We start from the raw sequence: 132,344 nt of genomic DNA, 5'->3' as shown, positions 1-132,344 counted from the left end.
TCTGCGTATCAGGTGGATTGTGCGTGCAGCACTCTCCTATGACCCCTTCACCCGTGAAGCCGCAGATCCTGACGAGGCAACGTCGAGGCCAAGCACCCATAGACTTAAAACTTTTTGTAGTGGTTTCTGATCAATAAACAACCTGACAGGCCGGTTCCCAAGTCGGCGGCGCCCGTTGTTATTAGCCACTGACATATATGCCGTTTTTTCTTTTGAAAGTTCAAGCCCTACCTTGGCGCACCAGGAGTTGGTTGTGTTTAACGCCGTTTGTAGTGCTCTTTCTTGTACATCGATGTCAGGGTGCACAGACCATACGGTAATGCCATCGGCGTACATTCTGTACTTTGCGTCCGGAATTTCCGCCAACTACCAGGCTAAGGGAAGCAAGGCGATATTAAATAATATTTGCGCCAGCACTGAGCCCTGTGGAACCCCCCGATACGAGGTGTAATGGCCTGTAGCTTTTCCGGCCAAGCGAACAGAGAAGGTGCGGTTCCGAAAAAAGGCGTTCACAAATGTGCATACACGACTTGGACGTTTGAGCCACTCAAGGATCGCAACAATAGCTTCGCGGCTGACGTTGTCGTATGCTTTCTTGATATCCATCGCCAGGACCGTTCGAATCCAACGAGAGCGACCTCCTATAAGGACCATACAGGAGAAATGCTCGAGTCCATCTTCAACACCCAATTGTGGCCTGAATCCAATTTTACCAGGGTGGTACCACGAATATCGCTCCAGCCACCACGAAAGGCGTGTCGCTAGCATGCAGCCATCCGGACTACAGCCATCCGGACTACAGCCATCTGGAATGATGGCTGTAGTCCAAGCTGTGTTTATAGCCTCAAGTAATACATCGAGGGTGGTACCTTCAGTGTTCTTGAAGAGCTCGTAAGGAACGCCATCCGGTCCCGGTGCTGTTCTGGGCTTGGCATGGTCGATGGCGGCCAAGAGTTCCGCCATTGTGAAAGGAGCTTCAATCCCTGCTATGTCTTCACTTGTAGGCAACGAACCGGCTCCATTCGGCAAGCAGTTTTGCACAGTAAAGGGAGCTGACGGGGCGTAAAAAGCGGGAAAAAAGCTACTTGCGGCTGTATAGGCGAAAGTGGATGGGTCTTGCCCAGATGCTAGTAGTGCATTAGCCGCTGGATCTGGAGGGCGTTGACCACGTTCCATTGCTCGAAATGTTCGCCAGACTGAAGAATTCTACGGCGAAGGGCCAAGCGAAGCGCACCAGCCTAGCCAGCGGCCGCGCGTCAGTCGTCGTTCATGTCGACGTGCTGCTGCTGTGAGGCATTGAAGCTTCAGCCGAGCGTTGATTGACGTTGGGTTCCTCACTGAAGCAAGTTCAGCTTGGCGGCGGGCGGCCCACAGACGGCAGAGTTGCAGGTCTGGAGCCGGCCGGGATTCCTCCACCCAGGTAGTGCGGGTTGCTGCATCCAAAGCCGCACGGAGCCTGGGACACGGGTCAGGTAAAGGGCTGGAGACCATCGTAGCTGACGCCGATCGATAGACGTCCCAGTCCACCACCCGACACAGTCTTCGAAGACGATCCCTACGACCGGGAGAAAGGTCGAGATGAATAGGATGGTGATCGCTGCCCCAGCAGTCTGGTTCACACATCCAGGTCACTGCGCCAATTCCTAACCACCAAGCAAAGTCAGGCGAGCGAGGAGTATCGCGTGGACGTTCACACCGACGTCTGGGCACTGAAACGTCATTTAGTAGCACAAACTGAGCGTCCACAAAAGTGTCATACACACATTTACCACGCGCACTGGAGGTGACATAGCCCCATGTAGTGTGGGGCGCGTTGAAATTCCCCGCGACCAAGATTGGGCAGCCGCGATGCCGTTGACGTCGATGTGATACCCAGCCAAAGCTCAGTCTGGCTGCACGGCCACTGTAGGGGCGAGCATAGTACGACACTATGATTACGTCCGTGTGAGGGAAGCGAACGAGTACAGCGACGACCTTTTGCCATAGTGCTGCACCATCGCGTCAGGTCGATGCGGGTCTGAGGATAGCTGGAGCGGGCGTAGACGGCTACCTTTCCTGGGGGAACATTATATAGGCCTAAGACTCCGGCGGTCCAAGATGGATGGAGACGAATACGCCACAAATCCAGAAAGGGAAGGGAGACCATTACTTTCCTGGAGTAGTAGCGCCCATGCCCGTAGCTTACCGCACAGAAGGCGTTGGCGAAGTTCTCCGACCTTTTCAGTTATGGCCTTGCAGTTCCGCCGCAGTATATTCTCAGATGAGCCCGAATTCACAGGTACCATCATTGGCGGAGGTTAGCCATTAAAACCGAGGTGAGAGTCTGGAGTTGTTGCACGACAAAACACAACAATTCACGTGGAGACATGGTGTTCAATGTACACCCTTGATTACCTGGAGGAACAAAGACGTTCGTGGTTTGGGTGTCCGTACGGCGGGTGCTCGCACGCCGGCGCTGAAGTGTTGCACGACGTTCTTTGAGCCGCTGAATTTCTTTTTCCAGTGTATCCAGCCTGCTTTCAATTTCGGAGTCTTCATTTAATCAGGAACTGGTAGCTGCTTTTGCACAGGTGGCGAACGTCGACGTCTGGCACGTGACATCTTGACTGCCGAACTGTACGTCATCATTGTTGACGGTTCAGGTTCTGCTGCGGGGAAGTCCTCCTCTAGAGGTGTCAAAGCAGCGTATCGGTTGATCGGTTGTAAATCGGCACCTTTTCGAGCACTGGAGCTTCGGCATGCCTTTCACTTCCTTTCAAGCGGCGCTCGCGGTCTTTCTTGTTGGATTCCAGCTTAGTAGGGCACTTCCGGGAAGTGATTTCGTGGTCGTTCGATTTGCAGAGGCCGCATCGAAAAGTCGGCGACGTTGTGGCCTCCTCAGGGTTGTCTTTTGGTGGATAAGGGCTGGAAGATTTCATGTGCCCCTGCCTGTAGCACGAGTAGCAGTATACAACAGATGGCTTGAATGGCCGAGGGCGCAATATGCATCCATAGTACACTATACGGTCTGGAGGAGAAGGCGGACCTCGCAGGGTGGCGAGGCAGGTGCGACTTGTGCCCATATACCGGACGGCAACAGCTTCGTGAGTGGAGCAGGAGAGCTCCTGACGAAGCTGTTCAGGTGTCTCACCATAGTCTACGCCTGATATCACGTAGTGCTTCAAGTCAGTTCCAGCGGCCAAGTATGCCTGGACCTGTACACTGTCTGTCTGCGAGACCTGTATGTTGTTCAAGGTCTGGAGTTTGAAGGCCAAATCCAAGGAGGGAACCCACACTGAAATCGTATTAGTGGGCTTGTGCACGGCAAACCCACGGAAGCATGGGACGTTCAGGCATGTTCAGGCCACTGCAGCTTGAATAAACCGACTGGGCATTGTAGACATGTCGAAGTAAGCGCGGGACTTGATGACCACCTTATACGATGATGCCTCAGGTGGCATTGCAGCTCTTGTTGATAAAGGCGACGGGCGGGATCGTTTTGTCTGGTCCTGCTTTGCATTTTCCGCTGTGCTTGTAGACCCGGGCGGCCTTTTAACAGTGTCGGATGGCGGGACCAGACCTGAACTTACTTGCGGTTCTGGTGTGTCCATTTTCACATCGTTGCCAAGGCAGGGCTGGCTACGCGGCGGCAGAGGGGCGCTCGACGCTACGGTGGAGCTGCCTTGACTGCTCCGCTGGGTCCACGTGCGGGGCAGCAGCGCAGCGGCAGCGCGCTGCCGCCGCCGTTCTTGGCGGCGTGCTAGGCCTACTTGCTGGACCGAAGAAGGCGAGCGGCCGTGAGAAGCGGCAGAAAGATGCAGGGGACGACGAACCTTATGAGTCGGCACCAGGGGTGGTTGGTCACCGATTACAACAGTTCATAACAGGCAGGGTGCCTGCGGTAAACACGCAGGGCGAGAAAGACAGAGCGGTGCAAAACGTGTCCGATCTCAGCGAACGCCCCTAGTAGCTTTCACTGATCTGAGTTATGGGTCGCTCCATTTTCCCTGATGGAAGCAGAAAAAAGCTCATTCTGAACCCGCTATCAGTTTGAGCTTCTGGGGAAGCAACCCCCCCCCCCCTCCAGGCACGGAGGTGCTGACGACGCCCCCGCTCTTTGGTGCGGGTGGGGGTACGCTACATATTGGCTGTGAGATGTTTGAGTGGCGCCCTCTGGCTCTGACGTCGGCTTAAGGACTCGTGCCGCTGTCGTCGGCTACACTCCGCTTGTGAGGGGCAGAAGTGCCTGTGCTAGAAATCGCCCACTTTGATGCTCTAGTGCATTAACAAGCGCATTTTTAGTAATTCAGTTATTTGTGCCAGCTTCTGACAGATCTGAATAATTTCAAGCTGCCTCCCCCACAAATTTGTAACACAAGAGGAGAGAGTGGACAACTTTCTTCAGAGCATCGGTCAGAAGATCGTGTGTTACTTGTCCTGTCTAGCTTATTCACGCGTTGAGCCCTCAGAGATCCTCGATAAGTATTCAAAATACGCAGGCTTCCTTCAGTATTTTTGAGATGCTGTTATGAAGACTCAATGTCTATTGCTACGTACCAAGCAGCGGGCCCCTACATGCGCATCGTACAGCAGGAAATAAAGCGGCTGTCTTCTATTTTTTTTTCGTTGTTGTTAACTGGTATCAGAATAATGTTTTTTTTTTCTGTGCCCAACGCATTAATTTTACTGCCCCGTCAAAAAGGTCTTATTAGTAGGTTTCGGGGTGTTTGGCAGGCTCACAAAGATAGTGTGGATATTTCGTTTAGGCTGTATGGCCTACATTCCCTTCCTCACAAATTGGCTTTCGTTATGGCTGCGTGCAAGAAGACTCATATCCGCAAGGTACGTTGCTTATTCACATGCAAATACAATGAGAAGGTTTGTGCTACGCCACCGCGATCGCGCCCAGACAACGTTAACGTTGTCCAGAGTACTAGAAGTAGGCTTTTCTGCTCCGAATTTTTATTGTAACCATCGTTATCATAACGAACTGACTCTCAACCAGAACAATTATAACATGATTACGGTGTTGGAGGCTTAATACACTCGCTAACGAACGCAACAATAGTATACGTGCATATATTACAAGAATAGAAACCGATGAATATTTACAAGCAGTTCTATTGTTTTCCAACGCTTCCAGGGGTAAAGAACGAATCCTGGCCTGTCCTGGTCTGATTGGGATGGCGTTCTATGAATTGAAGAAAATTACTCTTACTCTCTTCCCCTGGAGTGAGGACCCGGCCACTAATCAGCTCAACTTTACTGTTAAATAAAGTTTTCTCCTCCTCTTCTTCTTGAGTACAGTTTTCCTATAACACATATCTGAATATTTGGGTGAGATAGCTGTGAGAAATGAAACTGAAATATCACCCCAGGTCTGATCAAACATATATGTTGTGTTACTGTATCTTTACCGTAGACGTGACTCGTTTTGCTAAATAAACTTCCATACTGGTTAGAAGCCTGGTATAAAACGAGCACACGCCTATATACACAGTAGGTTATTTGGAACTCAACCTACATTTTTTTGCGCGCCATAGTGCATGTCGGCATACTTTTATGCCATGACAAGTTGGCAACGTAAAGTGATGTGATACAATACTTTCGAGTGTTCGGCAAGGTTGCAAAAACTGTTTTACCTTACAAATGATTACCGATAATCGTAACGCCTTCTGCCAAAACCGACAACCCCGAAGGCCTGGAATTTGTTTTGGTCTTGCGTTTTCGTTGTCGGTTACTAGAAGCTGGCTGTTACCTTTGTTCGAAAGATTGTTTAATACAGAAGCTGACGCCTGGCTCCGACGCTTCGCGCTCCGCACAGGATCGGCTTCGCAAGGTATGGGGCGACGCCGGCAATGTTTCTTCCGTAGCGGTATCCAAAACTATAATCCAACTCACGCCTTAAGCTGGTGTATCCGATTTTAAGTATGTTATTATGATAAAAAAATTCGCACACGCAGGATGTGGTGCGGGAAAGCATCAGACGTCAACCGAGCGCAAAGAAGCAGCAAGGAGAGCGAGCCCGAGTAAGGTGGCTCCTTAGCCCGAGTAAGCTACCTTAGCCCGAGTAAGGTAGACGACAAAAGAAGAATCCCTAAGCCGACGCCACGGAGACGCAGACGCGCTTCGCAGCGCCGCCCTGGTCGCGCTCACTGCCGATTGCTCGCGCTCCTCATCAGAGGCGCGCGAGCGATGTGCTGGGAAACGACCGTCGGCTGGCGCACCATTCGGTACGGCCTTTGCCCCATTGGGGATTTGATTTATCCATCAGAAAAGCGGCCGCCGCGGCCGGGAATCGAACCCGCGACCTCGTGCTCAGCAGCGCAACGCCTTAGCCACCGCGGCGGGTTGCCCCATTGGCGCTGTTCCTTACATGCGTGGGGTCACGGCACCCGCCATGTTGATTTGCGGAAGCCTTGTTCGTTGGCTGAATATCCGGTGAGTCTACGGGCTTCTTACCTTTTGTCGGGTTGATCCGCGGCCGCGCTGGGCCGGTTTGCGCCGTTAAGGTCCGCGGACGAGTGCCAATGCCTCCTGTTCGAGCTTGCAATTCATTGCGGCCGACGTGAACCCCTTTATGTTATCTCAGCGAGCGTCGCGTCGGCATACGGACGGGAACGCTAATGCCGGGCTGGGTAGACGCTGACGGATGATTGCCGCGGGGCTATGTGCACAGTGCAGCGTTGTTTTAGGGCGCAGCCCTTGGGCGGCTGTCTCTGGGCTGAGCTGCGTCGCCGTCGTAACCGAGTAAACGACGGCAAGATCGAGGAGTGAAAGAAAACGTGAACGGTGAAAGAAATCAAAGGAGGAGAGTGTCGCGAAATTGGGAGGGGAGGGCGGTTCGCCGTGGCGGCGCCAGCCTGCGCTCTCCGAAAGTGCACGGTGGAGGAGGGGAGGGGGCAGTATGCTGTGCCCGCACGAAGCGCTCGACGGCGCGACGCGTGGCGAAAACGTGAGGGGGGCGTGCGCGTGACTATGATGTGCGTTCGTTTGAGGCGCAGTTCGCGGTCCCTTCCTGAGACGCACTTCGCGCCGCCGACGCAGAGGCTCATCATCTCTGCCGTCGAGAAAACCCACGAGTAAGTGCTGCCTCAATGCACTTCTGCTGCGTCCAAATATCGCATTAGGGAGTATCGTAATCACCAGCCAATTTTTTTGGTATTGTGGTTGTCCACGTTATAAACCCCTGTACTATGAAAGTTATCGCTTCCCTTTGGAATGCCTGGCGTACGCGCGGCGCGAGCCGTCCTTGCCTTACGGCTTGGCTCGTTCGATCCCTCGGTGGGCAATCTCATCACAGTCGTTGCTGTGCGATAATAATGAGAGTACCAACGGCGTGTTATACTATTCGTAGGCCGCCACCCTAAGTGCAGTTTAGCGGATAGGAAAGCCGACAAGCTGCATTCAGGAAAATATAACAAGGAATGAGAAAATATATTTTTTTACGCGACGTTTGCCATAAACCGTGTCGCAGTAGAGGCAACACGTGCAAATTTATTACTGCCATAAATCCTTAAACTATATTTGTGAACAATTTCATTGGTCACGGCAACGAACGCAAGAAGGACGTAAACATTCCTCGGGGTACTTAAGTACATGCCTACCTTACTGCTACATCGTATTTTAAAGCGTAGCTTTTTACCTCTACCCCCCCAAGGGTTCTGTCGCGACCGTTGGTGTCAACAGAAAACTCCCGCGAACAAATAAAAGAAGCTGCTGGCGCCGCAAGGAATCGAGCCTGGAACGAATAGAGAAACGGAGCGAGAGCCTGTTGTCTTACCGATTTAGCTAAGAGCGCACGCGTAATCGGGGGAGATAGACGCTGCACTCACCGAGCACATCGGCTGGTTCACCCCTGCGTTCTCGCATAATGTCATGTGGTAGCGTCACGCGACCTCTCGTGCCACTGTGCGTGTAGCGGCCGCGCACATGCGCGCTCCTTCCGCATGCGCTAGGAGTTAGTTAAAATTAAAGAGTGCTCACACGAACGCATGGTATCTCACTTCTACGTCTCTTCCGCCGACCTCGTCGCCTCCGTCGGCGGCGGCAGAGACGGAGAAGTGAGATCGTCTAACACCGGGGTTGGGCTTTTTTTGGGAGGGGGGGGTTGGAAAACATTTATTGCGCATAAATGTGGGTGGCTTTCGTAGTCCATATAGCCGCGAGCTAGCGCAGCAGCTTGGGCCGAGCGGTGAGGCGTTCTTGGTCCTCGAACCGTGAGCTGCCCAGCGCGCGCTCCCACTGCTCAGTGGATGGGGAAGGGAGGGGATTTGGCGCGTAGGGGCATTCCCATACCAGGATTGAGCTTCGTTTAATTTCATAAAGAGTTTCCACTCATGTTCTTCACCAATGCAACTCAACCAACCATCATCCATGGATCATGCATTGATTTTACCTTAGCTAAGCATATTTCTTTGAAGTAATAAAGGGTGTGGTTAAGTGCATTTCACCTGTCTCTGGTTTCACTCTTTGTAGAGGCACGTGTGCGAATTAAAGTGACGTAGCATGCGTAATCGTTGTTTGTGTCGTTTACAGCTTCGCTTTCCAACGACCTTCACAGAATGGATTGGCGCGCATTCTTTTGTCAGTCTTCCATTTCGTTCCGTTGCGTTTTGACGCAAATTTCTTCGACCGGCTTTTCTGCTACACCTTCTTTGTGTCTGTTTATTCGCTTTTATTTCTTCATCTTACGGCGCGAATTACGTCAGCAAGCGAACTGGCGTGCGCCACAGCTTTCACAGGATCAGCGTTCTGAGCGGTTCGTGTGGACTGTTCATTGTTCTACTCACGTGCCTTCACGTTCAGGTGTCACGCGGCACGCACTATTTTTAGGTTTTCAATTCATAGTTTTGGGAATTTTTTGTAGCAGGCACATTAGCCCCTCAATGCTCCCTATTTCTGGCCACCCATTGGGCATGTGCCACAAAGAAAGGAACAACCACCACTGTTCTATCAGTGACAACATGAGCATATAGCTTAGGCACGTATGGTTGGCGCAATTTTTCCGTGCTCACGTTTGCAACGCTTTTCTTCCACTGGGCTAGGAATAAAGTGCAAGCCCTGCATAGAGTACTCGTTGCCTTTGTGTGGCGTTCACGCTTTGAACCCACGCGCAAAGAGAATCTCTCCCTTCCCTTATGAGGAATTCACTTGTCCACATTTTTGTACACCAATTTGGTTCTCGTTTTTTTAGAAAAAACCCCGTTCATATGCAGGTAGTTCTGCAATGTCATGTGTCCACATTTGTTATATTTATGTATGTATGTATGTATGTATGTATGTATGTATGTATGTATGTATGTATGTATGTATGTATGTATGTATGTATGTATGCAGGCATGCATGCTTTGCTTTATTTTATAACGAGTACGTCAGTTCGTGGCAAAAAAGATGCCGTAATAAAAAAAAAAATCATGTAGATATCGCGCCGTGGGTGAACCGGTGTTTCAGCGAGGCTGCTATCTGTGTTTGCGCTGATTATTGCTGCATTTGACTCTGTGTATTGACGTCGTTCATGTGCAACGCAACACTAGTGATGTTTCGGTGCAGTCCAGCACCGCGATTGTTCACCACCACATTGTTTAGACATTTTTTTCACTTCGGTATTACGACCCAGTACGCACTCGCCTTCAAAGCTATCCTTTGCAACGCATCGAATCTGTTCCTCTTTATGTTAACGAGTGGAATTGATGATGGTATTGGCTATGTGTTTCATCAACTAAAGATTGGCTGTCATCCACCTTCCGTCAGAAGCAATGCGTTATGGCTACGCTACTTCGAAGTTACTTCCATCACGGTACGGCAATTTCAAAGCCACTGCCTATAAACATAAAGATAAAAAGAACAACTGGAGGGTTATGTAGAGGGTGGCTACTATGCCCTGAGATGTGTATCTTAATCGCGACATATTTTTGAAATTTCAGGTTTCCAAATTTTTGTTTGCTCTTTTTTTAATTTTTTTTGTAAGCGCCCCCCCCCCCCCTCCCTCCCCCTTTCGAACCAAAATCCTGTGTACGCGAATGCTCTTTAGTATGCAGCTGCCGCTACCGTCATTTATGCGATGTGGATAGCATGTTTCTTGTTCGTTTTATTTGTTCTCTACCTTCGAAACAGGCCTTGTCGCGAGTTCCAAAGATGCAAGAACCTGCATCAGTAGCCGAGGTTTCCTGGGTCATTGGGATTATTATTGCGCGTTGCTGAGCAAGTAATTTCCCTAGAGGACACCCGCACACAACACTCCACATCATCCAGCAGCAGCCCCCGAAGAGGCTAATCGAGATTGTATGGGCTTCGGCACATCACGGCATCCCAAGAAACGAGACGGCTGGCGCCATCGCTCGAGAATTGACCCACCGAGCGGGCGCCGAGAGCCGAACCCGAGCGCATGAATGATGAATCCCTTCACCTCTTCCCCAGACATCACACGAACAGCACTACAGACTGTCGCGTCAGACACCTGCTCTCCCCACACAAATCTCTTCCAAGAAAGCCCGAACGCCACTTACGCGCGCTCTTCCCACAGATACGTTCCCCCATCCTATCCGGCTCCACCCCATTTTAACCGCCAGAACTCCCCGCTTTGCGAATTTGGCGGCGAACCAGAAAGTTGCGCCACATGGCTGGCGGGTGTGATCAATCACCACTGCATCCCGACAAGCTGCAACCTTGGACTGCCGAGCTTCGGCAGAGCGCCTTTGCGAGCACCGGCCTGGATGACCAGCTTCGGCTGGCGGGCCGAAGCTGCAAAACATCTTGGACTAAGTACGCCTCCTTAAAGCTTCGATACAAGCCCACCTCTTGACTTCAATAAACATTTATTCTCGCTTTCAGGCATCAAGCGCAATCTAATTTCAAAATACGCGCGTGTGGTTACGTCCCGCTTCGAGCAGATGAGATATGGTGGCTAGAGGGGTGGCTAGCCACCATACTGCAGATAAGCCAAGATAGTTTGGCCAATCGTAGCCAATCACGTGACATCGGGTGAGTAGGCATTTTGTTTTTCGATGCCATTTAAAATAAATGTTAAGTGGTGGCGTGTTGCCGGCGAAGTACCGTTTCAGAGTTGATTTTTCCGTTTACTCGTCGTTGGAAAGGCACCGAGGTCTTGTAAATGTGTCCTGTCAGGTAAGTAGAGCGCTGATAAGCACAGGAAGCGTCCAAAAATGCTCCTGTCTCGCGTTGTTCGTGGGCATGATCGTGGCTTGATTGTTGAGGGGGGCCATTGTTTGACCTGAACGTCGAACTGCGTCTCGCGTTCTTCGCGCGCATGACCGTGGCTTAATTGTTGAGGGGGGCCATTGTGTGATTTATCAGACATGTACTTGGTCGGTCATGGTGGAGTAACATTGTCCACCTCGTTACCGCGCGCGGTATCACTGCACGTGCACCGAAAGCAAAAGCTATCTTTGGCCGCGCTCACGTTCACGAGCCGCAAGGTGTCCCGGAAAATGGCCGCAGCTCGAGCTTTCTAGTGCGAATTTCCTAAAATGGCTTCGCTGCGAGGATAACACTATACTTTTTTGAGTTTAGCATCCGGTTTTGACCACGATAACGGAGTTCCTCTCCTGTGTATCGTTCTATCGCCCCGAGCGTGCGCTATCAGCGTGCAAGATGGGAGATTACAACTGTACGTGTGTGGAGCTGTCAAGCGAATGGCGCGATAGCAAGGCTTGTGGCTGCCAGATAGCAAGGCTTGTGGCTGCCAGATAGGTGGTGCGTGAGAGCGCTCAAACTTTACACAAACGTCGCATTTTGTGGTCTGTTTCTTCTGTAGCCAAAAACACATGCAAAGTTGTGTCCTAGGTTTTTTTATTTGTAAAAAAAAAAACCTGTTCATTTGTAGGTGCAGAATAAGTTTTTGTGTTTTACGTGCATGTGCACAGGGGAAATATCTATCCCGCCATCTTTTCCCCCCTGGGCGAGAACTGGGTTTTAATCATTAAAAAAAAAAAAGCAAAACAAGAAACAGTACGCGTGCTACCGTTGTTCTTGAATGCAATAGATTGTAAATTAAAACGTGTGCAAAATGTCAGAGTGTCAGAGAGATTTTTCAGTCTAGAAATAAAAAATGTTCATAAAGGGGCTCACCGATTGTTGCAGCATGCTGTATTTACAATCTAAGAAGTTTTGAGCACTACGCATGCTTGTGTAATTGTTGCAGGTTTTTCCCACCCCCGTGAAGTTTCGCGTGGGAGTCTACAGTGCAGGGATTACACAAGAATCTTGTATTGTTGGGGAGTGTTTCCTGCAACGAGGAATATGCGCCATCTGGCTCAAATTGGCGCCATTTTGAGGTTCTGGGGCCTGTTCTGGAGCAATTTTTCGTGCTTTGCCATTGTGTTTGACGTCTGCAATCAGTATTGTGTGCAAATGTAAATTTGTAACTAAGTGCTGTCTAATTCTCGCCCTTGGCTAACAAAAATTACAAAGCAGCTTTCTATTGTTGTAAGTCAACGGTATGAAAACAGCAGTTACCTTTGTGAAAATGACATAAAATGTAGGGCTGAAAAAAAAATTACGCCCACCTCCCCTCACGGGAACCCTGGTGTGATGCAACGCATCTTGGGGGGTTCCATTGGCGTTTCCGTCGTGTTGATTACGCTTATACCGTCGCATCAAGCAATCGTCGAGTACTGCGAGAGAGTGCAAGCGTAGCATGGACGACCGTCGACTGAGACCGCCGGAGCGCGGCATGCCGCTTTACATTCACAGCGCTCGAAGGAGAGGAGAGCGCGGAGAGAGAGAGTACTGCACATGCGCAGCGCCGCCCACCGGCGCCTAGCAATGGAGTGAGAGCGCGCTGCGCCAACCCGCAGCTGTTTGGGAGAGAGTGTTCGCTATAGGAGAGGAGGAGAGGCGCAGCTGTGCGGACGCCGCCGCACAGACGCAGGAAGGACAGAGGGGCGAGCATGACATGCATTGCATCTAAAAATCTACAAGGACATCTAAGCACTAGTCTTTGATGTAGTGAATGCCAAAGCATGCTTATTGTTAAAAGGATGTGCCGAACTTGAGGCACGTTTGTGGTTCCTTCCTAATGTGGCTACAAGTACGGATTCCTGGGTGAGTAGGTGTTGCAATGCAGAACAATTCATAGCGTATGCGGACGAGGACAAGGAAGGAGAACTGACACCAAGGAGCGCTACTTTCAACTGGTTTTTATTGGAAAGACACATCCACACTTTTTGCCCTCTTACCGCCATTGCCCACGTGTTGCAGCCATGCGAAGAAAAGCCTACTCCTTATCTGTGAAAGTCGCCAACGGCACGCTTACACACGTCGACCCTGCTCTCACAATCATTTCTGCCTCCATAATCTCTCCTACCGACTGCTCTCTCTGTTTAGCTTGCACCACGCATGAATCAAACAGTGGCACGCAGCCACAGTTGTGGCAGTGGACAGACAATGGCCATCCTGGTGGTTGCTAACGTTTTGTCCGTGCCCTCTCAAGCGGTCATTGACACATCGGCCGGTCTGCCTGATATATTGCTTTCCGCATGACAGCGGAACTTCATATACCACTCCTACCGCACATTCTGCAAAGGGCGTCTGATGATGTTTTCACACACTACAGGCTTTTTGCGGTAGGGATTAGTCATTTTGATGGGCTGGTTCATTTTGTTAGGGGCAGACAGGACTACTTGACATTTATTCGAATGGCAATCTTTTTTAGACGGCAGAATGTATTTTGCAAATATGGAATCACTGCTACTTCCTTGTTATCAGCTTTCTCTGACTGCCACGTTTCAGCCTTAATGTTCTTGAGTGTGCCCTCGGCTACAGAAACAAGGACACCCGCGGGGTACCCAGCTGTATGGAGGCGTTCTGATTGCCTGCTAAAGCTAGATTGCATAGCATGTAGGCACAATTTTTGAAGGGCATTTCTAAAACACGTACTAGCGATCTTGGTTAGTTCAGAGTGAGCCGAATGGTAGGGTAACAAAGGCTTGTTCGCCCGCGGGTGGTACACCCAATACACATGGTGCTCCGAAAGGGTCAGTTAGAGGTCAAGGAATTGCAGCACATTGCTCTCCAGAACTTCATGTGTTAATTCCAGCCGTTTAAAGCAGTTTCGAAACAGGGCTAAAAGCTTATCGACAGCCACGATTAACTTCACCATAATCTGCTTGGTCAAACAGTCCATTCAGAAACAGTGGAATTTCGGCGCAAGGCAATGTCAGGCATATGATGTGGCTCATTAGTTTGGTCTGTGCTGTGCCGTAGCGCTATGCAAACCTGAAATTTGGCATTGCGCGAGGCCATGGTGCGGACCCCATTTTTAGTAAGTCGAAAAGTGTGCCCGTTGCTGCTGTGAGCTGCGTTCGTTTTGTTGGCAGCGTGGATTAGTCATGCGAGGGAATTCCGGTGAAGGAGCATAATGATTGCCTTGCATAGAGTGCTTGATCACGGCACTCGCGCACCACAACACGTGATGACACTCCCTCGGCTTTCTGATATTCCAGAAAAGAAAAGAAAAAAAAAACATGGGTGCCCAGCAGAGGCAAGCAACAGATCACTGTGTGACAAGGCAACGTTGCTGTTACAGGCGCAGAGAGAAAGGGCCTAAAGTAAGCACAGAACAGCCTCCATTTGTACGGCGTGCATGTTTGTTTAGTTGCTGGAACAAAGTGTCCTGGTGGGCTCTGTAAAAGTGTGTCATTGCCCCCCTTCTGAGAAGCCCAATCTTCGCCGTCCCCAGGTTCTGCAGCCTGTTGTCGGGAGAGCCAAGACGTATGGGCCCCAACCAGGTGCCCAGAGACATTGCATTGCCAGTGCCTGCACCTGGGGCCCATGGTTCAGTCTGGGGCCCATGGTTCAGTCTTCGGGCTTCGCCTGTCCCGTGACTGAGGTGCACGCCTGATGAGTGCCCCCCATGCTGGTCATCGCTACCAACCACGCTTCAAGTAGGCGGATTTTCCATTCAGACACCCTCTTCTATCCCTGTTCCCTTCAGGCTGCCTTTAGGAGGAGGAAAGACAAAATGCAAGTTTGGCTCATTCAGAAGTCTGCTGTACGCGTTAATAGTCATGCCAGTGTAAAGAGCCAATCTTGATAAGAAGGGAAACAGATGAGGTCGTAGCAGTTCACCAGTGGCTTATTTTGCTTTGCCCATAAAATGGTGGCCACTGAAAAAAGCTGCCGTTAAGAAACATGCCTAGTGTTGGTCGCAGAGATGGTTTTGGCCAGAGTGAATTTCAGAGCCAAAGAAACGGAACTACCCACCATGTGGCTGGTAGTGCCATGTCCAAATTTTTGTTCTTTAATTTTTTTGTAAGTACCACTCTCCCCCTGAACTGAAATCCAACACACACACACACATGCACGCGCGCACATGCACACACGTGTACGCACACATATTCGTTGCTGCGACAACGCGGTTGCTAGCGCACCGCATCGATTCCCACGTCGATTGGCGAATGTTTTTCGAGACTTTGGTTTTTATTTATCCCTGAATCACAAAAAATCACAATTGCCTTATTTGGCGCTACTAAGCACCTTCAAGTAGGCGAATTGCACTGGCAATGAGGACTGCATCTTTGAAGCGTGTCTGCATATCATATACAGGGTGTCCCACCTATCATGCACCAAGATTTAAAAAAAGAGCAATGGCTTTACGCGAACAAAACCTAGTGCATAATGTTTGCGGTACTGTGGAGAAGCGGATAGTAATTTTTTTGTTAATGATGCTTAACTAATTAATTGTAATTAATTATCTAACTCGAGAAGTACTGTTCTAATCACTGAAGTGTCAATGAGGCGCTTGTAGGTACCCACAAGGGGCATCTAACTGCGGTATTTTCAACGACGAACTAATTGCGTACTCATTTATTCTGACTGATAAAGGAAACCCGCGAAATATGAAAAATACCACGTGACGACGCTTACGCGCGCATTGTAAAGCAGCGTCCCCAAACAAAGCTGATTGAAAGCAACTGCTTCGCGTGTTACCCGCCCGAAGAGACAGCGCATCACCTTGATAATAGCATGCATGGAAGGAGCAGCAGCAGCAAGGTTCGCGGGGTGCGTGTGCAGATAAGGCACAAACTCGGTCGCGATTTATTCTTTCTTTCTTTTGTTTATTTCATTCTGGCTAACTCAGAGGCAGCCTGTTTGAGGGCATTGCTTTACGGTGCGCGCTAATGCGCGCGGAGGCGCCGTCACGTGGTATTTTTCATATTTCGCGGGTTTTCTTTATCAGTCAGAATAAATGAGTACGCAATTAGTTCGTCGCTGAAAATACTGCAGTTAGATGCCCCTCGTGGGTACCTACAAGTGCCTCATTGACACTTTACTGATTAGGACAGTACTTCTAGAGTTAGATAATTAATTACAATTAATTAGTTAAGTCTCATTAACGAAAAAAATGCTGCCCGCTTCTCCACAGTACTGCAAACATTATGCATTAGGTTTTCTTCGAGTTACACCATTACTCTTTTTTTAAACATTGGTGCATGATAGCTGGGACACCCTGTATGTATATATATATATATATATATATATATATATATATATATACAGTCGACTCTCGTTACAACGGACCTCGATAATCCGGCGAAATCGCTTTATCCGATGTCCGTAATATCCAAACTTCGCCGCGGGGGGGGGGGGGGGGGGGGGGGGTAGGCGCCGTCGCCGTATAACGTTTTTTCGGCTCACTAATGGTAGTTCTGCAAGTATTTGCCGATTATAAATTGCGCAGTATTGTTAAGAACGACGTAAATCACTAACAGGGGTACTTTAGAAAGTTGCTGTGCATGTTCTACTTCAATGAGCGAGGGCCATTAGTGGGTGCAGGAAGGCGGCGGTGACCGCTGAAATATCGGCGGCATGAGCGATTCTTATCCCGATAATTGCATAAATGCTACAGCAATTTGCTGTAATGTTGCTCTAAAAAAGCGTTCTTGGCACACGTTTGGTTCACCTAGTTCTGCTGATGAGAAATTCATTAGGTGAGCGGGCGGGAACACATTTTACCTCACTAAAGCAAGACTACTGCTAACTGAATTAAAACATTTAAAACATTCATACTAACGCACCTTTCACAATTATAAATTCGTCAAAAACTCACCCGAATGTGGGCTAGGAACAAACACCGGAATGTCTCACTTCTGACCGTTTGGTCACGACGCCTTTATTGTACTTTATTCCAAAAAGTGCGCGACGAACATCCGAAGTAGGAAACGAAGAAACACAAGCTTTTATTTACGTTTGGCTAGAAAAGAACTTGGTAATCAAAGACTGGCGGCCCCCGTTAAGGGTGGAAGAGGTGACTTTGCGCCGCATTTCAATCAGCTGCATCACCTGAACAGAGCAGTCGTCTTGCTGCTGCTGAAAGTAGTCTTTGACCTCCTCGATGCGGTCAATCACTTGCTGCGAAGTGAGCTTCACTTTCGGTGGCTCACCCTCCTGCTCACTGTCATCATCTGATGACAGCTCTGCACGGCCTTCAATAGTGGCCCTTAACTCTTCATCCGTCAGCTCCTCGTTATCGACAACACCGTCGTCGCAGCTCACGAAATCGGAGAAGCTCTCTGCTCCGAATGCCTCCCTGATGCGAGGCCACACTGATGGCTCATCATCGAGGCCAGACAGTTCATCTACGCTAGATGACTCCTCGGAGGCGGTGCCACTGTTCCTCAGGAAACCAGCCTTCCTGAAGCAGTTCTTGATCACATCTGCTTTCAGTTGTTGCCAGATGCTGGCCAACACTTCGACCGGGAATCTCACGTCTATTTTCGATTCCCGGCTGCTGTTCATGTCGAAGAGCAGGCGCTCGACAAGGCGTGTGCGGTAGGCAGCCTTCACCGAATGCACGACGCCTTGATCGATCGGCTGAAGCACCGATGTGGCATTCGGGGGAAAGTACGCCAGCTCAACTGCTTCGAGCTGGGGTGGCTTCATGTGGCTCGAGCAGTTGTCCAAAAAAAGGAGCACTTTCCTTTTCTGCTTCGACATTTGCTGGTCGAACTGCAGCAGCCAGGCGTTGAATAAGTCCTTCGTCATCCAGGCCTTCGTGTTGGCAGTCCAGTCCACTGGCAAATTCTTTACGTGCCGCAAAGCACGGGGCTGTTTAGACTTTCCAATTAACAACAGCTTTACTTTTTCTGTACCACTCATGTTGCAGCAAAACAACACGGTCAAACGTTCTTTGGAGCGCTTACCACCGTGGCAGCGGCTGCCAGAAACCGTGTATGTTCTGCTGGGCTTCGCCTTGTAAAAGAGGCCACTTTCGTCCGCGTTGAATATGTCCTTGTCGTCGTACCGGGCAAGAAACGTTGGCAGCTCGTTTTCCTTCCATTCGGTGACGGCGTCAACGCTTACGCTGTTGCGTTCACCGCAGACTTGCATGTATGTTACGCCGTGCCTCGCCTTGAAGCGGTCCAACCATCCGTCGCTGAAAGTGACATCGTTATGCCCGAGGATCACGGCTAATTGCTCTGCCCGCTTCCGCAACATTAGACCATTCACTGGAATGTCGCGCGCTCGGGCATCGCGCAGCCACATCAAAAGCGCGGACTCCACTTCTGGGTGTGTGGCTTCGCGGAGCCTGAACCGCTTAGGGTTAATTTCCCCCGACACTTGCTTGCTGGCGATTCCTTTGTTGTTTACAATCGAACTCACAGTCTGCTTGGAAAGTCCCATCGTTTTAGCTATATCCGCCTGTTTTTCACCACGCGCCACCGCGTTCACAATTTTCATTTTGTCGCTCAGGGAAATCTTCTTCCTTTTCTTGGAGTCCATTTTCGCTCACCTGTGACCTGCCAAGCTCACGAACACAACAAGAATCACAAAATGGCGTTGGGATGCTTGGCTTGGCTTGATCGCAGGCTTGATCAGACGCACCCAGACTGGCTTGGCTAGTGGCTGGGCTTGGCCGGAGGCTACCAATTTCGGCGTGTGGTCAAGTCGGTTGTCAGTCCGTGTTGACGCTGCAAAAGTCCGTTCTATACGAACAATTTTGCCGAAAATTGACGCTAAATTCGTCCACTGTAGCCGATAGTCTGTTGTAGCGCGGTCCGTTACAAACGAACTTTGTTGCATTGATAAAATAGGCGGACCAAACTTCAGTTTGAATATGGTCCATTATATCCGAAAGTCTGTTGTACGCGGGTCCGTTGTAACGAGCGCCGACTGTAATACATGTACACACGCGCACACACACACACACACACACACACACACTGGTAGCACAAAATGTTGCCGGAACATTTTTGAAACGTTTCCCCTTAACGTTGCCAAAACACATGGCTATTGCCAGCTTTTTTTAATGTTAGTGCGATGTTTCCCAGGAACATTGCATCAACATGATATTAGCATTGCTTCTACATGGGGGCAACATTTGAAGGGTGTTGTTCTAATGTTCAGATAACGTTGTTTCGGACATTCGCCAACGTTGTTCCACTCTTGGAGCAACCTTTGTGCCACATGTGGGACACATTTGAACATTGTTAGTGCGGTAAGTTCTTGTGATTAGAACCTTGTGCAGGTAAGCAACTGCCATTTTCCTTTTTGAACATCTACACATGGTGAGTTAGCCGAGCCGTGGCGTGAAGTTTTAAAACATTACTCAAAACTCATTTGACAGTCGCACCGTCGTAATGTCTATGTATTAGTAGTGTAACTAGTTGCTTTTTTTACATTTTTATGCCACTTTTAATTATGCTATTAGTTATATAACGAGTGCCCTGTAATTCCAATTTTTGAATTGTGTCCTATCCTACTTTAGGTTTTTGTTTTGCAATTTCTTTTGTGTATGCTTGTTCGACCCCCCTCCCCCCTTGCGTAATACCCTGTCAGGGGCTCTTAAAGGGACGCGGGTCTTGGAATCCCGAAATTTGGCCAAGAAATCGATTTTTCAAAATCACCATTTTCGGAAAGTAGAGCTATTTTTCTTGCGGTCAGCCAAATACCTAGGCCCAGGAGTACGTATTTGAGCCATGATATCAATTTATAGCACCAACGACCGCTAAAATTGACCAAGATTTGACGCGACAATAGCGTTTTTTCAACGACTCGCCACTCGGGTTCTACGTGCGCTAAAGCGTCCATCTGGTGTCATTTGAAAGTGCGTCTTTTCATTTTCAATTCCCCGCCAGAACTGCTTCGTTTCGTTCATTGGTTGCGAGTAAAACTGGGGTACAAAAGAGACAGAATGTGCCGCCCAATCGGCTACTGACTGCACATGACTGCAGGGTGCATTCTCATTGACTGGGTGCCGTGGGTCGTCTGCTCGGCACTCTCACCACAGTGCAACGGCTCATGTATTCGGCCATGCAAGGACCGGCGAAAGCACCGAATGGCGTGAAAACAAGAGTAAATATGTCTATCGATAACTGCAAGGAAGAACGAGCAGTATTAAAAGTGCCTGGAATACGCTTTTCTGCGTGTTTGTGATGGCTTATCGCGAGCACGGTGCCGACACGGAGGTAGGCTTAGCGCCCCTGCGGGTGCACTAAGGTGCGTCTATCTTTAGATCAGCAGCACATAGAAAGGAATGGAATGATAAAGTGGAGGATGCGGCATGTCGACGGCGCAAGGGAAGTGTGTTTATTCTGTTGTCAACGATGCCTTGCCGGGTCGGCCTGCATTCCGGCATGGGCTTCCTCGTCGGTGGGTTAGTGTACCCTAGCAAAAATTACCAAACGACAAAACCAATAGCCTATTGGGTTATTGACACCAATAGCTATTGGTGTATCAGTCTATAGGTGTATTGGTCTAGTCCTATAGGTGTATTGGTACTTACTGGTGTATTGGTCTAGTCCTACAGGTGTATTGGTACCTAAGGGGGTCTTGGTACGTTAGCCTTGGCCTATGAGTGTATTGGTATCATGGGCCCACTGGAGCACTAATTGCATGTGGCCATGTTACACTTGCTTCAGGAAGTTTCCAAACACAATGTGGTCCCATTATCCTTCAAATACCTCAAAGCCGTAAGTGCTAGTTGACTGCAGCTTTATTGCCCAACTATGTCCCACAGGCTGTCGAATTTCTGGTGCATATATTCCTCGAGTCAGAGCTGCAAGACCTGCAAAAACAGTATGGCAATAATAAGAAACTTGCGCAATTGTACATTTTTATAAGTGTGTCTAGCGTTTCGTCCAGGCGAAACAAACCACTCTTCGGCAGCATGCCGCTTCACCCCAACGAACTACGTGAGTACGCTGATGTGGACAGAACGCTCGGAGAGCTCGACATTCCGTTTCGATTCCACCTGGGTGAAACATTATCCGCGGCACTTCATTTCATCTGTACAAAACGCCATATGCACAGTCGTTAATCGGAACACAAGTCCTACATGCATTTGTACTCTGTTCTCACGTGGTTGCATTGATAGTGGCTTTTCCAGAAATGAAAGTGCTGCTTGTTGACCTGCTCTGCTATTTTTAATAAAAAAATTTTATCAGGGAAGAGAAAGCTTCTACAGCTTCACGGTGAAAAGAAATATATACCGTACTTACTCGATTCTAACGCGCACTTTTTTTCCGGAAAAATAGGTCGAAAAATCGCATGCGCGTTAGAATCGGATACAAAACCGAAACTGCCAAAACAGCGGAAATTTAGTACCACCCATCGCCATCTCAAGATGGCGCCAAAGCTTTTAGCAACGATTTTTCGGACGCAGAAAGCATAGGCGCCTAGGCTTTTCTACCGGCGTTCGCACAAATCGTCAAATCGTTCCACTTGCGCGCTTGATAACAGCAATGGCAGCAGCGGCTCTCACACGTTTAAAACGAGCGGTCGGCTGAAGCGTGCGCCTCTGGAGAAGCCCGCGGGATGGGCGTGCAAGGCGTGGGCCACGATCCCATCAACCATGGTTGAACGTTCGTTCAGAAGTGTGGCATCGCGAACGCGCTTGACGGCACCAAGGACGAGATGTGGTCAGCGGAGAGTGACAAGAAGTGAGAGGAGTGAGATTACTTCGAGAAATAAATCGCCGGTTTCTCTCGCATTCGTTTTTCTTGCTCACAAAGTTCCATGCTCTTTACAATCGGAGGTGCAAGTTTTTTTGTTTTTTTTTGCCAGGAAAATTGGGTGCGCGTTAGAATCGGGTAATTACAGTACATACCTTCAAATGCAAAAATCCGAGCTGCGTAATGCGTGCACGTTAGTCGCCTCGCTGTGTGTGAAGACAAGAATTCTTGAATACGAGCGACATTGAAGGTGTGTTTACGTTCTAGTGCTTTACTGATGATGTCCTCGTAACTTTAAAAATAACAAATACATTGTGTGGCACTAAAATTCACAAACGCGGTGGCTGGCTGCTGAGATGAACGCTCGTGCCAGGGATCGTGCCGAAGCGCCGGAACTTGGAAGAAGCCATTTTGCTTTAAAGCAAAATGGCTTCTTCCAATTGTCTTGCATACGAAACTTCCGCCAGGTTTGTATTGTCAGAGAAGCATTTTTGAGCAGTTTTAAGTAATGTATTTCCCATTAAAATTATGATGCAATTTTATAATGTGGGCTCAATTATTTTGGTGTTAATTTTGATTTTGTAGGCTTTACTTTCTGCAGACATATGAAGTACGACACCTATCCTAACAATCGGCTGTTGAATCGGCACCCAAACCAAGTATGGCCGCTCCACGGCACAGCGAGATAAAAAAAAAATAGAGGCGATCGTTATGAAGGCGAGAGCTGAGGCTCGCGGAAAAATGTATAACTACGGTAGGCACAGAATCATACGCGTGGCGTTTTTGTTGTCGCAGGCATTGCGGGCATCCACCATGCGTTGGCGGCTGGAACTCGTTGCTACAAGCTAGGAAATTTTTTAGTGCTAAGGGACATTATTTGTTAGGCGTGCTAAATGCAAAATGCTTGCAGGTAACGTGAATTGCATATCTTCGGGCAGAAACATTGCTTGCAGGGCTGCAGATTAATTTTGACCACCGGTAGTGTGCACCGTGCGCCGCAGCACGAGATCGACACCTTTCGCCTCGATCTGGAAAGCAACCGCTGCGGCCGGGATCGCACTCCCGTCCTTGGGCTTAGCAGCACACTGCCTAAAAAAAGCTAGCAGATCTACTTTTTATTAGTGCCTGTACAACAATAGTACCGGGCCATGTATTTGACCAATTAGATATGCCATATTGGTCTATTAGGCTGATACAACCAATAGCTATTGGTCCCACTATCCCAATAGCTCTTGGTCCCACTATTGGTCCCATTGGAACTAATAGAACCAATACCAATTGGTCTATTTGACCATTACATGTCACTTTATCGGACCAATAGATTTTGTATTGGTCCTATAGATACTCAAATAGAACCAATAGCCTGACCTATAGGACCAATACATTATTTCTATTGGACCAATACAAATGTCTATTGGAATTTTTTCTAGGGAGATGAGTGATTTGAGAATGATAAATGTTTGCACTGTGCACAACGTGCGATGGTGACGTGACATACAAGGTGATTAAATCAAACACGGTTATCCCACCTAGCCAAGCGCATGCACGTCACAGAACACTGTGGTGCATCCTAGTGACCAGCCCCATTGTAGGAACTTGTTCCACGCGACGCGAATTTCCCTGGAGCCGGTTTGATTGCAACGAATGAAGCAGTAACATAGCAAAATAAACGTTAGTAACTGTGGTGCACGATCGGCACCTCAGCCTTGGTTGCCAAAGAGTGACGGCACTCTGCCAACAGCGTAAAAGTTGAAGCAACATTCTGGCTTTGCTTTTGTTCAGTTTTTCTGCGAAGTGCCATCTGTATACAGAGGATTTCCTATTTTCCCCATCAATTGATTTAAGCAAACTTAGTATGCTCGCGTTGAGCGAAAAGCGAGCTACATTCTAAAGGGTTTCTTTTTTTCACACATCAGTAAATAAAACCGTTGCTTCTAGTAAATCTTCAACTGCGATTTTCTCAGCTTCACTTTTTTTGTATATGTGCGTAGCCTTCAGACATTCAGGTAGTTTTTTTTTTCTAAGGATTTCTGCAAGTTCTATTCCGTTGAATTCAGGATAAATGAACTGCCTGCTGATACTATTTTAATTGGCTCAGTGTGCCTTAAATAACTGTTATGGGCAATAATATGAGCTCATTAAGTTTGTGGAAACTGTGCTTGGCATAATTAGACTAATTTTATCCAATCAGCTATCTTTAGAGGAATCTAAATAGCATCAGCACGCATGGCAGGTCTTAAACTACAAACCCACACCAGTTATTTTTTAAAAATTGAACAAAAAGCCCCTAACAGCATATAAGCAATTACTTAATGAGGCTCCAGTATTTTCTTTATAATTCAAAGAATAATTAGGCCACTTGAAAACTAATTACAATTTTGAAATGAGGAAGACACAACACATATGCATATTCATTCACAGACAAATTTTAAGACCACCGTTTCCCCTTAAGAACATGGCAGTCAGAAAACGTGGCTTAAAAGAGAGGAGAGGAAAACCGAGCATAGATCACTGCAATTTGCGGAAGTTCCCTGTGACGACGAACAAAGTAGCCATAGTAAAGAAATCAGTCTCCGGTAGTGGCAGCACGTAGTGGAGCACTGTAAGTGTACCGGGTCAGGTGGATGGTCCATGGCGACTATAATTCATCGGTTTTCGGGATCGGTGTGTGTGTGTGGGGGGGGGGGGGGCTTTCCTTATCTTGAATACAGAGCGCCGTAGATGTCCTTCCTCCCTGCTTGATGTGTTTGTCGAAATTTGCTTCTTTTGAAATTGTGTAGTGCAACTTAAATATTCAACCTTGAAAAGCTTCATTCCAGAGCCTGCCTAAGCCGTTTGTTAAAATCATGGCAATGCGAGCGGCAACCTTACGTTCATTGTTCTCTTTTCTATTGATCCGTCAGTGCGCCTGTACATTTTTACACCGTCTGCTTATCCATGTGCAGGGGGAGGGCACTACAGCTGAGCCACGGTGATGGATGCACCGCCTCCTGTTCAGCAGAACCCGTGGCCGCGAGCCCCTTTTTCATGCTGAGGGCCTCTCTGCCTTCGCACGAAGCAGAGGTAAGGCACCACTGCCGCCGTTCACATTGCCAGTGCTCCTCCCATTTTGTGTCCGGCAATATATCTAAAGCATTGGGCCAAACGTGTCTGCGGAGAGCCCAAGATCTTTTGGAATGGAACCCACTGCACAGTGAGCCAATATTAGAAGGAATCCACCGGCCCTTGCACTCCTCAGCCAACACTTTTTTCTGCAAATGAATACGAAATAGGCATGAAAAAGCCCCAGCTGAGAAACTAAAGACAAAGTCGGCATTATTCTTAGTGACAGTTCACATATTGTGGAGGATTTTGGGTTGCTTTGCAGGAACAAAATTACGCCCATCTTCCCGCGAGGGAACCCTGATGTGATGCGACGCAGCAGGGGGGAGCGTTTGGACTGACGCTGGTATTGGATTGCGTCAGTCCACTTGCTGAAGGGACTGTCGCTTCCATCACGTCTTCATCAGAAGATCTTGCACGGAGGTATCGTCAAGCAAAGTCAAGTCAAGCGCGAGAGCGAGCGCCGGACTGATCCGGCGCCGTGCGCTCCCCTGCTTATATTCCCGCTTTTGAAAGGAGAGGAGCCGGGGGGGGGGGGAGAGTCGCGCTGAGAAACTAAAGACAAAGTCGGCATTATTCTTAGTGACAGTTCATATATTGTGGAGGATTTTGGGTTGCTTTGCAGGAACAAAATTACGCCCATCTTCCCGCGAGGGGACCCTGATGTGATGCGACGCAGCAGGGGGGAGCGTTTGGATTGACGCTGGTATTGGATTGCGTCAGTCCACTCGCTGAAGGGACTGTCGCTTCCATCCCGTCTTCATCAGAAGATCTTGCATGGAGGTATCGTCAAGCAAAGTCAAGTCAAGCGCGAGAGCGAGCGCCGGACTGATCTGGCGCCGTGCGCTCCCCTGCTTATATTCCCGCTTTTGAAAGGAGAGGAGCCAGGGGGGAGAGTCGCGCGCATGCGCACACATGCGCGCACCGAAAGCAGCGAAGCGCACATGCGCAGCTGTTGTTATGATAATGAGACGGAGTGAGAGTGCGCACACATGCGCGCACCCAGAGCAGCGAAGCGCACACGCGCAACTGTTGTTATGATAATGAGACGGAGTGAGAGTGTTGCGCACAGCTGTCGGAGAGAAGAACGGAGGAGAGTTGCGCATGTGCAGTGAGTGTGCGGACAACGCCGCGACGCCGGAGGGACATACCCGAGAGCAAGAGATGCGTCGCATCTAAAAAGAGTGACTACAGGATGGTGAGGAGCAGAATCAATCTGGGTCTATGAGGGGAAGGATAAAACTCGCTGAGAGAAGGAAGCGGAAGATGTAGCCGTGGAGGAAAGAAAAGCTTCCTTTCCTCCTTGGGCATAGCGAAATTGTATAGAATAAAGCTGAGAAGAAAAAATTGTGCTCCTAATTGATGGCAATGGCAGTAGTGCATACGTACCCAATGCAAGCCAACAATGGTAATGATAGTCAGCAGAATGTGTAGGGCGCAAGCCCATGCAAGTTCTAATCCTTTCGCATTCCTCTTTCGTGAAGTTCTAGAGCACCTCTGTACAGCGGCGTTGCTGGGTAAACAGCACCCGGGGCCCAGAAAATTTGTCACCCCCTCACATATGCAAAACATATAATAATAAAACTAGTGTTATTGTTATTATTAATAATATTAATGTCTTTCATTGTTACCATATTAAGGCTGGTTCACACTTGCGACTGAAGCTACCAAAAGGGATTTCTGTCGCTCTTGGCACTCAACATCACTCTCGTCGTGCGACAAGAGCGATTGGTCCCAACATGTTTTCTATCTTTCATTTAGATACCAATGTAAAAAAAAAAACTTTTCACAGATACTGAATGCGCGGGCTTTGAAATGTCAATGCAAGCATGCATAATGTGCAACATGCGATGCGAAATGAAGCCACAGGATAATTGATGTGTAGTTATTTATAAATAACTGTCAATATATCAGAAAAGTAAGCAGCAGGGTAAGAAGCCGTGTGTTATTTAGGCAAACTAAACCATAATAGCTACATGAGCTTGGTTTAGAGAACCCCAGGCGCTGACTCGGGTGCAGATCTCGAATACACAACACCGACCTTTTCAGTGAATTTGGCATCGATAAAAATCCTATCAGTAAGGAGCATCGTGGTGTGCCGCTCGTGAGCACGAAAACACCGTTAGCAGCTGATAAAGAAGTGGCAAAGAGCTACTTGCGGCAGCACAGGGTGTAATGCGCCAAACCAAAGTGGGGTATAGGGTAAAAGTGAAGGCTGATACGCGGCAGCATCAAAGTACCATATCTTACACTCGATACCAAGCGAATGGATGCTTGCAAGAGCATTGGAGGTGTGAGTCTCAGGCCTCGTCAGAAAATGACACTAAGGTGGTCGCGATTTTTTTTAAAACAGGTGATGCTTGTAACCTGTCCAACTACCGCCCGATGTCTTTGCTTTGTGGCTTTTCGAAGGTTTTTGAAGGAATTGTGTGCAGGCGCTTCTCTGATAGCACGGCTTTGTGAGAGGGCGATCTGTTGAAACTAACCTCTGTTCCTTCCTGACCCACGTGTCCCCTGTGGTCTCAAACAGAGGTCAGGTGGACTGCATTTACTTTGATCTATCAAAGGCATTCGACAGAGTCCATCATGAATTGCTCATACGAAAGCTAAAAGGCTATGGCTTCTGTCCCGCGCTCTGTAAATGGATGCTCAGTTATTTATCAAGGCGCTAAAATTATGGCCGTGTTCATGATATTTTGTCCATTCCCTTTGTTCCGACCTCCGGGGTGCCACAAGGGTCGGTATTGGGCCCACTGTTGTTTCTTGTTTTTATAAATGATGTCAATTGTGTAAATTTTGGAAAAGTACTTATGTTCGCGGATACGAAGCTGTTTTCAAAAATTCAGTCAACAGAGGACTGTGTAAACCTGCAGAAGGATATTTGTGCCATTTCGCAGTGGTGTATGAAAAATTTTTTATCTCTAAACACGTCTAAAACCAAAATCATTACTCTATCGAGGCAGAAGGCGCAAGTGTTGTTTTCTTACAAGGTGGGCAATGAAGCTATTTTTCGTGTAAACGTTATCAAAGATTTAGGAGTACTTATTGATAGTCATATTAATTTCAAACCGCATGTTGCGTCCCTTCGTAACACCGGTTTTAAACTACTGGGTGTAATTTCGCGCCTCACACGCAATTTCAAATGCCCAGATACCATCATCCACTTGTTTTGTTCTTTGGTGAGATCGCGTTTGGAATTTGGTTCTGTTGTTTGGAACCAGCTCCCAAAAACGTATTCCCGCCTAATAGAATCAATCAGTTCAGAAGCGCCTGGTTAGAGTTATGTATGACAGATATTTCGAACGTAAGGTTTATTATGAATACCATTCTCTTTAATAGGCATCACCGACCTAGAAAGTCGCTGATGTTATTGTGACGCCATATTTTTCTATAAGATACTAAATGGTCATTTTGACGCTCCTGATTTACTGCACAGCATCAATTTACATGTCCCTCAGCAATTCACATGCAATTGTACATTATTTGCTCCCAGTAATGCCACATAGCAAATCACCTGCTGAACGCCTGCAAATTCTGTGCAATCGTATGTCAACAGATATTGATTTCTTCATGCCTCAAAGTGTTTTTACTCATACCTTAACAAATCTGTTTCTAATGCCATGACTTGCGGTTCTGCCTTCCATGCACGGTTATTTCACTGATAAATCTGTGCTCGCGATATCGGCATTTGCTTGTAGCTGTATTAAATTGGTGATGTTTTTAATTTTCACTTTATCACATTTTACTATCTGACTTGTGTACCAATGTAAGAGCCTCTATGGTGTATTGGACACGCAATAAAACATGGATGAATGAATGAATGAAAAGAGGCGTTCGGAAAGCTTTGCAGCCCGCTGTGCCAACTAAATCATGCAGACGTCACGCGGGCCTGGAGGACGGTGGCCAGCAACGATAGGGCTGTTTAAAGGCAACACAGGCAATACAAATGGTCACTTCATTCAGATCAATTTTTGTGTGTCTAGAAATGAAGCTTGAAGGACCACAGGCGGAGCCTGGTGAAAGAAGTTTGAGTGAGAAATAGAAGTTGTCCCAGCAAATAAACAAAAGTAGGACAGGCTTTAAAAAAAGCTACTTCCAAATATTGTGCACGAAAAGTGGTATAAAAATGTGAAAGAAAATGACCACCTCAGAATTTTGGAAAAACCGCCTGCGCTTACTGGTTTGTCACTGAAAGCAGCCTTTGTGGCAGCAACTGCATGCTGGAAATTTCTCTAGGTGAGCATTTCATACGTTTGAAATAGGTGCATTGTCGGATCTTTTTATTTCGAAGGCTATCTGGTTACTGAGAATGGAAGCAGATAGACGGGACATTAAGGGGGTACACGGGTCTTTGGGATGAAAAAATCGCGAAAAAGTCGATTTTTTGAAAATAAGATTTTCGAATTCCACAACTATTATTCTCTCTATGTGCGAAGTTTTGTGTCTCGTGAACGAGTATTTAAAACGTTATATTGATTTATAACGCGCATGGGAGCTGAATTTTTGCTGAAGCCGGTGCAAAAACGGCCCTACTTTCGCGTTGCGCGGCGGTCGTACTGCATGCCTGATCGCGGCAACCTCGGTATTGTTTGAAAGAGCGGATTTTCTTCTTTTTTTTCGCGCCACAGCTGCCCCCGTGCAGACATTGGCCGAATAGCAAAACGGCGCCAAAAACCCCCGCAACTAGCGATCCCATTCGCCGAGAGAAGGCACGTGACCAAATCTCGTCTCCTGATTGGCAGAGCCTGGTTTGCATCGTCTGCTCTGGTAGTGCGAGCGCATCCGAGGCAGCTCCATCTTGCTTATCGTGTTCGCACGACAACCAAAGAGCCATGCCGAAGGCCCAGCTAAAGTTTGCTACGAGGCACAAGTTTGGGAAAAAAGCGAAGCGGTTGTTGCACAACTTCCACAAGAGTCCTGCAGTTGCGGAGGAAAGCGCTGGGCCTGACGCGCTACCTGCGCTGAGCTGCACGGAAGCCACCGCCGACGACGTAGGCCTAACGGTCCCACCAGTCAGCGGAAATGCGTCGGAAAGCGGCCGTATGAGATGCGACACAGTGATGCTGCAACCTGAAGATTTGCTGCAGAGAGAGGTGGTTGCACGAGAACAGTTGAAAGCGCTTTCTTCAACTCCTGCAACTGAGCGGAAATCCAACTTGTTCACGAGCGCTGACGACACTCCTCCCGGCCCACCTGACGAGAGCAGCTTCGTTTGGACTGCGTCAACGTGTTGCTGTCGGCTGTAAAGTGCAGCGCTTGCGGTGACAGCGTCCCATTTAGAACCGGCGAGCGGGCGTACGGCCTTTCCGTAAAGATGGTTATCGCGTGTGCGACCTGCGGTGATGTTGCCTCGGAGTGGAGCTCTCCCCGCGTGAACAGCAATAACAAAGTTAATCCGTTTATCGTGAACGTTCTCGCTGCGCGAGCGATGCAGGCTACGGGAATTCGCCAAACCGCGCTGAACGATGTGTTTGCTACAATGAACATTTCTCACCGCGGGCTGCATACCAAAACGTGGCAAGGCTACGTGAAGGAGAAGCTTGCGCCCGCTGCGACTCGCACTGCCAACAACGTGATGGCCGAAAGTGCGCATTCAGTGAGAAAGCTCTACGACGATCTGCAACTGGACAACCCCGGTAACATTTGTGTTACGTACGACGGGTCGTGGATGACGCGAGGTCACTCGTCTCACATCGGCGTCGGCGGGGTTATCGAACTCTTTACGGGATTAGTTTTAGACTTCGTCGTGCTGAGCAACTTTTGTGCTGGGTGCGAGCGCGGGCCAAAGGTAGGCGACCCAGCTTACCAAGCTTGGAAGAACAATCACGTCTGTCAAAAAAAACACTGAAAAGAAGGCTGGTGAGATGGAGGTGGAGGCCGGTCTCATCCTCTTTGAGAGGTCACTGCAGCGGCACAAACTGAGGTACACCACAATTCTGTCAGACGGCGACAGCCGCACCTACTTGGCGTTGGTGGGTGCCAAGGTGTGCGGTTATATTCCAATCAAGAAGGAAGACTGTGTCAATCATGTGAAGAAGAGGATGGGCACCACTCTGCGTAACCTGCTTGCAAAAGGTACGGGCTCGGCATCTGAGAGGCTCGGTGGCAAGGGTCGGCTAACTGGCGACCTTGTCACTAAGCTCAGTTCTTATTATGGCTGGGCATGGAAATCGCACAGTGGTGACGTCAGGGCCATGCACAAAGCGGTGATGGCCACCTACCACCACATCACTTCAAACGACACCGTGTCCAACCACAGCCTCTGCCCACCAGGCCCGGACTCGTGGTGCCGGCAGAATGCTGCCAAGGCGAAGGGGTAGCCCACACCAAAACACAGATACAACCTGCTACCTCACGTGTGCGAGGCTCTTCTACCTGTGTACGAGCGTCTTTCGGACGACAAGCTCCTGCAGCGCTGCCTGCAAGGCAAAACGCAGAACTCCAATGAGTCCCTCCACTCCATGATATGGGCCCTGGCACCCAAGGAGAAGCACGCGTCGCTGTTCACTGTGCAAGCTGCTGTGGCTGAGGCGGTGCTGAAGTTTAACGCAGGCAACGAAAGAGCCTCGGCTTCCATTCTAAAGCAACTTGACCTGAACCCTGGGCTTGCCAGCACGAAGCGTATGGCAAAAAAAGACCGCTGTCGAGGATCCGCCTCTGCACGCAAGCACAAGTCAGCTGACGGCATGCAGCGAGCTTTCAAGAAGCGCCACTCCGGTGCCTCCAGTCGAACAGATTATGTGCCTGGTGGCTACTGACTCCATACCAGTGTAAATACACTGCAATTTTGTTGTTGTTCTCACTGAAAACGAGTCTGCTGTTTCTTTCTTCATTTTCTCAAAACACTAATTTTGGCCTGTTTGCAAACTTGCGGAAGAGCTATCTCAGCTCTCAGGGCACACAAAACTATAATTTTTGTTGTGCCATGGAGCAGAATGTGCAAAGCACACAATGGTAGGAACAGAATTTTTATATGCGTCGAAAAATTTTTATTTCGCTTTGAACCAGACCTCATGGTGCCAAGTTTTGAACAACAAACTTTAAACTGCCATAAAATCACTACTTGTGGCCTTATCAAAAAAGTACTCCTAACATTGTGTTCCTTGTGCTTTCTAGTACATTTTGGTGTGAAGAAAACAACTTTCAGTTAGCTAGGCTTTTTTCTACTAATTACGCAAGAAATCACTAATTAATGTTAATTATACTAAAAACTCATTGGCACAGAAACAAAATAAGTGCAGATTTGAGATCACCACAGCAAACTACACCAGGGAGTCAAGTTTCATTGCAGTTGGTTAAAAAACAATGAAGATAGGTTTAAGACCAGTGTCCCCCCTTAAGGGGGGAAAGAGCGACTGGCTGTACACAAAACACAAATCGTCTACGCGGCTATTGCACAGCTGGTCGTGTGGATGTTTGTTGGCGACAATGTCATCGTTTTCTTTCGTAAGTTGTAAAAAATATTCCACCACACATTTGCGTCTTAGGGAAATGAATACAGAATAAAATGTGAGGTTCGGGCTTACCAGTGAAGCAGCCACCATCCATTGGAGAAAATCCGAATCGAAGGAGGTTACGAAGCGATAAAGAAGGAACTCTTGAGTAAAATAGCAGATTCGTTTGGGCCTGAGTGTATCGGCGCCACACGCTGGCTCAAAACCGTTCAGTTGCGTCCATTTCGATATGTTGGTGACAATGATTTCATTCACGTCGTTGTGGAGTCAACTAGCTCAAGATGACTCCTAGATGAATCAACCTTTCCCCAGTAGCTGAAGAAATAATATCGCCCTCTCCACCAAAAGTATTAACCAAGAACAAGACGTTTGAGAACCAGCTCGATTCCTTCTTCAGGGGTGACTGGGGTCACGTTTAGCGCCGGTCACTCATAAAGCACCTCGCTGGGGAGCGCAGTGCCTGCGTGTACGCAAGTGGGAGGGTTGGGAGGGAAGGATTTCTATCTAGGCTTAGCATATTTTTCTCCAGTTGGTCATGCTTCCGGAACATTTCACCGAAGTCTCTTTTGCGGTCTGATGTTTTGCAGTACTGGAAGACTGTTTTGCAGCCGGACGTCGTCGTTGCACTGCCTGACTCGTTCCAGTAGATTTTTCCTCTTCCTGATCCATCGGGAGGGGAACTCAGCTCAAAAATCTTGTATACGTCACCAGGCGTCCTGCCCATTGTCGCAGTCTTTGACATTTTTTTTCTACTAATGTTCACAAAGCCCGCAGCAGAACACTTTCACTAGCACAGAAACTGCCCCTCTCGCCCACTTCAATCATCGTGTGGTCCCCCAACCATCTTCCTGGATGGGAGAAGAAGAAGAAACACATTTATTTGGGAGCAGAGTTAGTTGACGATGGTGGCCCCCGTTTTGGCGATGACCCCAGCCGCCCGGGCGACCAGTGAAGCTTACTCAGTGGATCGAATGGCTTGAAGTGGGTGACGTACCAGGTGTTTATCTTTTCGTTATTCCTCCACCTTGAAAGATGAACCTATCAAAGCAAAATATTTAAGTCGTCAGCTTCAAGTGTTTCTTTACTTAGAACTCCAAGGGACGCCCACACGAAAATCATGACGCCCAGAATCAATGGCAGCATTCAGTAAACAGACCCACTGAAGGAGCTTTGATGATTATGCCCAAGTCAGGGGTGTTTCTTCTGCCGAAATATTCGATTTCAGTTTCCAAATATGCCAACAAAAAGAGGATGCGCCTGGGGAGAATCTAACTGTTGTCCTCCACAACGTGAAGCCAGATTCTACCTATTGTTCATCCCAACAGATGGCGCCTTCATGCAAAATAGACTAGTGAATTAAAAAACCACATAAAGTAATAAGAAAGCCTGCGATTCACACTTTTTTAGCTCGGGACGAATTTTTAAATATCGCTTTTCATCTCGTATACAGACAAAAGTATGTTGCCGTGCTACTGTATGTCATGGTTGCCAGCACCATTTTTGGGACTACACATAAGGCTCATAGATATAAAAAATTCGATTTAAAAAGTTCGAGGGTGTTATCAGCAAAACCATTTATTGTTAAAGTTCTTTAAGCCCTTTCATTTGGGATAGAGAATACATATTCGACAAAAATCGGTTGTCTGTCCCTTAAAGGCCGTACTCACGTTTTTGTGGGACTGTTCCGATTGTTTGACTGGTTAAATCAGCGCGCTAGGTGCATTTTTGGTAAAGTTGGAGCCGAAATACCAAATGTAAACAAAACTGCCACTGTAGCTCTATTCCGTGAAGCAGCCTGTGGAAATCGCCTAATAAGCAAGTACTTAGCCTGGCCTTGCCTTTGAATAGTTGAAATGTGTTAAAAAAACCCTTCCGCTGCATCCGACAGACTTTTAAAAACTACGAAAGGCCAAAATACTAACAGCGCTCGTCGATACCTTAGCAGCCGCAAGCTTTAGCGGTTCAGCCGCAGGATTAAATTTGGAAAAAAGGACAATATTCAATAGGTAGGATCAAAAGATTGTTTTAAAAGCTAAAGAAGACCTTTCGCAACACCGGACATAGAGCTACGAAGAAAAAAAAAACTCCAGATGAGTGCAGCGCTTTGTCGCAAATGCTGTAACCATTTGCCCTTTTCTAGCGAACTTATTCGCTCGGGTGACACTGAGCGGGAGGTGGTGATTGGCGGACTGGCTGCCCCAGTGGAGGTGGCTGACGGCATTTGTGTGGCCTCGCAGAAGCGATAGGAAAGTAGTGATCACAAGTGTATGGTAATCGACAAAGCCATACAAAAGATTGGAAGATATGGTCTAAACAAGTGTTCATATTCTTTCAATTTTCTTGAAGCTGTAGAAGCCGCAGGTAAGTGAAAATAGTTGTGAATTTCATCGGTGTCTGCTGCAGAAAAAGAAAAAAAAAACAGTTTTTTGGACCCAGCCAGGCCTGCATGGGGCTTATTCTTTGCTGAATTACGGCTGCCACAAATAATGGTGCTTTGCTGTGAGGGTACCCCTTTTGTCGGCTTTTTGCAAAGCCTTGTGTTCGTATTTCTCGGATACTATTTACGTTCTGCCGCATGGTGTGTCAACCGATCTTGGCTTATATTTTGTTAAATTGGCTCAATTCCATTGCTTTCAAACACATGAGCAGCAGGGTTTGCTAACTTCTAACATGGCAGGAACAGCGGTAAGATAGAATCCCTCAATTAATATTTCAAGACGACAGCTTACAGTGTTTGGTACTTCAGCTCTTATTAGTTATTTAACATTACAGTTGAACCCCTTTATAAGAGACACGTACCGGGGAGCAGTTTCTGTCTCTTATACGAGATGTCTCTTATAAGCAGGGTACCATGTTTTCACTTACTAATCAGATCCTAGTTCAATGTGGGCACCGTATGACTAAAATAAGCTCAAAAGAACGCTACAGCATGTTTCAAAAGATTCATTCTAATTATTGTTTGGTCCCAGAATTTATGAAACTTTGTTTGCTTCATGACCGTATTTACACTGTTGTTTACAACCTATTCTACAAGCTTTTTTTCCTTTCCTTGTTTGTGGAAGATGAATCGTAGATGTTGACTTCACAAGCCTGATGAATAGCCAGAGCGCAGAGCTTCTTCCGCTGTGTGCTCAGGCCGCATGTGCGATCGCACTCCATCCAATGGATGGCATTAAGCTTCAACCACTTCGGTAAGTTGCATTTCCATTGGCAGGGCTTCTTCATTGTCATTTCATAGCTGACTGAACCACTTTGTGTTTGCTGAAGTTATAGTAAATAGCGACTGCAGGTGTCTGTCATCCACCTGTGTTTCCACAATGGAAGCAACTGCAATTAGTGACTGGTGGCACTGCATCTGAAGTAAAAATGTCTGTTACAAGCGAGATTATCGATTAAACTTCAAGGATGACTTGTCCCTTATAACCAATCTTCTACATCCAATGTCTGTTATAAAACAGGTCAATTCCATGGGAAAGATAGGGCAGCCAACCATGTGGGTGAATAGTGTCTCTTATACCCATTTGTCTCTTACATCAGTGTCTCTTATAACGAGGTTCAACTGTATTTTTGATTCATGGGCATGCACACCTCAAACAGTCCAGATGAGAGGCCATTAACACTGGTGGAGGGGTCTTGCGTAATGACGAGAGGATGAAGCAGGGGCGGTATTCCCGTGTTTTGTCCCTTTTGTGTCCCTTTCAAAGTGTCCCTTTTGAGCGAGCCCTGATTGGCTAAAAGCGAACACCCGGATGTGACGCCATGCAAGCACGGCGGAGCTATGAGCCGTGGCTACTCGGAGCAGACGATTTGGAGCAGACGATTTTTCGTCGCAGTTCGCTCGCGGAACAATAAACACGTAAAAGATACTCTGATACGGTTTCACTTCTTTAAAATGCGTTTGCAAGAACAGTTACGCTATTTGAATTGAAGGCCCACTGCTTAACCGGAAGTACGCCACGATGAAAGGGACGTTTTCGAAAGGGACAGTTACGAGAATACCGCCCCAGGAGTCACTGAAGGGTCGTTTGCCCCGCGTACTTCCAGTAGAATGGAAATGATAATAATGATGATGGTGATGAGGATGCTGTCAAGGTTTTTGTGGCATTTACCCATAAGGGTAATTGGCCAGTGCTAGTCTTGACTGTGCTGCGGTCGGAGTATGGGTTTAATTTATCTCCAAGAGAAGAGACTAGTGTGGTGAAATAAAATGAAGTGTACCTCTTAGCGCATTCCTAAGCATCATCATTTCGGAGGTTGCCACCGCGAAGTGGCAGCTCGAACATTGACGTTGCATGGGCTGGGCGGAACGTTCAAGGTACCACGCTGGCAACACGCTGGTTCACCGCGGCTGCCACCTCAGAGACAATTCGACCATTGAACCGTGGAAAGCTGGCAAAGGGACTGAGTGCGGTTTCTGCTGCGCGGTTTTAAAACCGTGAAGTGGGTGCCACTGAGTGTAATCCGTCGTGCCCCAGGTGGAGCGGAGGCCCCCGATCAGCACAGGAGCGGACCGTGGCCGGGGGTGGATCCATTCGTCCGGGGCGAGGCCACGTGTATCTGCGCCACCTGTGGACTGCCATGGCCTCTTGACGCGCCAACCGCTCCAGCCACTCTTCACAGGGTGCCGCGAGGAGGTGAGTCTTTGCTACGGTTTTTTTTAGAAGGGACAGAGAGCACAATGTTGCGGGGTATCGTGGGGTTCTTCGGAGCGACCTAGCCAGTACTCCGGCGGAGGCCACCATGCTAGCTCCCGGTGTGTCAACCACACGGGCTCCCTAGCCTACGGCAGCCCAGCAAGGTTCGCCGATACGAGAACACAGTAGACAGTAGTGCCGAAGCACAGCTGTTTATTTGGGAACTCCCAAAGCATGCGAGCACAAGGCTCGACGGTGTTCACGAATCATGCCGTCCGTGTCGTGATTGCGAACGGGAGGCAGGCACTCATGGCGCGCGACAAACAACAGTTGCCACCTGAGATACAAGGTATCCGCCACCGCCGCGCTGTTCCGCCGATGCTGCCCCGACCAAACCTCCGGCGAGACTCTCCCTTCCGCAGTGCGCGCCGGCTCGGGATCGCGGGCTGCGGTTCTCCACGATCCCAACAACGTTAATGACATTACCATCGACAGACCCTCAAAGTCTCTTCATTGCCGCAGTAGTCCCGTATTCTGGTACCCACGAGGGTGCTAACACGTCCGTGTGCTTAAAATTTAAGGTCAAGGTGGAAGGCAATTGCCACTGTGGGAGGGGACTAAGGCCGCGGCTAGTGAATTGACGACAGATGGAGTCGTTGGCCCCAATTCTTCCTAGACTCATTAAAGGGGCTATAAAGGAAAAACGCAAGTTTGGTTCATTTGAAAGATCGCCTCGTTATGATCATATGGTGGGCACGGCGAAGCTTTCCCGATGAAGACAACTGAACCTGTTATTCTGTTATTCCAGGCTTTGCTGTGCATTGTTCCAACGGCAGTGCAAGCTTCAAGCACAGGCCTTGTTATCGGATGCTACCCTGATGCCACTCTCATCGAATCTACAAAGAACATCGCCCCTACGAAGGACTGGCGCATGCGCACGGGACGTTGACCACATCGACAACCCGCTTCACGGACTACATAAGGCCAGTGATCGGCGAGCCATCCTGTGGGCACGGCGAAGCTTTCCCGATGAAGACAACTGAACCTGTTATTCTGTTATTCCAGGTCAGTAAATTTGTGAAATGTTACAGAAGCGACAACAGATTTATTGTTGTGCTGTGCCCCAAAGTGCTTGCTGCAAATGCTATGCAGTGTCTTTCAAAGTTGTTACTATTAGCTGGTGATGTAGAGCTCAATCCTGGGCCTGATACTGTGCATGAGATGCTTGAAGAACACTTGAAAGGACAGAAAACCATAGCTGGAGACATACAAGTAATTAAAACAACGCAAACGGCATTCTCAGCTCAACTCGATGCCATGAACCGCAAAATTTCGGAGATTGAAATTGCACTCAAAAGAGTCGAGATAAATGAGGCGAAAATTGCACAGCTGAAAGACGACATAGACAACATGCGAACTGTTATCGAGTGTCAGCCGGACAAGCTAGTCGACTTTGAAGACCGGAGTCGTCGAAACAATCTTTTAGTTTTTGGAATTCCGGAGAGCGCGGACGAAGTTGACGACGAGCTAAGAGAAAAAGTCCTGACCGGTGTATTCGAAAAGCGCCTTGGTGTCTCAGTTTCAACAATTGAAAGAATACACAGGCTGGGGAAAAAACGTAATGGTAAGACGCGACCAATAATTATGAGATTCTTTGACTACAATGAAAAGGCTGTGATTTTTAAGAACTGTGCTAAACTAAAGGGCAGCGATATTTCCATCGCAAACGATCTGTCGCAGACCACGCTGCAAAAACAACGCAAATTGTGGGAAAGTGCTAAACAGGAAAGGGCAAGGGGCCTGAAAGTAAAGCTAGTGCGAGACAAAATTACGATTAAAAAAGAAACATTCGTGTGGGATGACGCAAAGGACGCAAAGGATTGTAGGGTAAAATTAGACAAGAAAAATTTGCAAAAAGATGATTCAGATTGACGTTGTAACAACGTAGCAGGGCACCTGGTATTAGTCAACATCAATGCGCGCAGCCTAGCAAACAAAACAGGACCTCGAGCGCCTTCTTTTTGAATACAACCCTGATATAGTCATCGTAACGGAAACCTGGTTGCGACCAGAAGTTAAAGACTGCGAAATCATTCCCCCAGCATATAACATGATACGTAAAGACCGCGATACACAGGGCGGTGGCGTTGCAATCATTTTTAAAGAAAAACTAAGGCTTGTGCCAATGCCTAATAGTCCTGATTGTGAAAGTGTCTGGTGTAAAACAGAACTGAGCGGCATGCCTTGTGTTATCAGGGCAGTCTACCGCCCACCGAACGCTCCTCTTTCCTTTTTAAAATCGATCCAAGATTTTTTGTACGCAAATACCTCTGATAAAACTCGGTTAATCATCGCAGGTGATTTCAACTTTCCCGGGATACGATGGGATAACCTTGAAATAAACTCGGCAGACTTCAAACACTGCGAAATTTTGTTTGACATAGCATTTACTTCAGAATCCACCCTGGATCTTGTATTTTTAGTTAGCCGGCTGTCCGAATACGATGTCGCAATTAAAGAAGGTATTTCCGATCATAAGCTGGTTTTGGTTGCTATAAAAAAATTGTTGTCAACCAAACATGGTAAGAGACCAACTGTAACTTGCAAAAATTTTTCCAGTGCTGACGATGTTAGTATTCTTGATTATTTAGAATTGTCACTGTACTCCTTCCAAGAGGCGTCTGATGTTAATGTGTTATGGAACCAATTCAAAGATATTATAAACCATTGCTTGCATCACTTTGTTCCTGAACGAGTAAAACCGATTAGGAAATACAATCCCTGGATTAATACAATCCCACCTGTTATTAATTTAAAATGTAAAATAAAACGCATGAGGAAAAACAAGGCGAGCAATAGGTCTTATCTTAGGGACCTTTCACGTACCCTTAAGCATAAATTGTCAGCCGCTAAGGAAAAATATTACTCAGAAACTCTGACCCAGTTTATGATTAACTGCCCACAACGATTTTGGCGTCACCTTTCCCCGTCGCAAAGAACGGTCCAATATATTTCAGTCGATGGACATATTACAACTGACGAATCGGAAATAACTCGAAGATTTAACAAATACTTCCACTCTGTGTTTACTCGTTCCGAAAAATCCTCCGTACACGCTTCTCCCACACCCAGCTCTTACGAACCGCCTGACATGCCGGACATTGTCTTATCAGAACAAGGAATATTTTCGCTGTTATTGGACCCCGATGTAAAGAACCCTGGTAGCACAGAATGTTGCCCGAACATTTCCACACTGTTTCCCCTTAACGTTGCCAGAACGTGGCTAATGTCCGCTTTTTTTAACGTTAGTGCAATGTTTCCCAGAAACATTGCGTCAACATGATATTAGCATTGCTCCAACATGGGGGCAACGTTTTAAGGGTGTTGTTTTAATGTTTGGATAACGTTGTTTCTGACGTTCGCCAACGTTGCTACACTCTTGGAGCAACCTTTCAGCCACGTGCGGGACACATTTGAACAACGTTATGAGACGTTTTCTGATGACATTGCAGCAACTTTTCAGCTACATTTTCGCAACCTGCAAACCACATTTAAGCATATCCCTGTACCATTCGGACATTGTGATAACATTGCTACAATCTTGCAGCAACTTTAGATCCACACTTTTAACATGAAGTTACCATACAAAGAACGTTGCTGCAACGTTCAAGCAATGTTTTTATGAAGTTGCAATAACATTCCTACAATTTTGCGGTAACTTTCCAGCTATATTTTTCCAACGTGCGGGTAACATTTAGAAAACGTCGCTATCATGTTCAAGCGATGCTTCCTACAACGTTACTGCGACTTTACAGATACGTTTTTTCCCCACGAGGGCCGCATCCGCGCACTGTTGATATGACGTTCAAGCAATGTTTCTCTTACGAAGCGATAATATTGCAGCAATGTACAGGTAACTTACAGTTACATGTATCTAATATACATGCAACAATAACTAGATGAAAATATTATAAGTTACCTTTTTCCTAGATAAACGATTGTTGGTCCGGTGTCCTCAGTGGTAGAGTGGATCGGGTTGGCGTGTTACACAAACGGAGAGTACGTTTGTCCGCTGGGATAAGACTCGGGTATTTCCAAATTTCATTCAGGTAATTGGATAGGAAGTATGCTCAGTCGTAAATTACCAACAAATGTCTTTTGTATCGAGCACTCATTGGAGGTCGTGCAGCCTCGCAGGTCATTCGTTTTCACACAGTGGAACGGCACTTATTTTTTCAATTGTGGAGCACTGTAGGCGCCTTGCTTATCGTCGCACATAGAGATAATATACTGACTCTGGAGGGAAAGCGCGCCGCTGAGCCAATGCATTGGAACCGTACGACGCACAGTGGCAGACATGATACAACAATTTGAAGGTTGCCAGCTGAGCTTTTGCTTACTAAAAGCGGCGAAAGCGATGAGCTGTAATCTGGCAACGTGCTACTGTGGCGTTTCCGCGTCCGGCTAGCGAATTAATTGTAATATGGCGGCCCGCTGGCCAGGCGGATTTTGTGTAGGCGGCGTCGATAGCATTGCGTTGTTTATCTCCTGTGGGTAGGAAACCAACGTGTTTTCGGTTTAGCGTGTGACTTATGCAGGGGTGAGACAGCTGCGCATATTGCGCAGATTTGATACAAATGTGTTTTCCTGCGCCAGGCTGCTCCAAAAGCTTGAAAATTGCAAAAATTGCGCCAAACTGCTCCAAAACAGTCTGAGAGCCAAGGATTTTAATGCTCCCGTCAGTTTCAGTGGGGAAAAATGCTTACTGACGGCATAACTTTCCAACACCGCCAAGGTGATGCTGTTTGTAAAGGTTTAATTGATTGATCATTCCATGAAAAACCCGCATAAAATTGTCCCCGAGATAGTTTTTTCGAAAGTCACAATGTCGTGTTCCACATGTTATATTCCGTGCGTTTCTAAAATTTTCCCATCGAAAGCCACTGCAAGGTCCCGTAGAAAAAATACTTTTGTGTACTGAGGCGTCAAACCGCTTGTGCAAGTTGATGAAAAAAAAACGGATATTTTTGGAGCGCCGTATCTCCGGAACGACATTACTGGGCGCCGCCGTCTTGTTGTGAAGATGTGAAAACATGGCCGCCGGGCGAAGCAGTTCCTTGTGGTTCAGGCAGAGCGCTCTTCGTTGATTTCTACGTCGGTTTTAGTTATGGGGGCGGCTGGGTTCACATTTAGTCGTTTGATCTGTTGCGCGAAGTTGCGCGGCTCAAAAATCGAAAACAACATGGCGCCCGTGAATTCGCCGTGTTTCGGCCTTGAGTGTGAGGCCAGTGCGCGCTTGAAGGGAAGTTTCGGACTCATTGTGGTGTTAGTAAACACTGAGTTATTGCTGCCTTTCACAGCGAATTTGCCAGCAGCAGGAATGGGACGATCGACGCTGCAGAAGGGGCGGCCCGATAGCGGGACGGGCTATTATAGCACGCTAGTAATAATGGTTCATCTATCTGAAGTGAAATTTGATGCCAAAAGGGAGGTGGCTAACATAGCAACGTTACTCAGATTATGATGTAGTGAACGTGCACCTTGGGGATTGAAATGCGAGGGCTGGTGGGGTGCGATGACTGTTACCTCGCTTTGCGCAACTTTTGCCGTGGCTCTACAGTTGTGCGTAAAGACGAGTCTGGGATTACAAAAATAACAATTTCGGCATTCACATGGTAATAAAAATGCCTTACGATTGCTTAGTTTGTCAATTCGATATTTTCAACGGCATTCCACGCTATCTATGCATAAAGCCTAAGAATTTTAAAAAATGGATATAATAGTATAGTAAAAAGGTGCAGTTCGCACCTTGTGATACTCTGGTAGAGAAAAAAACTTTAATGAAAGGCTGTTTCAGTGTTATGTAAATTCAAAACCGACTAAAAAGTGCACTTTTCGCCCGTGAGTTGACAAAAATATTAGGCTTCTAAGGGGACATAATAAATGTCGTTTTTCTGCTCCAAATCAAGGTTCTTCTGCTCCAAAATCGAGATTTCGCTGCTCCAAAAACTGCTCCCAAATCAGATTCAGCTGTCTCACCCTTGCTTATGTGTACTGCGACTATTTGAGCAAGATGTGGCAACGCTCACTCAACACTTGCGCCCAAGCTCGAATGCGACTGATCGCACGCGCGAGGACGCCAACTACTCAGCTGATCCGTACTGGGGCGCACAGAAAAATGAATCTCCGTCATGATCTCTGTGCATTTTTGCGCTGTGACCCTTTATTTCACATTCTCTGACATTTTGCGAGTCGCTCAATGCTTTTCAAATGAAGTGAAGGGAACTGTGGCTTTAGCTGAATGTGAAACCTTTTTGACACACACACACACACACACACAAAACGTTATCGCCTGGGCCAACGCTGATATTGCCGGGGAGTTGCGGCCCTTTGAAGCACAGGAACGAAAGAGCACGGTCGATCGCAGACCAACGCAGTGGAAGAATGCATGCCGAGGGTGTATGCGAAATACAGTCAGCGGCGTGTCCCATTTTCCTTTGTCTGTATTCAAGTTCTAGCTGCTTTCCACCACTTCAAAGGGAAAGCTTGCGGGTCTGAATGTGCCGCATTGAATGGGCAGTAATTTGCCGCGCAGAGCGTGCGCGAGGAGAGAACATTGTCTTATTGTGACTGATTAAAAAAGAAACCGCATTTCGTTACCTATTTTTTCGTTCTACCTTTTTTGAATGTTAGCGCGAAAGTTCGAAGCACAGAGAGCTGTATGAAATTCTATGAATAAAACAGCTGAAACGGAACGATTATAAAAGCTCCTTTTATTTCTCTTCCAACGGAAACGATCGCTGGCTGCCACTCCATAGCCTGTAGTGAACTTGCGGTAGTCAAGTTCAGATCGGAATCGCTGTTCCGGCGTCAGCTCAGGGGCAATAGATAAGGTGCTTAACGTGAAGAAATGAATGACAGCCTCGCAAGCACCCGGGGAGGCACTTGCTCGGCGCGTGCATCCGAGTTGTACACGTTTTGCACTCAGGCAGATCTGAGCTGGAGACTGCACACACACACTGCGCAAGTCAGGCGCAAGGACCTCGAAAACTTCCTAGCACACTTCAAAAAAATCGAAACCAAAACTTAAGGGGGGACGCGGCTTTCAACTTCGGAAAAATGACCAAAACATTGTTTTTTTGAAACCCACATATTCGGCTTCCATGTTTCCTATTCTGTGCGTCTGCAAAGTTTTTACGCTGAAAAGCGTCGCAAAGTGGCATAAAAAAATACTTTTGTCAGGCGCGGTGACAAACTATCAGCGCAAAAGGGCGAAAAAACGGCAGTTTTCGGAGCGCTCTATCTCCGCAACGGTGCCACCGGGCGCGGCCATTTTGATATGGTTAGATCGGCCGAGCGATCGTCTTTCCGGTTCCGCTCGTCTCTTGTATCTTCGTTCATTCACAAACGCACAAACGGCAGAAAAGAAAAGACGCACAAACGAAGGTAGAAATAGATGCTGAAGCGCTATTGGTCCTCCGGTCGGGGCGCAGAACGACCCTTCCTGATTGGATGTCGCGGGCGCAACGCAAGATGGCGGCCGCCTGAGCTGCGTAGCGAGCGGATTGAGTTCATTTTCGCCGCTTCGCTCGGCCGAGTTTCTGTTCAATCTGTGGTATTCAACACGCACGTTATCGCGATGGGAATGCCAGAGATAACGAGCCAGATTACGGGAAGTTGTGTGGCTCGAAAGGCGGAGGTCATCGAATGCTTCATGGTGCGCGTGATTCTACCGTCGCCAGACCTTGGAGGGTGACGCGGTGTGCGCGCTTGCGATAGCGGTTCGTGAAGTGAACTTTTAGTCGGATTTACGATGTTTACACGCTTAGTTATTGCTGTGTTTTGACTGTGGGCTCGCTAGCCTTGAGAAAGAAACGGTCGACGCGTCAAACGCTGCGGCGCGCACGGCATAGCCGACGCGCATTGGAGCATCACATGACTGGGCAACCGGTTACGATTGAACGTCAGTAGTTGTAATTAATGCCTGCAACGTTAGATTTAATCTTAAAAGCGACCTGACCAGCCATATCAGGTATAATCAAAGTTCGATATGTCGCGGTAAGCGTGCGCTGCGATGCGCGCGAGCCATATCGCCTTTCTTGCGCTGCGTTTCCCGTGCACTTGTAATTTTCATGCAAACAGGTTTGAGTTAGTAATATAGGAATAAAAATATGCTCTCTGCGTTAAAAATGTACGTTACTGTGGCAGCATTTAACAGTAATTTTTTTAGGGAAATTATTGATACCATTGCTTAGGGCATACTGGCTGTGCTGCGAGAAATATTGGATGCCTTGAATGTCAAAAGTAGTAAAAAAATATGCTCTTGCATTCAAGTTGGGAGTTGTGCAGAATACTCTACCAAGCTTCAAAGTAGCTCATTTTCATCCTTGTGGTATGCAAACTTTTGGCAATGAACACCTGCACGTATGAGTACTAAGTTGCTGTGCCAGGCAAGATAAAACATAAAAAAAGCCAAAAATGTTCAAGTTTAAGTAAAAAAAAATGCTAAACTTGGTGCCATGGTGACAACACTGCAAAAGGAGGTTGTCCAGTGCGATACAGCCAACCAGCTAACCTACTTTGCATTGAAAGCCCATTGAAACCCATCTTCCCCTCCATTTTGTTTGTAAAGGGGGTATGTACTCTTCACGGAGGAGCTGAAAATGATGTTTTCTGGAAAGAGAAAGGCTGTAAAAGGCACTCCAATTTCAAGGCAAGGCCTTCCAGAAGCCCCATGTTCAAAAGGACATGAAAGGCTGCAACCGTGGCGACTTTTGATAAGTGAAACCTATGTTGCAACTTCGGAAGCTGTTTTCTCACAACAGTTTTTTTTGCCACCTATGTCGCTTGTACCAGGGATTTCTTCGTGACCACTGGGTCTATTTTGATTCCGTTTCTTGCATTACATTCCTTGATGAACAGTTCAGGTCGTGACACTTCTGGTTTTCCAGATTTGTTTTTTGTGACTTTTTTATTCAAATAGTCGTTCACAGTCGACATGCCTGTTGCACATTAACCTCTAAAAAAATGAAAACTAAAAAACATTGCTTTGTAAAAAAAAATTCTAAAACTGTCACGACCTCGCCCATTCATTTGGGAATGCAACGCACTTCGAACAAGTTTTCTATCGTGTTTTATAAGTCGCTCAAGCTTGGTACAAGCGGAACAGAAAGAAAATTTAATAAATAAAACAGTTATCAAAATATTCTCTTGAAATTTTTATAGTGTTATCACAGAAGCATTTCCAGTTGCTGTGCCAATTTTTATCAAAATCCACTCAGAAATAAAAAAGTTGATTTTGAAAGCCACGTCCCCCCTTAACTACATGCTTACTCTTTGTTCGCTAATTAGAGCTTAATTACACTAAAAGTTTTTTATAGAGGTACTTTTAATTACTGATGCAATTATTTGTAACTATTTTACTTCAGCTCTTTGTTGTGGGATACGTGAGGGGTTCCTCGGGGCGACTTAGCCAGTCCTGGCGTAAGCCACCACGCTAGCTTCCGGCGTGTCAACCACGCGGGCTCCCATGGCTACGGCAGCCCAGCGAGGTTCGCCGATACGAGAACACAGTAGACAGTAGTGCCGAAGCACAGCCGTTTATTTGGGGAATCCCAAAGCTTGCGAGCACAAGGCTCGACGGCGTTCACGAATCACGCCGTCCGGGTCGTGACCGCGAACGGGAGGCAGGCACTCACGGCGCGCGACAAACAAAGCTCCCACCTGAGATGCATGTATCCACCACCGCCGCGTTCCGCCGATCTCGCCCCCACCGGGTCTCCGACGAGACTCTCACGACTCCCCTGCGCGCACGTTCGCGCCGCCCGCACCCGCGCGCCTATCCCCGCACACATAGGTGGTGCCATCTGTCGGGGGACGCCGACGAACCAGCAAAGCGCCGGACCGGCTTCAGCGCACAAGCGTCTCTCCCGAAGCGCGCGCTGGCTCGGGATCGCAGGTCGCGGTTCTCCACGATTCCCACATTGTTTTAGTTAAATAATTACAGAACAACTTTTTAGAGGGCTGAATACAATTGCTCTGGCAATCATGGGAATTGTATCATGTCAGCGCCCACGATTCGTATGGTCGCAGAGCTCGCTTTACCCCCCTGTCGTCGTAGCTCATCCGCGGTCGCGCTATCCAGCCGTCGCAGTCACACGGTGTCACGCACCCTAGCAGAGGTTTTGAAAAGATACCCGCTTGAAAGGATAAATTTATTATGAAACAATCCTGGTATCAACGATACAACGTAGCAACCAGAAACCATTAAACAAGTACAGTCGGTAAATTGCTTGTCTATAACGCTCGAGCGGCGTGCTCCGCACTGCGCGGGAGACATCTAGTGATAACGCCTGGTTTGAGACCGGTAGAAAGTGAGCATGCGCGGCCCATATCAGCGCGATGGCCGTATCCCCTCTCGTTGTGCCCGTCGCCGTGGCTTCCGTACCTTCTTTCGCCAGAAGATGCGCTGCCTGCGGAGCCGGGCCATGAAACAAAAGCGGAGATAACCCGCTTTATCGTTCTACCATTGCTTCATACGCCCTCAGAACTCCTGCCTCTTCGCAACTGTGACAGCACGAGTTTTATTTCTTTTATCGCCGCTCCTAATTGCGCGGAACAACAGTGCTTCAACCCGTTTTTTTTTTTTAGCCATATTATAACTCTCAGCAACGGAAATGGGAATGCAGTCTGCCGTCTTTTGAGGAACAGGTTTGTAGAACACGAACAGTTCATTTGTATATTTTTATTGCAGTTTCTCAGCGAGTTTCAAAACGCGATTTCGACAGGAGAATTTTTTTCTGTATGCGAAAAAGAACAAACACCGCCGAAAACACATATGTAATGATGTTTCTGAGTGATGAGATATCGGTCGATGTCCGCGTGAACAGAGCATTGGGTCTTGTGGCATTGGCCCATCGGCAGTGACGGGCAAACCTGAGCGCAGAAACCGTATAATAGTGAGCGATATAATCATGCAGCGTATTGCGAACGATGAAGAAATGAACAGCGCTGCGCCAAAGCTAGTGCGGCCGGGAAATTCGAGCAGCGCGCGCTAAAGCGGGTTATCTCCGCTTTTGTTTCCCGGCCTGGCTTAGGGAGCCTAAATAAGACGGCGGCATGTAGGCTCCCTAGCCCGACTCCGCAGGCAGCGCATCTTCTGGCGAAAGAAGGTACGGAAGCCACGGCGACGGGCACAGCGAGAGGGGATACGGCCATCGCGCTGATATGGGCCGCGCATGCTCACTTTCTACCGGTCTCAAACCAGGCGTTATCACTAGATGTCTCCCGCGCAGTGCGGAGCACGCCGCTCGAGCGTTATAGACAAGCAATTTACCGACTGTACATCGCCTGCTGCTACAAAACTAACGTAGCCCTAAGGCTGGCAGTTGCAGACACAGAAACACACCAACAGTTTCAAGTTGATTGCAGACAAAATATTAACATACAAACAATTCAGAGTTGCTTACAATCAAAAGATTGACATCCGAGGGAAACAAGGGTACAACATTCGCATCAAGAATGCAGCAATTTACGTTACAAGGGTGGTGTTAATGTCACAACAAGTACTGTGGCCCAGTAACAACCAATTCTAACAAGAAACTAATCAATTGTAACAACGCAAATCCCTAAGGACACAGGTCTGGAAAACTGGCATGAATAATAACCCTTTTGTTCGACAAGTATATAAACCGGGCAGGCTAGTGTCGCAGAAACTCTTCCTCTTCCAACAGGGCCTACTCGCCTCCGAGAAAGGTGACGACGTGTTGCCTTAAAAACGAAAGCAAGGGTCACTGCATACGTAGCCTGCGATTCTCTGCAACAGCCCTATACAGCGATTACGCCACAGTACATAATCGTCAATTACTGCGAATAGCTTGCCTAGGGGAGAGCCAGGGCACTCTTCTCTCAGTTGATGCCGTGCAAGCCCCAAACTTGGAGCACGGTGTATGATGCGCAAAAAGCAACCACGCGCTACAGTGCAGCTTGAGAAAGTATGTGCTGTTTTTCCCTCGATTCAGCCTCCCAGCCAAAAGTGAAGGGGATACTTGAACAAGTGGTTTTTTTTAGGCAGAACCATACGATACGCATGGAACAGCTGGCAGTTGTCCTACATGTCGCCACTATTTAGCGCAAAGAAAACTGCAGATGCATTTGAGGCAAAATATATGTGAATAGCCGGCAGTAGCGTTCATTTAGTGCAGAATGCTCACTGGGTTGGATTTTGCGACATCAACTTCTTATGACCGGCTGTCGTGATTTCGCATCCCACCAAATGTAATCCGCGCAACGAGAATAAAGAATCTGTAGCTGCAACGCCCGCGCTCAGGCGGAATCTACACATTGATGGCGACATATGGAACAAGTGGCATCATATATCTCACTTTCAGGAAAGTGCTGACTGTTCCCATTCCTCTGGTTTATGCCAACGATCCCCGTTCCTCTCTGGCCATTCATTTATAGCCTTATTTACCAAAGGAATGTGAGTATTTTGATTGCAATAAAAATGTCATACCATTAGGTACTTTGTTGAAAAACACACGGAGTTGCACGAAAATGATTAGTTTCCGAACAAATATACCAAGTGCTTGTATTTTATGACCTATTGTTTTGTTTTTGTGCCATAGCCGTAACATTGTTCCGAAAACCCTGGCATGTGTAAAAGTTCTTTTGCGGCTTCCTCATAAGCAGACTAGCAGAGGCGATAGCAAAAATATTTTTTTCCTGCCTTACGGTAAATTCAGGGTAGAAGAGGTTAAGGGCAAAAAAGTGGCCGACAAAGAAAAAAATGATTCTAATCCACGCTGTGAAGGTGATTGGAAAGCAAAGCTTTAAACGACATCCACAACAATTGCCCCTGCGACGTCACTTAAATTCACACACGTGGCTCTACAAAGAGTGAAACCAGAGATTCTGCCAGCCGTCACCTGGAATTCGCAGGGGCGGTATCTTGAACACAGCAGCGTCGGGCACAGCCCGGTTAGAGCGGCGGACGCCGCCGCTGTAACCTGGCCGTGAACCTAAAGAAAGAAAACGGAGAGGAGCGTCTGTCGAAAGGTGAGACAGCGGAACCTAGCCATCCTGATGTGCTATAGCTCGGGGCTACACCACCGCGCGACACAAACAGGGACACCGAAACAATTCGGCATGTGAGCTTAGGGATACCCATTTATTCGGATTAAATCTAGTTAGTTAAGTTTTAGAATTGCGAGAAAGCTGAGGGAACTTTTCACAACCAGTGCTCCTTTCGCTTTTTGTAATACCTCTTAAAACACAACCAAATTGGTCTTCACCAATTTAGAAAACGGAGTCCCATTCAGGGCAAGCAGTGCGCACAAGGTAGCGTTTCTCTACCGGCCAGATGTCTGTATGTGATCTCTACATTTTGTTTTGCCGCCCTGCAAACCAATACTTAACGTATCTTTGCCGTACGACCACTGAATTCCGTCGGGTCCGGGTTACCCAGGAGGTGCTGTTGAACAAGTTTATCAAGCCGTGCGAAGGAAGCGCGCAATGAACGTGAAGCTGTGCCAAAACAAGCCCAAAACCACCGCCGCTAAAGCAGACGACAAAGCCGTATCACCGACGCGCTCGGCGGCGAGCAGGCACCTCCGCGTGGGGAAGGCCGGGTAAATTTTCTGCGCCATCTACATTCTGCTCCGTAAGTGAAACCCTCCGTCACCTCCCCCCCCCTTTCGCCCACCGCCGCCTCCGCAGCGGTGGGAGTTTATTGTCCCGCACACTGCGGGAGAACCGTTGCCTGGTAGAGGTAGAAAGCTTTGATTAAAAAACGACGCGTTCAAAACGGCCCGGACAGTCTCCAGTACGTGGATGATGAAAACAAGTACAAAAAGCACAGAACTTCCACTCGTGCTGTTCCATGCAGAACAAGTAACAAAGGATAAGAAAAGGGTGTGACCTGTCCCTGGAAAGGCGGGAAATTAATTTGTATTGATTAAACCACTGCCCAATTTATCAAGAGAAGAGTGAGACAGAGAGAGGAAGAGCGTGAGAGTTGACAGTAAAGAGCAGAGAACGGCACCTCAGCCCCTCTGACGAATCACTGCTATGCACTTCCGCCGCGTTAAGTGCTTTAATATTTTCTTATGCTTTCAACTACTTGCGAGGACAACACGAGGAACGGTTCTTTGGTGTTAATTCACACGGAAATCGGATTTTTTAAGTTGGCCGTCATACTCGTGTCCAACGAATACTTGCCAGGCTCACTTACCCGGTATGCAAAGCTTAACGAGTTAATTCGTTGCCTGGCAAAAAGGAAGAAAGCAATGGCCGCGTTTCAATTGAAACGCATGAAATAGATCCGAGATGATATTGCTGCCTATACCACTTGGCATTCCCATGCCAATCGGATCTCCGTTCTGGTACTTTATTTTCTTTTAAGGGCACCTGGCGGGATGTTACCTAAGGGGGCAAAAGGACACATTATCAGAAGCAATAATGCTAAGAGAGAGAGAATAAACATTTAATAGAGCAAACGGTGGTGGTTGAGCCGTCACTCGGTGGGGTGGCTTCGCCTCAGTCCAGGTACCCTTGGGTCTTGGCTGCAGCCCTGGCACGGGTGACCAGAAAGATCTGGTCAGCGTGACGGGAGCTGGTCAGCAGGCCCTCCCACTGCTCTGGGGAAGGTCTTGGATTCGGGGTAAGCGACAGGGTGTTTTGACAGGCCCACACCATGTGGTAGGTAGCATTAAGAGAGGGGCAGAATTGACAGGTGAGGGTGTATTGGGTAGGGGAGATAGCGTGGAGGATGGGTGCGTTGTAATGGGCGTTTGTTTGTAATCGACGCCAGATGACTCCTTGGTTAGTTGAGGGCGAGGTTGAGGCAAAGTGAGACGAAGGTTGCGATAATGGTGCAGGATGTCGTGGTAGCATGATAGAACAGTGCAGGTGGAGGAGGCTGGACCGTGGGTTCTGTTCCTGAGGGAATGCCCGGTGTGGAAGGGCGTGGGCAGCGGCGTGAGTCGCCTCATTTCCCTCTAGGAACGTGTATGCTTAAGGAAGTTTTTTTTGAAATATACAGTGAACTCCCATTAAGACGAATTCTCGTTTATGCGGAACAACGTAGGAACGTTTGTTTTGTTTTCTATAGACCCAACGCAAAAAAAGTCTGCTCAAGACGCCTTGCACGTGCGTTTCGATTAAGACGAACAACTTTCGAGGGGACCACCACTGCTGGAGATTCTGGGAAGCGAACACGATAGTCTTGGCGGGGTGCGGCGCGGCATTCACCCGACCAGAGGGAAAGAACCGCAAAAGAAAACCTCAGCCTGAAGCGAATTCGCGCCACAGAGGAAGGGAGGGAGCGAGAAAAAAAAGACACGCCGATAAAGCTACCCCTTCTCCCACCCTTCAACCCGCGGAGCCAGCGCAAAGCAAAGAAAAAAAACGAGCGAGGGAGAGTTTTGCGGCCGCTCTGCTCATGAGGAGAGAGAAGCAAAACTAAGACAATAAAAATTAAAAACAAAAGTGACGACAGAGACTTCCTGTTCGCGAACGCAGCAGGTCTCCTGACCAATGCCGTTTCTCAGCGGGATCATGTTAGTTCGCGGCGGTTCGCGTTGCCAGTCCTACCGCGTCACCGCCGAAAAAGCCAGGAGTTCCCTCTCTGTCTGTGTTGCGTTGTCGCTTGAGGTAGCGGGTGTATGCTATCCGTCGTCGCTTGTATTGGATAAAACCAGGCAAGAGCACCTGAAGACTGTCTTCTATCAAGTTGCGCACTGAAATGATTTTTTGTGTTTTTCCTCTATTGTAAGTCTACTTCATTCACCGTCTTGAAGCAAGATATTTGCATGCATCTGGGTGTGTTAAAGGTTTTTGTGTGTGTGGGGGGGGCTTCTGATAAGACGAACAAATTATCATGTACCCTTCGAGTTTGTCTGACGGGAGTTCAGACTCTATTTTTAAACGTGTTCGTATTTCGCTCTTTTAGTGGTCGCCATGGGGCGTTTCTTTCAAATAAACGAATAAAAAGACGCAATGGTTGGATTTGCTGCAGAGTGAAGCGGAGCTGTGCAGTGCTTGCGGTGAGCTGATCAACGATCGCTTCCTTCTGCGTGTCAGCGACAGCTCGTGGCACGCTCGTTGCCTACGCTGCTGCGTGTGCGGCGCGCCTCTGGACCGGCAGCCGTCGTGCTTCGTGCGCCATGGGAACGTCTACTGCCGCCACAACTACGTCCGGTGAGCGCATCTTCAGCTCTCTCATCCGCTCACACTGGTAAACAAAGAGGCCACTCTCCTGGACTGGATATTCTTTGCCTGGAGCACGGAAGCGATCCAGCGTCCCGTCCCGTTCTGAAAAGACTGGGCAATGTTACTTCGGTGATATTGGGGGATGCAGTGGCATGTCCGCGCCCTTTAGAGTACACCGTTCGCAATGCTCGCCAGCAAAAGCTTGTCCGATGTCACTGGTCAAATTCTGTGGACAGCACACCGTGTTAGCTGACTAGTCATCGTAATACAGTAGAATCTCGATGATACGATTCTGGGGGATACGAATTTCGGGATGATACGAATTTCTGAAAAGTCCCGGCAAAATTGCATTGTTTGCAATGGGAAAAATTTCGGCTGTTACGAACGGACCTGCGCGGCCCGGCGGATGATACGAACGAGCCGGCAAGGCGCCCGACTGCCGAACAAGCAAGTGATGGCTCTCTCTCCCCATTTGTCACTCTTCTTTCTCCAGAAATGGCTGGGCTGTTGTTTTCTGCTCACGAAAACGCGCCCCGCACGCCCCATGCGCGCCGCGAAACCTCTCGCGCGCAGCGCGCCGCGGCTGGCGGCGGCAACATGGCGGCGGCTTCAACCGCGAAGTGGCACGGCCGCTTGAGCGACTGCTTCTAGCCGCTATTTAAAATGCCGCTCAAGGCAGGCACGAAGTTTCTTGTGCAGTAAAGGAGCTGATAGCGTTGGCGAGAACGGTACTACAAAACACCTTCCGCGCCACTAGTGAAAGCGCCCATAAGATATCTGCCGGAGTGCTAAGCCTAAACATCTCGGGCGGAGCCAGCGGGCTGTCTCGAGCGTTTCACAAGTCGTCAGCGTCTTTTTCTGACCGAGGTAGGAGATACCGCGGGCGTGAAATCGTCAATGCGGCCGTGAAAATACAGCGCACGCAAAGCCGAGGCGTGCGAATCGCGTGCAAAAACGCACCATGCGGTTCACGCTTGACTGTTGCGGCATGTAGCGAGCTTGGATACCGGGAGTGAAGAGACAAGCGCGAAGCTAGGCGAAGCGTTACGCGCTCCAGCAAGGACTGCTTTGTGACGGGGGGGTTAAAAACAAGCAGAAAAAATCACGGATTTGTTCACGCCAAAGTAAGAAAAGAAATAAACGAAAACTTTTTTCAGCGCTCAATTTTTTGGTCTGTGTTGGTTCATACGAATTTCGGATGATATGAATATTTTTCGCGTTCCCGCGAGATTCGTATCATCGAGATTCTACTGTAGCAGCAGCGCACAAACCAGACAGCACGAGAACACAGGACACCACAAGGGTTGTCGTGACACACAGCGCTTGTTGTGTCTTCTTGTGGCCTCGTCATGTCTAGTTTGCACGCTGTTTTTGTGCTAAGCAGTATCCAACTGGCCCAACCTTCAAGTCTTTATAGCTGACTAGGCTGAGCGTACTCATTGAGAAATGCGGCATGTGCTGTCGATAGCGGCTTGCCTGCCCTGCCTCCAGTTCTGTGCAAGAGCTTCCCATGCGACAAGAGCGAAACCCTGATTCTGCAACAACAGTGGGCTTACAGGACGAAGCGTCTTCACGCTTCAATTGTCTTGGTTGATCGTTACTACAGGCATAACATAGCCTGACCTAGCCACAGATGATTCTACGCGATCATTCCATTTACATTCTAAAACAAAAACTGAACCCTATCGAAAGAATGAATCAGTTAGGTAAGAAGATCCGTTTTCGTAAGGTAAGAATTCCTTTTCGTTTTCGTAAGGTAAGAATTCGTTTTCGTGCTACTAACGACTAGCCTCCTGGTTAGCTCAGTTGGTAGAGTGACTGCTCCGGTTAAGCAGTGGTCCCGGGTTCGAATCCTGGACCAGGACGAATTTTTCTTCAACTGCGAAGTTTCTGAGAAAGCTGTATAGCTTTCTTTTGCATTTAGGTGGATGTCAAACTTTCCTTCACAGAAACTTACTCCACCTTGGGGATTTCCCTTAAAATCTGGTCGATTAACACCTGTCCTTCACTTCGAGTTGTTGATCAATTCGTTTTCGCACTACTAACGACTAGCCTCCTGGTTAGCTCAGTTGGTAGAGCGACTGCTCCGGTTAACTCTTTCGCTACCGCCGGAAAATTGACTAATTTTAGGGGTCCAAGAAAACATTTTTTTCCTGCTAAAAAAGTGGTTAGGCACTAATTGCAGGAACACAAAATGCAGAATATTTAACGGCCTTTCCAATAACACCAGTTTTTAAAAGGTTTTTATATGGCATAGTTGTAAAAAAAATATCAAAATCAAAATTTTTTGTCAAGTTGTCGAAAAAAATTATAAAAAAGGAGTTGTGTTTATCAAACCACTGGTAGTAAAAAAAAATTAGAATATACATTTTGTAGGGAAACATTTCAAAAACACGCCCTAGAAAAAATGTCGACTTGCGCGGAACAGTTTGTCCCATATAAAATAAAAATGTTAGCATGCACGGTGCTCGTGTCATGCGGTGAAGCCCAACCTCCAATTCAACATGTGCAATTTCGGGTGGTTTCCTGGAATAAACCTGGCGGTTTGTCATTATCAGAGGCACCAATTTGCCCCCACATAACGTAAAAACATCATGTCAATGGCTGACTTTGCATTTACAGCGAGCACAATATTTGGGACTAGCACGTGATGCGGAAAAAAACATGCATGAAATTGAAAACAGAATACCGTGGCTGATGCTTGTTGTCGTTCACGGTCAGTTATCTCTCAAAACATAAAGCTGAGCTTTATTATCATCTTCTTACTCGCAGTTGTAGCCTTGCTCGCAAAAATGAGGTTCGATGAGCTAGAATCGTGCCCTGCGATCTTTGGCCGAGTAGCAGTTGCGCGCTGAAAAAGATCAGCACAACGAGCCTCCTCTATTGCAGCGCCACCTAACATTTTTCAAATGAAACAGTACAAAAACTTATCAGAGACTCGTCCGAATAGACAGTTCAACTAAGCAGCAACATTAGACACCCAGATATACCCTCGCATGGAAACGAAACTGGAAGTCGAACAGCTGGCAGTGTAAGGCCGGTTTGAAGCGCTGTCCTCGGCGGAACAGATATCTGGCGACTGGGTGTGATCTTTTGACTTGCATCTGAAGTTCGTATTGCAGAAATCGGGTTAGGATGGGGGAAATCAGGAGCGCCGTGCTTTGTTCGAGGATCAGTCGCGGACGCTCCAGGCGTCATGGCAGGTAGCCTTGAAGTTGGGTAACTGCGTAGTAGCACTAAATATGAATTTCGCGATGCAGAAACGAATTTGAAACTGTTGTAAACTGTTCGCGAATGGTCCTGGGGTAAGTACAGGGTGTTGCAACGATAACTGGAACACTTTAAAAATTTTTCCTGAGCGATCCGCCGCTCTGTTCGCGCTCAAACTTCACACAAAGGTCGCATTTTGTGGTCTATTTTGTTTGACACCGGGAACAACGACGGTACTTACCTGCTTATTCTGAAAATGAAAAAAAACGATTTTCGCCTATGGGAAAATGGCGGCTGATTTGGACGTTTGAGCAAGCGCAAGTTGATCTTGGAACGACGGCGCCACCTGGGATATGCAGGGCGAAACCCATGTTTCGGATTCACGGTAGGAAGGCGCCAAATGGTGTAGCAGACGATCAGAAAATCTTTTTGGTCCCCAGTTCACGATGATCACAAATACGTGCGTAACAGCTGCTGCCAATCATAATAAAATATTCCCACGGTTCATCGTTGCCAATAAACGTTGGGTTTGTTTCCTCACCTACTGTTACATCGCATGAAAAATGTGTAGTGTGTCAATATTAATTTTTCAGTTACGCCGGTTTTTCTTTAAAGTTTGCTGCGTTAAGAATTCGAGAGAGGACATTGGGGGGCGAACAAGTTCAGATGCTTTCGCTACGCAGCATTTGGTGGCCCTAACAAGGACCTTTTTTCCAGCAATTCAGGCCGTCGTCCGAGTAAAAAAAACAATGTTCTCATTTCAACGGTTCACGTAGTCGTCAAAGTAAACAAGAAGAGAAAAAACGAAGTGCTCGAGTCCTCATTTCTCGAAGTGACCGCCGTCGGCGTCGATGCACTTTTGCAGCCTGTGAACAAAGGCGTCAAAGACTGCTGCCCTCATCTCGTCGTCGATGGCGGTGAAGGCGTCCTGGATGCGTCTTGCGAGGGTCGAGACATTTGCCACTGGGCCGCTGCGGTACACTAGGGATTTAACATAACCCCACACAAAAAAGTCGCAGGGTGTGAGGTCGGGAGAGCGCGCAGGCCAGGGCATCGACGCCGAACCTCGCCCCATCCAGCGGTCGGGAAAGTTGGCGTCAAGCCAGCGGCGGACTTTTGCGGCGAAGTGGGCGGGCGCTCCATCTTGCTGCAGGACGCAGACTTCTTTGTGCATGTGGTATTGCACCAGTTCGGGCGAAAAGTCTTCTTTGAGGAAGGTCAGGTATGAATCGGCTGTGACAGTGCCGTCGAAAAAAAACGGTCCTATCACGCCCTCCCGCCAGATTCCGCACCAGACGGTGACGCCGGGGGAATTTACTGCTCGTGTGGTCACAAAATTGGGATTTGTTTTCGCCCAAAAACGCATACATTGGCGGTTCACACGCCCGTCCAAATGAAAAGCTGCCTCGTCGCTAAATACGAGGAACGACAGGTGGCCAGGGTCTGTCGCGATTCGATTGAGCTCGAGGCGGCAAAAGCTCAACCGACGCCCCTTGTCTTCGTCCGTCAGTCTCTGGTGGACTTGTAGCTTGTAAGGCCTGAAGCCTTTTGTCTTCAAGGCACGACTGACTGTTGACGCTGACGTCCCGAACATTAGCCCCGCAGGCCTGCACGATAAGCGCGGGTTGACTTCAAACGCTCCGACAATGGCCTCGGCAAGAACCGAATGCCGGCACCCTTTTTCTTTCCGCACTTTACGGTGCAAGTATCCGTTAGCTTCAAGTGCGGCCCTCCACCGAAGCAGAGAGGGGTAGCTCGGGGGTCGCTTGCCGAATTTTTTCTTGAAGAGGGTGCGTACTCGGTGGTACGCTTTCGTCGTTGCCAAGAAACATACTGCAGCTGCCTTTTCTTCGCCAGAAAAAACTCGCATCTCACCGCTTCGCGATGACAGACAGACAGGAACACACAAACAGGCACACAAAACTTCACAAATAAAACGAGAACGAACAAACAAGGACAACGCAAGAATCGTGAGGCGGATTTCACAGGACCGGATAATCTGGTAATGCTAGCAGACGATCAGAAAATGTAACAGTAGGTGAGGAAACAAACCCAACGTTTATTGGCAACGATGAACCATGGGAATATTTTATTATGATTGGCAGCAGCTGTTACGCACATATTTGTGATCATCGTGAACTGGGGACCAAAAAGATTTTCTGATCGTCTGCTACACCATTTGGCACCTTCCTACCGTGAATCCGAAACATGGGTTTCGCCCTGCATATCCCAGGTGGCGCCGTCGTTCCTGCGCTTGCTCAAACGTCCAAATCAGCCGCCATTTTCCCATAGGCGAAAATCGTTTTTTTTTCATTTTCAGAATAAGCAGGTAAGTACCGTCGTTGTTCCCGGTGTCAAACAAAATAGACCACAAAATGCGACCTTTGTGTGAAGTTTGAGCGCGAACAGAGCGGCGGATCGCTCAGGAAACATTTTTAAAGTGTTCCAGTTATCGTTGCAACACCCTGTATAACTACCACAGAACTTAGAACAACGTGCGCAAAGGCAATAAAACTGCCTAAAATCATAAAGTAGCTTTACAACCATGCACTGCTTGACATTTTCAGCCAATTTCTGGGATTATTACTGTCAGAGCGCGAACCTGACAATTGAAAATCGTTTGATGGTTCACCATTCACGCCCTGATAACAAAAAACAAACACTGGTGCAGAGTGATTACGAGTGACGCCCGTGTGTACGAGATTTCGGCGCACGTTAAAGATCCCCAGGTGGTCAAAATTAATCCGGAGTCCTCCACTACGGCGCGCCTCATCGCCTGCGTTGCGTCGGCGCGTTAAACCCTACAATCAATCAATCAATTACGAGTGGCACGCATTCTTCGTTGGTAGCAGTGACACACGATGACCACGCCCCTTTTCCACACCCAGGTGATTCAAAAGCGTGTCAAAAATCACGTTTCCATTGCAAAAATGAAAACAAAACTGATTTTGAAAGGCCATTTTCTGATCTAACTCCGAACAGCTTTACTTGTTCGAGCAACGCCTGGAACGCTATGAAAAGACGCTCCCAAAGTATCGATCAAATTGATCGATTTTGAATAGGCGCGGTAGCGAAAGAGTTAATGTTGGCATGTGATCCCCATGGGACTTGGGGACCACATGCCTTGCATTGCATGCGTCGTTGGAGTTAGGCTCCTAGTGCTGTATTACACCATCATTTTTTGAGCCTTCAGTTCAAATACCATTGCGCATAATTTTACAAACGCACCTAAAGCATATTCTGCAGTCTCATGTGCTGTTCATGGACCTAAACTCGTTGCTTTGAGAACACTCAATCCTTACACGAGCATTTTCACAGGTGAAACTCATTCCTGTTGAGGAGGCGCTGGTCGTTCCGCCGCGGGCCTACCGATGGACTTTGTCGCTAAAGCCGCGTCACCTCCGGACCCTTTCCAGCGACTTGCACCTTGAAAAATCTCCAGCCGACTGCCCGTAGCCCCCGCTCTGACCCCGATAAACTTCGCCAGATCGCCCGACGGTGCCGCACCTTTGTCCCCCTTGTCCCGCACCTTTGTTTCCCTCTCTCCCTGGGCCCCCGCGACTCCGCCGCGTGCCCTCTTCGGAGCAGCGCCAACGAAAGGCAGGAGAAAGAAAAAAAAACGCAGGAAAAGCGGACGGGGTGACTCTGGTCTCAAAACGCGAATATAATGGCCGTCCCCCGCTGAGGAAGCAGTCATTTCGGCCGTTTGTGACAGTGAGTCAGTTGGGTACGGTGCACATATTCAATGCGCCGTTTGAGATATCAATATGAGAGGGAACAAAAATAAATCTAATTTAGTTCACAATTAATGCCCATGTAGCACATGAATTTTAATTTTTGTTAAAACATTTACAACCTTACGTACCCGATCTGCAACAGTGTGGTAACAACGTGGGTCTGTGTATAGCTTTATATCACTCACAGAAAGTCCCACAGAAAGCTGCATGGTTCCCCGTATGCCCCCACATGACTTCGTGAACCACATGTAATACTGTATGGTGGTTGAAACAAGCCCGTAGAATTCGTATAGGGATAGATCCCTTATGGGACCATATAATATATGCCCGTGGGAATCCATATGGAGATTTTATATGGGTCCGTATCATATGTGCCCATAAAATCCCATATGGGGATCTAATATGGGCCCATAAGAATTCATATGTGGTTAGACTTCTTATGGGTCCGCATCATATGGGCCCATAAAAATTCGTAGAGGTTTCTATATGAATTCTTACGTACCCGTATGAATTTTATGGGATCCATTTAGAAATCATGTGGCTTTTTTTGATAGGGTTGTTACGGTATCTTAAGGGATGCCCTTTCATTTGGGATAGAGAACATATACTCGACAAAAATCGGTTTGGGTTGGCTGTTTCATTAAAGGCCAAAACACATTGTTGGAAATGTTGGCTCTAATTTTCTAATCAACTAATCCAAACCAGGTTAGTTCCAAACCAAACTAATTCAAACCAAACTAGTCAAACTTAATCCAAACCAAATCCAAACCAAACTAGTCAATCAACCAGTCCCTAGATAGGTGGCCGGTCCGTCCTCGGCGACAACATCGTCCAGTGGTTGCAGAGGGGGAAGTCATCCCAGGCGAACACGATTGCGTAGCCGTTCTGATGGGCCACCGTGCGGGTGAAGTGCACCACCAGGAGTCGCTCATCGAATCGCTCGGTTCTGGGTTGCCAGAAACAGTCGCTCGCCTCCCGGAAGTTGCCTCAGCGATTAGCCAATAGGAGAGCCCCTACATAAGCACGCAACCTCCGGTTTTGGAAGAGAACGGGAGCCGCGCACGCAAAATCCGTGCAGACTGCGTTTGCGATGCAGCGGCAAAGAAAGCTTTGCATGGCAAAGCTTGTGTACATGCTGAAGCAGAAGCAAGAAGGCTCCCGCACACACTGGGTGAGACCTGTGTGGCAAAAACGACGTCAAGAAAGCGAATTCTTCATGGCGTTTTGTTGGAGCCAATAGACGAGGCGTTGAAGGAAAAGCGCGCGCTATCGCTAACTTAAACCAGTTTTAGAGATGCAATGAAGTGCAAAAAGCAAGGTAGAAGGGCGTAATACTTTTAGTCATGCTTTTTATGACAAATAAACAAAAAAAATGTTTGTAAACAACCAGCGTACCAAGCGCGTTACTATGCGCAGTGTGGCAACTTTGAAATCGCTGTCCTCAGTCGCTCGAGCCATCGCTGTCATGTGGTTGCCTCGGCGAGCGACTTTGGATCAGTGACTGCGGATCCTAGTCGCGTCGCTCGTTGCGTCTCTGGAAAAATCGGCCCATGTGGTTAGCGCTTAACCACACTCCGGAAATTAACGTATGACGTTACGTACTACATCGCAAACATTTAAGTCTGCTGTACAGGATCATTTGAAATTTTAGGCAGCCTATGTGACTCCCCATAAAATCGTCTAACATATGACATTTGCCAACATATTGGGCAACAATGCTGCAACGCGAAAAAAGCGTGCAAAGGGCAACGTTGCCCATGCATTGTTTTTAAACGTTGCATGAATGTATCCAACGTTGGCCCACATTTGGCAACATTGCTGCAACGCAAGAAAACGTGCATGTGGGCAACATTGCCTATGCGCTGTTTGTAAACGTTGCGTGAATGCTGTTGAATGTGTCCAACGTTGGCCCATGTTTTGCAACATTGGTACAACGCAAGAAAACGTGCATGTGGGCAACATTGCCTATGCGTTGTTTGTAAACGTTGCATGAATGTTGTTGAATGTGTGCAACGTTGGCCCACATTTGGCAACATTGCTGCAACATCAAAAAATGTGTATGCAGGCAACGTTGCCCATACGTTGTTTGTAAACGTTGCATCAATGTTGCTGAATGTGTCCAACAATGGCCCACATTCGGCAACATTGTCACCACATTGTGTAACGTTGCCTAACGTTACGCAACATTGGCAACACGGCAGAAACGTTGCGGCAACAATTTGTGCTACTAGGGAGGCGTCTTCTTCTCTACTAAGACGTGTTCATAGTACACCTAACAACCTTTAGCTGATTGTCATTAACTCTGCTTTGACTATTCTCTTAATCTCTGGTAATGACGGGTCGAAACAATTCCTTGTTTTCAGGAATTCCAAGATACTGTTCAGCACTTAACGTTTGGAAAATGCTATTTTTAAGCCGATCTGAATGACACCTTATAGCTCATTGGCTGGATTGGGGACAGTTGGGAGACTGGAATGAGGAGGGGTTGATGGGGTGTATACGAGCTCTGCAGGGAAGGAGTCTGTTTGCAAGAGTCGCCAATAGCGGGTTTGGTGAGGCATGAGGGAGAAAGGAGGGGGGTGGCAACAGGTACGACGATAGAATCGGTAGTGCTCCACGATGTCATTGAATGTGATTAACGTTCTCTGGAAAAGTGCGCTGTGTCGAGGGACCATGTTTAGACCTGCCCGGAGTGAGATCGTGGGCGATCATACGAGCAAGTTTCGTTCCCGGCAGGCCAGTGTGTGCCGGGGCCCACACCAACTCCATCTTTTGAGGTGGGGTACTATAGGTGATGAAGACGTGGTGCTAATGCAGCAGGGCGAGCAGCTTGGAGACTGCGGCGATCTTTGGTGGCGTTTGTCGGTGCATATAGGTCAGTGCAGTGGCCATTTCCTTTGTAGCCGTCGGTGAGGTAGTGAAGATTGTGAGCGTGGTGAGGAAAGTGCTACCGGAGTTGCACGTGACCACAAGAGCGTAGGCGTTGTGATGGCGATATTAGGCTGGATCACAGTACACTGCTTCCGGCCATTTTTCCAGTTGCCATTCCAAGGCTCGTGTACAGGCTTGGTGGCGATGTTTACGCCTGCCCGTAGTGAGATCAGCGGCAATCATATGGAAGTTTATTTCCTGGGAGGCCAGTGTGAGCTGGGGCCCACACCAAGACTTCCAAGACTTCAAGTCCAAGCCACCGGCCGACGTCTGTATACCTAACAGGCGATCGTCGAGGCCAAGTTTGTGGCAGGACCGGGTCATGAAGAATTCCGCGAAGGAGCAGGGTGGCGAGTTGGGCGAGTTGGTGTACTTGCATCTTGGGGAACAGTGCGAAATAACAGGGACACAAAAAGAAAGAAGTGGACAGGACTAGCGCTGACTTTCAACTCGATTTATTGGAAAAGACGTAACTACTTATACATACACAGAATCCTCCTCCCCCGCCACGCCACGTGCCCACACCAGCCAATGACATACTATCAAGACCAAAACACTCCACTGTTGACAACGCTCATTTCTTAACACAAGAACACCTTATCGCGACGACCGCTCCAAATAACAAAATTCTTTTTCGTGCAGGACAACTGAAGTTTCACTGATACAATCTCTCCCCCACTTTCTGATGTAGTATGATTCCATCAACTCTCTCGTACGCCTGTCTATGCTTAAACAAGATATCAGTCTCGCGGAAAAGCGGATAGCATCGGTGCTCACACGTGCGGCAATGTTCGGCCAGACGTGCGTAATCATCTTTTTTAAGCTTCTTGCGATGGTCCAATAATCGAACGTTATTTGGAGCGGTCGTCGCGATAAGGTGTTCTTGTGTTAAGAAATGAGCGTTGTCAACAGTGGAGTGTTTTGGTCTTGATAGTATGTCATTGGCTGGTGTGGGCACGTGGCATGGTGGGGGAGGAGGATTCTGTGTATGTATAAGTAGTTACGTCTTTTCCAATAAATCGAGTTGAAAGTCAGCGCTAGTCCTGTCCACTTCTTTCTTTTTGTGTCCCTGTTATTTCGCGCTGTTCCCCAAGTTCCACGAAGGAGTCAAGCCCGGTGGGGTCAGGAATGCGTTGGCGAACAGTTGAGGCGGCCTTGGTGACATGATCGAGGCCGGCCTCGAGCTTGACTGTCCTTCCATTCCAGGGTCTGCATTGAAGGATGAGTGGGATGGTCCGGCAAGGGTAGCCGCGCAGCCGATCTTCCGTTTTAATCCGGAGGAAGTGAGTCTGTCCTCGACACAATGTGAGTTTGGACTCATTCGCCACCGCTCTGAGTGCGTCATATCCTAACTTGATGCCCAGAACATCGTGGTAGCTTTGTCCAACCACCTGGGTATCATCTCCACGTATTAACTGCCACACGCGGGGGGGCGCATGCCCAGCCCTGACGTCGTAGATCAGCTTGGTCGCAAATTGCCCAAAAGTGGCATTCCATCCACTTCCGACACAGGATATGGAGCGGAGGCCTGACATGAGGCCACCCGTGACTCGGAATGTGTGCTGAGCCCCCAGGCCTGGTGGTGATGTGAGCGTGGCATTCTGAAAGCCCTCCAACACGTTGGCCGTCAGCTGCTCAAAATCGTCCTGCTGGTGGGGCTGAAGTAGCCTTCTTGCAAAGCCGTTCGTGGCACGTTGGAATGCCATGACATGACCTCTGGCGTCGTGGGCTGGTGATCAAAACTCGCGAAGTCATATGGCAATGAGTATTCGCCGCCACGGAGTCTTTCCCACGTCGTCTCCTGCCGGGCTAGCTCTTTCCACAGCGGCTCCTTGAGGGTGTTTGAGGGCCAGCTGGAGTACGCGTTGCCGGATAGGGCAAACAGCCGTGACTGGGGGAGGTAGACCTCCACGGGGCTCGACACAACAATGCGGATCTTCGAGAGTTAGGTTTTGATGAGCGCTATGTTGTGCTGCTCTCGTCAGCAGCACACTCGTTTCTCGAGGTCATCGAGCTCAACCACGTCCAACAGAAAGTTTTTCCTGGCCTTGAACAGGCCACGCCTGACCTCCCCTTCCGCCTTGAGAGCTTACTCCACCACTCCCAATGATGACAATCCTGCTCGAGCCCACTCCTCGGACTCCAAGAACTCCCTGAAGGTGCGGGTATCCGGCTTACGTCATGTGGCGGGAGCAAGGCCAACTCGTGAATGGCACGGCAGAACTCGTCCGCTGAGTATCCTGGTTGGTGGACCGCTAGCAGGCCGTGCTCGTCCTGACCACCTTGAGCCAGCTTCTGCGTCTCTTTAATTGGGTCTCACCCCGGAACAGGCGGGCACATGGTGCCATACAGTGAGGCGCACTCATAGTAGCATACCCTCTCGTCGGCAGGTAGGTGGACGTTTTCTTTCTTGACTAGGTTCGACAGTTTCTTGCAGGCTTGGCGGAAGTACTCTGATCCCCCATTGAAACAACCAGCCCTCTCAAGTGCGCCACCAATTGGGGTTGGTGAACACCACCTTCGCCAGCAGCAAGTTCGCCATCTTTTGAGGTGGGTTACTATAGATCAGTGGTTCTCAGCCATGACTGCCCCGGGGACCCCTTCCGGTCTTCCGAAAGTGATGGGGGACCCTACGATGGAGCATACGTTGATCGGTGTCATAATGTCAAACAATTTGCGGCTGCAGCTCACGTCGCCCACAGACTTATCCAATGCCCGCCTTTTCTGCTTGACGTTAATGACTATGCGGGCCATAATGTCAAACAATTTCCTCTTGAATTTAAATTCTTCTAAACACCTATACGCTGCCTTTTCTAGGTCTGTATTTTTGCTTCTCATATCAGATGTTGAAATATCTGCTACGGGGAGAAACTACACGTACATGTAATGCGACGAAGCCACCTTTTTTGAATTGCAAGCCGGTGCTGGCAAAATCGAGAAAAGAATGGCGGGGGGAAAGTTTCGAGGGAGGCTTTGCGGACCCCTCAAATGCTCTCGCGGACCCCCTGAAGTCCGCGGACCCCCATTTGAGAATCACTGCTATAGATGATGAAGAGGGCTTCAGAAGACGGGGTACAATGCAGCAGAGCCCATACCTCGGCAAAGTTGGCGCGGCTCACTCATCACTCACAATTTTTTTTTCGAATCACCACTCACTCAAACTCAGACTCAATGCTGAGCAGCACATCTGCGCTCACTCAAACTCAAACTCACATTGAGCTCAAAACTCAGAACTCACTCGGACTCAAAACTCAAAATGTACTCAGAACTCAAAATGTACTCAAACTCAAAATGTAATCACAACTCAATTTGGACTCAAAACTCAAAATGTACTCAAAACTCAAAATGTACTCAAACTCAAAATGAACTCAAAACTCAAAATGGACTCAAAACTCAAAATGTACTCAAACTCAAAGTGAACTCAAACTCAAAATGGACTCAAACCTCAAAATGTACTCAAACCTCAAAATGTACTCAAAACTCAAAATGTACTCAAACTCAAAATGGGCTGAGAACTCAAAATGAATTCAGAACTCACATGGCCTCACAGAGATTGAGACAGTCAGAGAGTGAGAGTGAGATTGAGAGTGTGAGAGTGTGAGTGAGAGTGTGACTGAGTGAGAGTGAGAGTGTGAGTGAGAGTGAGAGTGTGTACCTTTTGCTTTATACCTTTTGCGATATCCTCATAATTATAACCAGAAAGCATTTTCATATTTGTCCCACGTGACCCCCTCGACGAGACCTTTAATTTGATACCCCACACACCCTAGCAGGGTCATATGGAATTCATACCAGTCAAACTAACCATGACTCATGACTGTAACCAGGACGCATTATTTAGGTGTCCGACATGATTCCCCTAACTGGAACCTTCAATTTGACGCCCCACATGCTTCAGCGGCCTCACCTTGAATTTAACCCCATCTATGACTCATAATGACCATCTCATGATTCGAACTACGAAGCCTTTTTTTTATTTGTACCACGTGATTCCCCTCTTCAAGACCGTAAATTTGATACCCTACACTCCCTAGCGGGGTCACTTCGAATTTTACCCCAATATAAGACTCGCCATGACAATCTAATGGTTATAACCAGGAAGCATTTTTGTATTTCTCCCACGTGATTCAGCTCATCAAGACCATTGATTTGATACCCATCACATCCTAGCGGAATCAATTTGAACGTTAAACCAATCAATGACTAACCATGACTATCTCATGATATAGCCCTACCACATTTTTGTCCCACGTGATTTTCCTTATCGGAACCTTCAATTTGATACCCCGGACACCCAGTGGCATCATTGTGAATGACTAACCATGACTATCTCATGATATAGCCCTACCACATTTTTGTCCCACGTGATTTTCCTTATCGGAACCTTCAATTTGATACCCCGGACACCCAGTGGCATCATTGTGAATTTTAACCTAATTTATGACCCATTTTGACTATGTCATGATAATAATCAGGAAGCACGTGATTACCCTCATCGAGACCTTTAATTTGATACGCCCTAGCGTCATGAACCTGAATTTTAACCGAATCTTTGATTTACCATGACTACGTCATGATATATCCATATCTCATGTTCGTCCCGAATGATTCCCCACAGCGAGACCTTGAATTTGATTCCCCACATGCCCTCGCAGCGTCATTTTGAATTTTAACCCAATCTATGACTCATTATGACTGCCTGATGACTACAATCAGGAAGCATTTTTTTTATTTACCCCGCGTGATTCCGTTAATCCGGACCTTTCATTTGATACCTTACACGCCTTAGCCTCATCAGTTTCACTTTTCACCCAATCTAATGTGGTCATTATTCTGTCTTAAGGGGCGCTGCCCAGTCAATTCAGCTAATTCATTTGAAAAAGTAGAAAGGACAGCCCCCGCCCCCTTTTCCCCCCGGCTCTCACCTCTTCCTTTGTGACCCCTAGTATATCAAGCCGTTAACAGTAGCAGGCGAACAACCAGCACGCCAGCGCCGCCGTGTGCTTTCCCACCACCCTTTCCCACGCTCTTAGTGGATCCGTCAGGAGGAAAAGTTAAGACAACCCTTTTTTATGACCTCACCAGTCAATTATCACTCACACGCCCAGCCGCGAAAATTAGGTATACAGCAAGTGCTTATGGCCATAAAAATTCAACAAGAAACTAAAAAAAATCAGACACCACCTCCCTCCCAACCGATCATGCAGATCGCGATTGGTGCCATACCCGCAGGTAACTTAAATTCCGAGCCCACAGTGACGCATGAAACTTAACAGCCAACCATAGCTGCCTGCTAGGCTACTCATATGTACTCAAACTCCAAATGAACTTAAAACTCCTATTTACTCAGAACTCAAAATGTACTCAAAACTCAATATGTAATCAAACTCAAAATGTGCTCAAACTCAAAATGTACTCAGAACTCAAAATGGACTCAAACTCAAAATGGACTCAAACTCAAAATGGACTCAAACTCAAAATGGACTCAAACTCAAAATGTACTCAGAACTCAAAATGAGCTCAAACTCAAAATGAGCTCAAACTCAAATTGTACTCAGAACTCAAAATGAACTCAAACTCAAAATGGACTCAAACTCAAAATGTACTCAGAACTCAAAATGGACTCAAGCTCAAAGTGTACTCAGAACTCAAAATGGACTCAAACTCAAAATGTACTCAGAACTCAAAATGGACTCAAACTCAAAATGTACTCAGAACTCAAAATGGACTCAAACTCAATCGGATTCAAACTCAGTCGTGATCACTCGGCTCAAACTCACTCAAGCTCAAACTCACCATGCCACACTAGCCTCGCGCTCACTCAAACTCAAACTCACGCGACCCGCCGCGGTGGCTCAGTGGCTAAGGCGTTGCGTTGCTGAGCACGAGGTCGCGGGTTCGATTCCCGGCCGCGGCGGCCGCTTTTCTGATGGAGGCGAAAAGCAAAAACGCCCATGTGTACGAGATTTCGGCGCACGATAAAGATCCCCAGGTGGTCAAAATTAATCCGGAGCCCTCCACTACGGCGCGCCTCATCGCCTGCGTTGCGTCGGCGCGTTAAACCCCACAATCAATCAAATCAAACTCACGCGTGAGTTTGAGTCCAAATGAGTCTGAGTGAGTGGACTCATGAGTGAGTTTGCCGACCTCTGGCAGAGCCAGCTTGGAGTCCGTGAAGATCTTTGCCGCCGTTTGTCGTTGTGTGAAGGCCACTGCAGTGGCTCCTTCCTTTGTAGTCGTGGGGGAGGTAGTGAAGGTGGTGAGCGTGCCGAGGGGGTTGCTAGCGGAGTTGCGCATCACCACAAGAGCGTAGGCATTCTGATGTTGGTATTAAGCTGCATCACAGTACACCGCTTCCGGCCATTTATCCAGTTACCGGTCCAAGGCGCGTGTACGGGTTTGGTGACGATGTTAACACCTGCACGTAGTGAGATCACGGGCGATCATATGGGCAAGTTTATTTCCCAAAAGGCCAGTGTGAACCGGGGCCCACACCAGCTCCTCCATCTTTTGAAGTGGGTTACTATAGATGATACAGAGGCCTTCAGAAGACGTGGTACAATGCAGCAACGCCAGCTTGGAGTCCGTGAAGATATTTGGCGGCGTTTGTCGTTGTGTGAAGGCCAGTGCAGTGGCCACTTCCTTTGCAGTCGTGGAGGAGGTAGTAAAGGAGGTGAGCGTGTTGAGGGGGGTGCTAGTGGAGTTGCACGTGAGGTGCTAGTGGAGTTGCACGTGACACCAGAGCGTAGGCGTTCTGATGATGGTATTAGGCTGCATCACAGTACATTGCTTCCTGCTATTTTTCCAGTTTTCTAGTCCAAGGCGCGTGTACGGGCTTAGTGGCGGGCTGAGTTGTAGATGGGGTGCATGGGTTGGGGGACGCATCTTGTAAAGATGTTTTACCGAAATTCAAGGGGAATAGGCATAGCACTTTTAGCATGTCGGGGCAGCGGAATGCCTTGAGCAGTGAGAATAGACTTGCCCATTTCTATTGGCTCCAGGCGATTTCTCTATGAAGGTAAACGTGCTTCAACAAATTCAGTTGCGAAGTTAGACAGCTATAGCAGACAATCTGTGGATGCCTAGGGGGGATCTGCAGGGCAGCGCGGTAGACTTTGTTTATGAGGCCATCAATCTTGTCCAGTTCAACTTTTGACACTTGTATATATAGCAGGGTGTAGAGGAGCCGGCTGATGAAAAAAAGAGTGCAGTAGGTGGAGGAAGTCTCGTTCATGTAGTCCGTGGTGTTGCTTGGCTTGGTTACCTTCTTCAGTGTCCTCGAACTCGATCTCTGCATTGTGCGAAAGCAATGAGGCCCTCAACATGAGAAACAGGCTCGTGGGTTTTGCTGAATAGAAGGCTGTACATCCCACGGCGGGTCCCATCCCGACCACCAGGTGAAAGAGGAACGTCACAAAGGCCAATCATCGGTGTGGGTGATCATTTGAACTATGAACCCAGTCCACCCAGCTAAAGCCGTGTCCATGAGCTCCATATTGCCGAGGAAATCTCCATTAGACAGGAACACCTCCAGGCTCATAATGAGCCCCCTGACACACAAGTGAATCTGAAGCCGGATGTCTTCAGGCAGAATGGACTCGGCTACTCTCCAGAGGCAATCGAGTTTCCAAGTTTAAAGGTACTAAGTTGCTGCCTGCCCCAAAATCACCTCCATCATCACTTTGTGGCCATGCTATACATATATATAGTGTGCAAGATTTGGTTTTGAGGTCAAAGTACAGAATCTGTCTGGAATAATTCTAACCCATTAGGGGTTAGAATTAGGGGTTAGACCTGGGTACTCAGTTTAATCCTGTGGAGGGGATAGTGATTCCACACACCCAATTGGAATGCAGGTGAGTGCCCAGGACACCGCAGCCCGCACAGTGATGATACTATAGTGGCAAGTACTGTGTCATGCAGCAGCTTCACATTCGGAATAATTGTGGGAATAGAATCGTGATGTGTCCGCGATGCTTTGATCAGCCTAGATGCGGTCCAACCATGGAGTGTGTGAGGTTCTACCATGAGTACTCCTGGGAAAGCAGGGCTGTTGCAGTAGCTTGTTTCATTCTCGTAAAACACACTTTGTTAGAAAAGGTGATTGGGAGTGGTGGGTGCACGTTGTGGGCTCCGCCGTTGGTGTGAGGATTGGTGATTCATTTACTTGTGTGGAATTGGATTACAATGTATTGCTCATGTAGCTCAGGTAGGCACCAAACGATGCTCATTTAGGCCAGAAGAAAATGCCGAAAATGCATTCGTCCTGCAAAAGCGAAGAGGCCTTGAACATAAGAAACAGGCTGATGGGTTCTGTTGAAGAGAAGGTTGTGCATCCCACGGAGTGGCCGCAGTTGCGTCCCATCCCGACCCCGACCCCAGGAGGGAGAGGAAAGTAACGAAGGCCACCCAGCGGCCTGGGTGTGAGCATTCGAACTGGGTCCCCCCACTTTTTCCACTGGGGGTCAGTAGGACAATATCGAAACAATATTTGTGGGCCAAGAATGCTGTTGCGGCCAACCACCCGTTGGCAGTTCGGTGACCACGTTTCCGATGTTTCTCTCCGGGGTGCATCGCATAGAATGTGAAAACCTGAGTCTCTTGTCTTTTGCACCTCTGCTCGCATCCAATGAAGCTGCCATCAACCACTCCCTAAATTTCCATGAACACTTTGCAGGCATTCGCCTCATCGTGCAGCCGATGGACTCTTGGGTCATCTCGGAACCGGTGTTGCCGGTTTCCACGCAGCTCGCACAGCCCCACACTGTCCAGGGGTTCCTTTGCGTGTTTGCGCTCAATCGTGGTATGCAGCCTCAGATCTCACAAAGTCCTTAGACATGGGCGGGAGGCACGTGGCACTGCACGACGCTGGTAGTGTGCTCATACCTTGACGGCGCAAAATGCCTGCCTCATTATATTCAGAAACCCATCTAATTTTTGGGACCAATGAACACCAGATAAACGCTCAATGCGTATTGTGGGAAATATAATTAGTGAAAGGCGGGGCCCGCAAATGGCTCCATGCAGTTATAAAACGCTGCAATGACGTCTGCAATCTCCTTGGCCATCTGACTCGCCTTGTCTGAGGCATCCGGAAAGTGGGGCTCTGTCAGGTTTCGCGCATTGTTTTCGTCAATTATGCATTTACTTGTCTCAGTGTCTAAAACTATATCTCTTCTTCTTGAAGCCCTGTTTGGAAAAACCATTCGCATTATTACAGGGCTTGCGCACTGCCCACTCATTACAGGTGTTCTCGCTATCAGTAAACTCGATATCCCAAAGGATCTGGCCGAGCGGGCTGATCGCAGGCGCAGTGCGGTCGTCTTCAGGACGACAGCTGGCAGCCAGATTCTGGTGACATCGGGTTATTCGACTCCCCGTCTCGCATTGTTAGCTGTCTCCTTTGCACCATGGCAAGTCTATACCGCATGGGCGAGCAACCGAAAAACGGCTGCACACCCTGCTACACAGAATGCTGCTACACAGCATGTAAGATTGCTTTTTAGGGTGCAAGTTGGCACGGTCATGTTCAGCTCCGACGATACTCATTCGATAGCGATTCAGCTGTGCCTTAGCGTTTCCACAGGCGTCTTCTTCTCTACTCAGATGTGTTCATAGTACACCTAAAAACCTTTAGCTGATCGTCATTGACTCGGCTTTCACTATTCTCTTAATCTCCGGTAATGACGGGTTGAAACAATTCCTTGCAATTTCAGGAATTCCAAGATACTGTTCAGCACTTAACGTTTGGAAAATGCTATTTTTAAGCCGATCTGAATGACACCTTGTAGCTCATTGGCTGGATTGGGGACAGTTGGGAGACGGGAATGAAGAGGGGTTGATGGGGTGTATACGAGCTCTGCAGGGAAGGAGTCTGTTTGCAAGAGTCGCCAATAGCGGGTTTGGTGAGGCATGAGGGAGAAAGGAGGGGGGTGGCAACAGGTACGACGATAGAATCGGTAGTGCTCCACGATGTCATTGAATGTGATTAACGTTCTCTGGAAAAGTGCGCTGTGTCGAGGGACCATGTTTAGACCTGCCCGGAGTGGGATCGTGGGCGATCATATGAGCAAGTTTTGTTCCCGGCATTCCAGTGTGTGCCGGGGCCCACACCAACTCCATCTTTTGAGGTGGGGTACTATAGGTGATGAAGACATGGTGCTAATGCAGCAGGGCGAGCAGCTTGGAGACTGCGGCGATCTTTGGTGGCGTTGGTCGGTGCATAAAGGTCAGTGCAGTGGCAATTTCCTTTGTAGCCGTCGGTGAGGTAGGGAAAGTGCTCCCGGAGTTGCTTAGCATAGTCTTAGCGTAGTGCCGCTTTGCCTGCTCTCCACCTTACCATAGATGTACCATGTGTTCCCTACCTCCATCTCAAACCACTTCTACAAACGGCTTTGTGTAAATATTGCCATGAAAGACACACAAACAAAGAACAAACTCCACGCTGTAAAACCACGCTCAGTTAGATACATAACAGACAAACAAGACAGACACATGGATAGGCTATGCATAGGCCACACTGACATAACACTTAAGTGTGGTCTATACGCACTTACATTACACGTAAGAGAAACCAAACCAACAGGCTGCTCTGGCGCGGCAACGGCGAAAGGAGGACCCGCGCTCCCCCCCGGTTGCTTCCCTCGGGAACGGTGACAGGGGGCGGGGCGGGGACACCCCTAGTAGCCCGAGCCGCAGGCCAGGCCAGGCCCATTGCTTCGAGGTCAGCCCGATACCTAGAATAGGTAGATAGACGGGTGACGGCGAAGCCCTGCGTGGCCTGACCCGCACCCCGGGGGACAACGCAATAAAGGTCATTTCTCTCTCTCTCTGTACAGAAAATCCTCTAAAGAGAGAAATCTTAATACACTCCAGCAATTCATAGATAATAAACAGAGGAATTCCATATTGAGTCTTCACTTTTTTCTCAGCTAGGCAACTACCTAATGTCCTACGAGTATGTGTCCTGTGGGCTAAAGGCCCTTTTCTTTTCATAGATAATAAACAGAGGAATTCCATATTGAGTCTTCACTTTTTTCTCTGCTAGGCAACTACCTAATGTCCTACGAGTATGTGTCCTGTGGGCTAAAGGCCCTTTTCTTTTCAGTCCGACAGAGCCCGACATGGTCCGACTGGGCCTGTCGTGCTCTGTCGGGGAGGCCCTGTTGGGCCAAGTTGGACGCAGAGGCCGAATTCGCTCGGCGAGCGAATTCATCCGGCTGAGCCGTCCGGCTGGGCCATCCGACTCGAGTTGGCTCCGCCCATCGGCCTTTGGCAACATGGCGGCGGCGAGCTGCGGGGACGGTGTACGTCACACAACTTGATTGTGATATAAAAAACGACAACGACTTGCAGAAGTTACGACATACCACCCCGGTCCTGAGTCGGTACTGCGATATGCGTTTATCGTTGGTCTATTTCAAATGTTCGCGCTTTGTGTGGAGCCGTTGCAGGAAGGGCACCAGCGTCTGCTGTGTGGTGCGCTGTGTTTTTGAGGATTTGGTTTTTATTTTCTATCAAGTGTGTGGAGATACGCTCGTCGTGCTCATCTACAGATATGGTATATACATCGACCGCTCAGTGCTCAGCCCAGTTCATCGTTGCCCGGCTGTCGCGGGCTCCAAAATGTGCCCCGTGCTGTTTCCGCGCTTGTATAATCGATAACCTTCAAAATACGGTCACTTTGAGTGAAAGCAACGCGCAGTGCCGGTCAGCGCTTGTGTACAGTGCAAGTTTTCATATGAAGTGTGTACGCCGTGCTGTTATCTACGTTTGATGTATCGAAGTTCGGCTCTCGCAATCAGCCGTGTGTGGTACGTCGCAGTTCTCCCGGAGTTGAATGTGTGTCTGTGAAGCTACGGCGCCGCTATCTCCGATACTGCAAGAAACACCTCTCTTCCGAGGGGTGCACCGTTTACATAATTTTTTCTGTGTATGTCTGCGCAGTTGGTAGTGATGTGTGGCGGTGTTTCTGTGTTTTAAAATGTGAGAATGTTCCCAGTGCTTCGGTGCCGCTGGTGGACTGCAGCGTTTCAAACCAGCGACGTGAGTGCTCCGCTAGTTCACCTATTCTAGTGGCCGCGTGATGTGGTGGCAACTTTGCTTTGTTTGAGCAGCAACTGCAGCGTGTCCAGGCTGATTTTTTTTTTTTTTTTTTTCCATGTTCAGTACGGCCTTGGTTACGTGACGTGTGCTTCATGCGAGATGTTGTTCCCGTATGAGACTAGTTTTTGTGATCATTTCACTTGCAGCTGTAAGCTACCAGCACCATTATTCGAAAAAGTTTCTTTACTAATTATGCACATGGTTATTGTTAATGTAATCATGCAGTCATGACATGTGCCTGTAAGTAGTATTTCCCCACCATGTTCTCAAAATGGTTTCTATCATAAACCTTTTAAAATGCCCATTTACGCTTTTGTTATTCTTGTTTGCTTTGAGCCACGCCAAAGTTGGCTACGTTGTGGCCTTCTCCGAACTCTTCTAGTGCCAGCACTGTCAATCATCAGTGAACATTCTTAAAGCTGAGTTGGGGGTAATTTGTGTTCAGTTGGTGACACACGTGACTTCTTTTGAGAATCCCTCTTTTTGCTCACAACGTTTCCAGCATTGTGCAGTTTAATTAAGCTCGTTGGATATGAGAGGTCCCAATTCGCTACTTTGTTGTTTGAACCGAAAAACCCGAGCTGTGACTGATTAGCTTTGAGATTTTCCTGTAGTGTTCCAGATCGGTCACGCCCGACTCTGCAGCTTGCAATGTTGCCGCTGATCTCATTTTCTTCCTTACCCCGAGTTCGATTTCACCATATATCGCTTTCAGAACCACTCGAGCCCAATTCATGTATGCGGGACAAACCCACAGTGCTCTGCTTTATTACAGTATTTTTTTGGCCAGCTGCGTTGCTGGGATCTCGCGTGCTGGGTTTTCTTTTCCCAGATAATGTCTGCATACATGCTTGTCTGTGTGTTGTTGAATTTCAGTGACTCAGTTGCGCACAAACTGATTCCAGCGGTCAACATTTTCATGAATCCAATAGAGTGCGGTTGTTGAATCCATCCATAGGTAGAAGTTTGAAGGCTATTGGTTGAGGGTTTCCAAAATACAGCCACACAATCGACCAGCAGGCATGCCATCAGTTCCAGTCGTGCCAGAGTAATTTCCTTGTGTGGCGCCACCCTTCAGCTTGTACTGTTTTCACCCTCCAGAGGGGGGCAGGCAGCCGCTCCATATGACACCGGACTGTCATCGGGGAAAATGTGAAGGCAGTCTGTCCTCCTTCCATTTGTTTGTGACCGGACTGCCGTGATGTCATCAGGTAGTGTGTCATCACAATCGATGTTTTTACGCCACAGCTCTTGGAATAGGACCTTGGCATGGACGACAAAGGGAGAAATCCACCCTCATGGGTCACATATCCACACCGTTGTTTGCAGCATGGACCGTTTTGTGGGTGGTTCTATGCCATGAGGGGAAACCGTGCATGGAGCACATGGGCCCTGCGTAAGTCTCAAAACCTTCAGCACTCCCGACAAATAACCGATACACATGGTGGCCCAGTAGTCGTGCTGAAATCGCTGGCGTAGCATTTTGCTGCTGGACAACCATTTGTGCAGTTTCATTTTTGCTGCTTCAAACATTTTGGTTGCGTTGTTGTAGAGCTTCACTGCAGCATTATCACTTTCAGTTCCCGTGGACAATTCATCCGTGTATAACTCACAGTTTGAGGGTACTGCTCTTTGTGTTTTTTTAAGTGGTGTTGAAGTGTTGCGAAAAGTAGAAATGGGTTAGCTGTTATTCCGAAAGGGACACGGGTCATGCAGTAAGTCACAATTGGTGGTAGTGGTTCACCCAGTTTTAGTGTTGCTTGAAACCACAGAAAACGCAATGTGTCTCTGTCCACCAGTCTTACGCCAACCTTTACAAGTGTGGGTTAGATTTTGCGACCGACACCACTTCGCGCCTTCGGAAGTTCAGCAATAGACTAAATCTGCGGTGAAGTTCAGTTCACTTTCCAAGTTGTAGGATAATTTTGCTGAGTTGCTGGGTGATGAGCTGTCAAAAACCACCTGAAGTTTGTGGAACTCTCGTGCAGCAGCCTGCTGTGGCGTATAGTAAACTGCGTCGGCTTCACTCCTACTGTCAATATGTTCCATCTTCAGCTGGTCGTAGTTTCTGATCACTGCGTCAGTAGTCTTGACACAGGTCTAGGGAGTTTTGAAGGTGCTTTGTCTAGTGATGTAGGTGCTTCGATCAATCTGCTTAATGTGGTGTAGCGACATTATTGGCTTCCAAGAAAGTGCCACCTTGTAACGTCCGTCCACACATTTTATGGTCTCCTCCAAAGATTTGACGGTGGAGCGCCCTCAGTGTCATTCGCCCCAATTGATTCCAGTGTCTAAAACCTCATCAGCACTTCAGCCGTATTTCTTTACATGGCACACATTTGCCACGCAACTGTTTGCATGCACTGGGCAACTCCATGAAGAGCTGGCGCTCATACCGTTGTCTGCTGAACTCTGCTGCTCTGGAGGATTGGCATCATGTACTATTATGAACAATATGAAAGGGAACACAGGAACGCATAGAAAACACGCTCAGACCCAGCTATGCGTGATACGCAGCGGCCGCCGTCGGAAACAAAGTGGAAAGGGGGACGCTGTTCTAACAACTGTGCCCATTCCCGCCGTGCGTCTTACCGGCTTTCGGACGTTACCATATTATCAGCGAAATGACGTAAGCTGCTGCTTTGTAGGAATCCCAGCGTGGCGGGAGTGCCAACAGTTAGTGGAAGAGCGCCCTCCTTCCCCCTTTGATTTTCACAGCACCATCCGCGTATCGCTCCGAGTCTGGTTCGAGGCTGTTTGCCACGCGTTCCTGTGTTCCCTTTCATATTGCTTATAATAGTACGACATTTTTATTGTTTAGCTCTCAAGAGAGTTGGTTCTCTGACTGCACATCAGGGAAGGCATGCATAAGGATCTCAAAAAGAAAAAGCAGACTAGAAAGAGAAGCATTGTGTGATGAAGTGACTAACGTAAGGAACCCATAATACCAAACGCTGCACATAATAAGCTTGTCCACCGCAACCAAGGGAAATGTCACATTACCAAGCATGAAAAGGTGCATGTGCGTGGTGTGATGCTTGGAACGGCGAGGCATTTTTGCAAGCACTCGCAAGCCCAGCTTATTTTGCCACTGGGTGTACATTTTTCATGAACAGTTATCTTCACTTCGATGACAGCACACAATCCAAAACGCAGTGACTGCAGTCAAAACAGGCTTTATTACTTTTTGTGTCGTTCTTGCTGGCTAGTGCTGTATACGGCAAGCCTCCTGCAAGGGGAAGGGGAGATAGCAAGCCAATCTCAGTTATTGGTTGATCAAAGCCTCCTGTTTAAGGTGAAATGCTGGGGGTGTTAGTAATTGGTGTATTCTTGTGAGGAGAAGATTCCAATGCTTTAACCAACCACTGTTTTCCAGCGTGGTTGGAAACAAACATTGAAACTATTGCAAGGCTAAGCATAACAAGTAACTGACAGAAAGGGGTTAAATTTGTCGTGTCCCTAACATGTGTGCGAAACGTTGGTTCTTACCCATTCACGTATGCACATTGTATATCTCTTGTACACTTGGTTGTACTTTCTCAAACCGTAAGAGGCTTGTGTTTTAAGTGGGGGGAAAGGGGCCAGAATGGGCGGGCTGTACTGAGCATGCCAGCCAAACTTACAAAAAACCGTTCGCAGTGGATGGCAAAGTGCCCCTTGGCCTTGCACCGGGAGCACCTCCACAGGCACCAGACCTGCCGCCGTCCATCTGACTGCCGGGGCTGCCAGCGTGGTGCGAAGGCCACCCTCACGGCAAGCGAGAGTGCCCTAGCCAGTGCCTTTATCCCGTAGTTCCGGGACACGTGGTACCCGTCGGCACCGTACAGGACCACCCGATTCCCCCTTTGGAACCGGTCCTGAATCGTTGCAAACAAACGGAATCACACGGACTATGGAAACAATTACAGCAGCGCTGGGCATGATAGCCTAAACATTCACATAACTTGTTTATTTCATAACACTGTTGGCTTTTAGAGGCGGCAAGTATTAGCACACGTAATTTATACAACAGTGCAAGCAGCAACACTTCAGACTGTAGGTGTTGCAAAGCATACAGAGTAAACGTCAGCAGTGACACCTAAGCAGAATATTTCAGCCAAAGTTTACATACAAACAGAAAAGACAGAGCAGGGCGAGCTGACAATGGCAAACAAACTCCTTGAGTCTCTCCTCAATGTTTTAGTGAATTTCTATGAAGCAGGGATGTGGACAACACATTCTATAGTAGTATTAGTGTAAGCACAGCGTGCTATTAAGCATCGTCTGTGTCTGGAGATGTGCACCGCTACAAAATTACGGCAAAAGCACTGCTGTACGAAAAACAATGGTTTTCCATAGCAAAAGCTGTTTGTGTCACGTAACGCAGGGCTGAGCTGTTGGAGTCGAAATCTACTATTTCAAGCCGCCACATCCATTGCTGATGCGAGGACGCAAAACAAGGTTTGTGGTGCACTGCTAAGTTGTGAAGCATCGATTTAGGAAGGGATGTGCGAGGCATAGGTATGATGCAGGGCTTTTTTTCTTTTCTTTTCTTTTTTTTCATGCCAACTCTATACATCGTCCATGAGCGTGCCGTATCAGAGGGCCACAGATTAATTTAGACTAATTTAGACCACCTGGGGACTAGCAATGTGCACTGAAACCTCGACACACTAGTATTGTCTTTGATACGTGTTGGTGTGGCTGTTGTATGGGTCCTGTTGACATATCGTGGTCAAAATGTGATTGCAAGTGTACAAACGATGGATGCCTTGTCCTGTGCATAGGGAGATTTCGCCACAGCACAGCAGAATAAATCCTTACCTCCAGGCCCACGCACACCACTTCTGCTGTTGCCACCATTAGCTGGGCGACCGCTTTGTTTAAGTCCAGCCTCCGCCTCTTCTCACTCTTTCCTTCTGCCAGGCGAGGGGGCACTTTAAAGAGGAAGACCCTCTCCGCCAGCTTTGCAGCCTTTTGTACCAGCATCTGTGCGCAAGGATCAAGGAAGGCCGTCCAACACAAAAACGCACATTCACATCAACTGCTTCATAATGTGGGAGAGAGAAGTGATTTGGTGGAAGAGAGGAGAGGAAAGTGCTCTGGGGATATTATTGAGCTCAGCTGGGAACTCACCTGCATGCAACACGGTGCGAGGGGAGGGGGAAGAGGGGATGAAAGACTACGGAGGAGGTTAGGGGTGGAATAGAGAAGATGTGAAAGAGAAAGAGAGGAAGAAGAGAGGGAAGATAAAGAAAAAGGGGGGCATTACATAGGCAGCTTCATAATGCAGAACACCGTTATGTTCCCGCAAGTAAATTGTAGAAGTTAAAGCACACCTTTTTATAGTACAGGTGGGCATCTTAGCTTTGACAACTTCTTTTTCTTGGCGAATCCCCACGTGGAGTTGTGCCAAAAAAAAAAAAAAGAGGGAACCATTATCTGGCGTCAACTTCTCCCTTTTCTCGAGTAAATACTACTGATAAAAAAAAAAACACCACTCAATGCCTTTACAGTGCCAATAAATAAAGACATTGATTACAAAGAGCTTCAGAATTTGAACTGCAGCGTTTAGGCACACTGTGTCGTCGACACCGACGGGGCGAAATCGGTAATATTAAAATGGTTCAGTGCCGTGAAAAATGCGAGTTGAAATACACGGTTATACCTTAATCCATGCGCTCCACGCGGAAAGCGACGTACATCGCTCACGTTGACACAATTGCGCATGTTGGTACAATTAATAGAGTAATCGCTTTAAAATATAGCACCTCCCAACCATGACTTATTTTGGGCTAGCAATTAAATGTCATTGGTATCCCAAGATGAACATACTAGATTGGGTCGTAGTCACAGTGTCAGGCAATTTGTAGTTGCACCTAAAGTCGCCCATTTCGTGGCCGTGTTTTGCGCCTGGCAGTTATGTAAATGCGAGCAATGTCAAATAATTTGCTCCGCGTGGCACGTTTAAAAAAGCCAACCTTACAAGTGCGCTTCCTGGAAAGCCTGGCCTGTCGTGCGGCGAAGCCATCTCGTTGGGGGTCGTTGATAGCCCTATTTCGTGCCGTGTGGCCATGGCTGACCTGAGAGGCCTTATTCTAGGTGACAGCCAAACTAAATTTCTAAACAGCACGAGGCTTTATTTAGGCAGCAACTGTGAGGTCATCACTTTAAGTTATGGTGGCGCCAACGCTCTCCGCTTGGGCAGCGAATTAGCGAAATTGCCAGCGGACCTCCGCCTTCACTTCATAGCAGTGTACGTCGGTGGCAATGATCTCACAACGGGCCGCGATGTTTCAGAAATTGCCAAACACATACAGGTACGTGCTGAATACCTTGTATAGTAATAGCCAATGGTCATCTATATGTTTCTTCTATAATTGCACCACCACGCAGGTGTAATTACTCGCAGCCGCTCCAAAACAAAACAGCACGTGCAGCTCGCGCTCAATATGCTTTGTTTATTTATTTATTATTATTATTTTTTTTTTTGTAGTTGTGGTGAGTACTTCATTAAGCAGTGATTCTCATGGGGTGTCCGCGAGCCGATAGAGGTGGGAGAGAGTAATGTTCGCAATTTCACATAGCACAAAAAGCCAAACTGCGGAAAAGTGACGCGAAATTGCCTATTTCATCGCCTGTACCTTTAGTTCCAGTGTCGCTGCCATTTGCCTCCCTGTGGATGCTTTCCTGTTACATTTCAGTGTTTATGTGACACCTAAGGGCTGTTCATACTTGAAAGCTACAGTCACAACATTTTGCTGTGCCCAGTTGCGCCTTTGTGAACACAGCATGCGTCTATTATAAAATGTTGGGTACGCCACTCCTTCAACGTGCCGCTGAAGTGCCACCCTGCACTCTTCCTCGGCAGCAAGCCGCTGACGCTGGATCGAAATCAAGTGCCGATGGTCTGCTGCCAAGGTGGTTGCAACATCGTGCACGCTCTCCAAACGTGCTGGCCTTGCACCACCGTGGCTACAGCCCGAGCAACGGGCTGCGACGGCGTGGTGGCGTAAAGCGGTGAGGTGGCGTGCGGAGCTGTGGTGGCAGCCCACGGTTTGGTGGAGTCCGTAGCCTAGGGTGGTGATGCCTGCCTGCTGCTTGTTGGTGAACTTGGTGAAGGCAGGGGCCACCGTGCCAGGCTAGTGCTAGGTTGCTGCAGGGCTGCAAGTGAAAAACTATGCGTTTGTGGTGTGGTGTGTGCTCCCACAGTCATTCATGTAGTAAAATTTGTGAACACAGTTATCCCAATAATTGCCAAACATATGGTGGGGAACCCGTAAAAAATAGTTTTGAAAAGTTCCATCGCCCGCAAATGTATAAAGTGCTCCTGGCTTTCAAACATTTCTTTACGTGAACTTTGATTAGTTTTCATGGTTGCAATTCGGCAAGCACTACTGCTGAAATTCTGTTTATTGAAAGGTTATTTTTATGCGTTCATGGTGCTGATAGTTTTTGAATGGAGCTTTGCCAGTCTAAAATGAGGTGTCCCCATGAGCATGAGTTTAGGCTGGCCTGGCGCAATGTACAGAATAAGTGTAATATATATGGAAGGGCAATGTGCGATAAAGGATAAGGGCGGAAATCAGACCGCCTTTGACTCACCCATAGGAAATGGTATTTTGTTTTGCGAAATGTAACTCTGTGCCGCTGCCTGTGAAACAGCACCGTCATCACTGAGTAGATGTCTAGCACCAAGAAAAACTGTAACAACACGAAGCATTTAGCATGTTTCATTTGGGGGTATTACGTGAAGCCCTCACCTGGCGACGCTGGTGGGGAAAGAGGCGGGGCCAAACTTCGCACATAATAGTGATGAGCCAGCGCCTGGCAGCCAGCCTGTGGGGACGCTTGTGGGGGCGGGTGGACAGCTTTACAAAAAGGTGACCTCAGTTAGGGCATGTGCTGTAATGTGTGCCTCTAATCGAGACACTGGTGTCTACCTCTCGTACCTGGTGGGTGGTCGGGCGATGAGCTGCCTGCAGCAGCGTTCTCACCCTGCAGCACTTGGGAGGAGCCCTGGGAGGAGCCCTGGGCTGCTGATATGCTGCCGAGCCTGGCTCATCTGGCTGCCTGCGGGTGAAAAATGATTTGTGGTGTATGCTGCACGCCCCGGCCTTTTTATTAAGGCATGGGTGTCGTGCTTACGCGAAGCGGGCACCTTTCATGCTTATCAGGTGATAGTTATGACAAATGTCTTAGTTTTCAGGCAAGTTGCTGGAGTCAATGCAGCAACTTTCCTGCCCCTCCCTTCCTACAAGCGTCACTTTTTGGCACGGAGGTTTGGTATATGAGGCAACTGCCCTTGCTTATACAGGATGACCTCTATATGCATTAAAAAATCGATTGCCCATTACAGCTTGTTTCTTCCTTGCATGATGCAATAATGTACATATCATTTCACATTGGTAGATGAACTCTCCACCCAATCACAGTAAAAGCAATCAGTGGAACTCTCCACCCAATCACAATAAAAGCAATCAGTGGTCGAGCATTTTCCACCCTTGAATGGCAAAACAAAGAAAAGGTCACCGGGGGACCACCAACATTAGCTTTCAGCTTGACAATATAAAGTGTGACATACAATTCCAGAACATTTTTCTGCCTAAAAAGCCTTGCCAACCTTTCATTGTCCACCAAAAAAAATGATAGGGAATTTCCCTCATATGAAATATATATTTCCAGGAGCGAGGTAGGCCATGAGTACTTCACCATGATTGCCAAATGTGGCACTTTCGTTCAATTTTTTTTCATTGTTTAGGCAGCTACGTTTCCATAATCGCAGCCTGAATGCATGCTTCTATTCATTTCAACATTTTGCTACTTGCCTGGGCGACAGGGAAGGCACCAGGTCCACGACGTGCCGGGAATGAGGGGCCACCGCCACCCACAACTGACTCAAGGCAAGCGATGTTAACGACACGGAAAGTGTCGTCGTCCAAACCGTTCAGCATACGGGACTGCCCCGCACCTGTGACCCTGTCATGGAAAAGAAACATTGGCATGTTTAGAAATTGTTAAGCATTAATATTACGGACAGGGGTACGCACATATCTTGCATGCGCACAGAAACGTAGTTTGGCAAAACTTTCTTGGTCATAGCAAAAGTAATTTTAAGTGGACTAACTTAAATGTTCTCATGCGACCAAGTTCTTTTATGACAGTAACAGAGGCTCTTTGCCAAATTTGTTGCATGAAACGTTTGTCTTTTTCAAAAGTTAATGTTGCGTTTTGAATTCTGTGCAACCTATAAACCTTTGGCATGGCCTGAAACTTTTGACAGACAAACTTTTGATAGATAGGCGCATGCTGAGGCACCGTCGACGCACGTGCATGCGTAAATTTTATGCACGCGAATGGTAAGAGCGACATTTGCGGAGAACCTCTTAGTTTGTCACACCTGAAGTCGGCGACGGCCTTCGCTGCTTCAGCTTGTGCCGCAGCCACACGATTACGCCGCAAACGCCGCCAGTTGTCCACCGAGCGGCTGCCTGGTCCTTCCTGGTTGAGGAGCCTCGTCAAGGAGTGCCACAACTGGGCCCTCAATTCAGCCTCAGTTCACTGGCCTCCCTGCCGAGAAGTGGCTGCTGTGTCATAAAGTTGAGAATAAGCTCCCACTGCTGTGGGCTTATGCGGGCCCGTACGGACCGCGCTGCCTAAATGTACTACCACTGTTCGTCCATTGCTTAAGTGAAGCACGTGGGTTTGAAGCAGACAATATAGCTTGATGACGACGATGGCGATACAGATAACAAACTTACGTCCTTTGAAAACATATTTGCAACCAGAAGAAAATGCTAAATAACATAAAATTCGTGCATTTTTTACAATACTTTTAATATTTTACAATCGCTGTCACACTATGGGCTTGGTGGCGGGCTGAGTTGTAGATGGGGTGCATTGGGTTGGGGGACGCATCTTGTAAAGTTGTTTTCCCGAAATTCAAGGGGAATAGGCATAGCACTTTTAGCATGTTGGGACAGCGGAATGCCTTGAGCAGTGAGAATAGAGTTGCCCATTTCTATTGGCTCCAGGCGATTTCTCTATGAAGGTAAATGTGCTTCAACAAATTCGGTGGCGAAGTTAGACAGCTGCAGCAGACAATCTGTTGATGCCTAGGGGGATCTGCAGGGCAGCGCGGTAGACTTCCAGTTCAACTTTTGACGCTTGTATATATAGCAGGGTGTAGAGGAGCCGGTTGATGAAAAAAAGAGTGCACTATCCCAGATGGAAATGATTTCCAGTCCCGGCTGTGTTACGAAACGAAATCATTTCCAGTCGGAACTGGAAAGCCTACTTCCAGCCTGGAATGGAAAAAATCTGGCTGGAGGTTAAAAATTTCCAGCCGGATTCCCAGGTAGGAATGGCACCTTTTCCGGCTGGACCTTGGATTATTCCCAGATAGAATCGGCTCTGATCTTGCTGTAAAATCAATCATTTCCAGATTTAACTGCTTCCATTCCCAGCTGTAAATAGCTTTATTCTTGTTGGGATTTGCAGAATTTCCAGCCGGAAGAGTGTGTATTCCTTGCTGGAAATCGCTGGTTTTCCTGAAATTTCTTGCTGGAAAAGCATGCACTTCCGGCTGGGAATTTCTTTGTTACTTGCTGGAACCTGCACAAAATTTTGCTGGAATTTACGAGACTTCTTGCTTGAAATTGTTGGAATTTTTATCATATCCAGCCGGGAATTCACGCCTTGCTGGGAACTCGTTTCTAGCTGTTTGCCGAGATTCCAGTGTGTGGCCACTACTGGCCGCATAGTGTAGGAAAATAGTAAAACAAAAGCAAAATTGTTCATTTGAACAGCTCTATTGCACACACTCTTGGGATTTACATCAGTTCACTCAGGCGCATCTTTTTCGAGTCTAAGCTTCCGCTTGACATCTTGGATCTTGTCGCTGAGTGTGCGCAGCACACCAGCTGCAGCGACCTTCGTATCTTGACTGTGCATGCGCCCCCAGTGTTCCAGGCAGGCTACAAAAAGTAGATGAAAATGACATGAATTACTGCTAGCAATTCCATGTAAAAGTACTCACCATACACAACTTCCACCTTCGCTGGTGTGAGCTGTTTTCCAGCTTCGTCCTCCATGGCCTTTCCAGATGCCAGCTTGGCCCTCCCCGATCGTTGGGCAAGTTTTTCAATCCCCCAAATAGCTTGGGCTGCATCTCGCAGCAAAATAATGCCCTTCTTACTTTTGAACATTTTGTTTGCCTGCTGCGGCTTCACAAAAGTGTTGTTGCAGAGATGAAACTAGAAAACAGAGTACAGTGCACAAAATATAAGCTCCAATCACACAAATAGTACGGAGCATTTTTTTGTTGCTTGCACTTAAAAGTGTTGTAAATAAGTACTTACAAGTCTGTCAGGTTCCAACGAAAAATCCGGGATGCTCTGCTCATTGTCCGGAAGAAGTGCAGAATCCCCTGCAGCAAAAAATAACAGCAAACGTCAATACTCATTTATAACAAGGGAAAGCCAATAACCAGAAACACTAATCCCCAACAATTATTTTACAGTAGACAAGATTATAATAACCCAGAGAACACCTAACGTCCGAGGGACATCCCAAAAAAGCCTACAAGTCCCATATCCCAAATCATGCATACTATAGGACGTCCCGTGGTAGTCCCAAGTGGGATGATCCAAAAGGCATCCTAGACGGGCTGTGATCATGATTTGCACGCCTTATGCATGCCTTCATTTTATTTGGCGAACGTGCAAAGTGAATTTGCGGTGCCTAACGCTTTATTTTATCCACAGATTTTCATGTAAAGTAAGTGATGATGAAACCGAATAATCTATTACTTATAAAACGGTCTCCCATGCCGTGATTACGAGAGGTGCTTTAGAACAGGCAATTAGTTTCAGGTCTCCTCTCGACACACTTACGTTCACACTTTTCTCTTCGCAATAACATATGTCGCGCACGAAGGGATTACATTGGTCGTTTCGACCAGGGTCACAGCCAGCCAAGCAAACGTTGATTTGGGTGCCGGTTTTGCCCACATACAACGCGCCCTTCTATTAGTTTCGTATGAACGTCAAAAATATTGTGCTGTAACATAAAAACAAGTAAAAAACTGAATAGTAATAAAAATAGTTTTTTGACAGTTTGTATGTTATTAATATTTAAAAAGCACGTTTGAATTGGTGATGTATTTTGCTACGAAACTGTTCGCTGCTGCTTTATTAGCTTTGTTTTTTTTTTTTGCCAACCGTCTGTGTATTTTGTGCGGTATGTGCGCTGGCTCTGCGATTGGAAGTGCCTTGCCCAGCTGCTGCAACATCATCGTGCAAGGTAACTACTTAATTTCATGCGAAATTATAATCAAGTGTGTTTGTGTGGTTGACTGTATTTGTTACGAATTCTTTATGCTGTGTTTGAGAGCGGGCACCGGTCCAAAGGTAGCTGGCGAATATGGCGCCCGCTGCAAGCATCGTTCCTTTCACTGGACAATTACCCTGTCTTGCAAATTAAACCTTACCTTTGTTGGGTGTCACTAGACGTTAGTTATTTCATGTCACTTCATAGTCAAGCGATCTAGTACCAGTATTGGGATCTCAGTCTTACGTGCAACTTCACAGAAAATGGCTAAGGGGTTGCGCTGCTGAGCACGAGGTCGCGGGTTCGATTCCCGGCCGCGGCGGCCGCTTTTCTGATGGAGGCGAAAAGCAAAAACGCCCGTGTGTACGAGATTTCGGCGCACGATAAAGATCCCCAGGTGGTCAAAATTAATCCGGAGCCCTCCACTACGGCGCGCCTCATCGCCTGCGTTGCGTCGGCGCGTTAAACCCCACAATCAATCAATCAACTTCACAGAAAAAAAATTACTGCCGGCTACCCGAGATGGATAGACGAAGACCGCTTGACTTACTACCGTGCTCTGTTTTCACACATCGATTATTGGCACCTCATTGCCTTGACGAAAAACGGTGTCAAAGGCTGTGTTATTTGTAACTTGATACCATTTTACTGCCGAAGACCAAAGACTGCTGCTAAATTTGATTGTTCCGTTATTGTGTAAAAACAGAACTCAACAGCGTTTCGGCCAACGTCATCATCGGCGAGGCATAAAGAAAGCTTTCAATAAAATGCAAAAAGGGCACTAAACCAGCGCCAGCATATTCTAGCGTTTGTCCCGTCCGTATTCTCTAAGTTGTCGTCTTTTTCGCACGAGTTGCCGTCTTTTTCGCAGTTTGCGGGATCAAACTTTGCCATATTTTATTATGTCCAGGATGAACTCGCCCACCGTTTGGCGCCATGGAAAGAAGGTGGGTGGAGGCCGGCAACGGGCAAGCGACGCTCCGTCGTCGCAGCCTTCTCCTCCACCTCGCGTTCGTGGTGGTCCTCCTCTTCGCGTTCCTGGATGTGTTCTTCCTGGTGGTGCACTTCGCCCGCACGGTGGCCCATCAGAACGGCTACGCAATCGTGTTCGCCTGGGAAGACTCCCCCCCCCTGCAACCACTGGACGATGTTGTCGCCGAGGACGGACCGCCCACCTATCTAGGGACTGGTTGATTGACTAGTTTGGTTTGGATTTGGTTTGGATTAAGTTTGACTAGTTTGGTTTGGATTAGTTTGGTGACCCTGCTGCAGAATGCCTTCACTAGCCGTAGGACTGGTTGATTGACTAGTTTGGTTTGGATTAAGTTTGACTAGTTTGGTTTGGATTTGTTTGGTGACCCTGCTGCAGAATGCCTTCACTAGCCGCAGTTTGACCCGAGACGCGTCGCCATTCACATGCAAGCATTGCGCGACAACAAAGTCGAACGATATATCATCACGGTACTCAGCGTTTCTTGATTCGCGAACTTCAATACAAACAGCGATAAACGGAGACGCGAAAGCGACAGCGTATCCGCCACAAAGGCCGCATTTGTTAAAAAAACAACACAATGAAGGAAATGCGTGTGCAAAGATAGCACAGGGGGGAAACACAGAATGAAATGGAAGAAGCAGGCGGTTGGTTCGCATGCGGGCAACCACTGTTAACCAGACGCATGTTAAATGCGTCGTGCGAAGTAGGGGAACTTACCGAGGAGATGAATTCCGTCCTTCAAGAGACTGGGCACAAGCGTAGAAGAACAGCGAAGCGTAGGTGGTAGACTGCACTTCTGCGCAGCTCTTATGCTGGCACAAAGAGGGCGTAATGGCGTGATAACAAAAGCCGCTGGTAAATTATGTTTTCTAGGTGGCGAAGATCGCGATTACGTCACCGGCAGATTTTGAGTCCAGCCAATCAGGTTGCAAAGAGAGAGAAAGGGAACGATACACCGGTTATTTTTTTTTTCTCGGCTTGTCGCCATGGTGGTGTCAGGCAGGGATTGCCGGTGAAGAGATAGCCCATCGTTTATCGAATAGCGCACTTCTTGCACATTCGATGAGAACCTGCTCTCAGCGACCACTCTACAGTGACGCAGAAATGCACGGAAAGGAGCACGCGTAGCGCCGGTATCGTCCTGGTGCACGGCAGGCACAACTCTTCTCCACTTCGGTCGCCGGTGGCGGGATGTTTGCGTGCGTGCACATCGCTTTCAAAGGCACCCTTGATTTCAAGACCCTTTGGGCTAGATTACGTATTAATAGAGAGTTTTAGCAGAGTCCTTGTTTTAGCTGCCTTTATGACGGCCCGCTCAGCTCCGATAGCAAGACGGAGCGCCATGGCGCATGCGTAGCGCGCTCCTGCGCAATCGGCGCTGCGGGAGCGGGGCCCCGCTACGCTCTCTGGGCTCGCTGAGCAGTGCGTCACGGCGGTTTACTCAACCCAAGAGAAAGATAGCGGTATTTCCGTGCTTTCATAAGCTCTCCCACAACCTTAAAAAAATTGCTGAGCATGTTAAGGTTAACGTCGTGTTTTCGGCGGCAAGAAAATTCTCCCAGCACAAAGTACAGCCGAAAGTGCACTTTGTGCACCAAGTGTACCACAAAGCGCAAGAAAAAATTGAACATGAAAATGTTGTGCACCGGATTCCTATGACAAGCGCTAAGGAATATATAGTGCATACAGGCCGATGCTTAAACTAACGGTTGGAGGAACATGACTATAACGTCCATTGGCTGCACGAACCTATGTGGGGCTGCACGAACAGGTGCCCCGAAAAGTAAACAGAGCACGGGTTGGAAATTTTCAGGGGATTTCTCCGCCATATGTTTAGCCAGCAAGCTCTAAGGGACTTTTCATGAACGTCATTCTAGAATAAAATAGGGCCCATGCATACCGAGGTCATCGTGTCCTGTACCAGCCTCTTTAGGTCCGTCCATAAACAACAGGCTTGCAAAGTCCTTAGACGTGGGCGGAAGGCACGTGGCACTGCGCGGCGTTGGTAGTGCGCTCATACCTTGATGGCGCAAAACGCCTGCCTCATTATATTCAGAAACCCATCTAATCTTTGGGACCGATGAACACCAGATAAACGCTCGATGCATATTGTGGGAAATATAACTAGTGAAAGGCGGGGCCCGCAAATGGCTCCATGCAGTTATAAAACGCTGGCCATCTGACTCGCCTTGTCTGAGGCATCCGGAAAGTGGGGCTCTGTCAGGTTTCGCACATTGTTTTCGTCAATTATGCATTTACTTGTCTCAGTGTCTAAAATTATATCTCTTGAAGCCCTGTTTGGAAAAACCATTCGCATTATTACAGGGCTTGCGCACTGCCCACTCATTACAGGTGTTCTCGCTATCAGTAAACTCGATATCCCAAAGGATCTGGCTGAGCGGGCTGATCGCAGGCGCAGTGCGGTCGTCTTCAGGACGACAGCTGGCAGCCAGATTCTGGTGACATCGGGTTATTCAACTCCCCGTATCGCATTGTGTGCTGTCTCCTTTGCACCATGGAAAGTCTATACCGCATGGCCGAGCAACCGAAAAACGGCTGCACACCCTGCATCTCGCAAGAATGCTGCTACACAGCATGCAAGATTGCTTTTTAGGATGCAAGTTGGCACGGTCATATTCAGCTCCGACGATACTCATTCGATAGCGATTCAGCTGTGGCTTAGCATTTCCACAGGCGTCTTCTTCTCTACTAAGACGTGTTCACAGTACACCTCATGGTCATTGACTTGGCTCTCACTATTCCCTTAATCTCTGGTAATGACGGGTCGAAACAATTCCTTGTTTTCAGGAATTCCAAGATTCTGTTCAGCACTTAACGTGTGGAAAATGCTCTTTTTAAGCCGATCTGAATGACACCTTATAGCTCATTGGCTGCATTGGGAAGACGGGAATGGGGAGGGGTTGATGGGGTGTATACGAGCTCTGCAGGGAAGGAGTCTGTTTGCAAGAGTCGCCAATAGCGGGTTTGGTGAGGCATGAGGGAGAAAGGAGGGGGGTGGCAACAGGTACGACGATAGAATCGCTAGTGCTCCACGATGTCATTGAATGTGATTAACGTTCTCTGGAAAAGTGCGCTGTGTCGAGGGACCATGTTTACACCTGCCCGGAGTGAGATCATGGGCGATCATATGAGCAAGTTTCGTTCCCGGCAGGCCAGTGTGTGCCGGGGCCCACACCAACTCCATCTTTTGAGGTGGGGTACTATGGGTGATGAAGACATGGTGCTAATGCAGCAGGGCGAGCAGCTTGGAGACTGCGGCGATCTTTGGTGGCGTTGGTCGGTGCAAGAAGGTCAGTGCAGTCCTTTATAGCCGTTGGTGAGGTAGTGAAGATTGTGAGTGTGGTGAGGAAAGTGCTAGCGGAGTTGCTAAGCATAGTCTTAGTGTAGTGCCGCTTTGCCTGCTCTCCACCTTACTATAGATGTACCATGTGTTCCCTACCTCCATCTCAAACCACTTCTATAAACGGCTTTGTGTAAATCTTGCCATGAAAGACACGCAAACAAAGAACAAACTCCACACTGTAAAACCACGCTAAGTTAGATACACAACAGACAAACAAGACAGACACATGGATAGGCATGCATAGGCCACACTGACATAACACTTAAGTGTGGTCTATACGCACTTACATTACACGTAAGAGAAACCAAACCAACAGTCTGTACAGCAAATCCTCTAAAGTGAGAAATCTTAATACACTCCAGCAATTGGTAGATAATAAACAGAGGAATTCCATATTGAGTCTTCACTTTTTTCTCTGCTAGGCAATTACCTAATGTCCTACGAGTATGTCCTATGTCCTACGAAAATCAGTTTTTTGATGCACCATGTGGAACTAATTTTACAGCTCATTAAACCTTGGTGGCACTACTCCAAGGAACCATTTTGAGTGCCCATTTCAAACACTGAAGTTTTATTACCTGTAAAATTAGTTCCAAGTGATGCATCAAAAAACTGATTCTCTTATTGCACTCAGCAGGGTTTATTGTGTTGGAAAATGTAAAGATTACAGTTTTATGACCAACAGTGTTTTGTTGATTGTTCCTCCAAAAATGGTTAATTACCTCTTATTACCTCGGGAACTGATTGACCAACTGAAAAACTAGTGGCAAATTTGAAATCAGTGGGGCAAAAGCAGCAAGACTGACAAGTTTCACAAAGTTTACTTATTGAAAGAAATAGTTTCAAGAGCCATGTCCCCTCGAAATGGAATAGCGGGAGTAGTCCGATCTTTTGCACTCAGAGGCACCAGTTCACTTGAGCGTATAGGTCGTCCGCGCATATAGCGTGGTGTAGGTTTGGAATGGTTGTAATACAAATAGAAGTGTCATAAACACTTATAAAAATACTAACCGAATAGTTGATGACCAGTTTCAATTCTCCTAAGCACATTTCAAAAAATGTGCCTTGCATTTTTGCTCAGTGAGCACATTTGTGTGTTCACTGCACATTTGTGTACTTTTCTGATGTCTTTCAACTGAAAACACATCTGGCGTATCAGTGCGGGCAAATGTTTTTGTTCCAACAGACAGACATACTGGGGACCAACAGTTTAGCCTGAATAAACTCCAGTCTTATCAGAGCAACCTCCTTCTGCCATGAATTAAATGAATGATTGAACAAACATGGGAAAACTACCAGGTTTTCTTTGGGAGTACAGATATCCATCACGCCAATCATGTCATTCACGTGTAACCATTCAAAAATCCTGGATGTTCCTGAGGGGTAACAGTTGTGTCCTGGCGCAGGTGCCATCCACACCCACAAGTATTGGTGCCTTGGTCTTTGTGCGTCATCAAGGTCCAGTGGAATGACGTGGACTGTAGCTGCATGCGTCACTAACTGGTTAGACGCAAAATAATTGGTGTCGCCTATTAATTCGAGAGCAAGCACAGGTTAAATCAGCATGATCAGCTTTGCTATGGTATCTTTACTTTTGATAAAGGTAGACTATAAAAATACCAATGTGTTGACATTTTGGGGTACTTTCAAGCTCCCAACGTGGTCAAACATTACCCCGAAACCTTTTGCTACTGTGCGCCTGATGGCCCAGATCTAGCTTGGCACGTGCAACTCCTCTAATTGTTTAACTATTTGACATTACTTTGCAAGGTCTGTAGTTTGTGGTTCCCCTGCCTGTGTTGCATGTGAAAGCTAATAAATGGGATAGATGGCCCAATTTCGGCTACGACAACTTTTTTTTTTTTTTTTTTTGAGGTGATGTCCAATGGGCCAGGTTTACCTATTGCACCACCTACAGCACTGCAGATAGAATGCAATAATATACTCCTAGGTTGAGGTTGCTCTGAACGTGGCACACTCTGCCGCAAAGTCCAAATGCCAAGTTTAGCAATGAAAATTTACGTTTGTGCCATAGCACTTACATAGCTTTCACTTTTACATATATTCCAGTTTTTTTTTAATGGGATTCCAATGCATAGTTACAAATTAGTTTCTTCAGTTTGTGTAAATGTGCAGATGCTTTGTTTGCAGGCTGTTAGCATGTGCAATGCAAAACGTGGTGGGTGAAGGTTCTTACCATGCACTTTTTCTACAAGTTGTAACTTTGCTTCGAACTGTTTGGCATGTCATTGAAGTGCTACCACGGTACAGATGACGATTTATCAAAAGACTATGAATCTGCTATGGCATAGAAATAGTGATCGCCCGTTAAGGCTAATGAAGTGCACCATAACTGAGTTCATGCTAACGAGATTCTACTGTATTCTGCACAAAATGTATGCCTGAGTGCTGTTAGCAACCTCCACACGTTCTGTCATGCGATGATCGTTCCCAAATTGATCACCTAGCCACTTATGGTCTTGCATTCATAATATTGCCAATTTATAAATGTCCTAGGCAAGGCAGCACTCGTCTTGTGCCTAGCATTCACACAGGCACCTTTCTTACCATTGCAGGTGCTACTTCTTTGCGGTGGCTACCAGTTGACCCGCAGCTCTTGCAGCACCTGCTGTAGCACCATCGTCTGCTGCACTTGCGCATCAGCGAGACGCTTTTGCTCTTGGGCCAGGCGTTCCTGACTAGCGGCCAACAGCTCAATGGCCCGCACGAGCTGGTCACTCCACACCGCCTCCTGTTCAGGGACACAAAAGAGCAACTTAAAACAGATGAGAGGCATCAGAGTGCTGTTATTTTGAATATCAATATTACTTTGGGTAGCTCACAGAAATTTGTCAGTTTTTTGTCCCATTGTTTGTTTTTGTAACGAGCGAAGCAAGAACAACAAAACTAGGATATGATTTTTTTTTCATGTGGTACAATAGAAGGCACTTGTTTTTCCACAGTTTCAGATCTCCAGTTTTGCCATTAACCTGCATGGAAATGAAAATGTCCGCAATTTCACACAGCAGAAAAAGCCAAACTGCGGAAAAGTGACGTGAAATTGCCTATTTCATCGCCTGTACCTTTAGTTCCAGTGTCGCTGCCATTTGCCTCCCTGTGGATGCTTTCCTCTTAGATTTCAATGTTTATGTGACACCTAAGGCCTGTTCATACTTGAAAACTACAGTCACAACATTTTGCTGTGCCCAGTTGCGCCCTTGTGAACACAGCATGTGTCTATTATAAAATGTTGGGTACGCAACTGCTTCAAGGTGCCGCTGAAGTGCCACCCTGCACTCTTCCTCGGCAGCAAGCCGCTGGCACTGGATCGAAATCAAGTGCCGATGGTCTGCTGCCAAGGTGGTTGCAACATCGTGCACGCTCAACAAACGTAATGTCCTTGCTCCACCGTGGCTACAGCCCGAGCAACGGGTCTGCGGCGGCGTGGTGGCGTGAAGCGGTGATGTGATGAGGGCCCACCGCCACCCACAACTGACTCACGGCCAGCTATGTTGACGACACGGACAGTGTCGTCGTCCAAAGCATTCAGGATGTGGGACTGCCCCGCAACTGTGACCCTGTCATGGAAAAGAAACATTGGCATGTTTAGCAATTGTTAAGCATTAATATTACGTACAGGGGTACGCACATATCTTGCATGCGCACAGAAACGTAGTTTGGCAAAACTTTCTTGGTCATAGCAAAAGTAATTTTAAGTGGACTAACTTAAATGTTCTCATGCGACCAAGTTCTTTTATGACAGTAACAGAGGCTCTTTGCCAAATTTGTTGCATGAAACGTTTGTCTTTTTCAAAAGTTAAGGTTGCGTTTTGAATTCTGTGCAACCTATGAACCTTTGGCATGGCCTGAAACTTTTGACAGACAAACTTTTGATAGATAGGCGCATGCTGAGGCACCGTCGACGCACGTGCATGCGTAAATTTTATGCACGCGAATGGTAAGAGCGACATTTGCGGAGAACCTCTTAGTTTGTCACACCTGAAGTCGGCGACGGCCTTCGCTGCTTCAGCTTGTGCCGCAGCCACACGATTACGCCACAAACGCCGCCAGTTGTCCACCGAGCGGCTGCCTGGTCCTTCCTGGTTGAGGAGCCTCGTCAAGGAGTGCCACAACTGGGCCCTCAATTCAGCCTCAGTTCACTGGCCTCCCTGCCGAGAAGTGGCTGCTGTGTCATAAAGTTGAGAATAAGCTCCCACTGCTGTGGGCTTATGCGGGCCCGTACGGACCGCGCTGCCTAAATGTACTACCACTGTTCGTCCATTGCTTAAGTGAAGCACGTGGGTTTGAAGCAGACAATATAGCTTGATGACGACGATGGCGATACAGATAACAAACTTACGTCCTTTGAAAACATATTTGCAACCAGAAGAAAATGCTAAATAACATAAAATTCGTGCATTTTTTACAATACTTTTAATATTTTACAATCGCTGTCACACTATGGGCTTGGTGGCGGGCTGAGTTGTAGATGGGGTGCATTGGGTTGGGGGACGCATCTTGTAAAGTTGTTTTCCCGAAATTCAAGGGGAATAGGCATAGCACTTTTAGCATGTTGGGACAGCGGAATGCCTTGAGCAGTGAGAATAGAGTTGCCCATTTCTATTGGCTCCAGGCGATTTCTCTATGAAGGTAAATGTGCTTCAACAAATTCGGTGGCGAAGTTAGACAGCTGCAGCAGACAATCTGTTGATGCCTAGGGGGATCTGCAGGGCAGCGCGGTAGACTTCCAGTTCAACTTTTGACGCTTGTATATATAGCAGGGTGTAGAGGAGCCGGTTGATGAAAAAAAGAGTGCACTATCCCAGATGGAAATGATTTCCAGTCCCGGCTGTGTTACGAAACGAAATCATTTCCAGTCGGAACTGGAAAGCCTACTTCCAGCCTGGAATGGAAAAAATCTGGCTGGAGGTTAAAAATTTCCAGCCGGATTCCCAGGTAGGAATGGCACCTTTTCCGGCTGGACCTTGGATTATTCCCAGATAGAATCGGCTCTGATCTTGCTGTAAAATCAATCATTTCCAGATTTAACTGCTTCCATTCCCAGCTGTAAATAGCTTTATTCTTGTTGGGATTTGCAGAATTTCCAGCCGGAAGAGTGTGTATTCCTTGCTGGAAATCGCTGGTTTTCCTGAAATTTCTTGCTGGAAAAGCATGCACTTCCGGCTGGGAATTTCTTTGTTACTTGCTGGAACCTGCACAAAATTTTGCTGGAATTTACGAGACTTCTTGCTTGAAATTGTTGGAATTTTTATCATATCCAGCCGGGAATTCACGCCTTGCTGGGAACTCGTTTCTAGCTGTTTGCCGAGATTCCAGTGTGTGGCCACTACTGGCCGCATAGTGTAGGAAAATAGTAAAACAAAAGCAAAATTGTTCATTTGAACAGCTCTATTGCACACACTCTTGGGATTTACATCAGTTCACTCAGGCGCATCTTTTTCGAGTCTAAGCTTCCGCTTGACATCTTGGATCTTGTCGCTGAGTGTGCGCAGCACACCAGCTGCAGCGACCTTCGTATCTTGACTGTGCATGCGCCCCCAGTGTTCCAGGCAGGCTACAAAAAGTAGATGAAAATGACATGAATTACTGCTAGCAATTCCATGTAAAAGTACTCACCATACACAACTTCCACCTTCGCTGGTGTGAGCTGTTTTCCAGCTTCGTCCTCCATGGCCTTTCCAGATGCCAGCTTGGCCCTCCCCGATCGTTGGGCAAGTTTTTCAATCCCCCAAATAGCTTGGGCTGCATCTCGCAGCAAAATAATGCCCTTCTTACTTTTGAACATTTTGTTTGCCTGCTGCGGCTTCACAAAAGTGTTGTTGCAGAGATGAAACTAGAAAACAGAGTACAGTGCACAAAATATAAGCTCCAATCACACAAATAGTACGGAGCATTTTTTTGTTGCTTGCACTTAAAAGTGTTGTAAATAAGTACTTACAAGTCTGTCAGGTTCCAACGAAAAATCCGGGATGCTCTGCTCATTGTCCGGAAGAAGTGCAGAATCCCCTGCAGCAAAAAATAACAGCAAACGTCAATACTCATTTATAACAAGGGAAAGCCAATAACCAGAAACACTAATCCCCAACAATTATTTTACAGTAGACAAGATTATAATAACCCAGAGAACACCTAACGTCCGAGGGACATCCCAAAAAAGCCTACAAGTCCCATATCCCAAATCATGCATACTATAGGACGTCCCGTGGTAGTCCCAAGTGGGATGATCCAAAAGGCATCCTAGACGGGCTGTGATCATGATTTGCACGCCTTATGCATGCCTTCATTTTATTTGGCGAACGTGCAAAGTGAATTTGCGGTGCCTAACGCTTTATTTTATCCACAGATTTTCATGTAAAGTAAGTGATGATGAAACCGAATAATCTATTACTTATAAAACGGTCTCCCATGCCGTGATTACGAGAGGTGCTTTAGAACAGGCAATTAGTTTCAGGTCTCCTCTCGACACACTTACGTTCACACTTTTCTCTTCACAATAACATATGTCGCGCACGAAGGGTTACATTGGTCGTTTTGGCCAGGGTCACAGCCAGCCAAGCAAACGTTGATTTGGGTGCCGGTTTTGCCCACATACAACGCGCCCTTCTATTAGTTTCGTATGAACGTCAAAAATATTGTGCTGTAACATAAAAACAAGTAAAAAACTGAATAGTAATAAAAATAGTTTTTTGACAGTTTGTATGTTATTAATATTTAAAAAGCACGTTTGAATTGGTGATGTATTTTGCTACGAAACTGTTCGCTGCTGCTTTATTAGCTTTGTTTTTTTTTTTTGCCAACCGTCTGTGTATTTTGTGCGGTATGTGCGCTGGCTCTGCGATTGGAAGTGCCTTGCCCAGCTGCTGCAACATCATCGTGCAAGGTAACTACTTAATTTCATGCGAAATTATAATCAAGTGTGTTTGTGTGGTTGACTGTATTTGTTACGAATTCTTTATGCTGTGTTTGAGAGCGGGCGCCGGTCCAAAGGTAGCTGGCGAATATGGCGCCCGCTGCAAACATGTTTCCTTTCACTGGACAATTACCCTGTCTTGCATATTAAACCTTACCGTTGTTGGGTGTCACTAGACGTTAGTTATTTCATGTCACTTCATAGTCGAGCGATCTAGTACCAGTATTGGGATCTCCGTCTTACGTGCAATTCACAGAAAAAAAAAGTACTGCCCGAGATGGATAGACGAAGACCGCTTGACTTACTACCGTGCTGTTTTCACACATCGATTAGTGGCACCTCGTTACCTTGACGAAAAACAGTGTCAAAGCCTGTGTTATTTATAACTTGATACCATTTTACTGCCAAAGACTGCTGCTAAATTTGATTGTTCCATTATTGTGTAAAAACAGAACTCGACAGCAGCAGTGTCATGCAGCAGGGTGAGCGATTGTTAAGAGCTGTAGTGGAGCACGGCGTATTCTGAATGGCTTTTGAATCCCCTCATTTGAGTCGAATGACATACGGACGCCAATCTACCAGGGGTACTAGATATGTGTGTACAAACACTGACTGATGGGGGAACGGATGCGTCAAAAAGGTGGTCATGTAAAGTTGTGCATTATCAAAAGTATCCACCGCTCATGGGAGTTTCCTGTTCCTTAATGCTGTGCAGTGTATGTTTGCACATGAAAGTGGCGTGCACAAACAAGCACAAAATAGTCCTTTGTGCCATTGCCGTAGATTCCTCGCATGCAAGTAGTGCCAGACCATAGCAAATGTTTCAGCTGCAAATCATAATAGGTTTTTTGCACAGTAGCACAAAGTCAGGTCAGTGGAGTGCATTGCATAAAACACTTCGGTACTGTGAAAGCACGCTGTTTGTACTGCTATACATAATAAATTACCTTTTTAGTGTTACCATGAAGACAACCCAGCCGAAAAAAATCTTGCTGTCCAATTGGAGAATTTTCAAAGGGAACCAATTGGAAATCCCAATGGTGTTTTGGACACCCAATTGGAGCGACCAAAGGGAGCAACCGATTGGGCCAGTAGGGACTACCAATGGGACATAAATGGTCCTACCCACTGGATCCACTTGATCATTCCAATAACCCCAATAGGTGTATCCCTTTGGTACTAACCCACTACACCAATTGGTTTGTCATACACTCCCATTGGCTTTCTGCGATTACATCCATTCCAGCTGCTTAGACAGGTTTCAATAAACCTACACCTTTTCTGTGCTATTAATTCAAATACATCTGCATGCCAAGAACAGACAAATTACAATGAAAAGTTATGGCTCAAACTCGATTTACAAAAAGTTACTATTGGATGGGAACTCAGCAGGCAGGAGCCTCCTTGTCTTGGCTGGTCTGCGGAGGTTGGGTGCAGACGGCAGAATCTTCTTTGTCTTGGCTGCTCTGTGCCCTGCAAAATTAGGTAAAAAGAAATTGTTTGACACAGTTAACATAAACATGGCAACATGTTCCCTACGTTGAATTGTGCCCACAAGCTGCAATTTTTATGGAACCATTCAGGTAAAATACCCGAGAAAAATTGTAATGGCTAATAATATCTCTACTCACTTTTTCTAGAGCTTTTCAATGTCTGCGAGCTTCTCCACAACATAGTGGTTCATGTGCTTTAAGGAAGCTTGGAGCATGCTCGGTGAACACCCATTTGTCACCAGACGTTGCCTGTAGCACTCTAGTTTGGAAGAGAACAAAAAAGAACATTATGATTAGGTATCATGAATAAATGAACGAAGCAACACTTGACAATTGTGAGGTAAGCCGGGCTAGTTAGCATGACTGCACACCATTTGCCTGGTTTGTGTCCCCATAGTTTAGGGGCTCTAGTGCAATGCTTGATAATTGATAAATAAGTGACACAATTTGTGAAATGGTCAAAACTGTTTATACGTGACGACTAGAAGGTTAACAAGACAGTACGTCCACGACAAATTGTCATGCAACACAAGAGGTACAAAAAAAGGTTATCATAAAGAGTGCTTGGTGACGTAGTGAAGATGCTCCTCATTATGTCACTAAGCATTTCGTGCATGCAAATACATTTTCAACACTCGCCTCGCATTGCTGCCACTTTAGAAGGCGTCAGGGCAAGCTTCCGTGGGCAATCTGGAAATCTCGGGCTGTGCTTGCTTACAAGGGTGCAGTCAGACAACAAAAGCAGTCAATTTCAGAAAAAATATCTTAACTGCAATTCTCCTGAAGCGTACGTACCATTGAGGGAACGGCCCAAAAGTTTTGAAACGTCCCAAATTGCTGTCATTTGTTTCACAAACAGGCTGTCCTGGATGTGCTCGATGCGGTTCCACGCTTTGCACGAGATTTCTACACCTCCTCCAATGTCCACCTGTTGGCAAAAGAATATGGCAGTTATGTTTTTTAGTGCAGCCACGTGCCCAAATTAATTTTCACAATAGCCCCCACCCAATCTGGATTTACTAAAGGTTGGAGTATCTCAACCAATTTTTGTTACACTGCCTGCTGTATACAGCCAGGATTTGTTAAATGAAATATATAGATGAAATATATAGACCGCTGCCCTTGTTCTTCTAGTTGTTTTTTTAGGACATGAACCAACCCGAACAACAAACTATTTTAATATGTAAAATGAAATTTTGGCTTATTTGGCTACCTGCACACGACAGTAGTTAACCAATCACTGAAAGCAAGCTGCCATTTTCCTATTCATTTGAAAGGACTGAAGCATGACAAAATGGCAAACCTTAACTTCCACACAGCAAATTGAGTTAAATCTTATCTTCTCATCCACAGTAGGCAGTTGTGTGTTGCTGCATGAGGGCTGGTCAAGAGGGTGGCGAGGTGGTACAGGCAGGCTGCCGGAGGAAGCAACACTTGGGGGCCCCCCCTCAGCTCCCCTTTTGAGGCAAGAGGTGCTGTTCTCAGCTGCAAAAGCGTTTGCGCCCAGCATAAAAATGTCAGTCATAGATGGCAGTATACATAAATTAACAGGTGCTGAATGCGAAATAATATTCTTACCAAGTTCACCCTGCTGCAAGGCGACTTTTAAGTCGGAGACAAATTGCTGCAAGAAAGCATTGTGATCCAAAGCCTTGCGCTGTCCGTAGTAAATTCCAATTGAAAATGGCTTGCTGCCCTCACAGCTACCTGCTCTGCAAAGAATTGGCCAGAATTGGTCACGCGTGCTTTTAGTTTGCACGTGCAGCCTTACTGGAACGGGGACAGGCACATTTCTCAGTGGTGCTTCAATGCTCTCACTTAGGCCAAAATGACAATACTGGCCTGATCTCGTACATTTAACGGCATTTGCTCATCTCGGTGTTGACAAAAGTGTCCTAGCACTTTTTCGAAGGCTAGCGAAGCACAAGTGCGAGCGCAGCACTCCTAAAAGTTGTGTGACTGCAACATAAGGAACATCTCTCTCCACTCCACTGGTGCAGACTTTGCCTGAAAGCCGCAGTGTTAAATTCCTGCCCCTGAAGCAATGTTTCGTCTCTGGCCATGCACTGGACCAGATTTAGCTGAAAGCCGCACTCTTAGGCTCCTGTCCTTGAAACAATGTTTCGTCTCCGGCGATGGACTGCTGGGCGCCGTTTTTGTGCCAACAAAGCACATCTTCGTCAAAACATCTGCTGGAAGCTACATCAACATCCTCAACGCCATTGGCAAACTCAAGAATTTCGCTCAAAGTTGTGAGAAAACTGCAATAAAGCGCATAAGATGGCAGTGGAAACGACTCTGTTGCTGCCATTACTTCGGCATCTGTACTGGAAAGGGAACCACGGAGCAAGTGATTTCTTTCCCAGCTGATAGTATTTCATTCAAGTCATTCTGGACTGCTTATAGTATTTCATTCAATTCATTCTGGACTGCTCTACGAACGCGGCAATAAGCTGTCATTCTAGGCAGACCAGCCATGTTGATACACGCACCAACTTCAGAAGTGCAAGGCCGACAACTTCCAATAAGGTTTTACTAAGTTAAACCGCTAATCTGAACAAACTAAACTTGCGAATCAAGACTGACATGACTCGACAATGCCAGCACACAAAGGGCAAACTTACTTCGGCTTGCCATGCTCGTCCCTTCCATGATGTCTACTTCTGCCTTACCCCACCAGAGCTCATGCTAGCAGGGGAATAAGCAAAATGACACATCAGCGTACTAGTTACCAATAGGGTGTCAGAACGGAACAAAAACTGGAACCGAAAAACAAAAGAAAATAATTTTGGCCCGAGCGGCCGCGTAACCATTTATTATTTCGTTCAGGAGCTGAACCGAAAAACATCGTTTCGGTTTTCGGTTCAAGTGGAAAGTTCACGTAGTTCAGCATTCATTCAGACTTCCATGCAGGGAGGGGGGAGATTGCCTCTTTACCGGCATATAAATTCGCCTTTTGTTTTGCTGGCGCCATCTCTCTGGCAGTCTCGCTGCCTGCTTCCCTACCCAGCCCCTCGATTGCTTCAAACTGAAGGGTCGTGTCCCTACCATCTCCGTCTGTTACACTATTGTAGAACTCTCTAGGACACTATATGTACCGTATTTACTCGCTTAATCCTCGCACTTTTTTTTCGTAAAAGTCAATGCAGAGTTAGGGGTGCGAGAATTATGCGGGAAAAAAAAAAAATCCCGTGCACAGTGTTGCCAATTTGTCTAAAATCCCGTGCACAGTGTTGCCAATTTGTCTTATGCCAATCCCGCTAAATGTAGCGGTCGTTTTTTGTATATAAGCTCAGTGTTGCCAACAGCAGCTATTTCTTTGTATTTTATTATTTACAACGTAAACAGTCTCCCGTCGATCAGCGATCATGAAATTGCCGCCTTTGCTTTCTGGCGCGCGCCCTATCTCGTCGTCGTATGTGCGTGCCCTACTCCAGTAATGCACGCTGAAGTCGGTGACGCCGAAGTGCCTGCCTGCGGCACGTTTGCTGTGTTCGATCGCGTACTCTTTCGCCTTCAATTTGAAAGCGGCAGTGTAGCTGGCATTCCTCCCCATAGCGAAGCGGCACCAAGCACAAAACAAAGAGATCAAAAAGTTCTCAAAATGGCAGCGAGCTATCCACCACTGACGCGAGTGACTCACTGACTGCTGCCGCTCAACGACGGGACCACGACGGCGACACGACAGCGGGCTGCGCGAACATCGTCTAGTTGCGCGCACGCGAAACGTGCGAAACCGGCTCAAGGACAGTGTGAGTAGCGTGTTAGGGCGCCTGTTAGGGAGTAGCCATGCAGGTTGTTAGGGCGCCTGGATGGCCTTGGATACACAGTGCTCTCCGCCGAACGGAGAGACGGCGGGGGAGGGCGCACGTTAGAGAGCACGTGCACCATGCGGGTTTCGCGAGCAGGCAACTTTCGCCACTGCAAAGTTGGGGGTGCGAGGAACCAAAAAATCCAAGTTTTGGTGGCTCACATTAGGGGTGCGAGGATTACGCGAGTAAATACGGTATGCCTCGATATTCAATGTTTAGGTCCCCGCGTGATCACCGCCCGCAGCTGTGAAGCGGACGTCGCAGCAGTGTTTATTTATTTTTTAAAGCTAAGCTTTGCTAATCTCGTCAAATGTTTTTGTCGTTAGGGTGAATTTGACCTTCATTTGACTGCAGCTGCGCCATCCCCTGGGGAACGCATCACGTGACTCGCTGGGCCGCGCTCCGCCGACCATAATACTATGGTCCCTCAAAAATACGTATTTCTAGGGACCATAATAATATGCCTCCGATGGCCGGCTTGGTGCATGCGCTCTCGATCCGCAGCTGGTTCGCGCCTTACCGCGTTATTGGCCGCGTACATGCAAGCTTGGCCATTAATGAGAGCTAGGCCGGCAGTCTTCTCTGAGCGTTGCGCGGGAGAAGGAGGCTCTGAGCCGTTGTCAGCAATCGAAGTCTGACCAAAACGCCAGAATTCGGACCACAACCGTAAGGCTTTGGACGAATTGTATTATCATACTAAATCATGCAAAGGTTAACCAAGTGAAACGAAGACCTAACCAGGCTAAGCCAAGCTCGCTCGTCAGCTGAGCTAAGCCGCCGCCATTTTTGAATATTTATTTGATCATTTATTCATTTACACATTTATTTATTTTTTATTTATTTATTAACATACCTGCGTTCTCTTAAGGAATTGTTTTAAGGGGGTGCTTTGAATGAATTCAGAAACACGGCATAATAACAAAGAAAAAGAAAATACAAAGTTCGGCGTGATTACATGTATCGGACACAGATTGCAGCGAAACAGATGATCACAGCAGCACGCTGAATGAAAACAGCTACAAGTCGTGCTGAGCTTTTGCGGAAGTGCTGCCAGATCGCAGAGGCAACTCGATAAATTCTCAATTATTATTGCCGCCTAACACAACGAACCATTATTTTTTTCGTTCCGGAAAAAAAACATTGCGTTCTGGCAACCCGGTTACCAATATCAATACTCCGTTTTATTTGCATCCTGTAGCGCCGTGGAAGCTAAAAATACGAATGCCAGCTAGCCGTTGCCGTTGATCGGTGCATTAATTGTTAGAAGAGCATAGGGTATGTTCAGCCGGCAGCCGGGAGGAATTCCTAGCCAACTTTTGCGAGCACTCGTCGCCCTTTGGCTTATAAAACCACGTAACGCTTGCCTTTAAAACAAGTGTTCTGTTATTCTCCTGACGCATTTTAGCACTGACAAAAATGAAGCTTAGAAATACCCTAACGTTACTCAACGCAACAATCTAATCTTACCTAATGTGTATAACCTAAGTTAACCCAACGTAAACGACCTATCATAACCTAAGCTAACCCGACTTAACAGAACCTTATCCAGGCCAACTGTATTAACACAATCTATTTTTAACCCAACCCAACCCAGTACTATTGTAAAAATAACACGACTGCAGAAAAATCCCCCGAGAAAACCGTGATGCATCCCCAGGTGGTCAAAATTAATCCGGAGCCCTCCACTACGGCGCGCCTCATCGCCTGCGTTGCGTCGGCGCGTTAAACCCCACAATCAATCAATCAATCAATCAATCAAAAACGTGTCCAATTTTGCAAAGAAAAAAAATGAAACTTAAACTTCTTTTATGTACAGTTCAGATTTTGTTCTACGACCGACTACCGTGTACAGGCAGCGCTTCGGCCTAGAACGCTCGAACAGCTAGCATTTTGCTGCACGCCTGGCACCTACCAATAACGACTGGTTCGAGATAGCCTGCAACTAAGCATGCGTCGCCACAATGATGACGCTGCCCCCTTTGCGATCGCGGCTGTGGGATGGCGTGGCATAAAACTATTGCCTGTAAAGGCGCTGGAGGGCGCGGAGCCAAGACGGAGGTAAGTCTGGGCGCGCTGCAGCAAAACGCTTGCGCGCTGGCACTTGTTATGCCGGCATTTTCATCATTGTTCTTCATGACCAGCGCTTTCCCTTCTAGCACTGCCTCTGTCTTGGAGCATAATGGTTTAATAGGCCCAACTGTTTCTTAAATGGAATAGCGGGAGTAGTCCGATCTTCTTTTGCATTCAGAGGCACGAGTTCACTTGAGCGTATAGGTCGTCCGCGTATATATAGCATGGTGTAGGTTTGGAATGGTTGCTAATGCAAGCGTGATTAACACGTATAACAATATTAACACGACAAGGCCCCTACGTCTGTCTTTCTTGTTTCAACTTTGTCCTTGTTATTCGTCATTTTGTTGTTCCAATGTGTCGAACCAACTTGACCACATAAAGCTTCTGTTACTGCATAGCACTGTTTGGGAACTTCTCTTAAAATATTCTTGGTCAGTTGCCTGCGAATGCGTGTAACATTGAAAGAAAGATGAAACATTGCGCCATTGAAGAATTATTCGTTAAAGAATTATGCTACGGTAATAAAATTTTGCACCCATGACGTATTCTTTTTGTTGGAGCGGAGTCTGAAAATCCCATTTAGCACTTTTGAATGCAGCTTTCGGTTAAGGTCACTGCAGACATTTGTTCTGCAGACATTTATTTTAGAAATTATTTCCACAATGAAAAACTGTCTACCATAAGTACAGAGACACTTTCAATTTTTCATACAAGCAAACAAAAGGTTTGACACGTAATTAGCAGTGAATTTTACTAAAATATGTGCCCTAAATGGGAGCAGTGGAAAGTTTGAAACACGAGTCTATTTCCTGTGAAATCTGAAGGCTTAATGTGGGAGAATTTTTATTTGAAACAAAATAATTTGAAAAAACAGTAGGGGATGCTTAGAATTCTGTAAGAGTGTGAATATGAAAGGTTAGCTGGACCATCTGTCGGTCTGCCGATTAACTTTCTGCTGCACACTGCGTCCGCGCCCATCACGTCTTGAATAGCTCCTGGACAGCACCCTTTGAAATTCATTATGCTTGCCCACTGGCCATTCCAAGAGAGCCTCCTCTGGTCCCTTGTCAGTATATTCACCTCTCAAAGCGGCTCATATTTCTCGCACCGCAGCGCCGTACCCACCTCCGGTGCACCATGTGTCACTGTCTCAGAGCCCTCCTCCTCCCTCTCGCCGACACCGCTTTTTCTCGCTTGCACCTGGCGCTCTGATTTTCTCTACGATTCTGCGCACCTCATTATTTTTTGTGCCTCAGACATTCTTTGAAACAAGGATCTAGGACTTACACCTAAAAAAATTTAACGTATCCCTGCAGATGTTCTTTCTCAGTGCTTTTCCACCGCAGACGCGCTTCAAGTGACCATGCCCTTGGCGAGGTACCCAGTTCTTGGCAGCTTGCTAGCAGCCTGCTACATATTGGTCCTGGGATTTGCTGGGGTGCGCATGATGGAAATATATGCCTTTTTAGGGGACGAGGGAGGGGGACATTATTTAACAAATATTTTTCGTTTCGCTTACTATGGAGTGTACTTTGCCTGCACAACTCTGGTGTAAGTTTATCTTGTAATATATTTAGGTTTGCTGTACAATTTTTACCGTTGACTTCAGGAATCGATCGAAATTTAAGACTTGCGTGTCCTGCTCTCCAGTGTGCATGAACTATATACTAGTCTTTACCATCAAAGAAATGCAACCATTAGGATGATGATGGTGCCCTAGGGTGTATGGAATGTACCCCTAGAGTGCTGTTTTCGTCGTCCTCTTTCAACTGCACTTCGTATATATATGCAGATATTCTTCAGCATCCTTGAGCACCTGGTACACGCACTCGATCTCTGCATCGTGGGAAGGCGGAGAAGGTCTGAACGCGAGAAAGGGACTCTTTGCTAGCATTGCGCCGTCGGTTGTGCTGAAGAGAAGGCGGTGCTCCCTTGGTATGGCCACAGTACCGTCTCATCCCAGCCACCAGTGGGAGAGGAATGACACAAAGGCCACCTAGTGTGAAAAGTTTCAACTGGAGAAAAAGATAATCAACATCAAGGTAACTGAGAACCTTACCTTCCCAGAGGCGCGAAAGAGGTTCGCCTCTTTCCCCCTGGGGAGGTACGCTGACGCAGCTCGCCGGGGGGCGGAGCGGCGTCTCGTTTCCACAGGGACCCAGTTCAGCGAGTCTGACCTGGTCCCTCCCCCGCCCCCCCTGGGTTGCCTCTGGCAGCCCAAGCCACCACCACGCCGCTTGCTGAGGCAGCAGCGGTTGTGGTGGCAACCTCTTCCGTTGGGACCGGTGCCGCTCCCGCCTCTGTCTCCCCGTCCTCCAGTGCGTTGGAGGGTACCGAGGTGATGGACACCACGGGCCGCGCACCGGTTCCCACCGCCACCGCACCGCCCGTGCCACCTCTGGCGCCCCGGACGCCCTCGGCGGTGGCGGCTCAAACGAAGGGCTCCCGAGGGGGGGGCAAGTCCGGGGGGCCCGGTCCGTCGGGCACCCCTCGGACATCCGATGAAGAGATGGATGTCGGGCCGTTCCTGCCTGCAACGCAGCGCAAGGAACGGGTCCCGACGCCAAAGCCTCCCGACAAGCAAAAAAGGCGAGAGTCACAGCCCCGAAAGACGACACATAAACAAACACACACACTCCAGTAGCTCTCTCACACTAAATAATGGGAAGAGAAAACATAATTCAATGGAACTATAGAGGCCTTCTTAAAAATCTTGAGGATGTATACGAAATACTGCATGCTAATCAGCCAAGTGTAATGTGTGTTCAGGAAACACATTTGAATTCCAAGCACCCCCGCACGGGGCACCTTGAGCAATCTTGGTGACGGTACTGGCGATACCGCGGACCCCGAGCCCCCAAACATAAGCTGGATCCAACCGTGGTGATGTGTTTTTAAGGTGAAGGGTAGAAACCTCTAACGGTGGCCGTCGGAGCCCAGGTCAAGCTCCGGCGGATGGGCTCCCTGTCTGTTTACCAGGCAGGGAGCTCCGGGACCTCCTCAGCTATCAGGGTAAGGCTGTGGAAGAAAGTACCCCCGTCTCCCTGCTTTTATACTATGCTTTATGGTATTGTCTAAAACCCCCCCCAACCGTGATCGGTCCCTGAAAAGGGGCCGCACCGAAGTATCCTTTCCTCCGTTGCCGTCGTTAACCTTTCCTGAACCGAACCATTTTTCTCGATTTCTTGTGATGGAATCCCTCAATCCAACCCACCCTCTTGCATCTCAGTCAGTCTTCTTGATCGCCAAGTATCTTGAAGCCATAGTAGGAAAATCGTATAAATGCAAAAAACAAAGGTCTGGTGAACTCTTAATTGAAATAAATGACAAGCAGCAGTCTGCAAAGCTTCTAGCTCAGACTAGACTGGCTGATTTTGACATCCGGGTCACACCCCATCGGAGCCTCAACAGCTCGCAGGGTGTGATATCCGAGACAGACCTCCTGAACGAAACCGATGCGGATCTCCTTGCCGGCTTGAAGGATCAGGGCGTCACTGCCGTGAGACGCATCACCATCCGCAGAGACGACAAGGAGATTCCCACCAAACACATTATCTTGACTTTCGACCGCGCAATTCTTCCACAATACATAAATGCAGGTTTTATCCGTTGCTCCATCCGTCCGTACATCCCGAACCCGCGGCGCTGTTTTAAGTGCCAGCGGTTCGGGCATGGTACGAACTCTTGCCGTGGCCGAACGACGTGTGCAAAGTGCGCGGCGCACGATCATCCGAGCGAGAACTGCTCAGCCGAAACTCTCACTTGTGTAAACTGCGGGGGGCCGCATGCGGCATACTCCCGCAAGTGCGAAAAATTTCAACTAGAAAAGAAAATCATCAACATCAAAGTCACTGAAAACATCACCTTCCCAGAGGCGCGAAAGAGGTTCGCCTCTTTCCCCCTGGGGAGGTACGCCGACGCGGCTCGCCGGGGGGCGGAGCGGCGTCTCGTTTCCACAGGGACCCAGTTCAGCTAGTCTGACCTGGTCCCTCGCCCGCCCCCCCCTGGGTTGCCTCTGGCAGCCCAACCCGCCACCACGCCGCTTGCTGAGGCAGCAGCGGTTGTGGTGGCAACCTCTTCCGTCGGGACCAGTGCCGCTCCCGCCTCTGTCTCCCCGCCCTCCAGTGCGTTGGAGGGTACAGAGGTGATGGACACCACGGGCCCCGCACCGGTTCCCACCGCCACCGCACCGCCTGTGCCACCTCTGGCGCCCCGGACGCCCTCGGCGGTGGCGGCTCAAACGAAGGGCTCCCGAGGGTGGGCCAAGTCCAGGGGGCCCGGTCCGTCGGGCACCCCTCGGACATCCGATGACGAGATGGATGTCGGGCCGTTCCTGCCTGCAACGCAGCGCAAGGAACGCGTCCCGACGCCAAAGCCTCCCGACAAGCCAAAAAAGGCGAGAGTCACAGCCCCGAAAGACGACACATAAACAAACACACACACTCCAGTAGCTCTCACACTAAATAATGGGAAGAGAAAACATAATTCAATGGAACTGTAGAGGCCTTCTTAAAAATCTTGACGATGTATACGAAATACTGCATGCTAATCAGCCAAGTGTGATGTGTCTTCAGGAGACGCATTTGAATTCCAAGCACACAAATTTCTTAAATAGGTACATGGTCTTCAGAAAGGACAGGGATGGCTGCACACACTCTTCGGGCGGTGTAGCCATAATAGCCCGGAAATCCCTAGCATGCCACCCTGTCGCTCTCAACACCGTCCTTGAGGCTGTAGCAATACGCACAATAATTTTTAACCCTTTAATGCCGGTTGTCGCGAATTCGCGACATACTGAATAAGCTGGCCAGGCAACTCGCGCAACCTTTGCTGCCATCAGCGGCGGCTGTCATGTGTTTGCAGCAGATGTGGTGGTTGCGTTCCAGACATGTAGCGCCATCTGGTATAAGTTGTTGAAAATAAGAACCCAGAATGTCTGTCGGTTGGCGGACAGGGCGAGCCACGTGTGACAGCTTCCACTTCTTCGTCGTTTTCTGCCTAACCAAAGTGAGCACAAGCTCTCCGAATTTTTTTTTCTATTTGCACGAATTCCAGAGGCTGTCCATAAGGTGTTACATTGAATCAAAATACGTTTTTTGTTGCAGGCTTCATGCTTTTCTGGTATGTCGCGAATTCGCGACACTCGGCCATTTAGGCACTTCAGCGGCGGCTGTCATGTGTTTCATTCAAAGAGGGGGTGGTTGCGCTCCAGGCATGTATCGCCATCTATAGTTGATGACAGGGTAAGAATGCAGCTCCGCCCACAAGCGTTGTTTGGCCGCTAGCTGACTCTCCGCGGTTAGAAAAAATAGTTCTTTATATTGCAGCTGTTTATACCCATGATTACCAATATAAGCGGCTGACAGTATAACCATCTGATTATAATGTCGTTTATATATGTTTCATTCCGAAGAATGAATGATTTTCGCAGGAAAAAGAAAAAGTCGTCCTCATTGAAGACTGGCTCAGGAGAAAAAAAATTACTCACTAAAACAAAGGTTATTCTTGATAGAAACTATTTCCGGTGTATTTTATGCTTAAATCAAAGCTATCTGTGATTGTTTTACTGTTAGACAACAGAAATAAACATATAAACAACGCGCACACGATTTTTCGGGTCTGAATAGTTCGAATTTCGACCGCTGCACGTCGCTTAGCCGTCGCCTGCTTGGAGAAACATAATCAATGGTCGTCGTTATATTTTGTCGGGCTCGTCGCAGTTCGACTATTTCTTCACTTCGCGTGTGCAATCATTGTCAAGAAATGTAGTCGGTACAATATCTTCCACAGCCATCATCACCGCTAAATCAAGCGTCGTAAACGCAGGGCGGAAGAAAGGGGCGGTTCGTCGCCGCAATGGCTGGATGCAGTGCACGGACTGTGTAAGCCCAGGGTAAAACGGAAACCAGCAGCGAAAATTCATCGGTGTCTTTCAGAAATCGGCCGCGATATCAACGGGCCACGCATTGTTCTATGCGACTGTTTCGAACGTAGTGACGCACTGCAAACACCTATCGCGGCGACGCACGCAACCGTGGAGGTCGCGATGCCGCATAAGGTGTCCTGCCTTGCGAAATCAGCTGTAGGTGCGAAGAAGCAAGCGTTATTTTATTCCGCTTAAACGAGACAACACCGTATGGCGCGAGCAGAGAACTGCGGGATGTCAAACGTTACAAGACTAAGCATTTCTACTTCACGAGACACGCGAGTGGCAAGACGCTCTACGTCAGTTGGTTAGACTGACAGTACACAGTGTCATGCTTTCAATCCAGACGACCATTTCCGAGGTGTTTCCCGGCGATGTAATAAAAGATCTGCCGGCGTTTCTTTAGTGTCATATCACCACCCCGCAGTTTACAGTGGAATGATAACGCAGAGAACCCCAACTGACGGTGAAAATTGATAGAAAAACACCCTTAAGCACTAGCAGCCGCCTAAAAAAATTACTGTTGCGAGCTTTTATGGAAAAAAACGAATAGTGACCTACAAATGCATCCGTCCGAAGTTAGTTTCCAAGTTGTGCTACATTCAACTTTCATTGGCTTTACACTGATGTGCAGCAGCCTACCGTGAAGATATTTTTATTGTTGATGAGGCTTTTGAAATAGCATACATAAAGAAAATATTCGGTTCAACATGTAGTTGCTTTGCAGCCATGTCATGTCAAGCTTTTGTGGAAGCATTTTAATTTCTGATAATCTTCCCGAAGCCAATAATCTTCCCCTATGTACACCAAACAGTGACGTCGAACATTGACTGCCCCATACGAAACCTGAACGAACAGCTATACAAGTGCACTCAATTCTTACTGCACCTATTTAGACAACCACACTCAAAAGGCCCAATGATATGAGTATGAACGTGAGATCTAAGTGAATTATTTAAAAATGTGCCGACATCTCCATGTAAGCATTTCCATTTTATCCACTTCTGCAACCAATCAGAGCACCAAACTGGAACAGGGAGAAGAAATATTTAATTCTCACTGCCCCTTGTCAACGTGTCATGGGCTACTGCACAAGTATTTTCTATTCTTACCACACTTTCCAGCCAGCAGCAGCAAAGTGGCACCCTGAAAGCCTGACATTGGATCCATTTTGATTTGCTGCACCAGTGTTTTCAATGCCTAATGCAGCTTTAAAGCCAAAAGCAATAGTGTGTACGTGAAAAGCAGTGACTTCACAGCGTAAAGGTGTGGCATGAATTCATTCTAACGTACTACATAAGCATCTTCAACTCTCACCACAACTTCATGGCCAGAAACTACAATGTGTGTGCGAGAGAAGCAGCGATTTCATAGCCTGAAAGTGTGGCACGAATTTATTCTAACGTACTATGCAAGTGTCTCCAACCCTCACCACAACTTCATGGCTAGAAGCTACAATGTGTGTGTAAAAAGCAGCGACATCACAGCTTGAAGGCCTGGCATAAACACGTTCCAACGTATTTTATTAGAGCTTTCACTTCTTACCATAGCTTTCTAGTCAGAAGGAACAGTTCAACCTTGCAAAGGAGTTACATAGCATCTTGAAGAAGTGACGTAAAATCGTTGCGACCTGCTGAGTAAGTTTTCCAATTTTTACTGCATCTGAACCAGCTGGAAGCAACAGTGCGCACAGAAAGCAGCGACATGACACTCTGGAGGCCTGAAGTTTAACCATTTTGATATGCCGCATCACTGCTTTCTATTATTCTTGCAGCTGTATAACCAGAATCAACAGTGCATGCTTGAAAAGTATGAACATAGCATTCTGAAGGGGTGACATACCTCATTTCTACCTGACACACAAGTATTAGCAATTATTGCTGCAGCTCTTCAACCTGAACCACCTTCAGTCACTGTTTGAAGGCTCTCCACAGTTGCTGGAACAATAAAAACATCTAAAAGTGGGAAGCGGTGTTGAATCTAAATTAAAGTATGCTCCATGATAAGACGCTCAAACATGTCCTCCACTCTGTATAGCAACAGTCTATCATGACAGAGACACTGGAAATCTGAATGTCAGCCAATACACTGTAACCCCTTTGTTGAAACTTAAACTGCACAAGCACCAAAATGCAATCATTAAACTACAGCCATCACTATGAAACACAGCTGCAATAGACAAATTTTTATAACTCATAAAGCCCATCACACAAACTGCATGAAAATAAAGGGAAGATAAACTATTGGTTCATTCCTACTAAACGCATTCAGCTATTTCAAAACAACTTTAACAGCTCACGACACTTAATGAGAAATTCCACACTGCACACGAAATACGCAGCCTCAGTACATGCATAGTCAGTTTCTCTGATGCCACTTAGTGTAGCGATGGAAGCATACGCGCCATAAGCTTAGCAGGCATAATAAAAAGTAGCGCGCGTGTGTATTTTTGGCAATGTATAAAAAACTACGTGGTCATGTTGCGGGGCCACACATTTCCGGCTTCCTTCAACGACGTGGTTCAAATTTCAAAATCCAGCAATCATGCACTTTCGATGTTTATTTAGCCCTCTTATACGTTTCAAAAATGCTACTGATGATTACGACCAACCAATGAGTCAAGAAACGAAACGCAACCACATTTGATTACCTCAACAATACTCGCACTCGTTCATACTTTTGTACGTTCTATAACGTGCCCATTGGCACAAACAGAACGCCATAGGCACCCGTCTCTCGCAGGAAGGCAGGTTCATACCGATTTTCTGAAAGCTACCCAACCCAGTCTCGGATAATTGTGCACGAACGTTTACTTCTTCGCGAGTCCCTGCAATAATGGTTTAATCATACCTGTTTACGCCAGGGGGAAAAAAACGCCACACCGCTGCTCCGTTCGTACCCCGGCAGGCTAAAGCAATGCGCGAATCGGCAAGGAAAGATACCTCACATTGTAAGATGTGGCAATCGTCTTAATAACGTGTTCGGCTGTACGAGCGGCCGTATCCGGCCAAAAAACACGCCGCACACGTTTGCACGATCCGCGTCTGGCCGGACGGACACCACGTACGCTCACAGCAACAAACGAAAACGCTTGCAACTTGTCACCGCTACTGTTGTAGACGAAAGCAAATCGCATTATTTCTTCACAAAGGTTGCGTTACACCGACACAATTTCCACAATCACACCAGCAACAGATGCAGCTTCGACGCTTTCCCGTTCTCAGATCGAGTTCGTTGACGACGTTCCGAGTACGTAAAGCAGCCCACCAGTGCCGCCACGATTTCCTCACGTACGTACAAACCACGACGCGGCAAGACACACACGGGACAGGTGACGATAAGCGGCTTCCTGATGCACTAATCACATTCGTAACACAAATCGCCTACAGAGCTGTTGGTTCTCGGCAACCTCGCTCGACAGCGCAGCAGCGGTGGGGAAGCGAGCGCGGCCATATTGGAAGTAGTTCTCCTTTCAAACGTACGTCGCAGGCGTCACACAAATGGCGAGATGCCATTGGTTGCGGATGAACACAAAATCCCTTTGATCTTGAAAAGCCGCTGCAGAGTTAAGCTGTCACCAACTATAGTACAAGATGTTGAAAATTAGAACCCAGTAGATCTATCGGCATCCTGCCAGTTCTGTGCTATCGGTTGGCGGGAAGCGCGAGCCACGTGAGACAGCTCTCACTTCTTCGTCGGTTTCTGCCTAACCAAAGTGAGTACAAGCTCCCCAAATCTTTTACCCTATTGCCACGCATTCAAGAGACTGCCCATAAGCTGCTACATTCTCTAAAACTGTGTTTTTTGTTGCATGCTTCTTCCTTTCGTGGTATGTCGCGAATTCGTGACACTCGGCCATTTTGGCACTTCGCGGTGACTGCAGGTATGACGTTTTTTTTTTATTTTTTGGCAGAGGATGGACGTTGGATCGTTCTATGGAAGAAAAGGGCTTCGCACACGACTGCCACCTGAGGATAAGAGTGACGCTAGCTGTCTTAGTGACAGTGATGACGACGATGTTGACTACGATCCGTATGCACAAGCACGGGCTGCGCCCTTGGGAGAGTCTTCGTCTAGCAGTGAAGATGAAAACGGTGACGTGGTGGCTTTGCCAACTGCCTGTGCAAAACAGACCGTGAAGTGGAAAAAAACAGACTGTCGAGAACAGCGGGAAATACCGTCCTGGAATACCACTCTTCCTGAAAATGACACTGTGCGAGAACCTATTGAATATTTCAGAGACTTTTTTGATGACTGCTTACTGGATCAAATCGTCCAGCAGATAAATCTGTTTGCAACGCAAAAAAACCCAAACAAAGGGCTGGCACTGACTCGTGAGGAGCTGGAACAGTTTCTTGGCACGATCACATTCATGTCGCTCTGTAGGCTCCCAAGAAGTCGGCTATACTGGATGGCAGAGTGCAGGGTCCCCACGGTGGCTGATACTATGTCACGTGATCGTTGGGAGGCAATCAAGGCGAGCTTGCATTTCAATAACAATGAAGACATGCCCTCGCCCGACGATCCACAGAAGGATCGGCTTTTCAAGGTGAGACCAATTATTGACTCCCTGCTTCCAAAATTTCAGTCTATTCCGAAAACGCAAGCCCTTTGTGTTGACGAGCAAATGGTTCCATTCAAGGGTCGCAGTAACCTGAAGTAGTACATTCCCAGCAAACCTCATAAGTGGGGTTACAAGATATTTCTTCTGTGCGACTCTCAGGGAATGGTACATTCATTTGAAATATACACAGGGAAGATAGAGGCTGTTACTGGAGAGCCGGACATTGGTGCCAGTGGAAATATAGTCCTCAAGCTGTGCCAAGTGATCGAGCCAGGATTGAACCATCTTCTTTTCTGTGATAATTGGTTTTCATCAGTGAAGCTTTTTACTGCCTTGGCAAAGAAAGATGTACACTGTCTTGGAACAGCACGCGCTAATCGCCTACAGGGTTGCCCTCTGCCTACCGATGCCAGTTTGAAAAAGAAGGGCCGAGGATCCTTTGAAGAGTTCGAGACGGTGATTGATGACTCAAAAATAATTGTACTCAAGTGGTACGACAACCGAGCGGTGACAACATTGAGCACGTTTGCAGGTGCACAGCCGGTGACTTCCGTAGACAGGTGGGAACGCACGCAAAAGAAGACCGTGCAGGTTGACTGTCCAAGTGCTGTTAGCATCTACAACAAGTCGATGGGAGGCGTCGACCAACTTGATGCCCTCATTGCATTTTACAGAATCCACATTAGGTCAAGAAAGTTTTATCTCAAGATTTTCTTTCACTTTGTGGACATGGTCGTCGTTGTCAGCTGGCTGCTTTATAGACGTGACTGTGCTTCAGTGGGTGTTCCTGTCAAGCAGAGGATGGACCTCCTCAAATTCAAATTTTACATTGCCACATGTCTGTTGAAGCAGGGCAAAGACATTACAGTGAAGAAAAGGGGAAGACCGTCTTCTTCATCTGTGGAAGCCAAGCTTGAATGCAAGAAAAAAAGAGGGCCAATGAGACCCGTGCCAGTCGCTAGCATCCGTACGGACAGTATAGGTCACTGGCCGGCTGTGGAAAACACACGCCAGCGGTGCAAACGGCCTGGGTGCAAAGGACAAACGGTTTTCAAATGCGCGAAGTGCAACGTTCACCTGTGCCTCAACAAGAATGCGAACTGCTTCCTCAATTTTCACCAGCCGTAAATGACATGCTGTCATCAATTTTTGAGCCGAGGATTTTATTTTCAAGACAGTTGATTTCTTGGGCTTGGAATCTGTGAAATAAATGTTTTTCATAGAAGCCATTGTTTCGCAGGCCTGCAGACATCCCCTTTATTCTTGCGGCAAAACTTCCTCATATTGACCCAAGTGCCAGTTGTCGCGAATTCAGGACAAACCTAAAAGCAGGTGATGAAGTTCTATTCGAGATATGGGCTTAAGTGCCTGTTGTCGCGAATTCGCGACAAACCTAAAAGTCGGCGATATAGTTGCACCCCAGATAAAACAAATGTGGAATGTGATCACGGTCCCTGATTAAAGCCGAAACACACAAAAAAAAATTTTTTTGTGGCCTATTTAATAGGTTGATAACAGTATGCTCCATATACATTCCTCCTGATGTCACACTTTTGAGCTCTGACTTCGAGGCGCTGGTCGACCAGCTGCCCGAACCGTACATCCTAACAGGCGACCTTAATGCACCCAACTCTCTTTGGGGCTCCTCCAGAACGGATGCCCGAGGTCGCCTGTTGGAGAAGTTTCTTACATCCTCCGGAGCATGCCTTTTCAACAAAAAACAGCCTACATATCATAACTTAGGACACAATACATACTCTCATCTTGACTTGGCTATTGGTTCCGCAGTTCTCTTTCCATGTCTTGAGTGGGGTGTGGGCACGGACCCATATGGTAGTGACCATTTCCCCACTTCATTAACGTATATAGGTATAGGCCCGAGCAGTCCATCTTCCCATAAAAAGTTTAATGAATCAAAAGCAAACTGGAGCACATTCACACAAACATCTCAACTACACCACACATCCATAAAGCACCTACACGTTGAGGAAGCCGCCCAACTCGTCACGGCGCACATCCTCGACGCCGCCGAAAAGTCCATTCCCCAGGCCTCCAGTGGGTCCCGCAGCCCAAGGAGGCCCTGGTGGAACGAGGACTGCAGGCGGGCGCGAGAGGCCCAGAACAAGGCGTGGGGTGTCCTTCGCCGGTACCCCACGTCAGATAACCTCATTTCTTTTAAACGGGCAAAGGCTTTTGGGAAGCGAGTGCGTCGTGAGGCGAAAAGGGAGAGTTGGCGCGCGTTCCTCACTTCCGTAAACTCATACGCGGACACTCACAAAGTCTGGACACGAATACGAAAACTAAAAGGACAACGGACACACAGCCTGCCCCTGGTTAGTACAACAGGGGACACACTGGAAGACCAGGCTAACACACTTGCACAACACTTCGAACACGTGTCCACTTCAGCACACTACACAAACACTTTCATGAAACACAAAACATCTGTAGAAAAGAAGTCCCTGCGTGATAACAACAAGTCGCACACTTCTTACAATTCTCCTTTTTCAATTCATGAGCTGAAGGTTGCTCTGAGCACATGTAAGCCTTCAGCTCCAGGTGCAGACAATATCACATACACCATGATACAACACCTACACCCAAACACTCTTGAAACACTCTTACATCTATACAACAACATATGGCTTTCGGGGCAGCTTCCAAGGTCTTGGAAGGAGGCTATAGTTGTGGCCTTTCTGAAGGAGGGGAAGGACCCTTCCTCTCCAGCAAGTTATCGTCCCATCGCCCTGACAAGCTGCCTGTGTAAGCTCCTCGAGAAGATGATAAACCGTAGGCTAGTGTACTTTCTGGAGTACAACGGTCTTCTCGAGGGCTGCCAGGCAGGCTTCAGGGTGGGGCGATCTACCAATGATCAACTTCTTGCACTGGAATCCTACATAAAAGATGCATTTGTCCATAACCAGTTCTGCCTTACTGTATTTTTTGATATTGAAAAAGCTTATGATACAGCCTGGCGCTACGGCATCCTCAGGGACCTTAAGTCATTTGGTGTCTCTGGCAACATGATGAACACTCTTTGTAGTTATTTGGCCGAGCGAACCTTTCGAGTGAGGGTTGGCGGTGCACTCTCCACTGTATATTTGCAGGAAAATGGTGTGCCGCAAGGTGGAGTTCTAAGCTGCACCTTGTTTATAGTTAAGATGAACTCCCTCCGAAAGTCATTGCCGCCGACCATTTCCTGTTCCATCTATGTAGACGATGTGCAAATATCTTTTAAATCCTGTAACCTGTCAATATGCGAACGTCAAGTACAACTCGGTGTTAAGAAACTAGCTGGCTGGGCGGACCTTAACGGGTTTAAACTGAACCCGGCCAAGAGTACTTGTGTTGTATTTTCCCGCAAGCGCGGGATTAACGCCGACCCTGAGATTACGCTTAACCGTGCACCTATTCCTGTTAAACGGGAGCACAAGTTTTTAGGTGTCATATTTGACAACAAGCTCACGTTCATACCTCACGTCAAAACACTTAAACATAAATGCCTCAAAACACTAAACATTCTCAAGGTCCTCTCCCACCAATCCTATGGTGCAGACAAAGAACTGCTTCTCCGGGTCTTTACCGCGTTAGTCGGGTCTCGATTAGACTACGGCAGTGTCGTGTATGGGTCGGCATCGAAAACAACGCTAAAAAGTCTTGATCCAGTACTGCACCTGGGTCTGCGCCTTGCGTCGGGTGCGTTCCGCACTAGCCCGGCCCAGAGTCTATATGTTGAATGTAATAAGTGGTGCCTTGAGTACCAACGAACGTATGTGGACTTTCTGTACGCTTTTAAAATTTCATCTTTGAATGACCATCCTTTTAAACGTGTTCTTAATGATACATCCACATCGCCACTGTTTGTAAATCGCCCGTCTGTTCCTTTGCCGTTCTCACTTAGAGTGAGACAGGAAGCTTCAAATTTCGACATCTCCTTTTTAGACATTCACACATCTTCTTTTACTGACGTCTTACCACCCTGGCAGCTTCAACCTGTGTGTTGTGACTTGTCTTTCACGAATATTGATAAAACCAGGGTACCACAAACTGCAATTTTGCAGCACTTCTTGTCCCTCCAGTACAAGTATCAATATGCAGAGTTTTATAGTGATGCATCAAAAACTGCAACCATAGTGTCTTGCGCTGCTCATGGACCAAACTTTGATGCATGCAGAACCATAAGCACATACACCACAATTTACTCAGCTGAAGCATATGGCATATTACTCGTTGCACAACACATTCTTGAACACAAAATCTCGAAGTCCATCATATATACAGATTCCTTGAGCGTTGTGCGCGCATTGGCATCGTACAAGCCATGCAAAAACAGAATTGTCCATATGGTTTTCAACACTATTATGTCTATATATGCCCAAAAACTTGTTCTGGTGTTGTGCTGGGTTCCAGGCCATGCTGGGATTGCTGGCAATGAGGTTGCGGATCAGAACGCCGCAGTTGCTGCACAAAGGAACACAGTAGATATAACAATGCTACCACAGAGTGACCTTAAGCCACAAATTCGACAACACCTTCGTAGGAAATGGCAAGCACAGTGGAATGAACAGACAGATAACAAACTACACGTAATAAAGCCACACTTGGGACGATACACAACTGACTCACACAACAGACACACGGAAGTCGCCTTGGGTAGGCTGCGGATAGGGCACACCCATGCGACGCACTCGTATCTGCTGACGGGATCATCTAGACCCCAGTGCAGCAGGTGCGGAGAGGCCCTATCCGTAGTGCACATACTAATCACATGCAAGGCACTTCACAACACGACACAAACACTTCAGAGAACTCTACAGACAACATATTCCCCTACATCCGTCGTTTTTTCTAGGTGATGATGCCATTGTTTCCGTGAAACGTGTGTTTGAGTTTTTGTCAGAAGTCAAGTTTTTAAACCTCATTTCCTATCATGCATAATGAAATCTGGCCCTATACACCAGTCATGCTCATTGTCGTTTTGTGATTTTACTTTTGTTTTGCTGAGTTTACGTAGGGTTTAAGGTTTCACCCCTCATATATCACTATTGTTTTGGCGCTCTTTGCCCCAGTTGGCCTTGCGCCATAAACATCCAAACATCATCATCATCATCATGAATTCCAAGCACACAAATTTCTTGAATAGTTACATGGTCTTTAGAAAGGACAGGGATGGCTGCACACACTCTTCTGGCGGTGTGGCCATAATTGCCCGGAAATCCTTAGCCTGCCACCCTGTCACTCTGAACACTGTCCTTGAGGCTGTAGCAATTCGAACAATATTATTTAATAGGTTGATAACGGTATGCTCAATATATATTCCTCCTGATCTTGCACTTTCGAGCTCTGACTTCGAGGCGTTGGTTGACCAGCTGCCTGAACCATACATATTAACAGGCGACCTTAATGCTCACACTTTGGGGCTCTTCTCGCACGGATGCCCGAGTTCGCCTGATAGAGAAGTTTCTTACATCCTCCGGAGCATGCCTTTTCAACAAAAAACAGCCTACATACCATAACTTAGGACACAATACATACTCGCATCTTGACTTGGCTATTGGTTCCGCAGTTCTCTTTCCATGTCTTGAGTGGGGTGTGGGCACAGACCCATATGGTAGTGACCATTTCCCCACTTCCCTAACGTACATAGGTAAAGGCCCATGCAGTCCATCTGCCCATAACAGGTTTAATGAATCAAAAGCAAACTGGAGTACATTCACAAAAACATCTAAACTACACCACACATCCATAAAACACCTACACGTGGAGGAAGCCGCCCAGCTCGTCACGGCGCACATCCTCGATGCCGCCGAAAAGTCTATTCCCCACGCCTCTGGTGCCCCGCGCAACCAGAGGAGGCCGTGGTGGAATGAGGACTGTAGGCGGGCGCGAGAGGCCCAGAACAAGGCGTGGGGTGTCCTTCGCCGGTACCCCACGTCACATAACCTCATTTCTTTTAAACGGGCAAAGGCTTTTGGGAAGCGAGTGCGTCGTGAGGCGAAAAGGGAGAGTTGGCGCACCTTCCTCACTTCCATCAACTCATACACTGACACACACAAAGTCTGGACTCGAATACGAAAACTAAAAGGACAACAGACACACAGCCTGCCCCTGGTTAGTACAACAGGGGACACACTGGAAGACCAGGCTAACACACTTGCACAACACTTCGAACACGTGTCCAGTTCAGCACACTACACAAACACTTTCATGAAACACAAAATATCTGTAGAAAAGAAGTCCCTGCGTGATCACAACAAGTCGCACACTTCTTACAATTGTCCTTTTTCAATTCACGAGCTGAAGGTTGCTCTCAGCACGTGTAAGCCTTCAGCTCCAGGTGCAGACAAAATCACATACACCATGATACAACACCGACACCCAGACACTCTTGAAACACTCCTACATCTATACAACATATGGCTTTCGGGGCACATTCCTCGCTCATGGGGGGAGGCCATAGTGGTGGCTTTCTTGAAGGAAGGAAAGGACCCTTCCTCTCCCGCCAGTTATCGTCCCATTGCCCTGACAAGCTGCCTGTGTAAGCTCTTTGAGAAGATGATAAACAGGAGACTCGTGTACTTCTTAGAGTACCATGGTCTTCTCGAGAGCTGCCAGGCAGGCTTCAGGGCGGGGCGATCTACTAATGACCAACTTGTCGCTCTTGAGTCATACATAAAGGACGCTTTCATTCATGAACAGTTTTGCACAACGGTGTTTTTTGACCTTGAGAAGGCATATGACACCGCCTGGCGCTACGGGATCCTCAGTGACCTGAAGTCATTTGGTGTCTCAGGGAACATGATGAACATTCTTGCTAGTTATTTGTCCGAAAGAACTTTTCGTGTGAGAGTTGGTAGCGCACTCTCAAGGGTTCATGTACAAGAAAACGGCGTTCCGCAAGGTGGAGTTTTAAGCTGCACTCTTTTCATAGTTAAAATGAACTCCCTTGGGAAGGCATTGCCACCTACAATTTCTTATTCCATGTATGTAGACGACGTCCAGGTATCTTTTAAATCATGCAATATGTCCATCTGTGAGCGTCAAGTCCAGCTCGCTGTCAAAAAACTTGCCAGCTGGGCAGACAAGAATGGGTTTCAACTTAGCCAGAAAAAAGCACCTGTGTTGTCTTCTCCAGGAAGCGTGGGATCCATCCGGACCCAGACATTACACTTAATGGCGTTTCGCTTCCTGTGAGGAAGGAACACAAGTTTTTAGGAGTGGTGTTGGATGAAAAACTTACATTCATACCTCACATTAAGCAATTGAAACATAAATGTCTAAAGGCTCTTAACATTCTTAAAATCTTGTCCCACCAGTCTTATGGAACGGACAAGCAACTCCTCTTACGTATTTTCACAAGCCTAGTGGGGTCCCGATTGGACTATGGAAGCGTCATTTATGGGTCTGCAACAATAACGGCACTGAAAATGCTCGACCCAGTGCTGCATCTGGGTCTTCGCCTTGCATGTGGTGCTTTTCGCACTAGCCCAGTCAAGAGCCTCTACGCCGAGTGTGATAAATGGTCCCTATATCACCAGAGGATTTACATGGATTTGTTGTATGCCTCGAAAATCATGGCCCTGACTAACCACCCTTTTAATTCCACCATTAATAACACATCCTCACAACAACTGTTCTTGTATTTCTCGTCTCCACATTTCTTGAAGGTGTCATCGGCGAATCATATAAAGCCAAAAAACAAAGAACCGGTGAAATCCTTGTTGAAGTCAGTAGCCAGGATCAGGCTGATAAACTACTTGCACAAACCCGCATCGCCGATCTGGCCATCCGAGTCACGCCCCACCGCAGCCTAAACAGCTCCCAGGGCGTGATTTCCGAATATGACCTAATCAATGAATCTGAAGCTCACCTGCTGGAGCGCCTTCGTAGTCAGGGCGTAACAGCGGTCAGGCGCATAACCATCCGCAGAGACGATAAACAAATACCGACAAAGCACCTCATCCTAACCTTCGACAAGGCGACCCTTCCTGCATTCATCAACGCAGGCTACATCCGTTGTTCAGTCCGGCCTTACATCCCGAACCCACGGCGCTGCTTCAAGTGCCAACGGTTCGGGCACGGCACAAACACCTGTCGCGGCCGACTTACCTGCGCAAAATGCGCCCAGCACGATCACCCGGCCGAAAACTGCAACGTGCAACAACTTCTTTGTGTAAACTGCCAGGGTCCACATGCGGCCTACTCCAGAAAATGCGAAAAGTTTCAATTAGAAAAGAAAATCATTAACATCAAGGTCACTGAAAACATCACTTTCCCAGAGGCGCGGAAGAGGTTCGCCTCTTTCCCTCTGGGGAGGTACGCCGACGCAGCTCGCCGGGGGGCGGAGCGGCATCTGGTTTCGGCGGGGACCCAGTACCGCGAGTCGGACTTGGTCCCGCCCCCGCCCCCCCCCCCTGTGTTGCCTCTGGCAGCCCAACCCGCCTACGCACCGCTCGCTGAGCCAGCAGCGGCTGTGGTGGCATCCACGTCCGGTGGGGATGCTGCTGCACCCACCGTTTCCCCCTCTCTACCGGCCCGAAGCACACGCGAGGGCCCGGACGAGATGGAGACGGAGGCAGTTGCAGCGACCCCCTCCCCCGCCTCAGTGCCTGTGCCATCTGTGGTGCACCCCACGCCTTCGGCACTGGCAGCACAGGGAAAGAACACCCGAAAGGGTACCACGTCAAGGGGGCCCAGTCCGCTGGGCACCCCCTTGCCTTCAGATGAGGACATGGACATCGAGCCCTTCCGGTTTTCATCGCAGCGGAAGGAACGGGCTGCGACGTCCAGGTCAGTAGAGAAGGCCAGAAAACCCCTTCCAAGAGTCCAAGCCCCGAAAGACCCTACATAAATAGTCACACTCCAGTAGCTCTGAACACATAATAATGAGAAGAGAAAATATTGCTCAATGGAACTGCAGAGGCCTTCTGAATAATCTTGACGACGTTTATGAGATTCTGCATGCCAATCAGCCAAGTATAATGTGTGTCCAGGAAACACATCTGAAATCCAAACACAAATTTCTTGAATAGTTACATGGTATACAGGAAAGACAGGGATGGCTGCACACACTCTTCTGGCGGTGTTGCCATAATCACCCGCAAATCCTTAGCATGCCACCCTGTCACCTTGAACACCGTCCTTGAGGCTGTAGCCGTCCGCACAATAATATTTAATAGATTGATAACGGTATGCTCCATATACATTCCTCCTGATGTTGCACTTACGAGCTCCGACTTCGAGGCGCTGGTAGACCAGCTGCCCGAACCATACATCCTTACAGGCGACCTTAATGCTCACAACTCTCTTTGGGGCTCTTCCAGAACGGATGCCCGAGGTCGCCTGATAGAGAAATTCCTTACATCTTCTGGAGCATGCCTTTTCAACAATAAACAGCCTACATACCATAACATAGGTCATAACACATACTCATGTATTGACTTGGCTATTGGCTCCGCAGTTCTCTTTCCTCTTGTCGAGTGGGGAGTGGGAACTGACCCATATGGCAGTGACCACTTCCCCACCTCACTAACATACATAGGTAAAGGCCCATGCAGTCAATCTTCCCATAATAGGTTCAATGAAGCACGAGCTAACTGGAATACATTTACAGAGACATCCAAACTACACCACACATCCATAGGACACCTACACGTCGAAGAAGCTACCCAACTGCTCACGGCGCACATCCTCGACGCCGCCGAAAAGTCCATTCCCCACGCCTCTGGTGCCCCGCGCAACCAGCGGAGGCCGTGGTGGAATGAGGACTGCAATGCGGGCGCGAGAGGCCCAGAACAAGGCGTGGGGTGTCCTTCGTCGGTACCCCACGTCGGGTAACCTCATTTTGTTCAAACGGGCCAAGGCGTTAGGAAAACGTGTGCGCCGTGAGGCAAAACGAGAGAGTTGGCACACCTTCTTGACATCCATAAACTCTTACACAGACACACACAAAGTCTGGACACGAATACGAAAACTAAAAGGACAACAGACACACAGCCTTCCTCTGGTTAGTACAACAGGGGACACACTGGAAGCCCAGGCTAACACACTTGCACAACACTTCGAACACGTGTCCAGTTCAGCACACTACACAAACACTTTCATGAAACACAAAACATCTGTAGAAAAGAAGTCCCTGCGTGATCACAACAAGTCGCACACTTCTTACAATTGTCCTTTTTCAATTCATGAGCTGAAGGTTGCTCTCAGCACATGTAAGCCTTCAGCTCCAGGTGCAGACAAAATCACATACACCATGATACAACACCTACACCCAGACACTCTTGAAACACTCCTACATCTATACAACAACATATGGCTTTCGGGGCACATTCCTCGCTCATGGAGGGAGGCCATAGTGGTGGCTTTCTTGAAGGAAGGAAAGGACCCTTCCTCTCCCGCCAGTTATCGTCCCATTGCCCTGACAAGCTGCCTGTGTAAGCTCTTTGAGAAGATGATAAACAAGAGACTCGTGTACTTCTTAGAGTACCATGGTCTTCTCGAGAGCTGCCAGGCAGGCTTCAGGGCGGGGCGATCTACAAATGACCAACTTGTCGCTCTTGAGTCATACCTAAAGGACGCTTTCATTCATAAACAGTTTTGCACAACGGTGTTTTTTGACCTTGAGAAGGCATATGACACCGCCTGGCGCTACGGGATCCTCAGTGACCTGAAGTCATTTGGTGTCTCAGGGAACATGATGAACATTCTTGCTAGTTATTTGTCCGAAAGAACTTTTCGTGTGAGAGTTGGTAGCGCACTCTCAAGGGTTCATGTACAAGAAAACGGCGTTCCGCAAGGTGGAGTTTTAAGCTGCACTCTTTTCATATTTAAAATGAACTCCCTTGGGAAGGCATTGCCACCTACAATTTCTTATTCCATGTATGTAGACGACGTCCAGGTATCTTTTAAATCATGCAATATGTCCATCTGTGAGCGTCAAGTCCAGCTAGCTGTCAAAAAACTTGCCATCTGCGCAGACAAGAATGGGTTTCAACTTAATCCAGAAAAAAGCACCTGTGTTGTCTTCTCCAGGAAGCGTGGGATCCATCCGGACCCAGACATTACACTTAATGGCGTTTCGCTTCCTGTGAGGAAGGAACACAAGTTTTTAGGAGTGGTGTTGGATGAAAAACTTACATTCATACCTCACATTAAGCAATTGAAACATAAATGTCTAAAGGCTCTCAACATTCTTAAAATCTTGTCCCACCAGTCTTATGGAACGGACAAGCAACTCCTCTTCCCCGCACGGGGCACCTTGAGCAATCTTGGTGACGGTACTGGCGATACCGCGGACCCCGAGCCCCCAAACATAAGCTGGATCCAACCGTGGGTGTTTTTAAGGTGAAGGGTAGAAACCTCTAACGGTGGCCGTCGGAGCCCAGGTCAAGCTCCGGCGGATGGGCTCCCTGTCTGTCTACCAGGCAGGGAGCTCCGGGACCTCTTTGGCTACCAGGGTAAGGTCAAAGAAGAAAGTACCCCAGTCTCCCTGCTTTTATACTATGCTCTATGGCATTTTCAAACCCCCCCCCCAAACGTGATCGGTCCCTGAAAAGGGGCCGCACCGAAGTATCTTTTCCCCAATTGCCATCTTTAACATTTCCTGAACCGGATAATTTCTCTCGATTTCTTGTGATGGAATCGCTCAATCCAACCCACCCTCTAGCATCTCAGTCAGTCTTCTTGATCGCCAAGTATCTTGAAGCCATAGTAGGAAAATCATATAAGTGCAAAAAACAAAGGTCTGGTGAACTCCTCATCGAAACAAATGACAAGCAGCAGTCCACGAAGCTTCTAGCTCAGACTAGACTGGCTGATCTAGACATCAGGGTCACACCCCATCGGAGCCTCAACAGCTCGCAGGGTGTGATATCCGAGACAGATCTTTTGAACGAAACGGATGCGGATCTCCTTGCCGGCTTGAAGGATCAGGGCGTCACTGCCGTGAGACGCATCACTATCCGCAGAGACGACAAGGAGATTCCCACCAAGCACATTATCTTGACTTTCGACCGCGCAGTTCTTCCACAAAACATCAATGCAGGTTTCATCCGTTGCTCCATCCGTCCGTACATCCCGAATCCGCGGCGCTGTTTTAAGTGCCAGCGGTTCGGGCACGGTACAACCTCTTGCCGTGGCCGAACGACGTGTGCGAAATGCGCGGCGCACGATCATCCGACTGACAACTGTCCATCCGAAACCCTCACTTGTGTGAACTGCGGCGGTCCGCATGCAGCGTACTCCCGCAAGTGTGAAAAATTCCAAATGGAAAAAAAGATAATTAACATCAAGGTCACGGAGAACATCACCTTCCCAGAGGCGCGAAAGAGGTTCGCCTCTTTCCCTCTGGGGAGGTACGCAGACGCGGCTCGCCGGGGGGCGGAGCGGCGTCTGGTTTCCACAGGGACCCAGTTCAGCGAGTCTGACCTGGTCCCGCCCCCGCCCCCCGCTGGGTTGCCTCACGCAGCCCAACCCGGCACCACGCCGCTTGCTGAGGCAGCAGCGGTTGTGGTGCAAACCACTTCTGTCGGGACCGGTGCCGCTCCCGCCTCTGTCTCCCCGTCCTCCAGTCCGTTGGAGGGTACCGAGGTGATGGACACCACGGGCCCCGCACCGGCTCCCACCGTCACCGCACCGCCCGGGCCACCTCTGGTGCCCCGGACGCCCTCGGCGGTGGCGGCTCAAACGAAGGGCTCCCGAGGGGGGGCCAAGTCCGGGGGGCCCGGTCCGTCGGGCACCCCTCGGACATCCGACGACGAGATGGATGTCGGGCCGTTCCTGCCTGCAACGCAGCGCAAGGAGCGGCCACCGACTTCCAAGCCTACAGACAGGCCTAAAAAGCCTAACCCCAGAGTAACAGCCCCGAAAGACGACACATGAACACATACACACACTCCATTCATTCTTAAACCTAAATAATGGGAACAGAAAACATCATTCAATGGAACTGCAGAGGCCTCCTTAAAAATCTTGATGATGTGTATGATATCCTGCATGCCAATCAGCCAAGTCTCATGTGTCTCCAAGAGACTCACCTCAATTCCAAACAGACAAATTTCTTAAATAGGTACATGGTATTCAGAAAGGACAGGATTGGCTGCACACACTCTTCAGGAGGTGTGGCAATTGTCGCCCGGAAATCCTTAGCCTGCCACCCTGTCACTCTGAACACTGTCCTCGAGGCTGTAGCAATTCGAACAATAATATTTAATAGGTTAGTAACGGTGTGCTCCATTTACATTCCTCCTGATCATGCACTTTCGAGCTCTGATTTCGAGGCGCTGGTCGACCAGCTGCCCAAACCATACATACTAACAGGCGACCTTAATGCGCACAACTCTCTTTGGGGCTCCTCCAGAACGGATGCCCGAGGTCGCCTGATAGAGAAATTTCTTACATCTTCAGGAGCATGCCTTTTCAACAAAAAACAGCCTACCTACCATAACTTAGGACATAATACGTACTCACATCTCGACTTTGCTATTGGTTCTGCAATTCTCTTTCCATGTCTTGAGTGGGGCGTGGGAACGGACCCATATGGTAGTGACCACTTCCCCACATCCCTAACATACAGAGGTAAAGGCCCATGCAGTCCATCTGCCCATAACAGGTTTAATGAATCAAAAGCAAACTGGAGTACATTCACAGAAACATCTAAACTACACCACACAACCATAAAACACCTACACGTGGAGGAAGCAGCCCAACTCGTCACGGCGCACATAGTCGACGCCGCCGAAAAGTCCATGCCCCAGGCCTCCAGTGCGTCCCGCAACCCAAGGAGGCCCTGGTGGAACGAGGACTGCAGGCGGGCGCGAGAGGCCCAGAACAAGGCGTGGGGTGTCCTTCGCCGGTACCCCACGTCAGATAACCTAATTTCTTTTAAACGGGCAAAGGCTTTGGGGAAGCGAGTGCGTCGTGAGGCAAAAAGGGAGAGTTGGCGCAACTTCCTCACTTCCATCAACTCATACACTGACACACACAAAGTCTGGACACGAATACGAAAACTAAAAGGACAACAGACACACAGCCTGCCCCTGGTTAGTACAACAGGGGACACACTGGAAGACCAGGCTAACACACTTGCACAACACTTCGAACACGTGTCCAGTTCAGCACAATACACAAACACTTTCATGAAACACAAGACATCTGTAGAAAAGAAGTCCCTGCGTGATAACAACAAGTCGCACACTTCTTACAATTCTCCTTTTTCTATTCATGAGCTGAAGGTTGCTCTGAGCACATGTAAGCCTTCAGCTCCAGGTGCAGACAAAATCACATACACCATGATACAACACCTACACCCAGACACTCTTGAAACACTCCTACATCTATACAACAACATATGGCTTTCGGGGCACATTCCTCGCTTTTGGAGGGAGGCCATAGTAGTGGCTTTCCTGAAGGAAGGAAAGGACCCTTCCTCTCCTGCTAGCTATCGGCCCATCGCCCTCACAAGCTGCCTGTGCAAGCTCCTCGAGAAGATGATAAATAGGAGACTCGTGTACTTTCTTGAGTACAATGGTCTTCTCGAGGGCTGCCAGGCAAGCTTCAGGGCGGGGCGGTCCACGAACGACCAACTCGTCGCGCTCGAGTCCTATATAAAGGATGCTTTCCTCCACAAACAATATTGTATGACGGTATTCTTTGATCTGGAAAAAGCGTACGATACCGCGTGGCGGTATGGCATCCTAAGCGACCTCAAGTCCTTCGGCATGTCAGGTAACATGGTAAACACACTTGCCAGCTACTTGTCTCAAAGAACCTTTCGTGTGCGAGTTGGAACTGCACTGTCTAGGGTTCATGTGCAGGAAAATGGAGTGCCACAAGGTGGAGTTTTAAGTTGCACCCTTTTTATTGTGAAAATGAATTCCCTTAGGAAGGCGCTGCCACCGTCGATTTCCTGTTCAGTCTATGTAGACGACATTCAACTCTCCTTTAAATCCTGTAACCTGTCTGTCTGTGAGCGCCAGGTCCAGCTTGGTGTTAACAAGCTAGCTGGCTGGGCAGATGGCAATGGTTTTAAATTTAATCCCGGGAAGTGCACTTGTATTTTATTTTCCAAGAGAGTGGTATCCGGCCGGATCCAGACATTCAACTCCACGGTGTCTCTATTCCTGTAAAAAAGGAACACAAGTTCTTGGGTATTATCTTTGACGAAAAGCTGACATTCATCCCACACATAAAACAACTAAAACATAAATGCTTAAAAACAATGAATATCCTGAAGGTTCTGTCGCACATCTCTTTTGGTGCTGACAAACAACTTCTCTTACATGTTTTTACCAGCTTGATAGGTTCACGATTGGACTATGGTAGCGTTGTTTATGGGTCAGCAAGTAAAACATCTCTCAAAATGCTGGACCGAGTGCTCCATCTCGGGCTCCGCCTGGCGTGTGGCGCCTTCCGCACTAGCCCGGTCGAAAGCCTCTATGTGGAGTGCAACAAATGGAACCTACAACGTCAGCGAGCTTACACAGATCTCCTTTATGCTTTTAAAATTTCATCCATGCCTCACCATCCTTTTAAATCAGTTTTTCATGATACGTCCGTGACTGAACTCCTTTTAAATCGACCATCGATCTCTGCGCCCTTCTT

The 132,344-nt window shown here is 47.8% G+C and overlaps 3 protein-coding genes across 4 annotated transcripts; all 3 read left to right on the top strand.

Moving 5' to 3' along the window:
• Nucleotides 1–10,973: 10,973 nt before the first annotated feature.
• LOC144137439 (uncharacterized) lies at nucleotides 10,974–53,904 on the top strand. Of its 2 annotated transcripts, XR_013315674.1 has the most exons (6): nucleotides 10,974–11,106; nucleotides 14,681–14,885; nucleotides 24,839–24,956; nucleotides 36,925–37,083; nucleotides 37,892–38,148; nucleotides 53,099–53,233. XR_013315674.1 is itself a non-coding variant. In XM_077669471.1 (5 exons), the coding sequence occupies exons 2-5, from the start codon at nucleotides 14,842–14,844 to the stop codon at nucleotides 53,282–53,284; spliced, it is 507 nt and encodes a 168-aa protein (XP_077525597.1). In that variant the 5' UTR covers nucleotides 10,974–11,106; nucleotides 14,681–14,841; the 3' UTR covers nucleotides 53,285–53,904. The 2 variants fall into 2 exon arrangements, 1 of the variants encoding a protein (XP_077525597.1); XM_077669471.1 differs by lacking the exon at nucleotides 37,892–38,148 and having other exon boundaries at nucleotides 53,099–53,904.
• Nucleotides 29,601–31,960, top strand: LOC144166315 (uncharacterized). The gene has a single exon (XM_077695844.1). It carries the CDS (start codon nucleotides 30,860–30,862, stop codon nucleotides 31,313–31,315), a length of 456 nt encoding a protein of 151 aa, XP_077551970.1. The 5' UTR covers nucleotides 29,601–30,859; the 3' UTR covers nucleotides 31,316–31,960.
• Nucleotides 53,905–91,633: 37,729 nt separating the features above from the next.
• LOC144137423 (uncharacterized) lies at nucleotides 91,634–95,204 on the top strand. Its single transcript, XM_077669470.1, has 3 exons — nucleotides 91,634–91,889; nucleotides 93,349–93,445; nucleotides 94,519–95,204. Exons 1-3 carry the CDS (start codon nucleotides 91,634–91,636, stop codon nucleotides 94,547–94,549), a joined length of 384 nt encoding a protein of 127 aa, XP_077525596.1. The 3' UTR covers nucleotides 94,550–95,204.
• The last annotated feature ends 37,140 nt before the right edge of the window (nucleotides 95,205–132,344 follow it).

The sequence above is a fragment of the Haemaphysalis longicornis genome, unplaced genomic scaffold (assembly GCF_048455015.1).
Source record: "Haemaphysalis longicornis isolate Haplotype H1 unplaced genomic scaffold, Haemaphysalis longicornis Haplotype H1 scaffold_1, whole genome shotgun sequence".
NCBI classification, from domain to species: Eukaryota; Metazoa; Arthropoda; class Arachnida; order Ixodida; family Ixodidae; genus Haemaphysalis; species Haemaphysalis longicornis.
The sequence above is the reverse complement of the archived record's forward strand: the minus strand, read 5'-3'. Positions and strand labels throughout refer to the sequence as shown.

Bases quoted from the DNA above. Each gene is read 5' to 3' on its own strand.
- LOC144137439 (XM_077669471.1), top strand. From the start codon at position 14,842: ATGAGTGCCCCCCATGCTGGTCATCGCTACCAACCACGCTTCAA. The intron at 24,957-36,924 runs GTAAGGCACCAC...GTCGTGCCCCAG, and splicing joins TGCCTTCGCACGAAGCAGAG to GTGGAGCGGAGGCCCCCGAT. The intron at 37,084-53,098 runs GTGAGTCTTTGC...GATTTGCTGCAG, and splicing joins TCACAGGGTGCCGCGAGGAG to AGTGAAGCGGAGCTGTGCAG.
- LOC144166315 (XM_077695844.1), top strand. From the start codon at position 30,860: ATGGAGGTGGAGGCCGGTCTCATCCTCTTTGAGAGGTCACTGCAGCGG.
- LOC144137423 (XM_077669470.1), top strand. From the start codon at position 91,634: ATGTCATTGAATGTGATTAACGTTCTCTGGAAAAGTGCGCTGTGTCGA. The intron at 91,890-93,348 runs GTCAGTGCAGTC...GTCCTGGCGCAG, and splicing joins GCGTTGGTCGGTGCAAGAAG to GTGCCATCCACACCCACAAG. The intron at 93,446-94,518 runs GTTAGACGCAAA...TTACCATTGCAG, and splicing joins GCTGCATGCGTCACTAACTG to GTGCTACTTCTTTGCGGTGG.